The 144,179-nt window shown below is 48.4% G+C and overlaps 1 protein-coding gene across 1 annotated transcript; it reads right to left on the reverse strand.

Annotated features, from left to right (window-relative positions):
- Positions 1–14,602: 14,602 nt before the first annotated feature.
- On the reverse strand, positions 14,603–115,343 carry CDK9 (cyclin dependent kinase 9). The gene is made up of 8 exons (XM_069609048.1): positions 115,192–115,343; positions 114,889–115,053; positions 106,558–106,639; positions 87,026–87,128; positions 67,447–67,613; positions 66,599–66,770; positions 15,852–16,000; positions 14,603–15,648 (listed from the first exon to the last, which is right to left on the reverse strand). Exons 1-8 carry the CDS (start codon positions 115,341–115,343, stop codon positions 15,277–15,279), a joined length of 1,362 nt encoding a protein of 453 aa, XP_069465149.1. The 3' UTR covers positions 14,603–15,276.
- Positions 115,344–144,179: the final 28,836 nt, after the last annotated feature.

Consider the following 144,179-nt stretch of genomic DNA (forward strand, 5'->3'; position numbering starts at 1 on the left):
ATCTGGTGTAGCAATAGGTGACTCAAGTTCTTTCAAAATGGAGAAGAGTTCCTTCACATTCGACTTAGAGTTGGCAATGCGATCATTGTATGAGTTTCGCTTTGCCAAGCAGACTTTCTGTTTATAGTGGCGGGAGATAGCCGTTAAATTAGCCTTATTCTCATCAGTTGGGCATAATTTCCATGTTGCTTCACTTTTTCTCTTTGTAAGGCATAGGACCTTAAGTTCAGGCGTGAACCATTTATTTAAATGGGCCTTTGGTTTGCTAGTTCGCAATTTAAGTGGGGCAATTTTGTGCATGGTGTCGAGCACGATTGTTGTATTCGTGCACTAAGGTCTAGGTTGTCCTGCAGTGCATTTAAAGTTGGGAGGATAGCGGGAATGATATTATCCACTGTCATATTCTTTTTGTTTCTGGTAGGGCAGGGTGGTGCCGTGGGTGAGGCTATGGTAGATGGTCGGGTGGTTAGGAGGTTGAAGGACACCAATGAAGGTTCGGTCCAGGGTACTGGAGAGATGGACGAGATAGCATCTGTGCAGTTAGAGTCAGCGACCCAATCTAATATTCTGCCCTTCAGATGAGTAGAGGCGTTAACTTTTTGGGACAGTCCTAATGAGTTAAGCGTGTTGGCAATGGTCGAGACGTGCACGTCTGCTTGGTTGTTGAATACTAGGTTAAAGTCCCCTAGTACCAGCAGTTGTGAGGTCGTTTTGACATTATTGGAAAGTAAGCGGTGTAGATCCTCCTCAAACGTCCCAAGTGGGCAAGGTGGTCTGTAAATTAGGTGGATGGTTAGTGATTGGGAGTCATTTATAGGGAGTTTAACAGTGAGGGCTTCACAAGATGAACAAGTCACTTCTTACCTTGTAACGTTCTTTCGACGGGATGTTCCTCCGACGTATTCCTCATCTTAGATATCTCCTTCCAGCTCTGCTGGCCTCAGAAAATTTGTTCTCTCTAGAGGGCGCTGCGCGTCGACATCCTCCGAGTCGATGTCCCTCGACAGCCGCCGTATCGACGTCATCCTGCCTATAAAGACCGCACGCAGCGTCCGTTGCTCAGTTCCGTTTTGTAGCGCACAATAATTCTTTCTGGACTAGACTAATCACCCTGAAGGAGCATAAGCTGCAACAACAAGGGAAGTAGAACTGCGGGGATGGATGGGAGGGTCGATGAGGAATACGTCGGAGGAACATCCCGTCGAAAGAACGTTACAAGGTAAGAATTAACTTGTTCTTCGAAGGGATTGTGTCCTCCGACGTATTCCTCATCTTAGATAGGCTCCCATAGCAGTATTCTATTATTGGAGGAGGGAGTACTGACTTCACGCTGTCTTCTATTGATGAATAAAATGCAGTACAGCCCTTCCAAACCTAGTCTCTTGACTGGAGGAGGAATCCAAGTTGTAAAATTGTGTAAAGGTATGGACAGACGACCATGTAGCGGCCGCACAGATGTCTTTAACCGGCACACCTCTTTTGAGGGCCGATGAAGCTGCAATACCTCTGGTCGAATGAGCCCTAAGGTTTTGAGGGGGCTCTTTCCCTGCCAGTTTATAACATTCCAGAATGGCTAGAATGATCCATCTGGAAATGGTCTGCTTAGTTATTGGTAACCCCAGCTTGTGACCTGTGTAACCTACAAACAGCTGGTCTGCCTGTCTTATCCTGGCTAGTCTACTGATGTAAAAATTTAAAGCCCTTCTAGGGTCTAGCCTGTGTAACCCCTCTTCCTCTTTCCCCGGATGAGGAGGAGGATAGAAAGATGGAAGGTGATCTTCTGAGTGATATGAAATTCAGAAACCACCTTTGGGAGGAAATTAGGCTTCACTTGCAGGACAACTTTGTCTTTGTGAAAGATTGTGTGAGGGGGTTTACAAGAAAGAGCTTGTAATTCGCTCACCCTTCTAGCAGATGTAAGTGCTATTAATAAAACAGTTTTAAGGGCAAGGAATCTTAACGAACAAGAATGGAGTGGTTCGAAAGGTGTGCCCATCAGGAAAGTTAGGACTAAGTTTAAATCCCATAGGGGAACTTGGAATGGTCTTGGGGGATAAACATTGGTTAACCCCCTTAGAAACTGTATTACCAAGGGTAACTTGAAATAGGATGGCTCTTCCGCAGTGCGCTTAAAGATGGATAGCGCTGCGAGATAGCCCTTAATGGTGCCAACTTGAAGGCCTGAATTCGCCAAATATAGTAGGAAGGACAAAACCATTGGTGTACCACATGAAAAAAGGGTCGATATTCTGTTCTCTACACAAGCCGCAAAATCTGTTCCAACGGCAGCGGTATAAAGACTTTCTTGCTGGCCTCCTTGCCGAAAGCAACACCTCCATAACATCAGGGAGTTCCCAATCCTTGTACCTCAGCCTTTCAGAAGCCAAGCGTGAAGGTTGAGGGTTTTGATGTCTGGATGGAGAACCTGACCTCCCTTCTGTGAGTAGGTTCTCTCTGAGTGGAAGTCGAATTGGAGGGCAGAGGGACAAGTCTAGAAGGTCCGGGTACCACGTTCTCCTGGCCCAATCCGGGGCAATCTTGTCAACCTCCTGATCATTTGAGGAATGACAGGGACCGGTGGGAACGCGTACAGAAGCGGAAACTCCCAGTCCACTATGAACGCGTCTCCCAGAGCTCCTCTCGGGGGGAAATTCCCTTGAGCAGAACAGATCGCATTTTTTGTTGAGGCTGGTGGCGAACAGATCCACCTGAGAGGTTTCCCAAAGGGCGAAGATCTCTTGAAGGACTTCCTGAGCTAGCTCCCACTCGTGGGAGACTGTGCTCTGCCTGCTCAGAGCGTCCGCTGTCAAGTTCTTCTCTCCGGCTAGGTGAACTGCCGATAGAGAGATTCCTTCTTGGATTGCCCAAAACCAGAGCTGCATCGCCTCTCTGCACAGGGGTAGTGATCCTACGCCTCCTCTTTTGTTGAGGTAATGCATTGCCACCGTGTTGTCCGTCATTATCAGGACGTTTTTCCCCTTGTACAGCTGGCAGGAACGCCTTCAGCGCAGGTCTGATGGCTCTCAGCTCTAACATGTTGATATGTAGTCTGGACTCCGATGGAGACCAACGACCGCTGATGGTCAAGTCGTTGGCGTGGGCTCCCCACCCCGTGAGAGGCATCCGTGACTACTGTTATCTCCGGCCAGGGTTGCCAAAAATGTTCTCCTTTCAGAATGTTCTCCTGACAGGCCCACCACTGAAGGTCTCGAGCCACCCTGTCGGGAAGCTGAAGAAGATCTGTCATTCTCCCTGAGAATTGTGACCACTGAGTCCTCAGTGCCCACTGGAGGGATCTCATTCTCAGGCGAGCCTCTGGCACTAGGAAAATGCAGGATGCCATGAGGCCTAGCAACCTCAAAAAGTCTAAGGCTGGGAGACGTTGGGCATCTTGGAACTTGGTAACCATCTGTAGAATATCTTGAGCCCTCACCTCTGGTGGCGAGGCTTTTCCCAGGGAAGTGTCCAGGATCGCGCTCCTATGAACTGGAGTCTCTGCGATGGTATCATTTGTGGCTTCTTTAAATTGAGGGAGAAGCCCAGTTTGTGAAGGGAGTGGCACACGTGATTTAGCTGGATTTGAGCTTGTTCCGAAGAAACAGCCCCGATCAACCAATCGTCCAGGTAGGGGTAGACGTGAATCCCTTCCCTCAGACTTGCAGCCACTACCGACATTAACTTGGTGAAGACCCTCGGGCGGAGGTCAGCCCAAATGGCAGCACTCGAAATTGATAATGAGAGTTGCCAATTGCGAACCTCAGGTATTTCCTGAGATGGATAGGCACATGGAAATAAGCGTCCTGAAGGTCCAGAGATACCAACCAGTCCTGGAACTGAAGGGCCTGGAGGATCTGAGAAAGAGTGACCATCTTGAATTTGTCTTTCCTGAGGAATTTGTTCAATTCTCGCAAGTCCAAGATGGGTCTCAGTCCTCCGTCTTTCTTTGGAATGAGAAAGTAAGGGGAGTACCAGCTCTTGTTCCTCTCCGCTACAGGTACCGGTTCTATGGCACCTTTCTCTAGCAGGTAAAAAGTTTCCTGCAAGAGGAGCGGATCTGGAGATTTCTGAGAGCTGATCCCCGGTGGATGACTCTGAGGTATGCGTAGAAAAGGCAAAAAGGCAGGCAGTAACCTTGGGCAACTGTTTCCAATGCCCAAGCATCTGACGTGATAGCCTGCCATACCGCCAGATGTTGAGTCAACTTGCCTCCTACAGGTGTCCTGTGAGGGAAGTCCTCAGAGTGGTTTTGGGGCGGCTGATGCAGATGGTAAAGAGGCACCTGCTGTTGCTGCAGCTTTTGAATATCTACCCAGTCTACCTCGGGTAGTTCTTCTTTGTCCCCTTTGAGCCAGTCGTCCTCTACCTCTTCCGAATGCGGAGTAGAAGCGAAAGGACTTGCCCCTCCCAGAGGTTCCTGTGGGACGAAAAGGTGTCTGACGGATTGCAGCGCCTAGGGATTTTGCTGCAGCTTTTGAAGTTTGCAGTTTCTCTAAACTGTCATCCGCCTTTTTCCCGAACAAAGAAGAGCCATCGAATGGCATGTTCAAGAGCCTGGCTTGCACATCTGGGGCAAAACCAGACTTTCTCAACCAAGCAAAACTCCTGGTTGTTGTACTTGCTGCCATTGCTCTGCTGATACTGTCAGCCGAATCAATGCCCGTCTGGAGGGATTCGCACATAGCGTCTTTACCGTCCTGTATGATATTCAGGAACGCATCCCTTTCTTCTCCCTCCGGGATGCAGTCAGCCGCTGTAGAAGCACACTCCAAAAGTGTATGGCTGAATCTAGCAAGGGTGCAAGTAGCATTAACAGATTTTAACGCCATGCTACATGCCGAAAAAACTTTCTTTGCCATAGCATCATATTTTTTATCGTCCCTGTCCTGTGGGACGGTAGGATAAGCCGTCTTGACATCGGTAGAAGATGCTGCCTGTACCACCAGACTTTCTGGGGATGGGCGTTTTGACAAAAACTCCGGGTCTGTAGAGGATACCCTGTATTTTGTAGACAGTTTTTTATTTACTGCCGGGACGACATCTGGGGTTTCCCAGTTCGTCATAATCTTCCTCTGAAGAGCTTTATGAAAAGGCACCACAGGATCCTCCTGTGGGCCTTTGTCAAGAATATCCGTGAGGTCATCTTGTTGGAAAGATTGTGAAGGTGCAGACCACCCCATAAACTCTGTGATCCTGGCCATTAAGGCTCTATAGGGGGTTTCAGCATGCTCCCCCGGGTCTGGCCTAGTAAACTCCACCTCAGGGGAGGTGTCTAACCCAGTTGCCTCATGTAAGGAATCATGAAGATCCTTTAACCTGCATTCTTCAGAGGAAAATTCATCTCTAATTGGGGTTACAGGTCCCTGCAACTCAAATGTGTCTTCCTGTTGAGACAATTCACCCTCTTCCATAATTGAGGACATAGTTCTCAATTGTTCTGAACTCAAAGGGTGTAAACCCCATTTCCAAGGCAGAGGGTGCCGAACTTGTCATAATCGGCCTCGAAAACGCCGATGTCGTTGACGCAGACGTCGAAGGCTTCGAGCGTGGCGTCGAAAACAAAGGCGGAGGCCTCGATGACCTCGACAGAATTGGGATTCTGCTCGACAATCTCGACGCCATCGTCATCGAGGACCTGGGGATAGTCACTGGGTGCGTCGTAACCGTGACTTTTCTTGGCGTCGACGCCGGTGTCGAGTCGACAGACCCGTGTGTCGAAGGTCCCTTTGACAACGGCGTCGAAGACACCGACCTCAGCGTCGACGGAACCTTCGTCGACGGTGTCGACGGAACCTTCGAGGAAGGTTTGGAGGTCATAGTCCTACTCGAGGGTTCGAGACGCGCTCGAGAGGTTTCCTTCGCCGGTTACTGTGACTCGCGGTGTTTTTGACCTTCGGGTCTTTCGACCAGAGCATCGCTCTCGGCAGTCTTCGAGGGGGTCGAGGCCACTTTCTCGAAGACGCTCATCATATTTTTGCGGAATTCCTCCCATTCAGCCCGGGAACTATGTTTCGTGGGGCAAGGGATTCTCTTTGGCGAAACAGAGGAAGACGGAGAAGGGGATCTTCGACGTCTCCTCTTCGAGTGCTTCGATCTCGAGGAGTGATGGGACCCACTCCCGAGACCTAGAGCACGAATGGTGACAAGGAGACGAATGTCTCGACTTCGTCGACGAAGAAGCTTTAAAAGTCTTACCTTTCTCCAGCTTCCCCCTACGCTCCTTCAGGGCCTTAGCTGTCATGGACATACAGTCCTCGCACTCCGAACAATGGTGTTCAGCTCCCAAACACCACAGACAAACTTTGTGAGGGTCAGTCAGCGACATCTTTTTCCCACAATCTCGCCATTTTTTGAAGCTGGACCGAGGAGTGGTCGGTTCCGACGAAGAAGCCATCGAGTACGGATCGAATATCTCGAGGTAAATAGGATTAACCTGACAAAACTGAGCAACGGTATTCCAAGGCACTGAGTAAGCACGGAAAAACGGAACTGAGCAACGGACGCTGCGCGCGGCCTTTATAGGCAGGATGACGTCGACGTCGATACGGCGGCTGTCGAGGGACATCGACTCGGAGGACGTCGACGCGCAGCGTCCTCTAGAGAGAAAACATTTTCCGAGGCCAGCAGAGCTGGAAGGAGATATCTAAGATGAAGAATACGTCGGAGGACACAATCCCTTCGAATGCAAAGTTTGGGTGGGAGCTGGTTTTAGCAATAAATTTGTTTTGGATATGATGGCAATGCCACCTCCACGGGAACCCTCTCGGTCTTGCCTAATTATAGTATAACTGTCCGGGATGGCCAGCATAAGTGACAGCCCTGCTGCGTTGTGTAGCCAGGTCTCAGTTCTAGCAATGAAGTCCAAATTGGCTTCAGTGATTAGGTCAGCTATATCAAGGGCATGGGCAACTAGTGATCTTACGTTAAGAAGCGCTCCTTTGGAAGCTCATTTTTACTTTAGTTTGTGCGAGGTTAGATGGGCTTTTAGTACTAGGCTGAGGCTTCGGTTTAAGGATATGGGAGTTCGTTATGCCCGATGGGGCAGGAGGAGGGAGATTGGGGGCATTATAGTCCCCATTATGTTGGGATTTCGGTTCACATTTAGTCAAAGGGAGAAGTCTTCGGGGCAGCTCATGTATTTTGCCAAGTCTGGCACGTAATTTGTTGTTTCTATCGTTAGTTGAGCTAGGCAGGGAGGCATAGGCTCCTGGTCCTGGCACGGCACGGTACTTTGAGCCGTCGTGGTCAGAATTACTGCTTCAGTTTGGCATGTTTGGTGGGATAAATGATGACTCGCATAAGGGGAGTCCACTATGATAGTCCTGGATGCTAGTGCAAGGAATGTGGACATAGCTAATATACAGTAGATGCTGCGTAATATTGACATACAGGAATTATTATGGAAGTATAGTGGGTTCTTAGTCAATCTAAGTATGATATTACTATGGTTGCCAATGAGCAGGTAGGTAAGCAGGTAACGGAGTCTAGGTACAATTTGCTAGAACAAACAATCTAGATGTAATTTACTAACTTGCTCCTAAATATAACATGTCATAGGTACTCTAAATGCGGTTTTGCTGAAGTAGCCGGTAAGCAAGCAATTTTCCATCCAGTCCAAGTACAATTAACGAGATGGTACCAGGCTATCTAAATACTAGTCTAACCACGAGATACTTGGATAATCAGACAGTCTAGATACAATTCAATACAGTACTCCCAAATGTAGCAAGTTTTTTTTAGGCACTCCGAGTACGGTTTTGCTGATGCAGTCAGTGAACAACAATTTCATACAATCCAGATACAATTGCAAGATAGTTCCAAGCTGTCTAGATACAATTTGCTAGGATGATCAGATAATCTGGATGCATACAGCTGTGCTATTTTCGACAGGCATGGGAAGGAGGTAACAGGTAACATAGGAGCAGATGGGCAGAATTGGGGGTGCGTGACTAGAGATGCAAAGCTCAAGGAGAGAGGCCTTCTTTCCATTGGGTATTCTAATGGGTAAAGTAACGCATAGACATGTTACAGTGGGTCAAGTCTGGTGGCAAGTGCAACGGTCGCTTCGATAAATGGCTGCAGAGTAGTTAGGCTGTGCATGCACATTTAGTGGTCGGCAAGTGAGTTGTATTAAGCAGACAGCAAGCCAGTAATGCACTAAGCAGTAGTAGGAGCAATCGGCTATCTGTATGTAAACAGAAGATGTCCATTGATTGTGTATAAACGTGCCCAATGAGAGACGCAATAATAGCATCCAAGTACAAGATTGGAAGCAAGTTGTGCAGGTTTGCAAGAGTTACCTTGTAAGGGGTAAGCTTATTGCAGACAGGGGGTCTGGCAGATGGCAGACAGGCATGAAACAGGCACTAGCCTTGTTTCTGTGGGCCTTGGGTGAGGTGGGCCGGCTTCTCCTGACGGCGGCCAATCGGATTATAAATAGGCAAGGCAGCCTATCAGGGCACGGCGCCTGGTCAGGTTAGGCACTGGTAACAGAGATCATGAAGCTGTCGGTCATATTCGAGCGGTTGGGTACCTCGTGTACCTTGATGGCGTTCTTAATGTGGCAGCAACGTTTTACTGCAATAAATCCCGTCAAGGCGGGCTGACTGCATTTGATGTTCGATTTCTTCGATCAGTGTAGATGCAGTTATAGAAGTAATATTTTCAAAGAAGCGCTCTGCTTTCGGCGCTTACCTAATATTCAGCAACGGTGACATGGATTCCTTGCAAAAGGGCCGCTGCTCCAGGTCTTTGTTGGGCTTTAAAAATGGTTTCCATTATAAAAAGATACATAGGCATGGTTTTAATAAAAAGCTGTTAAAGCCTTCATTTTGAAGCACTTGGGAGTAGCCATTTTGTAAGCTGACTGTTTTGTGGGTGAAAGCTAATGCTGTGCTCATGCGGCAGCAATCTAGCAAAAGCCCTGTACTGGGAGCTTTGGCTTATTGCTGCTGAAGAGCCAGTTTATAAAACTAAATCACAATAAATATACAGCTCCCCTAGCTTCTTCCTTAGTAGTAAAGCAAACACTCACCTACCCAATCTCCCTGCGACACCTCCAACTTTGAAAGGCACCTGCAGCCACGAGACTGCCAACTCAGCGATTGCGCCTTAGTCAATGCCAGAAACATCCAAGACCTCATCACCTATAACAATCTGAACCTCTTGACCATCCCCGACACCTGGCTACACCCAGCCGCTGGTCCAGCATTCTTCCTACCAATCCCACTAGGGTTCACCATCTTCCAAAGTGATCGACTTGACTCCATAGAGGGAGGCGTAGACCTGATTGTGAGACACACCCTCCCAGTCAGACAGCTCCGCTCCACCCAGATACCCAATGTGACTTAATCTACATCAAACTATCACTTTCCCACACCCCTACCATCACTTCACACATCTATGCCCCCCAACCCGGCCCACTGCTATCTTTTGAAGAGGACCTCCTACATGTGCTCAGCACCAACATCAAACCTGCCTCCAAGTTCATGCTCCTTGGTGACCTCCACCTAGGTTACTAAGGAAGACTCATGCCTCATCTGTAGCCAACTGCCTCAACGCTCTAGGACTTAAACATATAGTGTCTCCAGCTCACGTCAAAGGCACCGTACCCTAGACTTGGTTGGCTGTCCTGCCAAGCCGCGGTTCTCTCAAACCGTCCCTGTCTTTGGACTGACATACATGTTACTTCCTTCGCCATCCCCATCAACAACCAGCCCACTCCCTTCTCACCCTGGCTGCCAACTCTAGTCTGTATTTCATGGGCCAAAGCAAAGATTCTGCTAATGCTTGGTGAGCTACTGGTGTCGCAACCTCCACACACCAATCCAGTCGTCCCTGCCGACCTATACCAGAAAACCGTTATGCAGGCAGTCGACACCATTGCCGCACCCAGCAACGCAAACCTAAGCCCACCACTCACCTTAACTTGTGGTTTACCCCAGACATCCAAGCGCTACACTCAAACGCAAATCAGATGCCAAATGCAGGAAAACGCCCTTGGACGCTAAAAAGTCCCTCTCCTCTATGTCAGCCAACAGTTACAAACAGGATATACTAGATGCAAAAGCCTCTACCTACAACACTGAATTTCCAACACGAAAGCCAACACCGGTGAGCTGTTTACCATCCTCAGCTGGAATTCCCCACCCCACCCCCCCAACCGCGCCCATCTAGCCTCACCAAAGGTAAGGCCTGGTGCACCAATATCCAAATATCTCCATTATAAGCAACGCGCTACATTTCCCTCATCAACCAGCCTCCTATCACTCCGTGTGACCAACCACCATTTTGCTTCCACCCAGTTACTGAGGCAGAGGTCACCCTCATCCTAAAAGGTCTCAAACCCTCACGATGCAAAGGTGAAGCATGCCCTGCAGCAATCCTCAAACTGTTTTGACTGTTCATCACTACGTTTATCAATGCCCCCTTTACCACAGGCTTCGGCCCCACAAGCCTTAGGGAGGCGTGGGTTCTTCCACGGTTTAAGAAACCCACCTTGGACACTTCTATCCCCACAAACTACCACCCCATCACCAGAGTCCCCTCCCATGCCTCTTCTCCCCCGGTGAGGTTCATGGCTCACCGGGTGTCCTTCCTGCCACCAGGGCCCAGGTAGTGGGTGGGGCACTGGCTGAAGACATTGACCAAACCTGTTCAATTTAGCTAAGCCCTGGAAACCATTTTGTGTAATAAAGATGGCTTGAGCCCTGCGCACCGCCGCACGGCCCCCACCCGTGGAGAGTATCACTTATCCCTGTGGCCACAGCTCCCTGGCAGATCCGCTAAGAGCCCGTTCCCACGAGCAGATGGACATGAGCTAGTGTTAGATACCAACACTAACATTTCACCTTCCGCAGTGTATCGCTGTTTCCAGCATGACCCGGCCAGCAGGGCCTGGGTGGAAAAGAACTGTACAATGGTCCCCTGACAAAAGCAAAGTCCCCAAATACTAATGAGCAAACCACCTTTGATGAAAGTGTTCTCTCCACAACCTCTCTGACTAGAAAAACCTGTAAAATATATGAAAAGGGCAGGAAGGGTGCTCATATAACATTAGGGATGAAGCACCCACATCCCTGTAGCTATGCGCAAATGGTAAAAGCGTCCCGGTGGTTTTTCATGTTATGTGCGTTATCGAAAAGACTGCACCCCACAGTCCCACGCCAAAACTGAACTAATGCTGCTAGAGTGCAAGGGAAGACAAATGCAACCATACTGAGGGCTCATGTAAGGGGTGCACGAAAATGCACCATGTGTGTCCGAGCCCACTATGTGCCACTGCCGCCAGTCGCAGTGGCAGGTTGTTCCTGCGTGCTCCACCAACCTTACTACTACCTCACTTAACGTATGTATAAGCTATAACAAAATGTTGTAGTTAAAGACGTAGTGTACAAGTAATGTGCTCAAACTGGCCATATGGATGGCACTAGCAATGTCAAAAACATGAGCTTTGGAAAGAGTTAATGAGTATTGTATATTATATGAATGTTTATGTCCCTTCCACCTAAAGTCTGCAACACACGAGGAAAATACCTTTGTGAGCACATGCAAGGCCATTCCCCCTCCCTCCCAGTGAAGCCTACCAGACGAAAAAGCAGAGGCCTGTGCTGCACTGCTCCACCTCCCCCAATTCGGCTGGAGCCGCTTCAAGCATTCGCATTCCCCCGCAGCACCCAAGGCCACAGCCTGCCACCTGTATTATTTACAACCCAGCAGTAAACCTCAGCCTGAAAACATAAATCCAGAGGCGCCCTTTCTTAAGCCCCACGACCCACCGGCTCACCTTAGGTTAATGGCCCCTGTAAAATTAGGACATCCAATATTATGGCAACATCACAGCAACACATCCATAATGACTTCAAACAAGACATGATGACATGTACCGCCTGTCCCATGCCCCGAGACCCAACCCCACGACCTCCGATACCCGGTCAACAGGATGGTGGTAACCATGTATTGATGAATCGCCAACAGACCCCACTCTAGGTGCATTCCTCCTGTGTTGCATTAACCTGTAGAATAACCTATTAGAAGATTTACCAGGGAAGATAATATTGTGAGGTCGAATGATTGTGGTGTGCGTGGCCCTAGGGGCAGAAAGTCAGGAAAGACATTCATCTCTGACACTGGTCACGGTTGGCACAACACCGCCCGGATGAGCCCAGCTGACCTGCCAGGCCCAGCCCAACCCACGAGGGTAACCAGTGACGTCCTCCAGCCGCGGCAATCCACATCGCAGAAGCACCTATAGCTAGTCGTCACTCAATCCCCACAAACTTGTGCCCCCTATAGCATGTAGGTTCTTATGACGTTTTTTGTAAATATATACGCCTGTCTTTGCTATTGTCAGACAGAGCGCTCTCAGAGTTTGCAGAGTTCTTTGCATGCCCTATTCTGATTGATAAACTCCCATTCAAGCTCACCCGCACTTTGTCCTGGCCTTATTCCCATCCTGGGAGAGTCCATTATTGTCTCTCATTGCGGGGAGGATCGTGCAATTTGGGGACGCTTGCCTTCAATCCCTACGTTTATCAATGCCCCCTTTAACACAGGCTTCGGCCCCACAAGCCTTAGAGAGGCGTGGGTTCCTCCATGGTTTAAGAAACCCACCTTGGACACTTCTATCCCCACAAACTACAACCCCATCACCAGAGTCCCCTTTCTCCTCAAGATCTTGGATTGAGCAGCCTAGCTACAAATTCAGCAGTACCTGGAGCCCTCCACCACTCTTGGAATACGGCAGTCAGGCTTATTACCAGAATCGGCCCCGCTTGACTTAAAGAACCAGCTTGATGAGCTCAAAGACATAGGCAAGCCTGCACTCCTACTCTTGGACCTGTCTGACCCGTCTACAGATTTCGACCGGTAGACCATAAAATCTTTTGCCAGCACCTCACTTCTGTGGCAAACTTCTCCCAGGAAGCCACTAGCTGTATGACTTCCTTCCTGGCAGACAGAACCATGAAAGTATTTGCAGAAAAGGTAGCACGCCTCCTCCAACCACCTTGCCAATTCTGCAGCGTACCCAAACGCTCCTGCGTCTCCCCCCACGCTCTACGATATCTTCACCAAACCTTTATTCGACCACCTAGCTACACCGGATATCTCGTACACCAACTATGCGGATGATTGCCCGATCCTCCTTTACCTCTCAGGGGACTACTCAGCCACATTACACAGTGTACCAAATCATCCAGGCCTGGATGTCCTCTCATCTACTCTGTCTCAATGAAGAAAAAACGGAAATTCTCCTTGTGGGTTCTACAACCATGCTAAAGAACTTAAACCAGTTATATTGTTCCTAAACTGTTCCTTCACCATCGACAGCCATTTGATCGTCATTTCCCCAGCAGTGAAGACACTGTGTACACCTTGATGCCACCATCTCACTAACCTGGCAAGTCAACGCCATTGCATCCTCAGCTGCCCATACCACTAAACTTATTCATGCGTGCAGACCTTTCCCGTCTACCAGCAGCTGTCTCACCATCGCCTGTGCCGTGATCTATTCAAGACTAGACTACTGCAGCACGTTATTTGCAGGCATTTCAAAAATATCCAGAAGCTGTAAGTCATCCAGAATAACTGAGTGGTCCCTAAATGTTCGCAAACCAGAGACCATATTAACCGCTAGAAGGGAGATGCACTGGCTCCCCCATATGTGAACACATCACATTTAAAATGCTCTTGATCACCCATGGATGCCTGTCCAGCTCTGCCCCCCCCACCTTGCACAAATATTTTTAAAAGCCTAGTCCAACACACTCCGCCTACGACCACCACCTCAACAAACCAAGATTAAGACTGGTCAGAGCCGGAGGGACCAGTTTCCCGGTCATTGCGACAAAAAACTCTGGCATGCACTGCCACTGAACTTGAGATCTGAGCAATCTTACTGGTCATTCCACAAACATCTAAAAACCTGACTCTTTACCTGGAGGGACCCCCCCCCCCCCCCCCCCCCCCCCCCCACCCCACCCCCGGCAAAGGCTCCTCAACTTGACTGTTTCAATACATGATTGCATTCCTTTGTAACCTGTCCTGTATCCAGTTCCTTGATGCCTGCAGGTTTAGTGCCCTTTACAAATGCAAAAATGTACATCTAGGCCCATCTTCTCCGAAAGCTCGCCTTCTGGGATTCTCACAGAACACGAGAAGCAGGTGCAGCAGAACCACTTTAGAAGGCACAGCCTTCACTAGAGCAAGATGCAGCCGATGAAGGTCTTGCATCCATGCTCCCAGGGGGGGGGGGGGGGGTGCAATCAAAACAAGCACCACCACCATGCACCCATCAGAACTAGGCACTGGGGAAACAAAATATAGCAGGTATGGAGAGGTCAAGCTCCCAGAAACAAGCCAAGACCACAGGTCTTAGAAAGGTGATCGGAAAAAAGAATATCAAAAAATGAACATATTTAGTGGAAAGAAAACAGAAGTAGAATTGATTTGGTAATGATGGAAGTATTCAGAGCTAGCAAGTTACGTTTTACCAGAGGTTTCCTTACCTTGAATAAGTACAGAATAAAACAAAGCACTTCAAACATCTGTACACCACACAGGAACTATCTACAGTCCAAACACTAGCAGTGAATCGACAGTAATGTTGAAACTACAAAAATGAAATTTAATTTCCAGGTCAGATATTTCAGTGACAAAATTATGAACAGAAGTAGAAACAATTGTTCAAGAAGAGTAGAAAACCTTTGATTCTCAGTAATCCATTCCTGCTTCGCCTCACACTGAAGAATGAAAAATTCAGTCACATGATCGGGCCACATCCACATGAAGCATCCGACCCACACTGACCCAGAGCACCCTGAAAAGCCACGGCAGGAGAGCAGCAGCGTATATTCAGAGGACCCATGAGCAAGCTTTGTAACCGAGACCCCGCCACCACCCACCTCAGCAGCCAAGGCTTGCTACATTGTCAAAAGAGGCGCATAGCTCATTTGGAAGATCAAGCACAGTGTCCGATGCAAGAAAACCAACACAATTGTGGACTGAGGAATAAACCGCCTGCCTAATAGGCAAAGTATCACACACAGACCAGGGAACCTTTGTGTCTACCATGCACAGGCATGACGCCGCATTTGTGGTCAGAAAAGACTCAGGCCTCAGGATCCCACGCTCTATGGAACAGATGCTCAGCTGCTGCAGCAGAGTGCTACCCTGCATCTCTTAGCATGCTCGAAATGGCATTTCATCTTTGAAGCAAGTTTGTAGTTAAAATGAAAAAATAAATCTCTTCGAAATCATTGAACCAATAAAAATAAATATTCAAAAAACTCGGTCAAACTCTGTCTGATTGGCAGCTGCTGCTGCTGGGTTCCTGTTCGGATTGGCTGGCTGCTGAGGCATATGCCCACCCCTCCTCCTAGGTGGAGCAAGGTACTCAAACATGGATTGGTTGTGGGCAGAGAGCATGTTTTTAAGGTCAGAGGGCATTGGGTCGGACCAGAAGAAGTCATGGTTAAGGGCATCATCACTGTCGGTACGCTGAGCCGGATCCAGGACAAGCAACTTGTCAATCAGATCCAGGGCATATGGGTCCTTCACATAGGCCTTAAGTCTATCCTTAACCTTCCTCTTCTGGCCTTTAGGCAGCTCCAGCTTCTGGTACAGCTCGTACCGGTCCACGTTTGGCCACACCTGAAGCAGAAGAGAGAAAGTAAGAATTTATCAGAATTGCCAAATGGCATTCAGGAATGTGTGAGGCAGCAAGGGCAGCTGTGAAGAAGTGTGGGTCTATGGCACCTCCTGCAAAGACAGCAGTGCTCTTTGAGACACAATCTACAGCTTAAAGATCAACCACTGGAGAAGCAATGTAGAGGACTGTGGTGCCAAGCGCTTACCTCTGGTGTGATGGAGCCGCACAGCTGGCTTATCAAGGTGAGCTGGTGCTGTTCAGTGTTTCCTTGCATGATAGGACTTCGAGTCCACATCTCGGCCATGATGCATCCTGCACCCCACAAATCAATGGGGGGACCATAGTCCCGCTCCCCTAAAGAGTAAGAGGGACACAGTCAAATTAACAGGAAAGCAGATGTGTGCATGACAAATTTCTGCAAGAAGGATGGCACATCAACCAGAACACAGCAAACTCCCAACAGAAGGGTACACAATCTTTCCTGTTGTGCAAATGTGCAGCAAGCAAAGCAGCAGACAAGAGCCAGGCACGTTAGCAGGAGACACTGAAGGAACAGACCAGGAGAATAAGACAGGATGGGAAGAGCCAGGCAAGGCATCAGGAGATACTGATGGGACAGCCAAGGACAGCAGGAGACATGAAGAGAAGAGCGAGGCAAGACAGCAGGACACAGAAGAGCAGTGTTATGAAAGATTTTGTTTTAGCTGCTTTCCTCCCATAGACGACTATGGACCACCCTTTCTTTATTATTTTGATTTGAACCATGTTCTGACTTTTTGGAGGCAAGTAAAGCCTTCTGCGTTACTTCCCTTGCCCGTTTGCTCATTCATATGGGGAAACAGACTAGTCCCGATGACTATCAGTACTCTTCGACTATGCACGTCTTAATTCTTGTATGGTTACAATTGCACACGTTGCTGCACAGTGAGGTTCAGTTTGCATACAGATTGTAGGAGCCAAGACCCTCACAAAGAGTAGCCCCCCCCAATCACTACCTCAGCAGCTGACTAGCATCAACTACAGTGCTGTCCTTGAAGGCCTGCTCCTCTGCCCACCCTCGTTGGTGCTTCGAGCCCTGGACCAGTGGGAAGAACCAGTCTCAACCCCTGATCAAGGATCCACACATTCTACGCCTTCAGAAGTCATAACCACTGACACGGCCAATCTCTTTATAAAACTAACCGAACAGTATCTACTTATGACTTTTGGGCCCCAAACCATCTTAGGGTGTACCTTATAAGAGCTAGTGAAGCTGTTCTGATTATCCTAAAGCAAGGTTGTCAAACATACGGCCCACAATGCGGCCCTCCAAGCCATTTGATGTGGCCCGTGAGGCTCAGAGACAAACCAAGAAATCATGAATCATCAAGCAGGCATGTTTTGTGATTTCCATTGGCTGAGAAACAGCCAATGGAAATCACAACACGTAATGTGTGTGGGTGGAGTAAAGGGCATACAGCACCACCTTCACACTTCTGTAGCAGCCAGCATGTGATCCAGCAGCCCAGCATCACAGTGATAGAGGCCTGCATCTGGTAAATTGTTATTCTTTGTCTTGTACGTGGACCCGGTTAATTTATTTCTGCAATGTCGGTCGGGTACGGTACCCAATCAACATTGCAGAAAAAAATAAATTAACCGGGTCGTGGCAGAGGAGCGGGACTTGGGGAGAACTGTTGCTGCCTCTGGTGCTCCCTGCAAGTAGCACCAGAGGCAGTTACAGGCCTCCGCCACGGCCCGATTTATTGTGGCAATGTTGGTCGGATACAGATACCCGACCAACATTGCAGAAATAAATAAATTAACCGGGTCATGGCAGAGGAGCGGGACAAGGGGAGGACTGTTACTGCCTCTGGTGACCCATGCAAGTGGGCACCAGAGGCAGTTACAGGCCTCGGCCATATCCAGATTTATTTAGGCAATGTTTGTCGGGTCCGTGGACCAGATTTATTTATTTTGGCAATGTTTTGCGGGTCAGTGGACTCGATTCATGTATTTATTTTTGCATGAAGAAACGGTTCAGCCACAAAATATTTGCAGGCTTGGTCACAGTTAGTGTCACCTGCCCATTTGCTTCACTCAGCAGAGAGTCAGCGAAGGGCAGTGTAGCCCCAAAAGAAGCGCAGACCTGTGATCTTACCCCTTCTCTCTGTCCTGCAAACCAAGTGGTAATGGAGGCAGGTGGAGAAAAGGTGAGAAACTACTCCCGCCCCCAGAGGCGAGCAAAGAAGATGTGCAACCACCAGTTGGGGGCATATTGAAGCTGTGCTTAAGACTACTGGCGAGAGACTTTTCACGGATACACAAGGGTAGACTGATGCTGTGGGTCGTGGCAGAGGATCGGGACGTGGGGACGACTGTTACTGCCTCTGGTGACCCATTGCAGAAATAAACCAGCTCGTGGCAGCAGTGGCGTCACCAGAAATCATGTTTAGGAGGTGCACAGAGGCACAAGAGGTGAAGTGCCAGGGCAGACACCTCACGTCCCGCCTATAAACCGCCATAAGAGGGGAAATGACAGGGTTCCTGACACCACTGCTCCCAGTATGCTACTTGGATTGGCACCCATGTCCAATCAGCATTGCAGAGAATGAGGGCTGCTGAAACTACAATATTCCAGGAATCAAATTTAGGAGTGGCACCAGGGGGCCAAAGGCAAAGTAGGGGGGCCGCCTATGAAAGGTAATGTGTGGCATCACAAGCACCCCCGCCATTCGCTATATTGCCGGCCCATTAACTGGTGAATATATTCCAGCAGGACCTGAATACGCCTTAACTAACAATATATCTTGTTCTGAAAAGTGAACAGCGAAGGGGTCCGCTGTGGCAGCGTGGGAACGGCAGGTCCTTCCACGGCATGGATGTTGACTGGGAGCATTTGGCGTGCCATCCACATGGCACATGTCCACGCAGCGCCCTAATTAGAGTGAACTACAGTTTACTTACAAAGGCTATGCCATGGTCAACATAGATACAGAGTATGTAAAGAATATTTACTTGGCAACACTAGTCAAAAATATGATCTGCATAGTGAAGTACCTACCTAATCACCAGTGCCATGGAAGTGGTTTAAAGTGAAATTGATATATAGTTTGGGAAAGAATCATGAAAGAAATTGTGCCTCCCCGCTTACACGAGTCATGACATGTGTACTGGTTAATAGTCTTGCCTTTATTTGCAGCACTACCAACCTGGAAGACTCTGGCCACAAGCACGACATACATGTTGGTTCTCAACAGGCATAATTTATTGATTAAGCATGGCCACCTCCAACTCTATCAGCTCGCTGCAGCAACAACTTTTCTGGTTTACCGGATACCATTGCTGACCTCCCTCTCTGCCCTACACCAGGTAAGAGCACTATCCTCTGAGTTTATCTGTGTTAGCACAAAGCTGACAGAGCAATTACTAATTTTTCAGTGGCAGTTTAGTGTTTCAGTTCCCCTCTGGCTGCCTGCCACGTGAGAATAATAGCATTCCTTTGTATTCATTCCTATTTAAGTAGTATCCCAAGGGTGCCACAGCCTGTGTCCGCACCCACCCCCACTGATTTATACATCACATGCCAAACACTGCTTCTCTTCAGGCATCGTTATACATTTGTGAGACAATACTATGAGTGGGGCATTTATTTTTATCATGTCATACAGTGTGGCCCAATGTCCCGCATATATTAAAACCACAACATTATTTATTAGTAATACAAGTTTGAATTATTTTGAATGTAATGGGACTGTGCCAAAGTAGTTTTCATATGACTTAAACCTACCCAACTCTCAATAGATGGCGAATCAGAAGAAAAGAAAAATTGACGCTGAATGTCGTGTTTTCAAGGATAGTTGGGCCAAGGATTTCTTTGTGTTGGAACAAAAGGGGAACATCCTGCGTCTGATTTGCCAGGAAAAAGTAGCTGTCGGCAAGGAATACAACGCTAAGCAGCATTATACTACAAAACATGCCACTGAATTTGACAACCTGATTGGCCAGATTTGGATTGATAGGGAGAGCTCACTAAAGCAGACCCTGATCGGGAAACAATCTTTCTTCAAAGCTGGCAGGCAAGAACTCTGAGGCAGTAACTAAGATAAGTTACTTGATATCCAAGGCCATAGCGAGGAGGGAAAGCATTGTCCGATGGAGAATTTGTCAAAGATTGCTTGGGAATATTTACATCTGTGGCATTCCCTGACAAACGAGCAATGGTGGAGAAAATCAGTTTCTCCCATCAGACAATTGCTAGACGAGTAGATACCCCTCATCAAACAATGCAGACACACTGACGAAAAGATTGAGTGCCTGACAGTTTTACAGCTTGGGTGTGGATGAAAGCACAAATGTGAGTGATACCGCCCAACTGGCGATCTTTTGTACGCATGTGATGGAAAAGGTTGTTTCTAAGTGAATTTCATAAGGTCAAAAGGGTTTAGACAGTTCCAAGCATTTCTTGCAGAGATGGGAGCAGACCATGATGTTATTTACTTCTGCCAGGTTTGTTGGCTTAGCAGGGCAGCCACACTATCCAGATTCCGGTCACTGATTAATGAAATTAAAAACATTCATGACCAACAAAGGGAAAGCTGTCGGCTTCTGGGATGAGGATAGCTGGTTGAAGGACTTGGCATTCCTTGTTGACATAAAATATCTTTCAGACCTGAATATAAAACTGCATAGGGAAGGATCAGTTTGTGAACAGGCTGTATGAACACCTCCAATCCTTCGTTCATAAGCTGGAATGGTCTCAGAAACCGCTGAATGAAAAAAACTCATTTCTCAGTACTGGTAACAAGATCTGCTCACAGCATCAATCATGACAAGTGTTCTGCACTGATTGGGAATCTTTTGGATGAATAAAAAAAAAATAAAGATTTCAGGGAGCACAGTGATGAGCTGAAGATGTTTGCAGATCCATTTGGTACTAAATGTCCCCAATGCTCCCGACATGTTTCAAATGGAATGAATTGACATGCAAAGTAATGGTGACCTGAAGATAGCCTTTTCCAAACACACCCTGCATACATTTTATAGTAAATACATTACAATATTGGAATGACCACTCCTGGATGGGGTCCTGGATATTGGCCGGCGCCACGTCTAGATGTGAGTGTGGGGGCCAGCGGTTGCAGTACTCGGACAGAATTGTGATTGTTGGCAAGGTAAAGATCAGGTAACCCACTAACCAATATAAGCTCAAACTCTGCATACTTATCTCACTCAAAAAGCTCACACAACCATCTCTCGCACAACAAGCCGCACGCACTTCACAACACTGCAACACCACATAAACCGGAACAGCAGCACACACGGACTGACTCCGATCCGATACCCACACCAAAGCTCAGCACCCAGTGTATACCGAGTTGAAGCTGCCAACAGAACACCACTCTCCTCTCACTATCCTACTCCCTTCTTCACCTTACTAACCCATCCCACCTTTATCGTTTACAGATCCGCCCGAGCGCCTGGGGACCAATTCCGTTGGTGACGGTGCAAGGTACAAATACCTTTAACATTTAACATGGTACGCCTTCCCAAATCCGTCTAATCATACACTTTGGTTCATTGCACATTTTGGCAGAACGTACTGCTGTGAAAAGCTTTTCTCAAAATTGAAGAGCATAAAAACAATCAAGATCACTTTTGACAGATGGACACCTATCTGGTATACTGCACATTGCCAGATCAAGTGTGCCAGCAGACAGAGAACTTGTGCAAACAAAAACAATGCAAAGTGTCACACTGAAAACATGTGCAGTGTTAGTAGGTAGGAGAATTGGCAATCTTGGCCCCATTGTATTTGGAGATTATCCCAGATATAGTATAAAACCCACTGTGGCCACTATTTTGGCTTTTGTTTACTTCCGTTTCTCGTTTGATTGCGTGGTTTAACCTGTGTAGGAAAGGTTAACAAGTTACTAATCACGCAATTAAAAAAGTCCTTCTTTCTTTTAGTTTGTGCTCACATTGCGTTTCTTCAATTGGTCTCACCTTTGGGTGATCACTTTTCCATATTTTATCTTTTGAATTTTTTTATGCTTCTTTCATTACCACAAAAGTAATGAATGTGTATTACAGAGATAAGCTGCCATATGTATTGGGCACACTGCACATGCTCAGGCAGCATCAATCATGCTTTGTACAGGACAATGCTGACCTAAATTGGCAACAGCCAGCATAGACATGTTGCTACAGAGGTATATTTTGGGCACAACCAGCATGCCAATGTGTTACATCAGTGACAGTGCTGTCTTACACTGCGGACACAGTGATCATTTAAATGTGTTGTGTTCTAAAATGTTCTCGTCTGCTGTTGGTGACATGGAATGTACATGTTCCCCTTTAGAAACAATTGTAAACTTTGGTCACTTTTCCTGCTGCCATTTCAGCCCCACATTTGGGAAAAAAATCTTGGGGACCCCATACTCCAAAACACCCCCCCCCCCGCCCCGCCCAAACCCAGCCTAGGTCCTTATAACTCCCTCGCTACGCTTGGTCACCCCCACTATTTCAGAGAAATATCAACACACACTGGAAGAACTCACAAGCAACTAACCTTTGATCACTGCCCCTGAAACCAAGGGACTCCATGGCTTTCACTGCCTGTGATGCTATTGTGTCAAAGGTCACACCATCGCTTTTTAATATACTGCTTTGGGTGAGGTTGTTGACTTTTGGCTCGTGGGCCCACCAGGTGACAGTTAATGCTTCGTCCCCACATTCAAAAAGGTTGGACAAGCCTGTCCTAAAGGGTTTTTCTATTTCCAAGTGTGAAGGCATCAGGAGTCAGACACCGACAACAGGTTCAAGTTCTTTCAATCAAGGTGTATTAACTCGAAAAAACCTCAGGGACGAGTAAGGCCCTATTGCTTGTGGAGATTTCCCTACCTAAAGAAAACTTAAGAAAAGGTTAGTCTGCATCAGGAAGTCCAAAGTAAAACATCGGTCCGTGGCCAGAGCCTTTACTTGCCCTCACAACTAACTGCCTACAATGTGGAGGGATATAAAAAATAAAGTCCAGAGCTCCCAGCTCTGGGCTTGCAATCAGCTCCCCTTCCAAAGTACGAAGTAGTTAATAAAGTACAGGTGTTCCCTTCGATAAGCGTTCAAATCTTCCAGTTCAAAAAAATGACAGACATCACCAAAAAGGTAATTGCACAACATAAGCTTCTTTATATGTATTTTCAGTGGCTTTTCCATTGAGGGGGTGCCCGGTCTAGGTGCAGTTGTCGGACCACGCGGTACACCCATTGCAGGCCACGCAACCGGCACCCCTCCTTGACTGCTTTTCCATAAACATGTCCATTGCGACTCCTTAGCAGTGAGGCTTGCCTCAGTCACATGTTGCACTCTCCTGACACTGTATGCTGGCTTGGTTGGGCACCATGCGCTTGTTACATTTTCCCGTGTTCCCTTGCCTCTGACCAATGCTAGTTTCCTTGTAACCTACAGTTCCTTGACCTTTCTTGGCTTTGGCCAATGCTGGGGTTTTCATTTGCCGTATACAACGTTCTGCTTTCTTGGCTTTTGCTTGCACTTTTTTCTCAGATAATAGAACTGTATATTTTGTCTATTGCCAATGCCTGGGTTCTCATAATACACACACTTCTTTATGCTCTCTTGCCTTTAATAGCATTTGTTTCTCAGGTAATAGTTTCATTTTTTAAAATGTATTGGTGCCTGTGGTTATACAACCTTTGCACATACAAAAACAATCACATCTCACACAATATCACAGATTAAAACAGACAACATTCTTAGTGAATAAAAACAGTCATTAAATAAGTAGAAGTTAAAGAAAGCCAAAGCATCACCATCATAGAACAGTTGTCGACGGCACAGTCAATCGTCAAAATTAGATCAGTCTGTACTTAACCTGGTTACATACGTGGAAAGCAGCCGCCGTAATCACGAGTGATTTGGCACCATACATGGCGCTCCAAGACTAGTCTGAAGCATAATTCCGAAATTCCCTGTAACCTTTTTTGTAGAGATTAACCAGTATGCAACAGTTGGTGAGAACAAGTCTCACCATTTCAATTTCCCTTTTGCATATTCTGCAGACCCGATCCTCTCTTCAGATCCCGGCCCAGGCCACCATACTGCTAAATACAGGTTGAATCTCAAATATACAATAAAACATAAGGGGGGGTGGGGGGAGTGATACTTGGTTAGATAGTTACATGGGCCATCTGTTAATCCACCCTGGTGTGCATATATCTCATTTAGATTTCCCAGAGAACTGAAAAACTGGATACGGTCGTATTCCAGGTTTTTTTTTTTAAACCAGGCCAGAGAGGTGAAAACTCAATGAGGCTAGTTGGGAGTTACAAAACCGCAACGGCGAAAAAGTGATTACCAACCATACGGTCAAGGTCTGTGAACCAAATACTTTGTGAGCGCCTTGTCTGATGTGACATGGCATCCCTCAACGGATAGTCTTTTTTAAAAAAAACAATTTTTATTGATTTTCCACATATAACCATACAAGTTAAACCATTGTTCAATATAACTTACACGTACAGTTGTATGCTTCCCTTTTTTCCCCTTCCCACGTCATCCTGCCCCGTTCTCAGTTACGTCCCACCTCCGGGACGACTATTCACTGGGCTGTCTTGGTCAGATATAGATCGTGCAGCCATCAATTGCCTCCAAGCATCCAGTGAACCATCCTTTAGATCCTCATTCCTTCCCCTAGCTTCTTGCCACACCACTGTATCCGCATTCGCCCATTTCTTCAAGTCTTGCCACCATACCTGTGCAGATGGTCTCATACGCGCTTTCGCCCTCATGGTTATTCTACATTTAGCCAATATATACGCTAGGTCTTTTTAGTTTTGCTCACATGTTTAGTTCTACGAGGCCTTGAGAACTGCCCCTTACCCACTCACCCAAAAGTCATGCCCAGGGGGTACTTACGTCCAGGTTAATTTCCACACTAGCCATGATTTGAGCTACTTGTCGCCAGAATCTACCCATCTCTGCACAGGACCAAAACATATGCACCATCCCTGCATCCACCACTCCATTTCTGCGTGCTTGAACTTAGTAATTGTTTTAGGGGTCAAGTATGCTCTGTGGGTTACATATAACTGAATCTGTTGCAACCGCACATTTCTCGATACCTTCTTATGGCACCCTTGCGCTCTGCTCCATAGCCTGTCGTCCATTGGTTCCCCACATCCTCCTCCCAGTTTAATCCCGTCTGGACCATCTCCTTGCCTATCTTAGTCATCAACAAATCATATACGGGAGACCTCGTGTCCCCCTTCTGACACATCGTAAAATGTTTCCATTACTGCATCTGGTTGTAGGGCCAGTACGGCTTCAGGCCATATGCTTGTTATAATCTTCAGAAGCCAAGAGTATGTGATAAACTGTCCCTGATGTAATCCCGCGTCACCTACCAACCGTTCAAAATCCCTGGGTTTCCCAGTCTATCCATACATCGCCCACCGTCGCTATCCCAACTGATTTCCCACTTCAGTCGGATGTTCAGGCTAACTTGTTCATCCACTCCTTCCAGCGTCGCCAGTGGTATCTGCGGGAAACACGGGGTGGGATTGTTTATCACTTGACATGCTCTACGCCAGATCTTTCCTCCTCGATTTATCCACCCGCCCTCCCCGACTTTTATTAGGTAGCCATATCCTTTGGTTTATGAAAGGAGAGGTGCTTTCAGCGCTCTGGCGTCTATTCCACCGATAGCCATTTTGCTACATATTGGAGCCGACTAGACAGGTAGTATATTTTGAAATTGGGCAGTTTGATTCCTCCCCGTTTGTATGGATTCTGTAGTTTCCACAATGCTACCCTGTTCCTTGAATTATGCCAGATAAAGCCCTTGCATATACTCTGTAGTTTCAAGAAAAATCTTTTGGGTATTGTGTATGGGTTATTTGCAAAATAATATAATAGTCTGGACAGCACCACCATCTTCAGTAACGCTGCTCTCCCCATCATAGACAGTGGCAGTTTGGTCCAAAATGCCATACTTTCTCAATTTTAGACAACGCCTTCTCTATGTTTCGTCTGTGTTCTGCTTTGGGATCATGATGTATCTATACCTAGTTATCTAAACATCTCGGTTTCCCAGCCTATTAACTGATTGCTTGTTTCCTCTGAGAACGTGATACTGGCCAAAGTCTACATGCCGCCATTTTCCAATAGGCAGTTAGAGATGTTTACCCCAGTTCCAATTTGATCGCATCAACTGACGTGGCACATGGTAGACCTAGTAGCGAGCGTAGTATTTTGCCTTCAAGAGGCGTCAGCCATTTGATGACATCTTCAGGATACACCTCTAAAAGCATGCAGAATGGCTGGGACAGTTGCAAACCTGTAGGCTCGGACCATTGCTTCAATTGAACCTCCACCAATCCTGTTCATCTTTCTCAAGACCATCCACAGATTTGATACTGCTAGATAGGGGTTTGCAAGACCAGTCATTGGAAAGCTGAATTACTAAATATTTGTACACGCCAGCCGACTCAATTTGCGAGTCATCCCGCCACCCCCACCAGGCAAAGGTTTTATTCTTTTGGGCCTGCTTTCCAAATATAAGGATCTTGGTTTTGGGTGGGCCGATTACCAGCCCATTTTCATATTGGTGTAGTCTGGTTAATGAGGGTTGCGGACCAATCAGGGTTCTGGAGAATATTGCTACATCACCGGCATAGGTGAGAGAATGAAGGGGAGTTAGTTTCTTTATTTGTATGGCGCACCCAACCCAGAGGTATCTGGGCGCCTTTCACAAAGAGGTTACAAGTATACTTTCTGCTTAGTTACAGAAGATGCAAAAAATACAATAGATAGTGAGTTATACAAGATAGGTATGGAAATATATAGATACAAGTGCAGAAGAGAATAAATAGGCAGTCAGATAGGGGTTACATAGTCAAGAAATCAGATAGCCTCATAAGTACAGGGCAAGAGCTATCCAGTTGTGTCATTACTAACAAGCCACTTTATAGTATTGCACCTGAACATGAAGAAGGGTTGGTTGGCTCTCAGTGAAGGAGGTAGAGTGTTCCATGCTTGTGCTGCCATGACAGGGAAACTACTTTCCCCCATGTTTTTTTGTTCGACTTTGGGCACAACCAGGCAGGATAAATTGGCTGTCCTTGTGGGTCGCGAAGTGGATTTAATGATTTTCTCAGAATGGTAGATAGGGGCTGCTTAAGGCATTAATGCGTAAGTGATAAGGTTTAAAGCATAATTTTGTCCTTAGTAGAGTCATTTGTGCTTTCTTCTCATGTGCGAGATGTGTTATCTCCTTGGTATGCCATGATCTGTTCCGAGAGCATTGTTTTGTAGGATTTGGATTTTATTCGTGATGTATTTACTCGCGCCCAAGTACAAAGTATTGCAATAATCCAGCTTAGAGAGGATAAGCGCTCTAGCTAGGATTGGACAACTTTCTCTGGACAGAAATGGTTTGCAGGCCCTAAGCAGTTTACAAGTCCAAGCTATAGAGGATGCCATTACGTTGACTTGCTTGTTGAATGTGAAGGCAGAGTCGAGGTGAAAACCTAAAGTTTTTACTTCTTTTACCAATTCAATGGCATTACCATCGATATTGAAGGAGGTACAGTTCAAGCTCAATTTGCTGAGGTTGGTTGTGGTTCCAAGTATTAGGATCTTGGTCTTATCATTCAGGCATAGGCCGTGTGCAGCCATCCAGGCCTGGATCGTGTGCAGCCATCCAGGCCTGGATGATGAGTTATATTTTATTCACCAAGGGCAGGTCCTTGTCATACTCTCCTATAAGAGGTATGAGGATATGGGTGTCATCTGCATAGTGTAGGGGACAGCCGGATGATCTAGGTCATCAAAGAGTGGCTTTGTGAATATATTATACACTGTAGGAGAAACACAAGAACCTTATTGCACACCACAGGTTATCGGGATCGGATCAGCAGCTGCTAGTGGAGAGAAGACTCAGTCCTGTTCAGAAAGGATTTAATCCAGGTGATGGCGTCTTGTGGAGGAAAAGTACACTGCAGAGGACAGGTGTTTATAAAGTATTTGGTGATCCACCAGATTGAAGGAGGCCGAAAGATCAAAGGAGTAACAGCAAGGCTGTTTTTCCTTTATCCTTCAGTTCATCGATCTGTTTTTAGATCTTTTAGAGCTGTCGCGGTGCCATGGCGAGGTCTGAAGCCAGATTGGCAGGCTCCAAGGACGTGGTTTGTTTCTAAGAACTCCTGAATTTGGATGTAGGCCACTTTGCCAAGGATCTGGAGTAAAAATTGTACAGTAGTGATCGGCCTGTAGTTGGTAGGGATTGAGAGGACCAGTGATTGTTTTTTCAGGAGGGGTAAGACCCAGGACTCCTTTAGGTTACTGGGGACTGTGCCAGATATGAAGAGTTAATTAATAGAGTTAATTAAATTAGTTCTAAATGGATCCAGGTATCTGGCGGTGTCTTTATCTGTGCCGGACAGCTGTCTCCTTGACACTTTGAAGGTTTGAGGAAGGAAATGATTTTGTCTACCTCATAAGTGGAGACTTGAGAAAAGCTGAAATGATGGGGTGGTTTGCGAGAAGCAGCTATGGATGTGCTATGTTTATCCATGTTCGGTAGGTTCGCTTTTTTATTTGCAATCTTACTTTGGAGAGACATTTTATTCACATGGACATTCTGGATATTTGTGCACCAAAGTTTGTACTTCAGACACTCATCTGTCTGCAGAGTGGGAGTTTCCATTTCCCTTAGAATGGTAAACAATTCCTTGGTACTTGAACTAGCTTTATTCATTCTCTCAAAGGATTCCTGTTTGGTGCGTATTATTTCCTTTTTGTAGAAGGCCGCTAGGTTCATCAGGATAGTTTTGTATTCCTCAGTAGGAAGGAGTTCTACAGGGTTTCAAGTTTTCTTTTTTCAGTTCTCAATGATTTTAAATGGGGGTGAACCATGAGTTCAAATGAGCTTTAGGTTTGCTTTTCCGCATCTTAAGTGGAGCAATAGCGTCTAGTGCTTTAGTCACGGTAGCGTTATGGGCATCTACTAGGTTATGTGGACTAGTTGAGTTCGGCAGTGAGTTGAGAGTAGGCATGGTGAGTGGCATAAGCTTATCTGCAGTAATGTTCCTTTTATTCCTCATAGGGAGGGTAGGTGCTATTGGAGTGACCTTAGAGTTAGGACTAGTTGCCCTGGTAAAGGAGAGCAAGAAGCGATATGTTCAGTGTTGGGGCATGTTGGATGTGATGGACCACCCAGTGAAGGGTTCTCCCTTTGTCATCGGTGGCTTGGGCCACTTTTTGGGTGAACCCCAATTCTGTCAGTACATTGTAGATTGCTGGAGACTGATGGTCTTTAGGATTATAACCTAGGTTGAAATCTCCTAGCAGGAGAATTTGCAAGGTCAATTTAGTATTATCAGAAAGAATTGCAGAGGTCTTCTTCGAATGAGCCAATCGGTCCTGGTGGTCTGTATATTAAATATATGGTTAGGGTGCCACAATTGGAGATTGGTAATTTAACTGAGTAGTTCAAAGGAGCTAACGGGAGAAGGGGCTATTCTCATAGCCATGTCAGATTTGGCAATGAGATTTAACATTGCATAAAACATTAAGGTCCAGGGGTGACTGGTAGGACAGAGCACAAAAGGAGCCAAAGGCCAATATCGAATGAAGATCACAGTAAGATGGGCGTAACAATCCTGCAAGGATCAGCATAAAACACATTGCATTCCGAGAATAGAGCCGGCAGATTAGCACCATTTGTGTCAAGGAAAAAAATTAATAAAAATCAATGCATTCAAGATCAAGTAATCTAAAGCTAAGGTAGCAGCACAAAAATGTCAGTATGGTCGTGTAAAAAAGACATTAAGCCATTATATAAGACTGCAGCAGTACATACATTCAGTGCAGTGAATACAGTGAACTATCCATGAGATCAGTATCAAGCTCATAAATTAGGAATGTTGATCCTGTGAAGGAGGTTTATAGAGGCTGCCAGGCAGACGGCCGGAGATTAGGTATTTGCTGTGAAGGGACAGTTTGTGTGGTTGGGTAAAAGGCACTGGGCGATGTCGCCAGGTGCAGTGGAAGTTCAAGGAATCCTCGAATGAGAAGTAGAGGCGAATGTGCGGCAGGCGCGGTGTAGCAGAGGAGTGGTGTGCACATAAGTAAACTATGTCCGATGGCCTCTGGACAGATACTCCGAGAAGGAGATCAAGGTAGTTAGGTAGGTGTAACAGGTATTTGAAGGTGAACAGGGAGTATGAAGACATTGCTGGATAACTCTCACCTGGGCTGGACTTGGCTCCCTGTGGCGAACAGGGAGCAAACGGGGCCTTTTTCTGGCCTTCTTCGTTGGACCATAGACAGGCGGATGATTGCCATTTGTTTCCAAATACTCTGGAAAAATCAGAAACAGATTGTATAACAAAAGGCGCTGTTTCAGGCCTTTGTTAGCATAGAACGTTTCTGATCATTCCCCCCCTTCTGTGATAGTTGGATTCTTAGCTCTGTATCAGAGTATAACATCTTGTAGTATAACAGTGACGAGTCTATGCCCCAGCCGCTTACCTTCCTCCAGAGTCTACTACAGATAACAAAAGCACACGAATAGTCCACGAAACAGACATACAGGGGAGACTCCTCATAGTGGCAAGAGTCAGATGTCTGGATGACCCATATAGTGTGAGGGTCTATAGTTCTTCCTGAAGCCAGGAATAGTGGAGCAACACCCCACTTGACCCAAGTGGTCAACATTCCCAGCAGTATACTTGCACATTTTTGGGATGAGCTATCCAACATAGCTAACCTACGAAAATTGGAGGGAATGTCCTGAGGGCCAGATTTATGGACCAGTACCAATACAGATTGCATCCAAGACCCCGTTATTCTGCCGGTCTTGGAAATGTGGGAATAAGAGAGGTATAGTAAGTCTGCCCAGAGGGCCAGATTGCTCATCCCATCAGGCCCTATAGCCTCAGAAGATTAAGGTGTTCATAATTACCTCTAGGTCCATTTCATTGAGATAATGCCAAACCCACGTGGATTGCATTTGGATGGTGTCCGGGGCCTCCCCCATCATCCCAGTATGTATTCTTTATGTGGGAAGCCCATGCCCCCTCTGAGACAACGATCTCATTTGTGGCTGAGCCAGCCACTGCAAAACAGACTATGTAACAAAACGTATTTGTATCATTTGTTAGGATCAATCTGTTTATATAATTCCAACTTGCACTGGCAGAGCTACGTCAGTGCCTGGCCAACCATATGTTAATGTTTATGTTAAAGGACATTTGTACCGCGCACTATCACCACCGGAGTGGTCCCCTGGCGGCTCTGAAAATGGGAGGGAAGGGGTTAGTGGGTGTAGGCTGGAAAAGTGCAAGAATGCAGTGATGTGCTGTTGGCAGCCTCTGCCCGGTGGGTCCATCGGCTGGGCCTGGGGTGTATGCAGCCAGTAGTCGTCGTGTACTGATGTGCAAGTCTATGTGTGTTCATTGTTTTGTTGTTGCAGTGAAGTTTGTGCGGTTTGTTGTGCTGGAGGTTTGTGGTTGCGTTTGGTTTGGAGTTTGAGAGGTGTATGCAGGAGGAGGAAATTGTTAGTGGTATTGGTTAATTGCCATCTCTATCATAAATTGACCAGTTGGGCTCGCGCAATTTCACCTGATGGGGTGCTTGGGCACCCTGTGCCTCTGAAGGTCCCTACCCGTTTTGCATTCGAGACCCTTGAACATCTCGCTGTATCCTCCGCCCGCTCCGTCAACAACCTTGCATGTTCCTCACCCCCACCCACATGTCTAGTGCGCCTGCCAGTGTCCATACTTCAGTGTGGTGATTGGTGGTATCTCACCAGTTCAACAACCCAGTGGTACCTAGTTGTAGCTAAACGGGCGGTTGGGGATGGTAAAGATTGGCTGGGGTTGTTGCCTCCGTCTCCATGGGTCTCGCATGTGAACCACTCCGTCCAGCGTCATCGCTGCCGGTGCCCCGAGTGCTTCAATACGATATATGGCATTTATAACACACCTATACACAAGTGTTTCAAGGCGCGACAAGGCAAGGGAGGAGAACAGAGGGAAGACAGACAACGATCCTACTAGGCCAGGTGTCATTTAGATCGTGCAAGTGCATGGGAGGGAGGAAAAGGGAAAAGTGTGTGGGGGAAGGGAGAGAGGAAAGTACAAGGATAGAATAAATAAGGTAAATAAATAAAACCGCCAGAAGGTGGCAAGTGCAAGGTAAGAGCAACATAAGTGCTGTAGGGGGACTGTAAGGATACAGAGTAACAGTCCCCAGGTAAAGGGGTTGCCAGGGAGGCAGGGCAGGTGTGCCTGGGTCCGAAAACAGAACAGGTGGCCAGGAAACCAGGGCAGATTCAGCCGGGGAGCGAAGGCAGAAGTAAAGAGGAAGGTTTTGAGGTGCTTCCGGAACCAGAGATGGTTCTCAAGTTTCAGGGAGGGAGGAAGGCTGTTCCAGAGGGAGGTCCCTGCTGAAGAGAGATCTACCACAAACTCGTTGCTTGGAGAAGCAACTGACCCCGAGGGTATTGGAGGCGGATGAGCGAAGAGCTCGAGAAGGAAGATATTTGGGAAGAGAGTTGAAGGTATTGCGGCCCCAGAAGGCCTTGTGGACAATGCAGAGGGTTTTGAACTTAATCCTCGCAGCCACTGGGAGCCACTGCAGCGATGTCAGTCCTGGAGATATACAATCCCTGGGCTTGAGGCCAAGGACAAGTCTCGCAGTGCTGTTCTGGATGTGTTGCAGAGAGTAGAGGCAGGCAGATTTAGATAGTGGCGGTTACAACAGTCCAGCTCAGAGCGAACCAGGGCTCTGGAGACTGTGAGCTTCTGGGGGAAGGAGAGGAAAGGAAGAATACCTCTGAGGAGGTGCAGCTGGTAGTTTGACTTCTTAGAGAAGTCAAAAAACCTCAACAATCTTGATTTCCTAGTCATCAATGACGAGGCGACCACCCCACAGGGGAACCAGCTGGATTGGCTGTGTGCTTTTAATACCCAGACCACGGATTGTAAAACCACGCCGTGTGTCTAGAGCGACCACCATTTGGTGTCATCAACAGTGACACTTCACACGCAAGCTCCACAACAGAATCCTCATGTTCAACTCAGCAGCAGGAACTTTAAGAATTTGGGTAAAGAACAAATTCAGGCATGCCTTGAGAAAATCAGGCTATCGTTTCAGCAACAAGATAACTGCACTACACTCCTAGAAAAATACACTACGTGTATTGCAGATATGGTAGAGCGCGAGGCTCCGCTGAAGACTCGGCTTGTGAGGAAAAATAATAACCAAAAATGGTTCTCGGCTGAGTTGGCAACTCTGAAAAGAGAGAAAAGGACCATGGAAAGGAAGTGGCAAGGGGAAAAAAGTGAGGAAAACAAAAACTGGAAACAAAAGGATAAAATATATAGAGATAGGATAAGGATGGCCAAAAAAAATTTCTTCAATTAAGAAATTGAAAAAGCAGCTAACAAAACAAACTTTTTAACATTCTGAAGAATATTGAAAAACCAGAAAACCTTACACCGCCTTTTCAACCTACTGAGGACTGTTACCTGGTACTAAAGGCTTTCGCAGCCAAAATTTACAAAGCTAGGTGCAACATAATGAAAGCCAGAGAAGCGGCACCGCGGTCAACTACGCCAATGGAGGACATCTCCAGGCCGAGTGGGGCGCTCTTCACTTTTGAGAAAGTGCAAATTGCTAGAAGCTCTCTCTCAAATGAACCCCACTCCGTGCGCAGAAAATATTCTGCCCTCTAGTATTATCCTGCAAGACAAAGAACTCTTTGCCCCAATCCTACTAGAACTGGTTAATGCCTCTTTTAGTGAAGGCATTGTTCCGAAGGATTTAAAAAAGGTCACCATCACCCCATTAATAAAGAAGGCGCGCTTAGACCCTAAAGATCCGGCCAATCTTCGCCCTATAACTAACTCAAACTTTGTACTCAAAGTTCGAGATAAATTAGCCACACAACATGTGGAAGAACAAAATGCTCTTCACCAACAGCAATCGGGTTTCAGAGCATCACACAGCAGAGCATCAAACGGCAAAGTTAGATCTCCAAAACCACATGCTGGGTCTGGTCGACGGCAACAAAATAGGGATGCTAATGCTGCTCGACTTGAGTGCAGCTTTTGATCTAGTGGATCACCAGCTTCTCATCAAAGCCCTTAAAGAAAACGTTGGTTGCTCAGAAGAAGCAATAAGGTGGCTGATTTCTTTTCTCTCAGACCGCCAGGCGCGGATTCACTGGGGTAATACGTTCTCAGACTCCTGCCCCATACTCTTTGGGGTTCCACAGGGGGCAAGCTTGTCCCCCATGCTCTTCAATATATACATGCGGGCACTGTGTAGCATCCTGATCGAGGCCGGGGTGTTTTTTACAAACTACGCAGACGACACACAGCTCATTGTTGAGATGAGATGAGTGGAAACCATGAGGAAGATAGTGCATCAATAGGCAAAATATATGGCATGATTGATGAATGGATGCAATCCAATTGGATGTGCCTGAATAACGCAAAAACTGAATTGATGAATTTCGGCTCAAATCGCCAGCTATCCAATCTAGGAGGCGAATATAAGTTTTTTAAGATAAAGGACGCCATTATAAAAGTTTCGGCACAGGTCAAAACTTTGGGAATGATGGTCAATGCAGAGGTTAATTCTGAAGCACAGACCAATTACCTCTTAAAAAACACAGCCTACTACCTCAAGTTAATAAGAGCAGTTAAACCATTCCTGAATGAAACAAACCTGGCCACCATAGCCAGAGCCATCATTCTGTCCAGGCTGGACTCAGGAATGCTCTGATGATTGGTACTACCGCGAAAGATCTGGCGAGATGCCAAGTGATTCAGAATGACGCGGTCAGACTGATCAAAAATTTGAAAAGAAGGGACCATGTTACAGACCAGAGAAGGTCACTGCATTGGCTAAAAATGGATGAGAGGATAAGCTTTAAATCTCTTACGCTCGTTCATAAGTGCATATACGGCAAGGCCCCAGGTTATCTAAAGAACTGTATAGTTCCATACGCGCCACAAAGAAGTCTGAGATCAATGGGTACAGGACTGCTGGTCATTCCCAAACACAGACAAAAATCAGGGCTGGGCAGAGCCTTCGTGGTTCTGGCTCCTCAAATGTGGAACAGACTTCCTGAGACCTTGAGAATGGAGGAAAATCACTTGGCTTTTAGGAAACGTCTTAAGACACTTATCTTCCAGTAGGAATTCTCGGACTTCCTCTTTTACAGCATGTACGGATACTAAGGGCGCATCTTTCACATGGGATAGGCTAGGCTGCGTTTGTGTTATGTTCATTGTGTGTTTTTGTCTCAAAGCGCCCTGATGCCCACGGGCTAATGGCGCCATACAAAACCAAAAAAAAAAAAATGTGAGGAGCGAAGGAGTGTGGAGTCGAAGATGACCCTGAGGTTTTTAGCCTTGCAGGTGGAAGCAGGAAGAGGGCCAAGAGAGGCCGGCCAGAGAGCTGCAGGTGTGCAAATGAGTAAAATCTCGGGCTTAATGGCATTGAGGCAGAGGACATTGGCTGTGCACCATTCCTGGATAGCAGACAATCAGTCAGAGATGAGGGAAGGAGAGGAGGCGGAAGAGGGCAGCCTGAAAATGAGCTGGGCATCATCCGCGTAGCAATGAAAATTGGGGCAGAGAGCGGACACCACAGGTAGAGAAAAAGATATCAGAGAGGAAGGACCCAAGTTGAACCTCGGAGGGTCTGTCGGAGAGGAAAGAGGTCAGCCACGCCAGAGACTGACCAGTGATACCCAGGTTATCACGGAGACGGTTGAGCAGGATGGCATGGTTGACAGTATCAAAGGCAGAAGAGAGATCAAGCAAGATGAGAACACATGGAGAGTTAGAGTCAAGGTTCGGGAGCAGGTCATCACGGATGTTCAGGAGAGCAGTTTCTGTGCTTCTGCCAGCTCTGAAGCCAGACTGATGGTCATGGAGACAACCAACAGATTCAGTGTGGAGATTAAGCTGGGAGATGGTCAGTTTCTCCAGGAGCTTGCCCAGGAAAGGAGCGATGGAGATAGGGCAGAGTTTGTTAGTTAGCCAGGCAGGAGGGAGGGGTCGGCAGAGGGTTTCTTAAGAAGAGGGTGCACAAGGGAGTGCTTCAGGGGGGGAAGGGAAGACTCCAGTGGTGAAGGAGCGATTGCAGAAGTCAGCCAGGGCAGGGGCCAGGGAGTCTGTGATCCTTGATAGTTAGAGGAACAGGGGTGAACCTGTTTCGACAAGACTTTCATAGATGGGACTTGTCTAGAAACCTTGTCTGCAAAGAAAAGGGGAAAGGCAGAGAAGGGGGGGGGGTGGCTGCAGAAAGGCCAGAGGAAGAGCAGGGAATGGAGGGTGGCGATAGAAGGAGAGTGAGGACAGGATGTCCTGTGTTTTTTAAATGAAGTGAGAAGCCAGTGCCGTGCAGAGGGCCTGGGAAGGTACATGAGAGGTAGAGACTGCGGCAGGATTGGCTAGTTCCTTGCAGATTTTAAAGAGTTCAGCCGAGTTGTTAGATGCCGCAGAGACGCATACTTGGATATGAGCTCTCTTCTTGGTGAGGACGGAGAGCCGGTATTGCCTTTGCAGCAGGCCAGTTTGTCAGAGGATGAACATGAAGCACGCAATTTCCTCATGGCCACCCTGCACTTGCGTTTTAGGGTGACGAGATCTGAGTCATACCAGGAGTTACACTTGGCTTTGGGCTTCAGGAGGATTCTCATGACAGGGGCAAGGATATCAAGCGTATCAGATATAAGAGTGGAGTATGGAGAGGGCTGTGTCAGGGTGAGAGTCAGCCAAAGGGGGAAGAGGGGGTGAGAAGGTGGTGGCGAAAGCCTCAACTGATATGCGCTTCATGGGTCGGATGACGGAGGTGGTGGGTGGCAGTGATGGAGGTGGCTTGGCCTGGGGGTTTGGGAGGGTGAGGTGGGAGGATAGGAGAAAGTGATCACTCCAGGAGAGAGGAGTGGAGAGAGGGACAGAGGGGGAGATCAGAACTTCGAGAGTGCGCCCTGCGGAATGAGTCGGGCCAGAGGGGAGACTTGTGAGTGAGAGAGACTCACAGAGGTCACGAAAGAGTCCAGAGGAGGGTCAGGATGCATCCAGGTGGATGTTGAAGTCTCCAACAAGGAGGAGTTGAGTGGTAGAGGCCAGGAGTGAAGAGGAGAGGTCTGCCCACTCAGAGAGTAAGGAAGAAATCTGACCAGGTGGTTGATAGATAGTAGCCACAGTAAGGGAATGGGTAGGGGAGAGAGGGAGCAGGCAGGCGAGGCATTCAAAAGAGGAATAGGTCTGCGTAGGAGTGACAGAGGCAGGAATCCACTCAGGGAAGATAAGGGCTACACCCCCACCGGATCGGTTGGGCCTGGGCGCAGAGAGGATCTTGTAGCCGTCAGGTAGGAGCGTGTCAAAGCTGGTGTCAGAGCTGGCCGTGAACCATGTCTCAGTGAGACTGAGGACATCAAGGTCAAGTTCTTCAAGAAGGCGGCAGATATCAGGAATGTTTGACAGCAGAGCAAGTTTAGAGTGTCAATGTGGAGAAGGTTGCCATCCTTGCAAGACTTCTGGGGAAGGGTACAGATCAGTGGTACTCCCTGCGGAGATGTATAAGGAGCACGAGCAGGGGCAGAGAGGGAGGGGGAAGGCAAGGTAGCCAAGAGGGGAGGGGGTGGGGGCAGCAGGAGAAGAAAGGAAGTTGAAGAGGCGCGGGAAGCGTCTATCAAAGAGGTGGAGGTTGGCCTGAGGGCCTTGGACCAAGACAGTCCCATTAGAGTAGACATTAATGATGGCCTTCGAGGAGTGGAAGGAAGCCAGGAGGACGTCCCAATGGGTGCCACCATTAATGGGAGAAGAGGAGAAAGGAGAGAGCACATTTAGACCTAATGACGCGAAAAGGGAGCGAAACAGGGAACATGTCTAGGGGTATCAATGCCAAACAATCTCACCAGGACATCAACTACCAGTTCTCAGCTCAGCATTTGTCTAAATTTGCAACCTTGCGGTTGAATTTTCTAATATTGGAGGCCGTCCAGCGTAGACTATTTCCCTGCACATTAACCGCCAGGTTTTCCATTAGTATATCCTTTCTCCTATAGCCTGCTGAGGGAGTCGGCGATGGTGTTCTTGACTCCCACCCGGTGGTAGGGGAGGAGGAACGTTTCTTGGGCGACGGCCCAGTGCCACAAGTCCTGCGCCTCTCTGGTGCTCCCCTGCTTCCCAATGTAGAATATTGTGCGGGGTGTGGTCAGTGAAGATACTCACCACTTTGCCCTTGAGGGCTGGAAGGAACTTCTTGAGGGCCCAGAACACTGCCTGCAGCTCCAAGATATTGATGTGGAGATCCCTCTCCTCTGGCAGCCACAGGCCTCTGCCGTGCAGACGCCCGGTGCGGGCTCCCAAGCCCTCCAGAAAAGCGTCCATGGTGACAGTCTCCTGCTAAGGGGCCTCTGAAATCCTGTGCCCTTTGCTGATGTTGGAGCCTATGCACCACCACTTTATCGCTCGACGGAACTCCTTGTCGAGAGCAATCTTATCAGCGAAGCTTCTGGACACTTGGATCCAGCGAGCGTCCAGGAACTCCTGAAGGGGTTGCGTCCAAAACATAACCTGCTGAGCCATATCAGGTATATGCACGATATGCCAAGCAGCAACTTGATGGTCCGCACTGCAGCGGTCTTCAGTGCCAACAGCTGCTGCACCTTGCCCAGCAGGGCAGCTACCCTCTCTTCTGAGAAGAGTCTTCCTTTCAGCCTCTCGGCGCTGGTACAGGAACCCTTCCTTTTTGGTCTCTTCTGGCGTCAGCTGGAAGAGCTGACGCACGGGCGCCCATGTAGAAGAATGATCCCACTTCGTCCGGTGGAAACTGTCAGCGGCGGGACATACCGCTGTCTATTAGTCGTCCCCGTACCCCTGGTGGCAAGGGGGCAGGGGGGAAGGTATGTCTGTCAGCGTGGGGTGCCGCTTTCTCTTCGCCAGCGGTGGGCCTGGTGCCAACAGGGCAGGGGGTCCCATCGGCATCCTCTTCTGTATCTCCAGTGTCGGTCCTTACGACAATTTCACAGTTGTCCTCAGCTCTTCCACCATCGTCGCTCCCCACGTCCTCCATGTCCTAGTCTGAAGAAATATCTGTGCCTTGGAGCACCATAGAGGCCTCCACTGCCCCCCCCCCTTCTTTGCATCCTGAGGGGTCGGAGCCTGGGCTGGCATCTTCTTGTTTTCTCCACCAGCATGGCCGAAGCCCCCTGGACCAGGTCAGCCCCTTTCACCTTCGAGAGGTCGGCCGCCACCGCCTCGATGGATAAGGACGACTTCTCCTGGACCACCTGGGCCTTTTGGGGCAGGTCAGTCACCTTACTCAACACCTTGGCCTTCTCCCGCAGCTTCCCGGGTTTAGCCGGCTTACTCTTCTGATCGAGGGCCCTCAAAGGACTTAGAAGCCTGCTAATGCTCTTCGGACTGGCCGGTCCAAGGTGAGGCATGCCCCGGCTTGCCGCAAAGGGTAGAGGCCTTGGCGTTAAGCCACGCCGCCAATCTGCTGTGCCGATCCTTCATGGTGCGTTTGGTGAATCCCAGGCAAATTTTGCAATCCGCCTCCCTGTGATCCGTATGGAGACAGAGGCACTGGTAATTTTTGTCCTCTACAAACATTCCTCAATCTGCAGTTGGAGCAGAGCTTGAAGAGGGAACCTCTCCTCCTGCGTGCAGTGTAGGCCCGATAGCCTTCCGGAAAAAACTCAGGGGCGAAGAAACTCAAACTGATCCCCGCTTGCCGGTCCAAAGCACGAATGAGCACACACGCTCTATTAGACAAAAATAGGAAATTTTAACTAATAAAATTGAAACCCCAGAAAAATTCTACGGAGCAAAACACGAGGACTCCCAACACTTGAACGCGCAGTAAAAATCTGAAGATGGCTGCCAGAGGAGGGGCTTAGGGAGAGGGCAGTCATTGGCTGTTTGAGAAGCAGTCTGGCATTTTGTATGTGTTGTAGTTTTTTTAGAAGTCGTTCAGGCATACCCAAGTATAGGCTATTGGCATAGTCTACTATGGACATGACAAGAGCGATGATGGTGTTTGTTTTGTTGGTAAATGATCCGAACGGTAGGCTCCTTTTTGCCGCTCGCAGGAGAAAGCAGCATTTTTTGAGTAAAGCATTTACTTGTGGCACTAGGGTAAGATTCATCAGGATCCCCAGGTTTTTTACAGTCGGCGATGGTGCTGGGGTTGAACAGAGTTCCCTTGGCCAAGGGATGAAGTGGTGGTCTCCGTTTGTTGTGACAATTATTTCTGTTTTGCCTGGGTTGATTTGAGGTAGAGTTCATTCAGTTGAATATATCACGGAGGCAGTTCTCGAGCGTGGAGTCATTTTCTTGAGTGTCTTGTATTTTGAAGATTGTATGTTGTCAGCGTAGTTGTAGCAGCTGAGGCCATGACTTGATTAATAGGAATAGGTAGATGTTTAATAGCGGGGAGAAAGATGATCCTTATGGTACTCCAAATTTGGAGTCTCTCGGGTTGGATTTGAAAGGTTTCATCCATACGGTTTCTGATCGAGTTAGGAAGGATTTGATCCACAGTAGGGCAGGGCGGTGTCCACCCCCTTCTAATCTTGGGGTGGATCTGAAATGGATTGTGTTTGGACAAAAAAAAAAAATAGGTAATTGAAAGGGTGAAGAGCGCGGTCCTTATTGGAAAACTCACTTTATGGTGGAGCTTAATAGCAGAATGTGTTGCTTGTCTTTTCTATGAAGTTACAGATGCAGGATAGCTCAGGGGCAACACGTTTTTCTTGGAAGCAAGACAACGAGGTGCAACAGGTTCAAATGCTGATCCTGCGCTTAGAAAGCACTCATTGGTATTAAGCGGGTTACAAAAAGAACAGTTATAATGATGCCCTCAAGATGTGCTCTAGAGTACCAATGAATTCCATGAGGGGGCCTTCATATTGCATTCACTTTTGGGGAGAACTCTATGGATCTGATCACACCAAGTCCACAAAACGTGTGAGCACCAGGAGTTGGTGGTGTGCTGAATGACAGTTGGGGGCCACAAAACTAGAATATGACAAAGTAGCATGAGGAGACACAGAAGAGATTTAACCCATAAAGGGCCACATTGAAAAGTTATACATGCAACCCACTAGATATCGGCTCCTCGTTGCCCAGAGGTAGCACCTTCTCAAAGAATGATCCCAGTTACAGAAGAGATGCATTTGATTACGTGACTGCTGGCGAGTACAGCCCCACAGGTACTGCCATTGTATGGCAGTCACCATTTGTAAGGTGTAGCCTCAGAGCTGCTCCCATCACATCAATCGCTCACTCAAGCCCATCAATGATGCTGTATGTGTGGTCTCTGCAAGGAGTAAAGTCATTACTGTACTCCAGTAACCCCCCCTTTCCTTACTACCTACTAGAACAGACCATTTGTGTTAACCATATCTCGCATTTAGCTTAATTGGGCGTGGTACCCAGATGAAACCCAGGCTGTAGGCATTGTTTGTACAACCAACCCATTTTCTCCCCTCACACACTGCACCTTTGTAACTTAGTGGAAGGAACAGGCTCACCCCCCCCCACACCCTGCACTCACATATAACTCAAACAGTACTGCATAACACTTCTGCCATAAGAATGAAGCTACCTTTAACGACTTGTAGCTTATCACATAATTCTCGGTCTCAAACACAATCCACCTCCAATTAGTGCATGGTATACCCATGTTGTGCCCATCCACATACCATTCAGAGATGGGTGACTAGCAGGGTCCTGGCCTCGCAACTTTAATGGCTCAAATGCACACAAAGATAATAGCACACCCCAATCTTGAACTTGGGCTCCTCAGAGGGCGTTCAACCAACAACGCATTGGGACCATAATTATGATGATAGGTGCTATACATATTACAGATGAATGAATGAATTCACCACCAGAGCAGCTAGGTACGCATAACGCACCACTTCAATGGCTACCCACAAGCATCAGAATACATGAAGGACAACAAAACAGGTCATGCTGGCCACATCATTTCTGCCCATTTACACCAGACTACGGCTCAACACCTCAGACATCAGCATGTCTATGATAAATTCAGGCATGCTGAACACATAGCGAGTCTAACACTAAGGCCATCAACTGGCTCCTCCCAGCACCTATCCACATGGGTTGCTCTACACCGGGGTCTGCCCAGCATCGCTGAGCCTTATTTGGCCAAATGCACACACTCATTCTAATCTTACTTCGTGACCTCCAAAATTCTGGCCTTCGGTCCCCAAAGGTGTTCCCACCACAAGCGCATTGAGACTATAATGGTAAAACGCTCTATAAAAAATGAAAAATACAGTGTGGTGCAAGCCATGATATGCAAGATCCTCCTGGGTGCTGCCATCATAGTGCATCCACTAGCCTCAGCACTACAGCCTGCAAGAAAGTAGTGAAGGCTCCTGCAGGGACGCCAGAGTCGCATGTAACAAACTCTTCCACGTCAAACCCACATTTATGCCTCTCTAGGTGACATCAGCACCACATGCAATTCAAAATTTTAAAAACTAGTCGACCACGAGAGGGTGTCTCTCCAGTTGGCTCACTCAGTCTGGACCTATGGAATTTCACATTGGTCATCTCATGCCTGGCCTACACTAAAAGCACTCATTTGGGTGCCCGAAAAGATCTTTCAACGCTACAGAGACTAGAGAACATGTTTGCCTGCCTTCTTTCAAAACAATCCAAAGAACGACTGATCACCTAGAATAAGCAGCCTTACATAGTCTAGCAGAACATACATGGCAGGTCTTATCCCTGCAGGCTCCTCTTAGGAAAGGCGCTTCTTGCCGCCCCTAACCCAACGCAACGCAACCTCTATAGTCCAAGATAATATCACATAATGCAGGTAATGTACATCCTGTAGGAATGGTCTGACCAGCAATAGAGAGTTGGCAAGAATGCCCAAACGGCTTAGGGTGGCCATAAGCGTGCAGTAGGTGGGTTAGCCAAACAACATCTTGCTAAGTCCTCATTTGCTACCTCCCCTCTAGCCACACCATGCCAAAGGGTTTGCCTCACTAGCTAGCACTAAAGCGCCACCTATGAGCCAAACCTAAACCGGCATGGAAAGAACCCGAACAAAAGGGAACAGCAGCACTAAATAAGCCAAAAGCTGGAGACTGAACATGAAGCTGGCTAGAAAATGGGTAGAAAGAGGGGTGGGGTGGGTGCCTAATAAAACCATTGGCCTGATTTAGCAATGTTGTGTTATGTTGCTATGTTTAGCACTGCACCAGGTCATCACCATAGTAGTTTATAAGTGTTAATCCATTCTGTGGCTTATTGTTGCCCCCTGACCCCCCCCCATGCCCTATTCCCTTGGGGAAGCCAGGACGTACACTGCTGAGGAGTGCAAGAACCTTTATAATTGCGTCGTCTGAGCCATGAAAACAGTGTGCTCATAATGTTGAAGATGACATTAAAGGTTGGTGACAAAAACATGCAATTTCCCTCATGCCCACTGACTAGGAGGCAGAGCACTCCACGCAGGAAGGCTACTGGATGTAAAAGACTGCCCCTTATTCTTGGCAAAGAATGAACATTTCAATGTGGTCTTGAGGAGACCAACTCCAAACTTTAGGCAACACTACTGGAATCAACTTAAAAGGACGAAAGAGCAAGGGGCTGGGGATTGAAGCTCTGCCCTTTAAGCAACACCATCCTAAGCAGCAGACATACTGATGAGCAGGGATGGGCAACACAAACCGCCTCACTCTACGGGCAAAACAACTGAGCAGTCTTAGGCTGAACCCATTGAAGAGTGAATTGCTCCTACAGCTGGGTGCAATATACAAATCACTTCCTAAGCGCCGGTGGAACAGATTTAGAAACAGCCAGCAATTCCCATGAATTGCAGCTGTGGGAACCATGCCCCATGGTTTGTTGTGGAGGGAAACGTGCATTTTCTGCTGCTCAAATTACCTTGGGTTTAATTTTAAGCTGGTTGCTTTTAACGTTTTGCGCCATACTTCCCTACCCAAAGACGTTATGTTATGTTATCTTGCATTTGTATAGCACCTCCTGCCATAGTTTGTGGCGTTGAAGCGCGTTTTCCTGTCAAAGCCAAAGCAGGAATATGATTGAGCATTCAGTAGTGGTGGGGAGGAGCCAAGTCAAGTAGGTAAGCTGGGATGTTGGCGAGGGCGCGGGATAGATGAGGTGGTCATGATTTCATGAGAAGGAAAAGGTGGAAGAGCCATGTGTACAATTGGACCGAATGTGTTCTCGCTGTGCCAGGGGGTATGTCTGGAATGTACTCACTGCATGGTGAGCTGGGGCATGGTGAAGCCATGTGCAAGAAAATGCAGGCGGCATAGACTTCTACTTACTTCCCATCAACCCCCCCGCCAACTCCCTCCCAACAACATTGGGAGGGATTGCATGTCAGAAATCTGTATTTGGCAATTTTGCAACAGCACCCCGAAAAGAGCAAAACAAAACCTCACTTTTTGGTTTCCTCATTTATGCCATGGTTACCAAAACCCGAGCCTCGTGCACAAAGTGCTTAAGAACAGCAAGACAGTCTATGGCTTAGCCATTGTCAGACCTCTGGGCCTTCCAGTGTTATGGAGAACCAAGGCATGTCGAAACCATGCCCAAGATCATGGTGTGCAGAGCCCCCGTCTACCCACTCCCCAGAGCTATGCATGGCAGGTTCTGCAGATGGGAAAAACTGGAAGGAAGCATGGGCACATTTAACTGAGGGTGGGATTTCACCCACGGCTTCCTTGGCAGCAGAAGCCCCAATATGTCCTTCCTGGAGATTCCAGAGTCCTACTAGAGCCTTTAAGGTAATGATTATATTGAAGTGACAAAATAAAGTTGGTTAGCAATGTATTACCAGCCTCATCAAGTAAACCACACCAGCACAACAAAAAGAAAGCAATCAAGCCATATTCCCTGAACACATGAAGTAGCAGGTAAATAAATTACTTCTCAAAGGTTTGTCATAAATAAAGTTCTCTCGTAGGATAACATGGGACAAAAACGGCAGATAAGATATGGTTATGGTAGCAAGTAGGTATGTACTTACACTTTCCTGAAAAAGGAAGGGCAGCAGTTCAGAGTGACCCCCACATTCAGGTTTCACCTGCAAAGACGAGGCGCAGGGAGGCTGTAGGTAAAGATGTTATGCTCTTTGGAGACTCATGCAGTCACAGGGGCGGGGTTGTAGACTTTGGGATCCGACTGAAGGAAGACCCTCTGCTTGCAGTCCCTCGACGCTGGAAAATGGAAGTAATGACAACTGACACAGGAAGCATCTGCAGGCATCACTGAAGAACAAATGCACGTAGCTCCAGCAGGCCAACTGCACCAGGTAGCCAGGAGCAGCAGCTGTGCTATGAGCCACGATGTTCCACGACTTCTGCACATGGACAGGTAGCAGCAATGAAACTGGCTTGTGACCAGGCACAGTAGGAGCTCCTCACTCAGGATCTGCAGGTCCCACAAGCTTTAAGACATTCAGGTGGTGATCCACTTGTACCCACTGGTTGAGGGAGGCACCGGGACAGGGGTCCCCTGATCAAGAAGCAAAGTTTCACCTTCTGGGAGTTGGTGTTTGCAGTGGTGGATGCAGAGGCGGTAACTGCATCATTACTCATCCTCAGTTCTTCGGATTCACGTTCCAACAGTCGCCTTGTGAACAGTTCCAAAACCTCTCCAGAAACACACAATGCCATCCAGACCACCTAGGAGGAGACATGCAGCATTCAAACTCAGAGGGTAAGCAATCCTTAATAGCCAGCACAGAGGCACACGTGACATCACTCCAGTAATGGTTCCTGCAACCTTCACCCAGCCCAAACCAGCTCTAAGGACACAGGTGCTCTCCCCAGGATCTGGCCGAGCCTGCGAAAGGGAAGAACCATAAATGGCAATTTGTACCTCTGGAAAGGAGGTGCACAGCCAAACAAAGGCAGTGGTTCACAAAGACAGGGCGTAACCCAAAAGGTACCCATTTTGGCCATTACACTGGACAAAAGGAGAGCTCATAGTAAAAACAACAAGGTGCACAGGAGCATACCCAAAATAATTTAGGCCAACACTGCCACCAGCCTGTCGGTAGCATACAGCCTGGATGAAAATCCACCCAGGGTAAAAGGGAAAGGAGGACATGGTCTACCTGTACAAGGGTGATGGGGCCCAGCAGTGCTGCCCAAACAGATATTGGGTTTCCCTGCACCGACAGCCATAAGGATGGGTCAGTGATGCCCAAGGAAATGAAGAGTACTGAGCGGAAAAAAACACCATTTGTCAGAAAGAAGAAATCAGCTAATGTGTGGGTGTCTCACAATGAGGCTGTAAAAGCAGCAAAAAGGAAAAATATTCCTAGAAGATAAACAGGCAGGAGTGAGTTAGTACAGCCATAGGCAGGTGGTTTGATGGTCAATAGCTATTACCTGCAGCCTGGTCCTCCCTCGTCATATGCCATCTCCCCATCTTCTAAGATCTGCATAGATTAAACCCCTTCTTAAAAAACAGCTGACCCAAATAACCCTTCTAGCTACCGCCCCATCTCAAACAATCCTTTCATCATAAAAGTACTTGAAAATATGAATGTGTTAAACTCTGCGATTTCATCTAAACAGCCAACCTCCAGGCTAAGGCACAACACTGCTTCAGATTATCCAAGGGCATGGGAATCAGCTCTGTGCTCGATCTGCAACACCGTAAGGAGGCAGAGATATCCAGAAGCAGTGTGCACCATCAGCCACAACATTCTTCAGAGACGGGAGAAATTGGTAATAAATGTATATTAAATATAAAGCTCCATCTGGGATTCCTCCTCACCTCAATCACACTGGTGTCACTCCCTAATAATCTACTAACACGAGAAAAATGTGTTAACGTGGACACATGTATGACAGCAACAGACTCAAACTCAACTGATGCTTTGCAGCCCAGCCCCTATCACCTCAATCCCATGGCCAGATAAAATGGGCCCAGGCCTAGTACAGTCCTTCACAGTAAGGAACATCAGAACCAAAGTGGACCGTAACCTTAGACAGAAACAGGTGACGGCCATTGTCAGCAATTTCCTTTTGGATCTCTGCTCATTACACTGCCTCGTATCGTATCCCAACCCAACGTTCACCAAGAGAGCAATTACTATGAAATCACAAGTGCCAACGAGACTAAAACTATGCAGAATCCTCCATCTTGGACGCATGCAACAGGTCCTGGAAAATAAAAAAAACGAATCCAAAATCTAAAATGCAGTAGGCTGGCTCCTCAAAATATAAGTTTCAACAGATCACCGCAGCACAGCATACTCTCCACTGGCTCCTTCAAGAAAGAATAAGCTGCGGAACCCTCGGAATTGCCCAGCACACCTACAATGGAAGACACCAGTTACCCTTCACAAGAAGGTAACAGCAGGGGGGGGGGGGGGGCGCATGGCCAGGAGCCGTTCACTGAGGGTGTGAGCTCTGCCTGCCATCCCGTCGAAATCCTTTATAAATCCTGACGGGAAAGATCTGATGGTGGGGGCCTGAAGCAGAGGAGTTGGTGACCCAGAGCACCAAATACCTTGCTCAGAAATAGCCAAGGGTGTAAAATGAAAGGTATTTGTGCTGCGCACCATCACCAACGGAGTTGCCCCCAGGCGCTCTGGCAGATCTGCAAGGAAGAAGGCGGCATGGGTTAGTAGGGTGAATAGGGAGTAGTATAGTGAGAGGAGTGGTGTTCTGTTGGCAGCTTCATCTCCGTGTACACTGAGCTTTGGTGAGAGTATCGGAGCGATTTATGTGTTGTTGCGGTGTGGAAGTGAATGCAGCTTGCGGTGCGAGAGGTTGTTGCGTTAGTTTGTGAGTGAGTTAAGTATGCCGAAAATGTGAGTTTGTTAGGAGGTTATATGTTGATGCAGCTAATCATCACGGTGTGGGTGAATGCCTCGATTTCAGGAGTCCTGCATGGTGAGAAACAGCTAGATTTGCGAGTCCCGCAGGGTGCTCCAATTAATTTCTTCAGCGACTGGTCTCCATCTTGGGGAGACCTTGCTGGTGGCATGGAGTGGCCTCTGGACAAGCAGATGCTGCAAGGTAACTGCTGATGCAGTCTCCTTACTTGCTGCAATCTCCTGTGGGTGCCTCGAGTTAAGCTTGCAGGGTACGCAAGTCCCTGCCCTCACAGATATTCAGACGTACTGCCTGAACGACTGATGGTGTCGATCCTCTAGTGCTCAATGCCGTGGTTCTGTTGCTTTGGGGCTCTAGGGGTCGCACTGGGTGAGTATCGGCAGAGCAGTTGTCTCAATTATTTGAATCTTCAGGGCGAGACCCGGATGTGGATATTTGGCTGACTTGGAACATGATACGATATGGCATTTATAACGTGCCTATACACAAGTTTTTCAAGGCGCAACTTAAGTATTGGGAACCTCATGCATCTCTAAATAAAATATAAATACACAGTGCGTGTTCATGACAAAAAAGATCAGGCAGGTGGACGTCTTGCAAAAGGTAGATCTAGGGGAAATTTAGAACCACCATAACCCAGATCTGTGGCAGGGCAGGAGCCCTAATCTAGTCACAGAAAGGGATTAATGCAATGCTTAAGGACAACAAAACTCTAGATTCAAGTAACATGCACCTATGATCAGAGGGAGACCTCAGATCTATTGGAACAGGTGCGCTTATCTCATTTGTCGGATAATGTCAGGGACGAATTGGACACATCGATAGGGGAGGGGTAAGATCCAATGTGCTATACAATCCCTATGAAGGGGCAAGACACCCGGGTCTGATGGCCACCTGGCGGAATTTTACAAAAAACTTCATAGATCTGATGGCTTCTCAGATGCAGAAAGTTTATAGTTATGCTCTACATGTCGGAATTCTTCCAGAATCAAAGAACGAGGCCATGATCAACGTATTACTCAAACCCCAGAAGGATCTGAGATACTGTGACTTCTCGTCCGATCTCACCGATAACGTAGATGCTAAAATATTAGGCAAAATGATAGCCTTGAGACTACTCAATGTAGTTCCTAAATGGGTGCACCCAGACCAATGTGGCTTTGCTGTTGGGATGAGGTGGTACTTTTATGAATTTACAGCACCCGCATCACATTATGGAGAAAGCTAAAGATGGGGTGGGGGGGGGGGGGGAGGTGGAATTGGCAATCATTTCCCTTGATGCAATTGAGGCCTTTGACTCGCTTCAATGGTCCAGGCAGTTTAAGGGGTTGTGAAATTACGGACTGGGGCCGACTATATTGCGGTGGATTCACTTACTGTACCATGAACCAATGAGGAGGGTTAAGACGGGCTGCTCGTTTGCTCGATCTCTACTAGCTGGACCCTGAAAAAAGGAACCAGACAGGGCTGCCTGGTACGTCCGGTACTATTTGCTCTGGCAACATCAGCTGGCTATTTAGGAAAAGTATATCTGAGGCAGGTATATGGGTGGATGGATGCAAACATACGATCTCCTTATATGCTGATGATGCATTGTATGTATGTAACCTCTTGTATAATAATCTAATTTTGGAGGTGCTAGTCAACTTCAGAGCATTATCTGGGTTCCGTATTCAAAAGGACAAATCCATACTTTGTCCCCTGGCAGGTAGGAGGCAAAAGTCCTGGTATCCATTTCTGGATAGGGGGGGCGGGGGGGGGGTGGAAAGGACACACATCATTGATATATTGTGTAGTACAGAGTTTTCATGATATAGAGGATGCATTTGTGTAGAACACAGGGAGGGCGTTAATGGAGATCAGAGATGCAAAAACCTGGCAAAAATTGCTTCTGTCCAATGGGCAGAACAGCATTATGCAACATGGTTGTCCGCCCTTGCCGCCAAATTGCAATATCCATTACAATGGAATGATCCGAGTGTGAGGTTTGTATGCTATTTGAGGGCGGGGGGCTTCCTTCCGAAATATCACCAAGTACGAGACAATGGGTTACTGAGGAGACACCTGCACAGTACGAATAGTACAGACGGCATGCAAGAGGCATTTTATCATCCCAATTTACCTACTGGATTTGACAAAGGCCTGTTGGGGATAGTTGGGGATATGGGCCTGTCCGACCGTGCAGATCATTGGGAGATTTGTTTTAGGGGAGGCTTTTTGTTCTCCTTTAATCAATGGGAGGAGGAATATGGTGTGCCGCTAAAACGCGCGAGTTATGCCAGGGTGGTTAGGAGAAAGGCTGAATTGTGGACAGTTATACCGGATGAACCAGAACCCCACCCCATTGCTGCAGGACTTCCTTTCGATAGGAGACCGGAAAAGAGTACTCTCTCAGATCTATAAAGGATTACAGATTGGGCACGACATAATCCTGTTCTTACTATCAAGGGTAAATGGGAACATTATTTGGGGTAAGTAATATCTGACCGGGTACGGCGTGTGATGTGCAAACTTACCAAAAAGAAGTCCAGGAATGGCAGGTTTAAGTTGATTCAATTTAATTCGCTTCACATGGTCTACATGACTGCAGCCAGGTTGCATGTTATTGCCCCGGAACTACCTCATGCATGCCCTAGATGTGATTACGATTCTGCTGGATTTTAGCATATGGCCCTGTGGGCCAAAGTTACATCATAAATCCTATAAATCCGACCCATCTTTGTGACTGCTGAATGAATTACTGGGCAATAAGAAACAAACGTAGGATACAAATTGACTAATTCCTACTGTTATAAGAGAAAAGAAGAACAACCTTGTGGAAATGTCCCATGGGCCCACTTATCCCACAATGGGCGGTGGGCATAAAAAGGCAGAGTTTAGCCGAATCTGAAGTGTTACATCAGGACAAGGCTATGGAGGAGGGCATATTGATTAGGGGCAATTGCTGAAAGCTCTCAATACCTCTCGCGATTTAAAACCACATTCAGGGAACACATTTCAATTCTGACGGGATTGTAATGTGGGGCTCATGCCCCGAAGCTAGTGTTGAGGGAGAGCTATGGGTGCTTGTTGCTTGAGTTTTGCAGCTGAAATGTATGAGAGGTCATGTCGGTAGTATGGATCTGAAAGACCTAGGGAGAAGGCTTTAATCATTAATATGACCATACTAACTTTGTTTGAAGCTGCCACACAAACACTAATGGACATGACAGTATTAGAAGTACCATAATTGTTGCCATTACTGTACTTAACTCCTTGTTCAATTGTCTTTTATTATTTGAAAATCGATTAAAAAAAAAAAAAGAACACACATTTCCAGCACTACATGCCCTCCAAGACACTTCCATCCAGTAACACCACACTTGTCATAGTTCCAGCAGTACACAACCTCCGGGACACCAAGACCCAGTAACACCGCAGTAGTCTAATTCCCAGCCTCAAAATTCCTCGCTCCAGTCTCTGTGCGGAGAATTGAGCGAGGAATTTTGAGGTAGGATTCTAACCCGGGACCTGTAGGGATAAGACTTCACCTAACAGCGAATGAATTACTAATGGACACTTGTTAATGAGATATGCCCGATTTTAGAAAGGCTCTTGAGGAGCCGAAACACGTGTCATCATAAAAGGGCTATCCTTCTGGAATTTTAAATCAAACCAAAAACTTGTGGCGCAGTTCTTGTGTGAAAAACAATTCATGCACAACCACGGATGTGGGGCAATGGTTCCCCCGAACCTTTTTCACACATGCGACACAGACATACCGAATGTTAAATAGGTTGTGAGACACTATGTAAGAGTTTATTTTGATACTGGTCACTGTGAATCTCTGTAACTCCCCTAAAGCTCACATTAACCCCCTCTTGAGATGAGCCTGGCTGCTCAGCCTCACTACCAACTTGTGTAGTACAGACTTATACCAAAGGTTGGGTTCCTATTGCCAGGAGGTCAAGGTGGTTTTAGTGCACCCAAAGGGTACTGCTCCAAATAAACAAAACTTAAAAACACCCTTCACAAGCACCTACAGCCGGACGAGAACTAAGGAACAAGTTACTTACCTGTAATTATTGTTCTCCAGTATGGGTGTGGCATGGATTCACATGCTCAAGAATATTCCCCGACGTCAGGTAGGGAATCTGCTGTAAAAGAAAAACAGTTCACTTTCAAACTGTATTTCTCCTCTATCCAATCGCTGTTATGGGTCATAATGCACCCAACCTATGACTGTCCTCTCCCTAAGCCCCACCTCTGGCAGCCAGCTTCAGATGTGGTAAGCACGTAAAGTGGCAGTATGACCAAAAAGAGCCGCAGGGGGGTAGGAGGGCGGGTGTGCATGTGAATACATGACAGACCCATGCTGGAGAACACAACGGAACCTTCGGCATGAAGGAGGGCTGCGTCTGCAGCACCACCCTCGATTTGTGGAAATCGAGATGTTTGTTTGCAGGATAGGGCCTTAATCTCACCCACTGTTAGGCAGAATCCTGTGCAGTGCCCTTAGGGACCACTACACCAGATTAAGACCACAAGAAGCAATACAAGTTTACCTTTGGTACAAGCCTGTACTACGTCAGAGTGGTAGCAGTAGGGGAGCAGCCAGGCTCATCTCAAGAGTATATGAGCAGTAGCAGAGATTACACAAAGGGGCCGCAATTACTTTGACTCAAGCAAACACTGACTCAAGGTTTCAGGTAAATAATATAAGTACATTTATTTTTAAACCATCAGTTATAAACACAACACCTCTATTAAACTTTAAACAAAACCACACGTTAAATATACCACACTAACCAATTCACTTTGTACAGTAAGTCTCAAGGTAAGTACCCTGTGTTTGAATGAACCAGTGTTACGAACAAACAAAACCGCGGTTACGATCACTTTTTGACAGTTTGGTCTACTAAATAAACGTGTATCCGTTACATGAAATGCTACCGGGGCAAGAACACACTTAGCACCTGAGATACCCAGAGGGAGTGGAGGCAAAAATCACAGGCAATATTTAGGTTAGGCAAACAGTATCGAGAAACACTCAGAAACAGGAGTTCAAAAGTTAAAGGGTCGGAGCCAGGTTTAGGTGACACCGAACGCATGTGCCCAACATCACACCGTTACAGTTCACGATTCCGTATAGCCAAAGAGTACTTGAATATTGTCAATGTTCGGAAGCAAAAGTTATAAGAAGGAGGGAAGACGAGGACGAGCCTTGAGGATGAAGAAAAGGGATTCACCCAGTTTCCTCGAGTAGAACACAGTACCTTATTTCCACGATGCAGCTGGTGCCTTGGCAGTTCTTGTTGGTTTCCCGCCGACCCACGATTCCTGGAGCTTCGTTGTGAAGGAGGACGTCTGAAGAGGGGCTGCACTACACAGGGATGAAGCCGGCAGCAGTGCCAACAAAAGGGTGTGCTTCTTAATAACAGGAGAAGCTCAGCAGGTGGCTATCCGGACCACTACAGCAGTGTGCAGCGATTTCGACCATGGCAAAGATCTCTGGCTGAAGATGATGAGCTGGTTATCCCCACCAGGCTCAGGGGAAGACTACTCCGGTCTGGATCTCCTCTTAGTTGTTGAAGGGCAGATAGCTCAGGACTGCAGCAGGGCTTCACCGAGACGGGTAGTTGCAGCAGCCGTCGTCGTTCTCTCTGCTTCTCTTTGGTTCCTTGTAGTTCCAGTGGCGACTCTGACTTCTAGCCCAAGAGACCTGCCTTTTATGCGCAAAACCCCCATTCACACAGCCTGGCTGTCAATCACGCAGCAGGGGGGCGGGGGGTTGTCCAGCCGGGACAACCACCCCAGCCAATCATGGCAAAGTGCGACTTGGGTTTCCTAGGATACCCTGTGCAGGGGGTGACTACAACCCTTCCCCACAATCAGTCTACCTAGACACCCAGGTGCCAAGAGGAGGGCTTCTCTGTAGAAGCACGCCAAAAGACGGTGAACAAAGAAGGCGAACCTAGTTTGCCACGCAAACTAAAACACAAGAAGGACTTTAACAAAAAGAAATGGCGAATAAACCCAACCAGAGCCAAAAGAAAGACGATTTGGTCAAGCGGGTTTATGCTTAAAGCTGCAAAAATAGCCAAAAGTATTGCCACGTTTATCTAATATAATCGCGGTAGAAAAGTAGGGTACATACCACTGCCACCAGCCAAGTCTAAATGTTAAAAGAGCAAAACAAAGCTCAGGGAGGCACAGACAGAAAAGGGGTACAGATTAGCCCTTTCCAGTACTCCATGTAAAATGGCGTGTACTGGGTCTGTGGTTAAAGTGACTATGTAAAGTAAATGGCAACTTTACTTTTGTCTGGGGGACAGTAGTCAGCCCCAGTGAAATGGAGTCAGAGGGAAGTCTGAAAGACAACCCTGGGTTACTACACTAAAGGTACTGTGTAACCCATACAAGAACAGGGGCAGCTGGAGTGGTGTGCTCCAGTGCCCAAGATCACACAATGAGTAAAAACACATAGCCAAAAACACATGTAAGAGTGGGAAAAGGATGTACACTCTTAACAGGTGGAAAAATAAACTCCAGAAATCCAGCAAAGCTGCTGGGGGGACTCGCTAGGTGAGGGAAATTAGCCCTAGAAGGATAATTCCCCCTAACACTCACCCACCTAGCAGAGGCGATGGCCACAAGGAAAGCAGTTTTCCACAAGGGGAACTTGAGAGGGGCCTGACGCATAGGTTTGAACGCCCCCCCCCCCCACTTGAGCCTCCTCAGCACCATGTTGAGTTCCCACGCCGGGGCAGGAGCCTTCACCGGTGGGAAAGATCAAAACAGTTCTTTGAGGAACTCCTTGACGAGACGGTGGAACCAAAGAAGAGTAGATCTTCTTGGAGACCTGGTGTAGCGGGAGTGAGCCAACAGATGCACCTTGATAGAGGCGTGCGCCAGTCCCGCCAAGGCCAAGTATGGAAGAAACAGTGGGACAGTGACCCTCAGAGGGGTGATCTTCTGCAACCGGCACCACATATCGAAACGCTCCCACTTGCGACTGTAGAACTTTAGAGTTAACGCTCTGGCCTTGGTAAGGACCTCCCTGCGGTCCGCTGGCAACTCGTATCCTCCAAATTCAAGGGCTGCAGGAGCCAAGCCCTCAGGTTCAGCGATCCTGGGTCATGATGCAGGATTGCGCCACCATCTCTGGTGAGCAGATCCGTGACCACCGGCAGCTTGACCCGGAGGCGACGTAGACAGGCTGAGATGGCCAGGTACCAAATCTGCCTCGGCCACACCGGGGCGACAAGTATCATCCTGCATCGGCACAGAGTTGATTGATGACTCGCAGCAGGAGAGGCAACTGAGGGAACACATACAGAAACGGGCCTTCCCACGGGAAGAACGCGTCCCCCATGCTTCCTAGTTGGTGGAATCTGTTGGCAAACACTGGCATTTGTAGTTCCACGCCGTCGCCAACAGATCGATCTGGGGCCTGCCCCACTTGATGAAGATGCAGTCCACCTGGTCCTGCCAAGTTCCCACTCGTGGCAGGAGCACAACTCCCTGCTGAGCGAGTCTGCAAAAGTTTTATCGACTTCTGCCAGGTTAAAAGGGATGAGGAACATCTCCTGTCCGACAGCCCAGTGCCACAAATCCTGCGCCTCTTTGGCGAGTGCTGGGTATAGAGTGCTCCCTTGCTTCCTGATGTAGAACATAGTGGCAGTCTGATCCATGAGTATCCTGACCACTTGCCCTTCAGGAGGCGGAAGGAATGACTTGAGGGCCCAGAACACTGGCCGCAACTCCAGGATATTGATGTGAAGATCCTTCTCCTCCACCAGTCACTGGCGGACAGACATCCAGTGTGGGCTCCCCAGCCTTCCAGGTTAGCATCCGTGGTGACAGTCTCCTGGTACGGGGGGCTTTGGGACCCTGTGCCCCAGGCGATAGAGTGAATGTCCCACCACCGAATCGCCCAACAATGCCTCATTGAGCAGAGAATTTCACTCAAAACACTTGCCCTTACGCATAAATGCCTGTCCAATAAAGCCCTGATCTACCTCGGTAGTCGACTGTCGCGCCACTCAACCTCCTGACCTCCAAGAACTGCCCAGTCCCACTGTCTAGCGATCCCTAGATTTAAACTGCAAAAAGCAGGGGGTTCAAGTTTCCCTGTCCTAGCTTCCAAGTTATGGAACTCCCTCCCTGCTACAATCAGAGCTGAAGACTAATTTAACACTTTCAAAGCCAAGACTAGATCTTGGCTCTTCGACCAGCTTTAAGGCCGGGTCAGCGCCTCTGTCTGACATACTCTGACCTGCTGACCTCTGCTATTACTTAGCGGCACCGAAACCACTGTAATATATGTAGATAGATCCTCTGTGTAAATTTATGTAATGTTCTCTGTATATTTGCATATCTGTAACCTTGTACAAATTGCGGCCCGATGCCTCCGGGCCTGATGGTTTGCGCGTTATAAATAAAATAAATACAAAAAAATACAAAATTTGTCCGCAAAGCTTCCGGACACCTGAATCCAACGAGCGGCCAAGAGTTCCTGAAGGGGGGGGGTCGCATCAGAGATAAGGTAGATGCAAGACAAAGTCATGCCGAAAAGCGACTTGATGGTCCGCACTGTGGCAGTCTTCAGCAACAACAGTCGTTGCACCTTCCCCAGAATGGCCTCTACCCTCTCCTCCGAGGGTGACGGTAGGCAGGAAACTATTGCGTCTGGCTCCTGGGAACAGTACGCTCTGCAATGGCGTCAAGCAGAACTTCAAATAATTGAGAATTCCAAATCCGTCAGCAGCTGACAGTAGTCTCCCTGTGTCCGATGGCCAACTCTTGCGGACTGGCCCAAATGAGCCAGTCGCCCAGGTACGGGTACACTTGTATACCCCATAGGCCGAAGGGGAGGACCTTGAACTAGTAGTGCCATCCCTGCACTACGAAGCGTAGGAACTTTTGGTGCTTCTTGTTTATGGGGACGTGGAAGTCGGCGTCCTCCAGGTCCAGCGACGTCAAAAAGTCTCCAGTTGGCAGAGCATGTGCTGCAACATGACCATCCGGAATCATTGGGACTTGAGGTACTTGAGACTCAGACTCTGCAGGTCTAGAATGGGCCGCCAGCCCCATGTTTTCTTTTTGACTAAAAAGTATCTGGAGTAGACTCCAGAGCCCCGAAGTCGTTGTGGAACCAGCTCTATCGCCCCCTTCCGCAGCATCATAGGATACGATTTGGCATTTATAACGCGCAAGTGCAGGGGAGAGGGGGGTACGTACTGAGGGGTGGGGGAAGGGGCAATGCAATACATAGGATCAACAGTAAAGAATAAATAAAATACATTTTTTAAAAAAAAGGTAAAAGTGTGGCCAGCTAGCGGCAAGTGCAGGAGTTAAGTGCAGACATCAGGTGTCAAGAGCTGGTGGGGACTGTAGGGATACAGAAACAGCACCCACGTGCAGGGGTTGCCCAGGAGGCAGTGCAGGTGTGCAGCTGGCTGGGAGGGGACCTGGGCCCGAGATCAGAGGGTAGCCAGGTGACCAGTGCAGTTTCAGTCAGGAGTTCAGTAGGGGAGAGGAGGACAGAAAGCAGAAGCAAAGAGGAAGGTCTTGAGGTGCTACCAGAAACAGATGGTTCTCCTCAAGTTTCAGGGAGGCTGTTCCTGAGGGAGGTCCCATCCGAAGAAAGATCTACCACCAACTCGTTGCTTGGAGAAGCGACTGACTCTGAGGGAGTTCGAGGCAGATGAGCTAAGTGCTTGAGAAGGAAGATATTTAGGAAGAGAGTTGAATGTGTTGAGGCCTCAGAAGGCCTTGTAGACATCGCAGAGGGTTTTGAACTTAATCCTCGTAGCCACTGGGAGCCACCAGTGCAGAGATTTCAGTCCTGAGAGATACGATCCCTGGGCTTGAGGGCAAGGACAAGTCTCGCAGTCCTGTTCTGGATGAGTTGCAGAGAGTAGAAGCAGGCAGATTTAGAAAGAGGCAGTTGCAGTAGTCCAGCCTAGAGAGAACCAGGGCTCTGGAGACAGTGAGCCGAGTGAAGGAGAGGAAAGGAAGAATACCTCAGAGGAGGTGCAGCTGGTAGTGCGACTTCTTAGAGACGTCAGATGTGAGGAGAAGGAGAGAGTGGAGTCGAAAAAGACCCTGAGGTTTTTAGCATCACAGGTAGGAGAAGGTAGAGGGCCAAGAGAGGCTGGCCAAATAGCGACAGGAAAGGAGGGAGCAGGTGTGCCAATGAGGAGAATCTCAGTCTTACTGGCATTAAGGCAGAGATCGGTAGCGGCACACCACTCCTGGATAGCAGACAGATGAGAAAGAAGAGGTGGCGGAAGGGAGCCTGAAGATGAGCCATCCACATAGCACTGAAAGTTGGGGCAGAGAGCGGCAATGCAGTGGGCAAGAAGTACCAGGTATTGGTTGGTCAGTGAGAGGTTAGACCCCTAGGAAACACCACAGATAGAGAGATAGCATGGCCCGTACCTCCTCCAAGAGTTGAGGGATGTGCTGCTCCAGTGGGCAATCTGAGGGATCCACAGACAACTGTGCTGAAACTCCAGGCTATGTCCGTGGGCGAGAGCGTCCAGCACCCATCTGTCGGATATCTTCTTCCACTCACAGACGAATGCAGTCAGCGCCAGCCTCCCAAGGGGTACATGGGTGCCCCCCCCCCCCATGCCAGACATCCTGGCCGGTTCAGTCCTGCTTCAGTGCCCTGCCTCGAGGGCAACGGTGGCGCCGACCACCTCCACCGTAGGCCTTGGGACAGCCTTTGTAGGCCTCCTGGACCTAGCGGTACGAGGAGAAACCTTTTGCCGATCTGCTTAACTTTTGTCCAGAAGAGCAAAATGAAGAGCAGTGTTGCTGGTGCACGCCCAGGGCATGGCCCGTCTCTGTATCTGCCTTGATGGCCTGCAGGAATTCGTCAATAACCTTTGCAAAATGGTTATCCCCGTCGAACGTCATGTCCAGTACCCTCACCTGGACCTCCTGGCGGAAATTAGTGGATTTCTGCCAGCCTTGACAGAGACAGACACCATTCTCCATCTTCAGGAAACCTGTATCAGATGTCCAGGGCCACCGTGAGGGCATGGTCTGAAGCAACTCTAGGGCTATCGCACCTCCACCCTCTTATCGTCGGGGAAGAACTTCAAAATCAGGCCCAGCTTGTACCACAGTTCCCTGTTGGCCACGATCGCCAGTGTGTTGGCTGCCTTGATGGTTGATGCAGCGGTGTAGATACCCTTCCTTCCCATGGCATCCAACGTCTTCCCCTCGCTGTCCGGAGGGACCGATGACGAAGGGTTCAACTGCCTTTTCCTCGCAGTCGCTGACACCAGAGTCCGGCAATGGTTGGGACTGTAGGCACTTGGGTGCGGACTCCGGCACCCAGTACTTTTTCCTCCAGCCTATCCCGCTTGGCCAGGGCTGTGCAGGGGTTCTTCAAGAGCGCCAGGCCCCCCTACCACACACGATCCAATAGGGGTACCACCATGATGGTCTTCCTTTTGGCCTTAAGCCTCTGGTACAGGAAACGCTCCTTCTTGGTCTCCTCGGGCATAAGCTGTAAAGGGTCAAACTTTGGCGACCATGGAATGGAACGACCCCACCTCAACCGGTGGGGGCACTCGGCTGCAGAGATCCGCCTGCTGCGACGATATCGCCATGGCCGTCCCCATATCCTGGTCCACCTGGGGTGGGGAGGTGCCAGATGTGGAGGCTGAAATGAGGGGTGTCGGATGACACTTCCTCCTCTTAGCCAGAGGCTGGTCAGGGCTCAGACAGCATCCTCTTATCCCTGGTGTGCCAGCCGGCTTTGCCACAGTCACTGTGGAGGCTTCCCGCCTCTAAGGCAGGGACAACTTGGGCACAATAGGGGTTACCTTCATGGGGTTAGCCCATTTCACCTTCGTGAGAGCAGCCGCCATCAGCTCAATCGTCGACGAGGACTTCTCCTGTGCCGCCTGAGTCTTCTAAGGCAGGTCTGCCACCTTTTCCTCAGCCCATGGCTTTTGACGCAGCTGTTTGAGGAGGAGCTAAATCACTGGCTGCCAATGGCGATATTGTTTGCGCCCTGCCTATCGTGGGAACAGCTTGAGCGGCGACCCCGGTGGAGCTGGACTTGCGGTGCTTGGCCTCGTCATGGGCCCCCACGGATGGAGTGCACTCAAAGGATTTAGCAGCCTGCTCCTCTGTCCGGCAGGTCCTGGGTGGGGCATGACCCTGCTCAGGGCACAGTGCAGAGGTCTTGGCGTTCAGCCACACGCCAGTCTGCTGTGTTGATCCTTATAGTTTTATTGGAGAAGCCGAGGCAGATCTCAGCCTCCCTCCTTCTAGTCCAGGTGAAGACCGAGGCATTGGAGGAGTTTGTCCTCTACAAAGACTGGTGCAGGGCCCGAAAAAGGGACATCCTTCCTTTTCCGCCATCAAGGCCGGAGGTGCAGAGTAGGCCTGATGGCCTTCTGGAAACTTTGACGATCCTCGTCGTTGAGGGGTGCTTGAAATTCACAGAGGAGAACAAAAAAGGCTCCAACCACAGATGAATTTAAAGACACTCTCCTAATGTCGGAGTGTCCATATAATTCTATATGAAAACTTGAGGGTAGTGCTTCAAATAGTAAGCCAAATATCCTTTACATGCATTATTAGGTCAACAAGCGTGATAGAAGAAGGTACACATCCCTCATTCAATTTATTGATTTTAGATATTAACCAAAAAATATATAGAAATAAGTAAACAAATAAACATAAGTCCACTAGTTGTAAAAGCAATTTCACAATAGATACTTTCGCTGTTCAATATTCACACAGTTAGTGGGTTAGTATCATCTAGTGGTGTAAGAAAACATTTATGCACAATAAGCGGAAGAAAAACCAGGATATTTTCAGTTTTAACAGCAAGTTGTGTAGTTCTGTGACACAATTCGAATAAATATGCTGGCCAATTATTTGGTCCCCATATGCTAACAAAGGCTAGCTTGTAACTCTGTTTAGAGTTGGATGTCCAACGAGTACAGTTCAATAAATCAGGGAAACTTCAAAGTAGAACCAAATTGGTGTATCCAAAACAATGCTTGTGAAGAATGCACAAAGACCAGGGGAAAATATGGGGAAAATCAAAGGGGAGTAAGCCCGATTTGTTAGTCCACTGATACAGCCAGGTGTTCAAATAGCCCAGCTATATAAGAGGGGACGAAACAATCAAATCAGGGTGTCAAATTGCAAAAGCAGAGGACCAAAACCATCGGCCAAACTGATCCCTGCTGTTGGCAAATTGAGAGAAGAGAACACAGGTTCTTTGACAAATATAGAAACTTTCTGTCGAAAACCGAAAAAACATAGAAGTAGCTCATGGAGCAAAACTCGAGGACTCCCAACACTGAAACGTGCGGCAAAAATCTGAAGATGGCTACCAGAGGAGGGGCTTAGGGAGAGGACTGTCATTGGCTGGGGGCAGTATCACCCAGAGAACAGTGATTGGTTGGAGAAATACAGTTTTCCCTTACCTCACCGCTTCTCGGCCTAGGCGCACCAGCGTTTCAACTAAAGAAACTGCAAAGAATCCCAAAAGCTGTAGCACGCCTGTTCATTAATTTACCTCCCAGAGAACACATCAGCCCTACACTAAAAGTCCTCCATTGGCTCCCGATTGGTCGGCGCACTACCTTTAAAGCCAAGTGCATCACCCACCGGGCCACCAACACCACATGTATGGAATTCCTTCAAGACAAAATCCTGCACTAGCAGCCCCCAAGGAGTCTTAGATCTCGCACAGCATATCGCCTAGTTTTCCCACTTCACAACTCCTCCAGGCTGGGCGGATCCTTGTTCTCCATCCCAGCGCCCATCTGGAACTCCCTACCCCCCACAAATTTGTAATACTGAAAATCACCTGAAATTCTGAAAGGTCCTAAAAACCTGCCCCCCCCCACCCCCCCACCAAATCCTCTTCAACGCCTTCCCACTACCACATTAACATTCCTACCCACCAATTACAGCAAGGATGCACTGCAATAAACCTTACTCCTCCAAAGAAAACGGTAGCTTTGACAAAGGCACGCCACTTGTCCTCACAGTTGTCCTCCCTCTCCCCCAATCGTTCTCATCCCCCACGCGACCACCCCCCCGCCCCTTCCGGGACTCGCCCTCGCTGCTCAGACTTTCACTCCAGAGCAACCACGAATAACCAGACCAAGCCGTCCACATTGGACAAACAAAGAATTCTACGCTGCAGCCGAACTACATTTAAGCATACGGTACGTATACCTTACACCATGTCTGGACACAGGCTGCAGGCATGGCCATCCATCCATCCATCCATCCAATGCAGCTATGGCTAAGCCATTCCGGTCTAGTAGCGCACATAGCCTTCCACACTGAAGCCCCTGACGTACGACGTACGTAAACACCCCTGCTGCCACTAGCATACAGAGACTACCAATGAAAATAAAATTTGGTATAGCTGGGCACACATCAAATCTTCAGCAATAGCACTCCATCCTAAACCACCAACAGCGCCCACTCAGATGCCTGACCTTTGGGATGTTTACTGGAGCCTAGCCAGCCACCTAAGCCGGCGAAAATGCACACAAGCATCTCTTGATCTAAACTCTTAGAACCTCCATCACATTGACTGCGGTCACCAAGGGCGTTCCAATCACAAAGCGCATTAAGGCCACACAAATGGGGAAAGAGCACTATATAAATAACAAATACAATACAGGTGAAAGTGAAACTTTTACCAAGGATTCCCAGCCTGACATGTAATGTTCATGAGCATGTGAATCCGTTGGGCCAGACAGACCACTGAAGGGTAGGGGAAGGGTGCCCGAAGGCAAGTGTTGGAGAGGGGGTGCTGGGGCAGACTGGTCGAAGAAAGGCCTGCCCCTGTATGATTCAGAAGGGACCAGGCAGCCAGTCGCGGCAGCAGGGGGGCGTTAGCATGGAAGTGCGAGAGGGGAAGTGGAGAAAGGTAAGGTCTCGAGTAGCTTCCGGAACTGAAGGGTAGGGAGGCCATTCCAGAGGGAGGCTCCTGCAGAAAGAAAGATCTAACCCCCCCCCCCCCCCCCCTCTGCTTGGAGAAACGTCTGACCTGAAGAGTCAGAGTGGGCGCTAGAGGATCGAATGGACTTAAGCAGGGCCGTATTTAGGGAGAAAGTTGGATGTAGAACGGTGAATCATGCAAAAGGTCTTGAATTTGATCTTTGAAGCCATGGGGAGACAGTGAAGAGATTTCAGAGCTGGAAAGATACAATCCCTGGGCTTGAGGCCAAGGACAAGTTTTGCAGTCCTGTTCTGAATAAGTTGTAAAGGTTAAAGAGTAGAGGCAGGAAGATTTAGAAAGAGGCAGACCCCATTCTGGAGAAGGAAGAATACCTCTGAGGAGGTGCAGCTGATAGTTTGACTTCTTAGAGACGTCAGATGTGAGGAGAGAGGAGGGTGGAGTTGAAGATGACACCAAGGTTCTTAACTTCACAGGAAGGAAGAGGGCACAGAGGGGGCACAGAGGGGAAAGGAGGGAGTGGGTGTTCCAATGAGGAGGATCTCAGTCTTACTGGCAGTAAGGCAGAGGTCACTGGCGGCACACCATCCCTGAACTGCAGCCAGGCAGTCTGGTGTGAGAGAAGAAGCAGAGGTAGCTGAGAGAAGCCAAGTGTCACCCGCATAACATTGAAAATTGGAGCAGAAAGTAGCAATTCGGTCAGCAAGAGCTTGTGTACCGGCTTCTACGGAGCACCTTCTTTGGACCAGTAGGAGGCATCCTACCCTTCTCCGGGGCCTTCTGAAGCAGAGTGGCGAGAGGAGATGTCCACATCCCTGGGGTGAGGGTGGCCTTAGTCAGCGCCACCACAGCCGCTTCACACATGGTGGCAGGGACACTCATGGATTTGCTGTCGTGGTAGTGGACACCACCTTCATGGCTAGGCCCCTTTTCAACAAAAACGTGATGTAGTTACTCAGGTGGACGCAGCAGCCTTCGTCGACAGGGTTGTGATCGCTGACAAAGTGGCCATGGCTGTCCATGGAGGCTGCACAGCCGATTGAGTCGCAGAATTAGAATTAGACGATGGCTTTGCCAATGGGGGCAGAAAAGGCCCCCTGTAGATTTCTACTTTGCTGGTTTGTCAGATGGCAAGCAAAGCTTTGAAGGAGTCAGGGAGCATGCCTTACTCGCCATGGGAGTAGTCGGTGATGGCAACAGTGTCCTCCCCGAGCTGGGATCCGCAGCAGCAGTGAACCCGCAGCAGCAGGGGGTGTGGCGGTTCGGGGGAGGAAAAAAGAATAAATCGGTGGCCTTCTTTTGAACCCCTGAGAGCGGGTCAACCTCAAAGGAGGTGAACCTCTTTTCTGAGGGAGTGCCCTTGTGGGACCAGCCAGTCCTGAGTAAGGCATGACCACACTGCCAGCCTGCTGTAGGGATCCTTTATTTTCTTCTAAAAACGCATTGCATCCCTCATCATCATGGTCCGGATGCAGGCAACAAACATTTATGGTGTTGTTGCTCAACATACAGGTTTCTCAGAGTTTGAGGAGACACCTCTTCTCCTTGGACATGGTGGAAGGCGCGAAGTAGGCCCAAGCCCGGGCCTTCTCATAACTTTGATGGAAGATCCGCGATGTAGGATGATATTTGCTGACAGTGGGTCCCTGATGCCAGTAATAGAACTTTGGTCGAATTATGAAGCAAAATTCAGTCAACAAATTGTCAAAGTTTGCCGAAAAAACTCACTAAGAGAGCAACAAGAGGACTTGAAACACTGAAGTGTGCAGTAAACATCTGAAGATGGACAACAGGGGTGGAGTTTAGGGAGAGGACCGTCATTGCAAGGGGGCGTTATGACCCAGAGTACAGCAATTGGTTAGAGGAGAAATGCAGTTTTCAAGCTAAAGCAAAACGGTTTTCTTTTCACCAAGGATTTCCAGCCAGACGGGTAATATTCACGAGCATGTGAATCCATGCCAGACCCCATGCTGAATAATCATCCTTCCGAAGGGTCTAGGGAAATTCCACCTGCCTCAAGGGCGCCTTTGCTGGAACCCTTGTTGTCGCCGAAAATGCGCAGCAAACACCGGGGGAAATTACCAACAGCATTCCAGCAGAACTGCTTATCTGGTCCCATGGCATAGCCATCTTGACCCTATGGTGCTGCTGGTAGGCACTTTCTTGGTTTCCTTCATCCTTGGGCCTCCTCTTCACCTCCAACTCTTGAGGGTTGCCCATCAAATGAACGTCAGGATCTTCTCATTAAGAGCACTTCGGCACACAGGTAAACACTCTCCCGCCAAAGACAGACACCATTTGCACTTCTGGTCCCCCTTGGTCTCTTGAGGACTTGCCCACCTGAATCTAAACACATGCACTTACTGTTGCTTCTCTTTCGGAAAGGGCTTTTCCATTGACTGGAAGAAACTACTTGCTAGATTGTGTTCTCTTTTACAAAGTCTTCCTGTCCAGCTACAAGACTTGTAAGGAGACAGTGGGCCTGTCCGAGGGGGGTTTGGCAACCAGAGCTGTGTGGAGGACCACCAGTCCTGCAAAGGAGCTGCAAACTTGGAGTGGAAGTACATCCATTCGACGTCAGCTCAGAGTCCTACAAAGAAGAGCCATCGGAATTGCCCCAGGATCGCCTTGTGGCTGACCAGCTCTTTGTTTGGGCTACCGTGCTGCAGACCTCATAGTTCTGAGTGGAGTCGGATCTTCAGCTTGTGCAATAAGACTTCTCTTTAAACGTCATGATCGTACCATCAAGGGGACCACAGATAGGTCAAGTCGGACCACGGCAAGTGAATCCTTTGCATCGCCGTGCCATCGGCGGCCGTCCTAAATTGCTTACCTGCGCCCATTCCTGTTCTGAGAGGTGCCCTCCATCGAGTTAATTTGCATTTCTTCATTGAAAATCCTTGGCACCAGCAATAATCCATGACTTGAGAACTGCTCGAACCTGCAACCCCTGGAAATCAAGGGCCGAGGCCAACGGCAGGAAAAGCAAACTTGAACCTTCTTCATGAGACTTGGCAGGTTGAAGTATCAGAGTATGGGGGGGGGGTGAGTTATAGCGATACTTACCTGCACCCCTAAGTCCCCTTTAAAAGTTTGATGACTTTGATAACCATTTTGAACACTTTGGATTTGCCATAGCTTGTTCACACAAGCACTCCAAAAGTTGGGTTATAGGTTTGTTAAACGTGTCCCCTAACACTTGGAACTGTTCACTGGACCCTATAGACCCTGCCTTCATTTTTTCAAGTTTCATAAACTGTATGGAACTTTGCTGAACTTCTGGGTACAAGGCCCCATACATCTTAGGGATAGACTTCTGAAGCGAAGGTTGATTCTCTGTGGATTTGTAGTGCTAGTACTGATCTATACCTTTCCTTTCAGGGGTTTGATATGCATTTTGCCCTGCACCAGCAATTGTCTATATGCATCTAATTCTAGTGTTGCGTGATAGGATGACCTGGCGGTAGTCATTTTTCACTGTGTTTTTTGACCATAGTATTTTTAAATGTGTTTGTCTTAAGTGTGTTCCTGGACTGCTTTGCTGTGTGCTCATTGGGGACCCCTTACAAGCTTACCACCTCTCTTGAGACTTAGCCTAGACTACTCGTCACTGCTACCTTGAACTGGTTTGGCAACAGCTCCCAGAGTTGTCCCCGTCACAATATAGGTTGGCCTTCTATTCATCTGTCCATCAGGCCAGAGTATAGAAAATTAGTCCACTGCAAAAAATAAAATAAATGGCCATATGATTAACCCCTTGATGTGTCACCTTTGCACAGCGCCCATCTACGTTCATTCGGTATAAACGTTATGTTAATTTGTTTTTTGTACTGCACCCGTCACCACTGTAGAGGTCTTAAAGCGCCGAGTCCGTGGATGAGCGAATTGTGATCCCGCCCAGGGTGTTGATAACCCCACTGTGGTTTGCTGGAGGTGTAGAGGGGAGAAGATAGGGGGAGGGGGAAAGGGGTAATTAGGCAGAGAATAATGGAATCCCAGACAAAACACACATACAGAGCAACAAACGACATACAAAAGAAAAGCAGGCTGTGCAAGAGACGGGCTAAAGAACAATCTCGAGCATTAGGGGCCTGGTACAGGTACATACCCAGTAGGAGCTCTGGAGGCCGGTACCAGAGTGTCACCACACGATTGGTGTAGCGATTTGGCTGACTGTTCTTAGCAAGGCTGAAGGCACGAGCCAAGCCAAAGTCTGCCAGCTTCAGGACTCCATCTCGGGTTATGAGCACATTGGCAGCTTTCATATCCCTGTGCAAGATCTGTAGAGCGTGGAAAAGGTTAACCTCATTTCTCAAAACAAGTCCTTGCAGATTAGGTCATGTACAGAAGCCCATAACATGTTTAAACAGTCACTACTTATTAGGCCCTACTGGCAGTAACATTAGCAGCTGCTGGGAAGCACGGCAGCAGAGCCCAAGAATGACACTACCAAATGCTCACAGTGGAAAGAGACTGGCACTGCACATCAGCAGCTACTGCCCTCTTACCACCCCCAACAGCATTCAACATGTTTAATACCTACAGGGCACAACCGCCCCCAGTGTCTGTGGCACAATGGAAGTGTGTCCACCCACTAACAAGACATACAGATCTCTCATCACTCCCGCCTGCTTCCCTTCTCCCACTCCCATTTCAGACCAGCAGTCCCCACCCTGCCCCAGACTTCCCCGGGACTGCTCTCACCTGGCTCCCAATCACCCTTCGCACCTCAGTTACCCCACAAGCCCCCGAAGTTAACTACTTTGCTTCAGAGGACGGGTGGAGAGCTCTCCATGGCTTTTAAGCCCCCGGCTCTCCACACCGTGCCCAGAGCTCCCCCACCTTGCCTGCTCTCACCTTGCTCCCAATCACCCTCTGCACCACCCCCCACCGCCACCCCTCAGCTTCCCGGCCAGCGGTTCCCGCCATACCCCATAGAATCACCCCAGTGCTCACCTTGTTCCTGTGAATATAGTACAGCCCGTTAAGCAGCATCTGCATCACTTTCTTGATCTCCGAGAGGGTGAATTTGACGTGGGCGTTGCTGAGCAGGCCGGCCAGATCGTGCTCACAGAAATCAAACACCAGGTAAATGCTGCCCTTGTAGCGGTTGTACTGATTAGCTGCAGTGAAGACAAACAAGCATCCAATGTTCTACATGTACAAGTCCATGCCTGGGGAAAAGAATGATAGGGCAGGGTCTAGGCTATGTGGAAGTACATGCTCAGGGAGAAAAACGAGAGGGCAGGGTCTACAACATGTACAAGTCCATGCTTGGGGAGATCAATGAGGGGGTGGGTGTCTGGAACATGTAAGCCTGTGCATGAGAAGACTAAGAAGGAGGGGTCCTGCAGCACGTACACGTCCATAGGCCAGGAGAAGAAAGAAAGGGCAGGCCTTGAAATCTCCAAGGAGCTGGCCAATAATGCTCCTGTCCCCAATCCCCCCCCCACCTCCCCAGGCCCTCTGCACGGCCATGCTTGCTCATTTCAGGACTAAAACCCAGGACATCCTGTTCACCTTCACGTCCTCTTTCTCCTCCCTCTATTCTCTCCTCTACCTCCAGCCCACCTGTGGCCACCTCTTCTCCCTCTCTTCATTTCCTATGTTATCCCCCCCCCGTGCCCCCTGACAAGGTTTCTAGACAAGTCTGAGCTATGAAAGGGTCAAAACAGGTTCTTCCCTATGCTTCCAAAATCATCAAGGACCACATCAACACACTCAATCCTGCCCTGGCTGACTTCTGCAACCACTCCTTCGCCACTGGAGCCTTCCCTCCCCCCCTGAAGCACTCTTGTGCACCCTCTTCTAAAGAAACCCTTAGCCAACCCCTCCAGCGCAGCTAACCATCGCCCGAACTCCATTATTCCTTTCTTGGGCAAACTCCTGGAAAAGCTGGCAATCTCCCGGCTTAATCTTCACACTGAATCTGTTGCTTGTTTCCATGACCATCAGTCTGGCTTCAGAGATGCCAGAAGCACAGAAACTGCTCTCCTAAACATCCGTAAAGACCTGCTCTCCAATTTTGATTTTTTGTCATTTTGTTTAAATATTTGTTCCTTTGTGGCACTTTGAAACATGGCTAGTAGTTGAATAAGCACCTTATGCACAGGAGCTCGGTGAGTAGGCAGGCCCCCTCAGGAGCGCTAGTGTTTGTGTGTGTTTTTTTGTACTAATTTCAGGCCCCAAGGCCTTTCAGGACACCCTGCAGCCCGTGTCCACTTGCTCCCTCTTCCTGCTTTCCCCTTCCCTCCCGCCTCCCGACCCGGCCAGGCCCACTCTGGTTGGTCCACCCACACTTCATCACTGGTCCTCCCAGGGCAGCCCCCTGCGACTAAGGGCCCCAAAGCCAAGGGTGGCTCCAACAGAGGGGGCTCCAGGTGTCATCAGGGGAAGCCAGTGGCCAGCCGTCAACCAGCAACTACAAGGACCTGTAAGGTAGGAGTGGCCTGGGTCAGAATTAGAGCAACTACTCTACCCCAGACTCCGAGCCACTTACCAAACCCAAAAAAAAACTATTGCATTGTATGAGATTTATATTGCACTGATGGGCCTCTCTCCCACTGTGCGGGTCTCTCAAAGCTCAACGGGGGCTCCGTCTCCAAACTGCACTGTGTGGTGCTTGGATTGCGCTGGTGGACGTCTCTCCCCACTGTGCAGCTCTCTCAAACGTAGCAGGGGCCTTGTCCCCGAACGGCACTGTGTGATGTTTAGGTTGCACTGACAGGACTCTCACCCACTATACAGATCTCTCAAATAAACTGACTGCGCTTAGTTCAGAACTCTACCAATCCCGGAAACCCACCACTACCTAACCCAACTAAATCCCATACCAGCAGACCGTTAACACCCTAATCCCGCCCCCCACCGAGAGTGCACCCTTAGGAAACATACCCTACCCACCGACGGAAACAATGAGCCAGAGAACACACCAGCGTATCCAGAGAAGGAAACCGAGGTCACTGCAACCGCACAGCACAGCACAGAGGACCAACTACAATACCACACCCAGACTGGAAAATGGCCCGTACCAGAAAGGGACGCGGAGGAAGAGAACAAGATCGTGCAACAAGAGACGCGAACACACAACACCGACAGAACCCACAAGAAACAGCCACATTGGAAGAAAACACGCCTAAAACAGCCACAACCGGAACAAAAACCACAAGAGAAAAATCCTTATACCCCACACCTTACCTCGCAACAACCATGGTACACCGACACCCCAACACGGAAACCTCAAAACATGCAAAGAATTTCCTGATACACGCGGAAAAAAGGCGGGGGCACTCAACAAGAGAGTGGGAGGGCTCCGACCCCTTACATTACAAGAACAGAGGGGCAACATCGGTTTCCACTACATCCCGCACAATACGGCGAAGTACCAACAACCAGCAACGCCACCTCCCACCCAACAATCAGACCCATTGAAGAAACCACCGCTGATCATCCGAGGAGCATCACAGCAGAAACACCAAGACTAATCAGCCATGTTATCAACCTACTAGACCGCTTCAATGAAGAAGCGGCCGACGCCGTTCTTCATCCTGCCGTCATCAATGCGGAAACTCCATGAACAGACAATTACAAACTCGAACAACAAATAAACTCAAAACAAAATCTCACCCAGAGAATCCACTGTAACTTAAAAAACGCAAGGCCAATGTCCAAACACTCAACGGAAATATAAGAGCTCCTGCCAGAAGGAGGCATAGACATCCTATTTGTAACCGAAACATGGCTAGACAACTACAAGATCACCCTCAACAACTGCCTGAAGACTTCAAATGCATCCAAACAAACAGAAAATCCAAAAGATGGGGGGGGGGGGGGGGGGGGGGACTAGCGATCATCCACAAGGAACAACTGGCCATCGAAATGGAAGATCCACTAAAGATCGATAAATGTGAATCCTTAAAACTACGACTTTCAGCAAACCCCAAAACCCACCTGAAATTCATACGGATATACAGACCACCAACCTACGATGCGACTTTCGTAGACGCTTTCACGGAAGCAATCACCACCCTAGCCATCAAGTACAATCATCTGATCATCCTCGGAGATTTAAACATCTGGTTCGACGAAGAAACCACAACCACACAAAAATCCTTAACCGCCCAACTAGCAGGCATGAACCTACAACAAGTGAAAGGAGCAACCCACTCAGCAGGGCACACACTTGACGCAATCTTCGCCAACAAGGATCTCATCACCACGGCACCCCCCAATTCAAATACTTTGGAGCGACCACCTCATTATTCCGTTCATAATCACAACGGCCGCTCCGACAAAAAAGCAACCCATCATGATGAAAAGAAATTGGAGAACCATAAAAAACTCCAACCTAACCAAGCTCCCAGAACTCAGCAAACCACAAGCATCAACCGTGGAAGAAGCAGACCTAGACAAAAAAGTTGCCCTACTTCATACCTGGATCGCAACAACCCTGGACGACACTGCCAAAGAAAAGCCCTTCACCCCATCACACAAGAAAACTACAGCAAAATGGTTCACCCCACTACTCAAAGCCATGAAAAGGAAAAACCGAAAACTAGAATCAGAATAGAGGAACACCACTGCAAACAAATTGAAATTCCTACAACAGATCCGCGCATATAAAAAGGAAATGCAAAAAGCGAAGAGGAAACATGACAACCGAATCTTCAGAGCACCAAACGCTCAAAAATAACTATTCAAAATTGTAAACGAAATAAAAAACCCACCGGCCTGCAACGGCACGCCAATACCATCGACAAAACTTTGCGAGGACCTCAGAGACCACTTCAAAAACAAAATAACCTCCATCCAACACACCATACAAAACAGACCAAGCATTCAAAGCTTAAACCCCACCGACACAGGAGTGGAACACGCAAACAAGCTACGAAACTTCCCAGAAATATCAGTTGAGGCTTTCATCAAACTGGTATACCAAAGCAACAATTTTGTTGCTGAAGACCCCTGCCCCCCGGACATATACAAAACAATTCTCAAACCAGGAACCCCCATGGAATACTACAGTATCTCAACAGGTAAAGTACCGCAGGCCTTCAAATCGGCTTACATCAAGCCGCTAGTCAAAGACACAACAGGAGACAGAGGACTTATCTAACTACAGACCCATCTCCAACATACCCTACATAGCCAAACTAGTAGAAACATATGTCTACCAAATAACCCAAGAATTCATAGAAGAGCATTGCCTACTAGACCAGGCACAAGTTGGCTTCAGACCTATGAGAGGAACAGGATCATCTCTCCTCTAAATATGGGACGACCTAAAAACAAACGCAGACTAGACAACAGCACCGCCCTGATTCTCCTTGATCTGTCTGCAGCCTTCGACACTGTCAACCACGCCATCCTCATAAAGAGATTAGAAGGACTAGGGATAACAGACACTGCCCTACTATGGATCAAATCCTTCCTAACAAACAGAACAGAAACAATATGGATGAAACCTTGTAAATCCAAACCCAGAGTCTCCACGTGCGGAGTACCACAAGGATCATCATTCTCCCCGCTTCTATTCAACATCTACATGTACCTATTAATCAAACAATCAAAAAACACGGCCTTACATGCTACAACTACGCCTACAATACTCAAATAATCTTCAACATACAAGACACCCGAGAAGAAACCACACTAGAGAACTGCCTTTGTGACATTCAACTGGATGAACCTCAACCATCTCAAAATCAACCCAGGCAAAACTGAGATAATGATTGTTTCAAAAAAGGGAGGAGACATCAACTACATCCCCTGGCCAAGAGAGCTCGGCAGCACACCAGAACCATCATCAACTGTAAAAAACCTAGGGGTCCTCATCGATAACCTCACTCTGGAGCCACAAGTAAACTCGGTAATCAAGAAATGTTTCTTCCTCCTGCGAGCAGCAAAAAGGATCCTACCGTTCCTGTCATTCACCAACAAAACACTTACCATCATCGCTCTGATCATGTCCAGAGTAGACTATGCCAATACCCTATACCTGGGCATGCCGGAAAGACTTCTAAAAAAACTGCAACGCATACAAAATGCAGCAGCCAGACTCCTCCTCAAGCTACCCAGAAGAGAACACATCACACCTGCGCTAAAAATACTACACTGGCTACCACTGAAACAACGAATAAAGTTCAAGGCCATGTGCATCACACACACAGCAATACACAAACAAGGCGCAGAATTCCTAAGCGACAAACTACGCCTACACCAACCGACAAGAACACCAAGATCAAGCACCGACATACGCCTGGAACCAAAACCCTACAACAGAAAAAAACTCGGAGGATCGTCCTTCTCTCACCAGGCACCCAAAACCTGGAATGACCCACCTAAGAATATACGGAATACAACAAACCACCTAGCATTCAGGAAACTCCTCAAATCATGGCTCTTCAAAGCATAACCACAGCAGAGACGAACCAGAATGCCCAGACATTAAAACAAAGGCGAAAATAACTCCAACCTCGACCACTCTCAAATTGGACAAACACTCAAACCAAATAACCAACCACTCGACATAGCATAAGACATGGAAAATAGCCACAAAGGAAGCCTGCAGAGACTGACCACACACCTAGACCCAGACGAAAGTCCCAAGTAACTCTCCCACTTGTACGTACCGGACGAACATATCCAGACCGGCAGACGGATCTGGATAGATGTTGGCCTGCGTCGCATCTGGATAGGATCGATTAAAGGACAACATGCCCACGCCCAGAAAACGTGAATGCTAACATGTGCCACACCTAGAATTGTGAACACCAGCCTGCATGGCGCTCAGATGGAGTTGTGAGTGTTAGCATGCCCACACCTGGACGGGTCTCTAGACACTAGCCTGCGCTGCATCTGGATGGGGGTGTGAGGGTTGGCATGACCACTCCTGGATGGAGTCCTAATCATTGGCCGGCGCCGCGTCTAGATGGGAATATGAAGGGCCAACAGGCGTCACACTCAGACTGAACTACGAATGTTAGCATGGTAAAGGTCAGGTAACCCACTAACCCAGGGGTCTGCAACCTGCGGCTCTCCAGCTGTTTTGGACTACAGATTCCATGATCCCTCACCATTGACTATGCTTGCTACGGATAGTGGGAGTTGTAGTCCAAAACATCTGGAGAGCCAAAGGTTGCAGACCCCTGCACTAACCAATATAAGCTCAAACTCTGCATACTTATCTAACTCAAAAACTCTCACAACCATCTCTCGCACGACAAGCCGCACGCACTTCACAACACTGCAACACATAAGCCGGAACAACAGCACACGCGGACTGACTCCGATCCGATACCCGCACCAAAGCTCAGCACCCGGTGTATACTGAGTTGAAGCTGCCAACAGAACACCACTCCTCTCACTATCTTACTCCCTTCTTCACCTTACTAACCCATCCCACCTTTATCGTTTACAGATCTGCCCGAGCGCCTGGGGACCCATTCCGTTGGTGACGGTGCGCGGTACAAATACATTTAACATAAATGGCCAATACCAGTAGGGGTGGAGGGCCATCCCTGCATGCTGTCCAGAGTAATGCAGCCATTACCTGAGAAGAAGGGGTTCCACCAAGTTTCCAGTAGTGCTCTTTTTAGAATCCTTATGCAAACGGTCTGATAAAAATCAGGGGTGCTACGGTTAGGAACTTTGACCTCGTGTAACTATTGTTAAGCACAAGTAATATTTACGATCATAGAAATGGCACGAAAGTACATTTAGGGCAAGGTGAAAGGAATTCTCAAAAGGCAGCTGTGTGCTATTCCAATCATTGCAAGGGTATTTTTAGGGGCATGTTATTACAGGATGAATGACCCAGCACCTTATTTGACAGACCTACAGAGATATAAATAACACGGTTGGTCTGAACTTAGTCTTTCTAGGCTTCTTCCCATGGCTCGCAAGAAGCACCAAGTGCTGTGCTCTATCCACAAAGCCATGTGCTACGGCTTCCATCCGGCCAGTGGGGAGGAGCCATATTAAGCTGGGTGGAGAGGGGAATAGAATACTACCGTCACGCAAGAGATTATAAAACGAAGCGCATAAAACACCCAAACAGAAGGCTCATCTCTGGTATCGTCGGCACAAGAGCTACAGTGACAAACATGAGAAGGAAAAGAACCCACAAAGCTCAGAATCCACAGAGGACCTGGAGTCAGGACAGAACATGCCCAAAGCGCCTCTTAAGCCCACTGACAGGGAAGCCCTGAAAAATAAAATCTTGGCATGGTTTAATTCCAAACTAGGGACTAACTGTGTGAGAACGCAAGACCTAAAAGTGCTGCGTAGAACTCAAATCACTAACTGGTGTTCGAGCGACATCAACTGCATCATTTTGGGATGTGGGTCTAACAGTCTGCTGATGTGCTCACATAGAATTTCTCTCTCACAGCAAGAGGTTCATCTACTGCCCTGAGAATTGTATTGAACTAAGTTAGTGTTTGTTTTGCTCCCTTAGTCGGACTATATTTCTCCCAGTCGCACTGTTCTTGGATCCACCCTCCCCAGTTAGGCATGTGCTACTATGTCTTTGTAATGTTGCGTTTTTTGTTTTTGTTTCAGTTGTCTGTTGCTATTATGTTCTGGTCTTTGTCAGATGTATGATTTATGTTCCGCGGACCGATGCCCGCAGGCTTTCGGCGCTATATAAATATACGAATAAATTGACAGACGGCCGGCCCCCACGTGAAGAGATATTTTATTTGTATTGCGCCCATACAGAAGTGTTTCAGAGCGCGACGAGGCAAGGGAGGGGGGGAAAAAAAAGGGACGATAAAAACAATCTTACTAGGCCCAGTGACATTGAGAACGTGCAAGTGCAGGGGAGAAGGAGGAGGAGGGGGGGGGGGGTGCGAGGGGTGAGTGGAAAGTGCTGAACACGTGATAGCACAACAAGTAGTGCAGCCAGCAGGTGGTATGTGTGAGAATAGGGTGTAGACAACAGGTGTCAGTGCTGGAAGGGGACTGTAACGTTACAGATACAGATCCAAGTGCAGGAGTTGCCAGGAAGCAGTGCGGGTGTGTGGCTGGGAGGGCAGGGATCTGGGCCCAAAATCAGAGGATAACCAGGTGCCAGGTGCCCGGTGCCAAAGTAGACAGCTTAGAAGGCGAGAGGAAGAGCAAAGGCAGAAGCAAGAGGAAGGTCTTGAGGTGCTTCCGGAACCAAAGAGGGTTCTGCTCAAGTTTCAGAGAGGCAGGGAGGCTGTTCCAGAGGGAGGGCCCAGTTGAGGAAAGGGATCTAAGCCCAACTCGTTGCTCGGAGAAGCGACTGACCCAGAGGGAGTTGGAGATGAGGGAGCTCGAGTAGGAATGTATTTACGGAGGGAGAGTTGAAAGCATTGTGGACAATGCAAAGGGTCTTGAATTTAAACCTTGCAGCCACTGGGAGCCAATGAAGATATTTCAGTGCTGGAGAGATACAATCCAGGGGCTTGAGGCCAAGGACAAGTCTTGCAGTCTTGGTCTGGATGAGCTGCAGAGGATGGAGAGTGGTTGCAGGCAGATTTAGAAAGAGGCTGTTGCAATAGTCCAGCCTAGAGAGAACCAGAGCTCTGGAGACAGTGAGCTTCTGGGGGACGGAGGGGAAATAAAGAATACATCTGGAGGAGGTGCAGTTGGTAGTTTGACTTCTTAGAGACGTCAGAGATGTGAGGAGAAAAGGAAAGCGGGGAGTCAAAAATGAGCCCAGGTTCTTAGCCCCGCAAGTGGGAGCAGGGAGAGCGCCAAGGCAGGGCAGCCCGAGGGAGACAGGAAAGGAATGTGAAGGTATGGAGGAGGATCTCTGTCTTACTGGCATTAAGGCAGAGGTTGGTGGCAGCGCACCACTCCTGTATAGCAGACAGACAAGTCGGAGATGAGAGAGGGAGAAGAGGTGGCAGAGGGGAGCCTGTAAACAAGACGGGTGTCCATCTGCACAGCATTGAAAGTTTGAGCAGAGTTGCAATGCAGTGGGCGAGCAGTGCCAGGTATTGGTTGAAGAGCCAGGGAGAGAGGTTAGACCCCTGAGGGACACCACAGGTAGGAAGGAAGGACCCACGTTGGACCTGGGAGGGTCGATTGGAGAGGAAGGAGGTCAGCCAGGCCAGGACCAGATCAGTGATAATGTTAAAGGATATTTGTACCGTGCACTATCCCCACCGGAGTGGTCCCCTTGCGGCTCTGAAAAAGGGCAAAGGGGGAAGGTGAGTTAGTGGTAGGAAGCTGGAAAAATGCAAGAGCAGTGATGTGCTGTTGGCGGCCTCAGCCCGGTGTGTCTGTTGGCTGGGCCTGGGGTGTTTGCGGCTGGTAGTCGTCGTTTACCGTTGTGCGAGTCTGTGTTTTGTTGTTGCAGTGTAGTGAAGTGTGTGCGGTTTGTTGTGCTGTAGGTTTGTGGGTGTGTTTGAGAGGTGTATGCAGAGGGGATAGTTGTTAGTGGATTGGTTAGTTGGCATTTCTGTCTCGAAGTGAGGCTCTGGGTTTGCGTAATCTCCCCAGATGGGGCGTGGGAGCATTTCTGCGCCTCTGTCCTGAACTGGGCTTGTCCGGTAATCAGTCCCTTTCACACCTGGCCTACACTGCCATTAACTTCCTTCATAACCTTACCTGCCTTCCTTCGCCACCGATACGGCCAGTGTACATGCTAATGTCCACAACTTAGTTCTAGTGTGGTGTTGCTAACATTCAGACAACTCTAGAACAGTGTGGTATCTGGTAGCAATTATGGGGTGAGTGAGGATGTTGGCTGGGATGCCGATTCTGTCCTTATGCATTTTGCTTGTGTTCTATTTGCCTTGGCGTTACCCATCTAGTTGTGGTCAGAGTTTCTCTGGTTGGTTCTGGGTGTCGTCAGTGTCCTCTTAAGTTTAGTCGTCCTTTTTCCTTTCCGTTTCGGTTTTCAGTTTGAATCTGTGGTGTTGAAGAGCCAGGTTTTTATTAATTTTCTGAATTGTAGGTGGTCTTTCGTGTTTATTTCTTTTAGGATGTTGTTCCAGGTTTTTGTGGCTAGGTGGGAGAAGCGCCGCCTCCAAATCTTTTGTTACGGTATGGCTTTTGTTCCAGGCGGATTTCGTCGCTTGACGAGGAGTCTCGTTGGCTTGTAGATGGTTATTTTCTTTTGTAGGAATTCTACTCCTTGTCCGCCGATTGACCTGTGTGTTATGCACATTGTTTTGAAGGTGATGCAATGTTTTACTGGGAGAGAGTGTAATGTTTTTAGGGCAGGAGTGATGTGGTCTCTTCTGGATAGTTTGAGGAGTAGTCTGGCTGCTGTATTTCGGATCCGTTGTTTCTTCAGGAGGTATTCTGGTATTCCAAGGTAGAGGCTGTTTGCATAGTCGATTCTTGATGCGATACCCAGATTATCACAGATGCGATTGAGCAGGATGACCATGGTTGACCGGGTCAAAGGCAGAATCAAGTAGGACGACGACAGAAGGGATATTAGAATGAAGGTTGGAGAGAAGGTCTTCACGGTTGTTCAGGAGAGCAGTTTGTGCTTCTGGCCGCTCTGAAGGCAGAATGATGGTCATGGAGACAACAGAATCGGTGTGAAGATTAAGCTGGGAGATGGCCCGCTTTTCCAGGAGTTTGCCCAGGAAAGGAGCAATAAGGATCGGGTGACAGTTGGCCAGGCAAGAGGGGTCGGTGATGGGTTTTTTGAGAGAGGGTGCACATGAGTGCTTCAGAGGCAAGGGAAAGGCTCCAGAGGCAAAGGGGTGGTTGCATAAGTCAGCCAGAGAAGGAGCAAGGGTGTCAATGTGGTACTTGATGGTTTTGCAAAAACAGGGAAGAAGCTGTTTTGACGAGACTTCCCATAGATCAGACTTGTCTGGAAATCTCGGAGAACAGGGGAAAAGATTAGGAAGAGGGAGGCAGTGGTATTAGAATGAAGGGGGAGGGGAGGACGAGAGGGTGGACAGGATGTCATGGGTTTTTTAGATAAAAGGAGAGGCAAGGGCCGTGCAAAGGGCCTGGGAGGCGACTGGAGAGGTAGAGACTGCAGCAGGGTTGGCCAGCTCTTTGAAGATTTTAAAGAGTTCAGCCGAGTTGTTAGATGCCGCAGAAATGCAGGCTTGGATATGGGCTCTCTTAGTGCGTGGGGAGTTCTCCTGAGCAGGACAGGAGAGTTCTGAGCAGGACAGGACATTGTGCAATCTCTTCCGCCTAACTATGATTTGATACATGTTGACCGGAAGGCTACCCACCCTGGAGATTGAATGGCGATCATCTAGAACACTAAATGCAAAGTTAATTACTCCATTCCCAACCACACACTTGAAATGGAATGTCTTCTTACCCGTATTCAGGTCTCTCCTACATCTACACTTTCAGTGCTGCTGATTTTTATTTATTTTTTACATTTGTATAGCGGGCTGCAGCCCAAAGGCATTGAGGCGCTTGTTACAAGGTGTACGTAAGCAAGATTATAGAAGATGCAGTGGTTACTTAGTTACAGCATATTAGCAGGTTACACAGTACAGTTAGGTTGACCACGTTAGGTTACAGTATTGTACAGTGTAGCGCTAACTTGGGAGTTGACGAAGGCAGTTTAGACAAATAGCGTTGTTTTGATGGCTTTGCGGAACGCTAGGTGGGAGTCAATTCCCCTGATGTGCGGAGGTAGCGCATTCCAGTGAGCAGCTGCGATGACTGGGAAGCTGGAGCCGCCTGCACGTACTCTGCGTGTTATGGGTTTTGTGATCATGTTGGTATAGGCTAGTCTGGATGGTCTGGCGGAGGTGGGAATGTCTACGCGCTGAGCCAAGTATGAGGGGGGTCAAATCATGAAGGCATGTGTGTGTGAGGGAAAGGATTGTGAAGAGGATTCTTTGTTTTAAGGGAAGCCAGTGGACTTGTCTCCTAAGGTCTGAAATGTGGTCCTTTCTGGGGAATCCTGTAGCGGCCCCAAGGGCATTATTCTGGACAAGTTGGAGTTTAGCAATGTTTTTACCTGAGGTCCCTCCGAGGAGAGCATTGCAATAGTCAAGTCTCGAGCCGATAATAGCCCTAGCAATGGTGAGGCAGTTCCAAGTAGTTCGGTAAGGGTCTTGCTGCATTGAGCAGTTTAGTGTAGTAGGCTGATGAGACGAAAGCGTTGACCTGCCTGTCCATGGTGAAATTGGAGTCTAAGTAGACTCCCAGGGTTTTAACTGTATGGGACACCGCTATGGGTATATTGTCGATGGTGAATGAGCAGTATTTCTTGTCAGGGTTACCCAAGATGGTAGGTGAGCCGATTAGCAGAAGCTCAGTTTTGTCACGGTTGAGACAGAGCCAGTTTTCTGCCATCCATGCTTGGATGGTGCTATAGATGGAGTCAAGGGTGGTATTGTCTGCTTCGTAGTGAACCGTGAGGGGAATGAGCACCTGGGTGTCATCAGCATAGTTGGTGTATGAGATGCCCCGGGAGTCAAGAAGGTTGAAGAGGGGTCTCGTGAAGGGGTTATAGAGGGTGGGCGCGATGCCGGATCCCTGCGGCAGTCCACAAGTGATGACTTGGTGAGGCACATGCTGAGTCGGAGAAAACTTTCATGGCCCTTTCCTGTAGAAAGGAGGTGATCCGTTCACACGCTTTGGAGAGAAGTTGGCTGCAATGGAGAAATTATTGCAGAGGGTATTATGGTCCACAAGGTCAAATGCGGCCGATGGGTCGAGGAGCAGCAGGAGCGCCGGTTTCATCCATCTAATTTTTCATCCATCTGATTTTTTTAAGTCGAGGAGGGCAGTTTCAGTCCCATGTCGTGGTCTGAAGCCAGATTGCCGAAAGCCAAGAAGGTGGTGGTCCTCTAGAATTTTTGGACTTGCAGGTAGGCTGCTTTGTCCAGAATTTTGAGCAGGAAGGGGACAGTATTGATGGGTCTGTAGTTCCCTGGTGCTGATGGGTCAAGGGATGGTTTTTTGAGGAGTGGTCGTACCCACGCCTCCGAAATCAGTACGGACCAGGCCAGACTGAAAAGCGACATTAATGAAAGCCGTCAGAAATGGGGCGAGGGTCGAGCCACAGTCTTTGATGAGCTGAGCAGGGCATATGTCGCCCTTGCAGTTGGAGGGTTTGATAGTTTTTAGAAGAGTGATGACTTCGGACTCGGTCAGGTCCTTAAAGTTGAATAATGGGGAGGAGTTGGCTTTGGAGTGCTTCTCCTGGTTGTAATTCTGAGAGGCAATTAGGCGAGAGAGGGCCTTTTGGTGGGCCAAGATTTTAGTTTGCAGGGTATTAAGTTTGTTGAGCATGGCTAATTGGATCTTATTACACCAGTTTTCATCCTTCAGGATGGTTGGTGGTGGGGTTGACAGGGTTTCTAACTCCCTAAAGATAGCGAAAATGTCTTTGGTGCCCGATTTCACATTGGCTACCCTTGAGTTGAAGGAATTGGCTTTGGCGATGATTATTCCTGATCTGTACTCTTTTGAGATAGCTTTGAAGGCTAGTTCGGTTGAGTCATTAGGTTTTACTTTCCACGCTGCAAAGGCGTTTTTTTGCGCGCAGCTGGAAAAGTTCCTGTGAGAACCAGGCATTAGTGTGCTCGTTTTTTTTGGCTTTCCTGAGGGTGAGGAGGGGCGATAGAGTCAATGGCTTTGGTGATCATGGACTTGAATGCTTCAGCTAGAATTCCAGGGTTAGCGGAGAAGGGGGCCTGGAGGGCGGAAACTTTAAGGAAGGGAGTGATCCTTTCCACAGTGAGTTGGCGTGAACTTCTGGTGAAACCTTGGGGGAGGGGGATGGAGGGGTTTGGAGGTGTTGAGGTCAAATTGGATGTAATGGTGGTCAGACCATGGGATGGGAGAGTTCTCAGTGATGGCTACTGGGCAGTTGTGGTGGGTAACCCAGTCCAGTGATCATCCTTTCGAATGAGTAGGATTGGAGATGGCCTGGGTGAATCCTAGGGTAGATGGGGCTTTATCCAGGGTAGCTGCGTGGGTGTCAGCGAGATCATGGAGTCCTAGGTTAAGGTCTCCTGTGAGTAGGACTTTGGAAGTGTTTTTAAGGTTGTCTGATAGTGAGTGGAGGTTACCGGGCCCCTGGGGTGGACAGCATGTTCTGTGCTGATTTTCCGGCTCTAGCACTGGAATTGCAGATCCAATACCCTAATCTTATAGTTATGGGCGATTTTAATCTCCCCAATAACCCTGCTACTAGTGGGCAGGTGGACAAATTCCTGGATATGAGGGATTTAGGCCTTAGTCAATGGGTCACTAAACCCACCCATGACCAGGGCAATATTCTTGATCTAGTCTTTGCTTCCGAGAAGTCCATCACTCTGTCTCCCCACATTCCTATTATCTGGTCCGATCACGGTCTGGTAACTTTTACTATTCTCCAGCCTGCTGCCATTCGTTTGCAGCAATTTTGAAACATAGCTGTCATAGGGTACTTCATTCTTCGATAACTACCACCCTTGCTAACACATTGCGGCCAGTCTGCTCAGTGCTCTCTCCCCGTACTTGCATCTGCCTTTTCTGACACTCCAGACGGCTGGCTCCTCTTAGGATGTGTAAGCAGAGAGCGTGTCCTTCTGACCCGTGGTATAACGATCAGCTTAAGGCTGAGAAGTTACAATGTAGACAAGCTGAGAGAAAATGGAGGGCTGACTATTCTGCAGAGACTATGTCTGCTTTTCACTGCGCGCGTAGTGCTCATCATAAGCTAGTTATCGAGGCAAAGAAAGCTTTCTTCACCTCCAAGGTCGAGGGTGCCCTTAATCAGACTAGGGCCCCATTGCAGCTTGTGCAATCGCTCTCTACCCCCGCAATGTCCAGGTCTCGGCCTACCCCCATCTCAAGCTCTCTGCAGCCAAGATCTACTTAATCTGCGCCAATATCGATATTGGAGCGACACCTTAGTCGGCTGCCTATGGCTCTGAGCCCCCTCCGACTCAGGGGGGGTCTTGGTCATTGTTTCCCCATTTTCTCACAATCTGACATCTTGGCAGCTAGTCAACATCTGAAATCTGCCTCCCGACTGATGCCATTCCCCTGGCTCGGTTGAAGGAAAATTCATCATCTCGCATATTACTGTTGCAGTAAATGCCTTTTTACGGATGGAGCGATTCCCTCCACACTTAAACATGCTTGTGATCCCGTTATAAAAAAGAAAAAAAAAAAAAACCTTTGTTAGATCCTGAGGTACTGGCCAATTATCGCCCCATATCATTGCTGCCCTTTCTTATGAAACTGTTGGAAGCCTTGGTCTCTCCTCTGCGTCTACATTTCTTGAATCCATTTCTTATTTTGATTCTTTTCAAGAATGAGATACAGATTAACTCCATATATCAAAGAATCCAGGATTGGATGGCGACGAATGGCCCAGCCATTAATAGTGCTAAAACCAAGCTTCTTCTAGTGGGAACAGAAACCAAACTCGAGAAGTTGGGCCACTGCTATAAGAACTTCCTCATCGACAATTGTACAATAGAAGTCATGAGCAAAGTAAAAACTTTGAGGATCTATCTGGATAAAAATCTTAACATGAAGGCTCAGGTCAATAGACTAGTCTCCTCAGCTTCCCATTATATTAAACTCTTCCGTTGCCTCAGGCCATTTGTGTCAGAAAAGAATTCTGAAACCCTGGCAAGGGCTATCATCGGTGCTAAAATCGATTACTGTTGTAGTCTCCTGGTTGATTTACCCCCCCCCCCCCCCCATCAGATTTTCATCTACTCCAGGTTATACAAAATGCTCGAGTTGTTAAACGCCTTGCAAAAAGAGACCATGTTTCAGAAGCGCGTAGAAGCCTGCATTGGCTCCCTGTTCAAGCCAGAGTATCATTCAGATTGCTTTTCATCACAAATAAATGTGTGCATGGTCCTATGCCGGCCTACTTGAAAGAACTCATTACCCCCAAGAAAAACATCAGAAATCTCAGATCGGATGAGTCGTACATCCTTTTGGTTCCACGTCTTAAGACTAAGAAATCAAGAGATGCTGCATTTGTATCTGCAGCACCTCAGTCCTGGAACTCTTACTTCCCTACTATGAGCCACATCATCGACAGAAGTTTTTAAGACCAAAAATGGCCCCGTTTTCCTAATCACTGCTATGTTCCTCCTATCTGGTCGCCTCCGATACCTCCTGATCTGTAGCACTTCTCTTGTGTTGTTGGAATGTGTCTGTCTTTTTGTTTCAGCACCATTAAGCCCTAGGGTACCTGGCGCACTTTACAAATTAAACAACATAACAGGTTTTCGGCCTGGTAGGGGAACTGAATCTGTTCTCAATTCAATGCTGGATGAGACGGCCTGGCTCGCCTGGTGGATCAGGGGGGTGTCGGCGTGGCTGTTCCATTAGATCTGTCAGCAGGTTTTGACACAGTTGACCATCCCTGATCTCCAGGCTGTCCTCTGCCGGGCTGTCTGGTAGAGTCCTTGACTGGTTCATCTCCTTCCTTGCTGACCGCTCTCAATAGGTTTCCCTCCCACCTTTTCGTTCTAGTTCGGTCCCGCTCTCCTGTGGTGTCTCGCAGGGACATGCTCTCACCTATTTTGTTTAATCTCTACATAGGGCACCTTCTGCCCTTATTTTGTTCCATGGCATTCGTTATCCCTATGCGGACGGCACAAATCTTGGTCCGCCTGGACTTAAATCAAGCTGAGACGGCCACTCGGTTTAGGTGTTGTCTTCAGGAGGTAGGGGAATGGATGACATTCAAATGGTTGAAACATTATGGCAGAAAGACCGAGGTGCTGGTGGTGGGTACTACCTCACCCCTTTACTGGACTAATGACTGATGTTCTACCGCCCATGGTCCCCTTCCGGAACCTGTTCCATCTGAGGAATCTGGGGGTCATTATTTCTTCCTCTATTACCATGGATGGTCAGGTTGCGGCAGTATGTAAGAGCGGCCATTTTAAACTTCACATACTCAGGAAAGTCCTTCCATTTGTGCATGGCACCGGTGTTAGCCGCTCTTGTTATGGGTGGTTCAGACTACTGCAACTCGTATTTAGCTCAGCCACTTTGGTTAAGCGCCTTCAGGTGCTGCTAGAGCTGTCGTACAGCCCCTTTTGGCACCCACATGACTCCATTACTGAGGCAGCTGCAATGGCTCTCGGTAAAAAAAGCAGATTCTGTTTAAGTCCTTGTGTATGGTGCACCATGCCTTTAATGGCGTGGGACCTGAATACATTCAGGATAAATTCCTACACTACACTCCAACTCGGTGCCTCTGCTCTCAATCCGCATTTCTTGTTGTGGTGCCCCGCTTCAGATTGATGCACACTCGCGGGCGTGCCTTCTCAGTTGCCGCTAAGGTTTGGAACACACTCCACCCCCAACGCTTCGCAAAACCTGTAATCACCTCGCCGTTCTTCGTTTGTTAAAGACATCTGTGTTCTAATTCTGGCTGTCTAGGTTTTTCATTCAGATTCTCAGTGCCAGGGTGCCTTTGGGTGCTATACAAATTCACTGAACATAACACCTCTGGAGCCCATTGACAGATGGCCTGCCCAGAGTGGAGAGTTTTCCTGAGCAGGAAGTTGAAGTACTAGGCGTGAGGTCTTCTGTGTGTTTACACCTGCATTTCCATTTATCATCTTGCCATCCTGTCTTCAGGTGTTGAGGCTCTGGGATGACGACTTAATGCTTGTACCTTGTAATAGGTGGCCATAGAGCATCCCAACTACCCCAGCCACAGCAATGCGACTGTCACAAGTGCAGGGGACCTATATGCGGGGCAGCCAATCAGGGAAAACAAAGTGTCACTAATTCACTGGAAAGCCCACTCCTCAGAACACTAGCAGCCCAGAATGTATGTCAATTAGACCAAGGGCAGGTGGCCATTTATTGTTGAACCGATGGAACGTGGTTCTTCCCAGGGATTCTGCTCAAGGCCCATACATGCCAACCTCGCAAATGCAGAGTCCATGCTACTACTGCTTTTTTAACTGCAGCCTGGTTTAGCAATTTACACAAAGGTAATTAAGTATCACCCTCTGTGTCAACCAGAGTATACACAACTATTTTTTCGTGGTCAGCATTCAGTAAATAACCCACAATCACATTGCATATCTACATTACAACCTTTACTCATTATAGTGCACCAAGTCAAACTAAGAAATGAGTAGCAGCTCATGAGGAACAAGATAGGACCAGTGCCCAGCCCTCAACACTGCCACACATGCACCGAATACGCCACCCCCCTCCCAAGCAGACAAGGGATCAGTCAAGTCTGTGCCTTATCTATGGACGAGAGTTTGTTTCACCCCTATCGGAGCAGTGGATCAAAAAAAGGTTTCCAGCCCTGTTACTCCCAAAGAAAACATATACCCTACCATGCAGGAACCCAAACAGTACCCCTGAAAGAGAAAGTGAATCAGATAATGTGTACAGCTAAAATTACAGAGCAAAAAGGCATCTCATACTTTAGATGCTTCTTCTGAGACAGCATTACCAACATACCTAAAAGGAGTGAGCTTGGAATTACTAGCGTGTACACACCCCTCCAACCACTGACCCTCCCAGCTAGTCTGCCTCAAGACTATGCTGGTCATGAGATGGTGCCTGTGGTACTGCCCTACTTACACGCCCCAGACATGTGACAATGCAGCATTTACATTATTCACATGGCACCTTTAATGATCCACTACACACTCCACAGACTGCACCCAGTGAAGATTGTGTGTAAAATATTGCTTTAAGATTTGCACTTGGTACATAAGATGTATGCTACGTGCAATACTGCAGCGTGTAAAGCCCCAATACTGGTGCGTTAGGTGGTACACTGTGTACAGCCTTAGGGATAGTACGTGCAATGCTGCCGTGTGTACAGCCCCAAAAGCTGGTGCGAGGGACACTGCCATGTGTACAGCCCCCCAGTCGCTACGGTTGTTGAATGTGATGCAGTCATGTGTACAGGACATAGCTGGTAGATGTGATGCGGCATGTAGCAGAGGCGGTGTGTAAAATATTTAAGTCTTTCTGCTTGGTACATAGTTTCTAATAGCTGTAGTGTGGCAGTGTGCACAATATTGATACAAATATTTCCAGTAGGTACATACGATTACTGGTACCTATCGTGCTGCTTTGTGTACCACCAAAGGGGGTCGAAAATTGAACTCTGAGCAGGAGCTGGAAGCAGTCTTTACCCATCTTTGCCACGACACTACATTGGTTACTACATTAATCTCTGTAACTGCCACATCACTTCTCTCTGCTGCCTCTACTTATCGGTTATGCAACTTTGCTCGCTTTCTCACTGATATTGCAGAATGAGCGCAAATACACAACATGCATACCTAGCTTCCAAATGAGATGCAACAATAGCTTGGTTGCCCCAGTACATATGAGCACGCCTTTTAGAGCTTTAATAAGGAAAATTACCAGACACACACACACACACACGTACGTCAAATGGGTGTATATTGGTGTGGCACCCGTTTGCTTGGGGAGCCAAAAGTAGGTCCAGTTACCTCTAGGTGTAAAGCTAACCAGGGTCTTCTAGGCCATATCCAGCTGGTGCATGCAATGCTGCAGCGCATACAGCCCCACATCTGGTGCAGGTTATGATGCATGCAGTGGAGGTCGTGTGTAAAGTAGGATTTAAAGCTTTCCGCTTGGTACATACGATTTCTGGTACCTTTCGTCCTGCAAATCTCGATTAGATTCACCACATTCTCGTGCTTCAGCAGCTGCAGGATTTTGATCTCCCTCAAAGCGGTGATGGGGAACTGCAGAGGGAAACGAGAGGTCAGAGAAGAAAAAACGGGACTACACCCCACGAGATAAGCCTTCCCCGGCAGGTAGGAAACCACGCAATACTGCTCTTCAAACGGTACCATTGCTCCAACCCACTCCGCAGAAATACCCATGCACAACTCTGCTACAGTCAGTCGAGAGTCCTTTACTCTACAATATAAAAAGCCTAGCCAATTGGGGAGTAAGTGGTAGAGCTAAAGGCGGGCATTATGGAAGCCCCATCAAATTTGCAGCAAGGTTAGAAAGGAATGGGAGTGCTACAGGTGGAAGGCACAGAAGCCCATCACAATTGCAGCAGGGAGAGCAAGGAATGGGAACATTACAGGAGGGAGGTATGGAAGCCTGCCATACTTGCAGCAGGGCGACAAGGAATGGGAAAGCTAAAAGGCAGGAGGTATGGAAGCCCGCCATACTTGCAACAGGGCGACAAGGAATGGGAAAGCTAAAAGGCAGGAGGTATGGAAGCCTGCCATACTTGCAGCAGGGACAGCAAGGAATGGGAGCACTACAAGCTGAATTATGGAACCCCAATTAAATGTACAGATGCAGTATCCCTCTTTTCAGGGCCGGGGTGGGCTGGCTTGGATACCCAGCTGCAAACTCCTATATGTTCCAGACTGACTGACTGATGCAGCCCTGCACTCCTCAGAAGATCTCCAATCTTCATGGAACCCAGCTCACTTGCGATTTCCCCAACAGCAGGGTGCTCCCAGAAACGTAAGAAATGATGGGTTGGCAAAGACCGCTTTTCATGACAGTACTCCGGTCAGTCCTAGGATTGACATCAATGAACTTACAGTGCATCACACCCAGTGATTCTACCATAACTGACCGATATGAACAAGTACAGCCATCAATCTCAAAGTAAATGTATACAAACTTTTCCCTCTGGGAAGCATGGGGAAAATAGAGCAACTTAGTTAAACACAAAATTAAAAAAGGAGAGTGGAGGCTGGGGCTGAATTCAGATGACAATGCTGCAACGGGTAACATTGGGGCTGAAATCACTTATCTGCCACCGAGCATCCATTACGTTCTTAAAAAGTATACTGTCTTTTTTCTCATCCCCCCGCCCCATCATCAAGCGGCACTTCAGTGGTATGTGCTTGCAAAGTTTTCTTTTACCCATATAATGCATAGTAATATGTAAACAGGAGCTCTCTACTTTCCGGAAATGCTACGAAATGTTTTCCCCACTAACTTATCTCCTACATAAATCTAGAAGATACACCACCAAAAGCAGCACTGCATGTATTTTACCAATCTAAAGCAAGTTTCCAAAAGGTCACCGTCTGCACAGCTGTGCTTATGGCTAGGCTGCACTATTGAAACAGACTCTTTCTAAATCTGCCCGCTTCTACTCTCTGCAATGTTGGGATGGTATCTCCTCTGCACTGAAATGTCTGCAATAGCTCCCAGTGGCTGCGAGGAAGGTGAAACCCCTCTGCATTATGCACAAGGCCTTCTGGGCCCTGGGACCTCCATACCTTCAACTCTCACTTACTATATATCTCTGTGCTCAAGCTCTTCCCTCATTCGCCACCAACTCCCTCAGGGTCAATCGCTTCTGCAAGCAACCAGTTGGTGGTAGATATTTTTTTTCCCGGCTGTGGTGGTCCTGGTCCTCCTCCTCCTGGTCCTCCTCCTCCTGGTCCTCCTCCTCCTGGTCCTCCTCCTCCTGGTCCTCCTCCTCCTGCGGTTACCTGGCAACCCTGATGTCGTGCCTATGCCACCCCCCCTCTCCCCAAAGGCGAATCCTTGCACTGCCTTTCTAGCAAACCCCACACTTGGGGGACTGTTCTCTGTATCCCTAACAGTTCCTCCACCACCTGATGTGTGCACTTATCCTTGCACTTGGCACAATCTTCTACCCATGTACTGCACCTTCCCCTCACCCCACCCATGCACTTGGGCGATGTAAGTCACACCTGGCCTAGTGGGTTCGTTGTCTCGTCTCCCCCTCTGTTCCCCATCCCTTGTCTCATTGCGTTTTGCTAAACGTGTGTATATAGGATCATTACGCATGCCATAGCATACAATCGCACATTATAATATACACAGAATGCATTCATACAGTAGGATGCCAGCCACTTACCTTGTACACTGCACAGGTCCCTTCCCCCCCGCCGCAGTGCCCCACTTACTGCACACTTAAGAAATGATAGCTCCAACAGCACTGCATTCATGTTACGAACTTCAAACAAGTACATACAGTTCATGCATACACCCAGAATGCCTGGCAATTACCTTGCCCACTTCCTCCATAGCCTTCTGCACTTCTTTGTACAAAGAGACCTTCGACTACACTTTTTGCATACACACCACAACCACAAACCTCATTGAGGAGCGTCTTTCGCTCCACAGTCTAATTTCCATGGCTCCCATCCTGAAAATGGCAGGATGTGGCACTGAGTTTTCATGCTAGGAAGGGGTGTGGGGAGATTGGGAAACAGGGTAGGCAATTGGGTCTTTAGTGGTCCCTCTGAAAAGGTTTTAGTTTGTCTTTGTGGTTTTGTGTGTTTGCAAACCACCTGTTTTTTCTCTTTGTACGACTGTTTGCTTCTCCTCCTCCATTCTTTTTACCGTATTATGGGCAACGCTTCGTGCACAGTGTACAAGAAAATGGTAGTGCCAATGGCGGGCATAGAAATGCCATTTGCATGAAATAGTGTAGGTTTTGGAAATGCATTCCCTCATAGTGGGTCGACATGCCATCAGTGCACATAAATGCAGACATGCTTCTGTTCATAAGACCTTCCGAGCTGTGGCTGGGGACAAATTACACCGGCATGGTCCCATACTCCTTTTGGCGACTTTGGCAGTGGGAAAAATCTGCATCACTGCATTCATCAACTTCTTCAGGTGACGGAGCAAACGCCCACACGACTTATAACCCAAATGTAGACCTCCATAATGCACCACGACAACTTCACCAGTACTGATGGAGGCCACATATCTGCAAAGGTCAACAATCCCACCAAAACTGCACGCATTGAGACTGGCCCACAAAGCATCCACTCCTTCCAACCCGAAATTAGCAGCAACGCCTCTTTGCACGGCATACCTGTACAAATCTTGTACACATTTATCACCCACGATCAGCATTGTGCGTCTCTCCATGTCCACCAACCTCATTACACAGAGTATTGGGAGAAAGTAGTACTGCCCCTTCCTGTGAATCACACCTTTGACACATGATTCCATAATTCCCACAGTTCCATTGGCATTCCCACCATGCTGAGAATGGCAGGATGTGGCGCATGCGCTTTCCCAGCTACAGCGAGGGCTGCACCCCAGTAAAGCAGGGACAATCTTCCGACCCCTCTCCACTGTTCTTCCAGCACTCCCTCATTGAAGATTGTAAAATATTCACGCATGTATGCACCAATCACAGCCAAGAAGTATGAATTCAACACTAACATTTCTGTACAGCACTCAGAGTACACGTCGCATGTGCTTCCAAAGCACCTTCCGCACAAAGGTGTGGGGAAAAAAACCACAATGTCGGTGTCCAAAATCGTCCAGAGCGGCACCCATCACGCCTTTGACCATGCACCGAAGTCTCTACTGCTTGCTGACACCCATCACAACATAATGGAGCCATGCATGAGAACATGTGGCCATAAACCACAAATGTAACAGCCAGCGTCACTTCTACCCAACCCCAGCACCAGAACAGCGATGCATGGAAACATGTCACAGTTAGCAGATTCCACAAACTACTGCCTCACCACCCCTACCCACCTACAGGCACAAAGTATTATGTTACTGGCAACCGAACAGCACAATCCTCACAACATTGGGCCTACTCCGAGGAAGCTGCACAAACCAGAATGTCCAAGCACATCGAACATTCACTTCAAACCTACCCTCTCATATATGGACAGTGTTCCAACACTGCATCCAGTGGGCACACTGCAAGACTTTTCACTGCACAATCTCCAGCCATACACCGGAAACCGCAGGATGTTCCAATAATGACCGCACCCATGGAACCAACAATGTATGCACGTCAGCACACTTCTGGTGCTCTATGAAGAGTAAAATGTGTTCCACAATCATTCTGTGAAGGTGACCACCCCCAGAGATGCAGTCAAAACTGCATTGCTGCAGTGGGTGTCGTGAAGGCCTTGGCTTTCAGGTGCATGGCCTACGGCCATTGACCATGCACCCAACAGTCTAGACCTTGGCCACACCCACCACAACGTAATGCAGCCATGCATGGCAACATGTCAACAAGTACCACAGCCACCAGCACTCTTACCCAAGCTAGGCACCGTTATACGGCTATGCATAGAAAGATTCACCTTCTACAAGAATCTACACAGTCTACGGCGCGCCCCTTCCCACTTTCATTCACATACGATGGTGTTAATGCCAACCCAAACAGTATTTGTATGTCAGCTGCCTTCTGGTGCTCTATCAAGTGTACAATGTGTGCCACAACCATTCTGTAAAGGTGAGGAGTGACAGATGTAGTGTAAACTGCATTGCTGCAGTGGGTGTGGGCAAGGCCTAGACTATTGGGTGCATGGCCTATGGCCTTTGGCCATGCACCCAATAGTCTAGGCTTTGCCCACACCCACAGCAACATAATGCAGACATGCATACCATCATGTGCTCATGTACCACACTGCACACGTACCACAGCCACTACTACCAAACCTCCACACCAGAATACCACTACTCATGGAAACATAGCCTCCGGCACCCATACCCACTTTCATTCACATAGTATGTCTCCAAGCTCTCTATTCAGTACAGAAAAGCAATACATTATACTGCAGTACAGAAGTCGCCACTCCGCGTAATGGACACTAAGCAATCCAATGCGATATGCAGTTTAGTCCGTCTCCACTTCTGTTAGGGAGCATTCTCAAAATGTGCTAATTTCCCGTACCTTTTGAGACCACCAGCAACTTTGCTGGATTTCTGGGATTTGATTTTTTACCTGGAAAGTGTGCGAGCCTTTTTTCTCCCACTCATGTATTTTGATGTGTGTTTTACTTTTCTGTTCTTTGGTTATGGTCGTGCCTCCAGATAACGTGCATACTAGGCCTTTTTACGCATGCAAATCTTGTAAATACGACAGCTTTATTATTTTGCTGTGTAAATTTACACACAAGTTTAGGGCAGTGCAAAGGTCAGGTTACTTGACAGAAACCTTCTTTTGGTTTTTATCTGCATGGATGTAATTGCAAGCCATGGATAAACGCCTCTGAAACAGAATGCATGTCTCTGAAGCCTTTCAAAAAAAGAAACTGCACACTGTGATAAAAGGAATGATTTATTTCCATTCAGCTTCTGCATTTTAGGATTGTAATGTTAATAAGATGGAAAACTAAGTTGCAATTGAGAATTAATATTTAGTAACAATTTTTTTTTTTTCTCTCCAATGAAAGCAAACCAGTATTGCACAATTGTATTTTTCAGAGTTCCCGTGCTGTGTGCATAATCATGCAGGGACAGATCATTTTTTACACTTATAATTTACACTCTAATTATAAAAACAGTGTGTAAAATTAGGACTATGCAGTGTCTAGTTTACATCCATTTAACCTTGCAGTCAATGGGTTACATTACTATAAATAGTCAGTGGCAGCCGAGTCTTTGTTCAAGGGCGAGTGATCATCATTACACCAATCACAGGTGTCCAAGCCACTCAAATCTTCAAGACTACAATTAAAAGGTCCAAAACCTGACTCTCCAGAAGTCCAAGCGCTGTTCAGAAACGAACAAATGAAAGTTAAATTTGTAATTGAAATAGAAACTCAGCAAAACCTGTCATGTGATAATACAGATAGGTATTTAACTTTATGCAGTGCTTCATACATGCTTCCTCCAACATCTAGGCACTGTGATTATTATACCTAGGTCCATACTCAGTTAGCCAACCTCTCTGAAGGATGTTAGCCAATAAGATAACTCAGCCGGTTGAGCACTCGTTGCTGCAACCTGTGTGTGATATGTAGGTTGCAGGTTCAAATCCCGGCCAGGCCAACTCTGCCTTTCATCCTTTCAAGGTCAATAAAGGAGTACCGATTTCGGTTTGGTGATAATTGTGATAAATATGTTCTATGTATAAATAACCATTTGACCATGAGATTACATCTAGAATTCAACATGGAGTCTGTCTCTCACTGCACTGTTGTATCATGACATTGGCATACCATTAGGTAGTAATAGCTCCAAGAAAAGAGGACTTTCATTAAACATCAAAAGACAATTCTACTATCGAACCTCAAAACACACAACACAATTCATGCTTGCTTTACTATGTAATTGGCTAGGTTTTTGTGTTTTCAACATTTAAATATATACAGGAGAGATCAAATGGCCAGACCTTAGAGAAATCATGAAAGGTGTATTCTGCCACAATGCAGAAAGCTGCTGCATAGTAATGATTTCCATACAGTTTGTGCACACGTCGGCTGGATGTCCCATACCTTTTACTCTCTTGCAAAGGAGAAAAGTCATTTTTACTCTCAATGTTTAAAAATAGGGAGTAAAATACTCCCACCTCAAAATCTTATCTGGATCACTGGTCATGGTGTTTTAAACAAACTCCGAGGCATCATCTTTTTCTGTGTGTCACACAGCCCCTTCAGTACAAGGGTGTCTTTCAGACTCCCCAAGGTTTAAATACCTTGTCTGGGGCTGACTACCGTCTCCCAGAGCATGTAAAGTTAAATTGACTTTACTGGTCTCTTTAAATTTACTGACCCATCACACACACTATCTTCCTATAGAGTGCTGGAGGGGTTGCCTAGCTTCCCCAGAGTCAAAACACTCATGTAACAGTAAAAGGTTACCCTTTCCTGCTTTAAATAGCGGGTGGCAGTGGTTTAGATCAAACTACCATGGTTTTTCCCGACCGCTAACAGCGGTAGCTTGGGTCAGCCATGTTTTTCAATATGACGCCCAAGACCTATCTGTAAAAACAGACTCCGGTCATCTTTTTTTGCCATTTCTTTTAGGAAAGGTCCTTCTTGTGTTTGTCTTTGCGCGCCAAACCAGGTTTGGTCCCTTTGTTCGTTGGCCTTTGGCAGGCTTCACTGCTGAAGCCCACCTCTGGCGCCCGAGGGTCTGGGGTGGACAGGATGTGAGGAAGGTGCCCGAAACTCCCTGTGCTTAGTCTCCTAGGAGACCTGAATGCACTCTGGCGTGATTGGCCGGCTGTGTGAGTGACAGCCAGGCTCGAATGAATGGGGGAAAACTGTTTAAAAGCATGTCTCTGGGACTTGGAAAGCAGAGTCGACCACTGGAACGAAAGAACCGAAGAGGAGAGGAAGGAAGAGGATTGTTGCAACTCCTGGACGACCGGTGAAGCCCTGCTGCAGGTCCAAATTGCCTGAAACGCGGATGACAAAAGCCCTTCAAGTTTAACTTCGTCCCTTGAGTTTGGTGGGAACAACCAACTCGCAGACCACCTGGATACCGTCCCCATCTGGTCAAATTTTCATCAGAGTGCTGTTGAAAACCGGATAGCCAGAGGGAATGAAACCAGCTTGTGGACTTTAAGGCACTCACACCTTAAACCGACGTCTTGCTACAGCCGGTGGCCTCTTCCCATAGCAGTGCAGGAACCTCCCGACGTCGTCCTTGCCCCCACGACTGAAGCTCAGTAACAGCAAGATCTGCTTGAACTGCCAGGAACAACTGTCTCAGCTACAGCTTTCTTCATTGACAAGGTACTGAGCAAATGCGGTCAGGAAATCTTTTCGGAAATTGAGAAAGTGCGTGAAACTTTCCTCACCTACGAAGGCTTGTCCTTCCCTAAACATTCGTCAAACTTTTGGCCTAGCCAAATCCTTTCAAAATCTGTGGCAAAGACTTAACCGTTATTTACCAGAACTGTGCTATCCTATACAAAAGACTGAACCATTGACTTTGGCCCAGGCCCATTGAGAAGAATTGCTGGTTGTATTTAACTGAAACCGTTTGCCATGCATATGAATGTATTTGGGCTGTCTATTCTTATAACCTTGTCTTTTCCCTCCTTTTTAAAGTATCTGAAGTGCCATTTTGCTGCCACTTCGTTTTGGAGCTAAACTTGTTCATTTACTTACAGGTTGGATTTTTATGGTTTATTGGTGTGTGATATTGAGTTGCTGAAAGTGTAATGTTTTCTAACTGACTTGGGAAATAAATATATATTCCTTTACCAAGAAACCTTGAGTAAGTGTTTATTTGAATCACTGTATTAGTTGGTCCTATGTGTAACTTGTTCTACTGCTCACTCAACTCTTGAGATAAGTCTGGCTGCTCATCCACTGCTACCACTATAACTGTGTAGTGCAGGCTTGTACCAAAGGTGAAATTGTACTGACACTTGCAGTATTAATTGCCTGTAGTGTTGCCAAAGGGTACTGCAGGTGATTCTGCCTAGCACCTTCAATGCACAAACTAATGAAGAATTGCACCCACTTCACACACTGCAGTATCCATGCACAGAGAAGGTGCACTTCATCCCTACCCTCTACATTAAGTCAGTATTGCAACACTGCATTCAGTGGACTCACTGCACAACTGTTCACTCCAGTAGCTGCTATCCACTGTACATTGTGCTAAGAGCACTGCACCCATGCAATCATCCATCTATGCAATGCTGACCACACGGCAACCCCAGGTGAGCTGCAGGGCCCATCTGCCCCACTCTTGCCACCTTGCGGCCATGGTCATGCCACCTTGTGGCCATGGTCGAGCCCCAGACCCCCCCTTGCTTCCTCGTTCCCCCGGCTTCCACTCCCTCCGCCCGCCTCCCGGACCTCCCTCCTCCTGGGATTGGCCTCTCGGGCCGTGTACTCTGTGAGGGCCTGCAGCTTCACTGTGGGAGAACGCCATTACCAGCATTGCGACCCCAGGTCAGCTGCAGGGCCCCTCTGCCCCACTCTTGCCACCTTGTGGCCATGGTCATGGCCATGCCCCCCCTTGCAGCCCTGACCCCCTCGTGTTCCTCGCTCCCAGTGCTCCCCTCTTCCCCTCCCTCTGCCCACCTCCCCGACTCGTGATTGGCTGACTGACTGGTCTTAACTGAACCAACCAAGGCAGCCCTGCAGCTAAGGGCCCCAAGGAAAAGGGCAGCTCCTGCACTGGCGGCACCAAGATGTGACTCCAGGTGTCCGCAAAGGAAGCCAACAGACACCAACAAAACTGTACGTGTGGCATGGGTGGGTGTAGAGCCATTACTCTACTTCAGAAAGCCCTAACCGCTCTACCTTACCTTCCATAATGTACACTGCCATAGACTTACACCGTGCATACTTGGAGATTTGTGAACACCAATCCAAATCCACTCTTGGGTGAACTGTAAATGTTGCATTCCATCACACACTAACATACTAGCCACACCTATAGAGAATGATCAAGATTAGCCTGCATCACTTTTAGACAGGTGTAACAATGTTAGCATGTGCCACACTTAAACGTCATCCTTAATTCAAGCTTCCGTCACTTCCAGACAGTGTTATGAATGTTAGCATGTGCTACACTTGAATGAAACTGTGATGGATGACAAGTGCCACACTTGGATGGAATAGTGAATGATAGCGGGCATCACACCTTGACACAATTGCAAGGACAGCAACGCCAACTAAATAATGCACTAACAACTTCAGCCTTCCGCATACACCTCTCAAACTCTAACAAACAACCACACGCCCAAATACAGCAATCCGCACAAACTTCACTACATTGCAACAAAACAAACCACACAGACTTGCACAACAGCACACGACGACTACCGACCGTAAAACACCCCAAGCCCAGCCAACAGACCCACTGGGCTGAGGCTGCCAACAGCACATCACTGCTCTCTTGCACTTGTCCAGCTTATTCCCACCAACTAACCCCCTCCCCTTCTCCCTTTTTCAGAGCCGCCAGGGGACCACTCCGGTGGTGATAGTGTCAGGTACAAATATCCTTTAACATAACACACACAGAAGGGAGCAATGTGAAACTTAATTCAAACCACGGCACATAGTTGTCGCTGCAAGGCCTCCATCCATGCAACACACCGAAGTACACGCTATCTTATAATGTGCAATGCACCCCCTTCTGCAAATGAGCTCCCACAATTCACCACAGAAATAGGTCTCCGCACCAGCTATCTTGCCGTAACGAAGCCTGCCAGCATGCACAGACATGGGAGGCGGCTGTGCAGAGACCTGCAAATTGGCGCTGTATGCAAGGACACTGCAGGCACATCAACGTCTTAGTCTATTCTATGCTCCCCCTCCGGCCCTTCTGCAGCCACCCCTCCTCCCTCCTGCTCTGCCTTTCCCCTTTTTTCTGCTGACGAGGTTTCGAGAAAAGTCCGATCTATGAAAGTCTCATCAAAACAGGTCCACCCCTGTTCCTCCAAAACTATCAAGGACCACATCGACTCCCTGGCCCCTGCCCTGGCTGACTTCTGCAATCACTCCTTCACCTCTGGAGTCTTCCCATCCCCCCTTAAGCGCTCCCTTGTGCACCCCCTTCTTAAGAAACCCTCTTCCGACCCCTCCTGCCCAGTTAACTATCGCCCAATCTCAATCACTCCCTTCCTGGGCAAGCTCCTGGAGAAACTGGCCAACTCCCAGCTTAATCTCCATGCTGAATCTGTTGGTAGTCTTCATGACCATCAGTCAGGCTTCAGAGCTGCCAGAAGCACAGAAAATGCTCTCCTGAACATCCGTGAGGACCTGCTCTTTAACCTTGACTAACACCCCTTGTGTTCTCATTTTGCTCGACCTCTCTTCTGCCTTTGACACTGTCAACCACACCATCCTGCTCAACCGTCTCCGTGATAACCCGAGTATCATTGGTCAAGTTCTGGCGTGGCTGTCCTCCTTCCTCTCCAATCGACCCTCCCAGGTCCAACTGGGTTCCTTCCTCTCTGACATCTTTTTCTCTACCTAGGGTGTCCCCCAGGGATCTAGCCTCTCCCCCTGGCTGTTCAACCAGTATCTGGCTCTTCTTGCTCACTGCATCGCCGCTCTCTGTCACAACTTTCAGTGCTACGCGGATGATACCCAGCTCATTTTCAGGCTACCCTCGGCCTCCTCTTCCCCTTCCCTCATCTCTGACTGTCTCTCTGCTATCCAGGAATGGTGTGCCGCCAATGACCTCTGCCTTAATGCCAGTAAGACAGATTCTACTCATCGGCACACCCACTCTCTCCTTCCTTGCAGCTCCTGGCCGGCCTCCCTTGGCCCTCTTCCTGCTCCTACCTGCAAGGCAAAAAACCTTGGGGTCATTTTCGACTCCACACTCTCTCTCCTCACATATCTGACGTCTCTAAGAAGTCACACTACCAGCTACACCTCCTCAGAGGTATCCTTCCTTTCCTCTCCTTTCCCCAGAAGCTCACCGTCTCCAGAGCCCTGGTTCTCTCGAAGCTGGACTACTGTAACAGCCTCCATTTAAATCTTCCTGCCTCTACTCTCCGTCCTTTGCAACTCATCCAGAACAGGACTGCGAGACTTGTCCTTGGCCTCAAGCTTAGGGGCCATATCTCTCCAGGACTGAAATCACTACACTGGCTCCCAGTGGCTGAGAGGATCAAGTTCAAACCCCCCTGCATTGTCCACAAGGCCTTCTGGGGCCTTGGGCCAAAATACCTTCAACTCCCACTTTCGAAATATCTTCCTTCTCGAGCTCTTCGCTCATCCCCCTCAGGGTCAGCCGCTTCTCCAAGCAACGAGCTGGGGGTAGATCTCTCTCTGCAGCAGGGGCCTCCCTCTGGAACAGCCTTCCTGCCTCCCTGAAACTTGAGAACCATCTACGGTTCCGGAAGCACCTCAAAACCTTCCTATTTGCCTCTGCTTTCTCTCCCTCTCTCCCCCGCTAAAATCACTGAACCTGCACTGAATCTGCTACTGCGCCGCGCACCGATCTCGGTCCTTGGCCCAACCACTCTTCCCTGCACTGCCTACCTGCACTACGGGACTGTCTCTGTATCCTCCAGCTCCTTCTCCCGGCACTTACCTTGCACTTGCCACCAGCTGGCCCTATTATTTATCTTGTATTCTACTACCCATGTACTGCACTTTCCTTGCACTTGCCACCAGCTGGCCCTATTATTTATCTTGCATTCTACTAACCATGTACAGCACTTTTCCCCCCTCTCCCCTTCCCCTTGCACTTTTCCCAGTCCCCTCTACCCTTCCACTATCTGAATGACACCTGGCATAGTAGGATCGTTGTCTGTCTCCCCTTGTTCCCCCCCTGCCTCGTCACGCCTTGAAACATTTACGTATAGGCGCGTTACAAATGCCATATCATACCATATCACCTATTGACACATCTCAGATGATTCAGTTCTCACTCCCCCACCCTTTCCAGCCCCTCTTCCCACCACCACATGCCGTAAATTATGTTAGTCAGTCCCATTTCGGCAGCGTTTCCCAAAAACTTTGATGCAAGCTACGCTTCTCTCCAGCCAACCACCGTCTGCGTCCAAAGTTCGCCGCCAGCATGGCGTACTGTAAGCCAATGAGCCTTCTATCCGCGGAGCGAAAAGGGAAATGGTTTAGCGGAGCAGAGCCAGATTTCACTGATTTTTTTGAGGCGTACATTTAAGTTCTTTGCAACAAAAGTACTGGTCGAATTTCCACCAAACACATAAAAGCACGCTTTCTAACCCAAGTCCCCGCTCCTGCCGCAAATTTGGTACAGATCCGTCCACCCGTTCGACCTGTAGCCATGCGCAAAGTTTTTCCCCATTCAGTCTATGGAAGAAAAAAAAAATGTTGAGACCACCCTTTAACTTTCAACCCCCACACCCAGCCCCCCTGCACGAAACCTTGCCGAATAAATTCAGAGCGGGCCAGGTAGGTTTTTTTGCAAAGTTTGGTGAGGATTCCTCCAGGGGGAGTGAAGTTATAAACCGCTGAAAAAGTGGTCTTCCTATGACTTCTATGACTTTAGCAACTTAACCATAACTACACGCCCGCTACCGCAGGCCGTGTCATAAAGAACAAGTGGTGTCATGACGCTACTCAATGAAGGAACAGAAGCTTGCATCAAAACAGATGAAAGCTTGCTGCCAGCCAGGAAAGACTGGGCAACCCCCTGTGCCCCGGGAAAATCATCAACGGGGAGCTGGTCATTGATACGAGCGAAGTCTTGGTGGTCAGAAGCTAAATTAAATGGAGTTTGGTGCCCTCAAGACATGCGTGTGGCCAGAATGTACATTCAACTAATATTAACCAGCGGAGGACAAATAAGACACCAGTGGCAGAGTCTGACTCTGGGAGACTCTGCTGGAGCATGTGTGAATCCATCCAGAATTATTTAAGTTTGGGGGCACCCAGAAGAGGAGGATGGGTACTCTTGCCACTGCGTGGCAGTAAATCCCTTACGTTCACACTGTAATCCAGCAGGAAAGTGACAAACTGCCGAGAGAGGTCAGTGCAAACTTCCAAAACCTGTAGAGGTGGATTTGTTGGTGATCCCTCTCGGACTGAAGGTTAAGTGTCCTTCAGACCCAGTGGGTGAGAAGGAAAACCCCGTTCTGAACAGAACATGTGCTGCAATGACCGCTGCACCATTTTAAGTACAAATGTGGCAGACAGAGTTCAATCGACGCTTCACAGTAGTGGATACTGGTGTAAATTGACCAGAGGAAACATTTAACATCCTGTGAAAGTTAGCATTCCTGCCAAGCTCCTTTGTTCCAGCAGCACCATTCGTTAAGGACCTGCAAAATAGTTCATCAGAAGCATGATGTTCTCGCCCTGGGAAAGGGAGAATTTTAGAATATGGCCACTGCCAGGTAACTAGGTACAAGCCCATGAATGCAATGAAATTAGCATGATTCACTGCAGGCAGCCGACGCGAGGTAAGGAAGCCCATCTGGGCACCCGCATACTATTTTTGGGAGCCAACTAGGCCCCCAGGCCCACCGAGCGTCCCTCTCCCACCCTGCACCCTCTTCCTGGTCTCCGCTCCCCTGCCGCCTCCCAACCCGCCCATCCCCGTTCTGATTGGGCGGTGAGCCCTTAATCACTGGTCCTCCCAGGGCAGCCCTCAGCCTGGCAGCCCCCTGCGGCTAAGGCCCCCAAGGCCAAGGGCGGCTCCAACAAGGCGGCTCCAGGTGGTGTCAGCAGGGGTAGCCAGTGGCCAGCCGTCAACCAGCAACTACAAGGACCCGTAAGGTAGGGTGGCTTGGGTTGGGGAGAGGTACAACTCTACCCTAGATACCTGACCACTAGGCAAAACCAATGTCGATCAATGTAATTACCGGCCATTGCCCCAAACTGCATGGATAGCAGGGCCTCTGTGCCCAAATTGCATTGTGTAATCCCAAACTGCATTGTTAGGCCTCTCTCCCACTGTACAGGTGTCTCAAACTTAGCAGGGCCTCCGTGCCCAAATTGCATTGTGTAATCCCACACTGCATTGATAGCAAGGCCTCTGTGCCCAAAGTGCATTAGGTTTGATCCCAAACTGCACCGTTAGGCCTCTGTCCCACTATACAGGTGTCTCAAACTTGGCAGGGCCTCTGTGCCCAAGGGGCATTGTGTGATCCCAAACTGCATTGATAGGCCGCTTAGTAAAAGAGAGCCACAGAGAACACCCAGCTTAATAACCCTTACCATCCCGCTTCCCCTCCTAGGACAGCGACTGAACGAGCGGTCAACCCCAGCTGGAATACCACCCATAAACAAACGGACCCAAACTAGTAGCGGACACCCCCTCACCAGCCACTACACCACATGACAACTGGTCCAAAACAGGACCAACTAGACGTAACCAAACAAAGACTAAACAATTCTCAATCCCACAATGCCGCGCAAACGACCAATTCCGAGGAAAAGACGAAGAGACGAAAGAACAAACACGCCGGAACAGCAACCTAGAACAACCATAGACCGGACCGCCACAGGCAGGAACCCAAACCGAAGGAACTCTGAGAGAAGAGAAAAATCCCTCTACCTAACTCCATACCTCGCAGACAACTGGCCACCACGGCAATCCAACCCAACATCAGAAGCAGCAACATCAATCAACCTAACACAAGCAAGTAGAAGGATGACCAAAACAACATACAGACGAGCGACCCAATAACACCCTACATCACCAAAGCAAGAGGAACTTCCAATCAACAACCACAACCCCCGGAAGTCGAACCCGATGAAAACACAAAAAACTCAAAGACAAAACCTAGAAGAACTCTTCGAAGACGCAGACATCCCAAACCCTGCAGCCCAAGTGGCCGACCAAGAAGGAAACCTCAACACCGGGCGGAAGACGACCCCGACAAAACCCAAACCAAACACCTCCAAACTTCACTGCAATCTAATAAACGCAAGATCCATATCAAAACACTCAGAGATCTTCGACCTACTCGACGACAACGGCATTGACATCCTGTTCATCACAGAAACATGGAAGGACAACAACTACAAAATCACACTCCAAAGCTGCCTTCCGACAGACTTCAAATGCCTACAAATAAACAGAAAAAACAAAAAAGGAGGAGGCATCGCTATAGCATTCAAAGAACATCTGAAAATAAAAACTGTCGAACCACTCAACATCCTCAACTGCAAAACCATGGTAATACACCTAACAGCAAGCCCAAAAACCATCACCACATTCATCCTGTTATACAGACCACCAACATATGATGCAACATTCGTCGATCACTTCATAGAAGCCATCTCCAACTTAGCCATCGACCACGAACACCTAATCATCCTGGGGGACTTCAACATCTGGTTTGAAGACAGCCACGCCAACTCCCAAAACTCACTAATTGAACAACTCACCACCATGAAACTACGACAACTAGTCAAAGGAGCAACGCACTCAGCAGGTCACACCCTAGACGCAATTTTCGCCAAAGAAAAACTATCACCACGGCACCTCCGATACAAATACTATGGAGCGACCACCTCATCATCCCATTCGTGATCACTCTGCCTACCCAAACCTACATCCAACACCCGAAACTCACAACCACCACCAAAAGAAACTGGAAACACTTCAAAAAAAGCAACCTATTCGAACAACTGGAATTAACGAAACCCTCAACTACAGAACTGGAGCTAGCTGACCTAGACGGCACAAATGGACTCCAGATACGATAGACAAGATTGCCCCAGAAAAAACGTTCACCCCATCAAAAAAAAAAAAAAAAAAAAGAGCAATGGCAAAATGGTTCACCCCACTACTAAACGACATGAAAAAGGAAAAAAGAAAGGTGGAATTGGAATGGAGGAAAGAATACAACCCCGGGAAAAAAAACACTGTACCAGAAACAAATCTGTGCATACAAGAATGAAATTCAAAAAGGCAAAGAAAATACATTACGATGGCAGAATCAACAATGCCACCAACACACAAAAAGAAATGTTTAGCATCATTGGAGAAACGAGAAACCCACCAGGCTGTGATAACACCCCAAACCCCCTCTGAAAAACTATGCAACGACCTGGCAGATCACTTCAAAAAAATAAATAAATAAAACGACATCCGGCAAACCATACAAAAGCGACCGACCAACCACTACATATAACCCAACGAACCCAACTCGCAACCACAACACAAACTCCGAAGCTTTCCTGAAATATCAGCAGAGGCATTCGCCATGCTGGTTAAATGAAGCAAGAAAGTGGGATCACCTATGGACCCATGTCCCCCAGACATCTACAAATCGATCCTCGCGCAAGGATCGCCAGCAGAACACTACAGAAACCTCTATCACTATCAACAGGGACTGTACCGAAGATCTTCAAATCAGCATACATCAAGCCACTCTTAAACACAAATGGTGACGTAGATGACCTTTCCAACTACAGGCCGATCTCTAACATCCCCTACCCAGCGAAACTCCTAGAAACCTACGTATATAAACTAACCCAAGAACAACACCTGCTGGACCAAGCTAAAATCGGTTTCAGACCCGCAAGAGGAACGGAAACGGCACTACTATCCATCTGGGAAACCTCAAAACTAACGCGACTCAAACACTACCTCAGCCCTTATTCTGCTCGACCTCTCTGCAGCCTTTGACACAGTTAACCACGACACCCTGACCAAAAGACTAGAAAACATAGGCATGACAGACAGCACTACGCTGGACCAAATCATTCCTAACAGGCAGAACAGAAACCATATGGATAAAACCTTTCTAATCCACTCCACGAGTTAGCGATTGACGAGTACCACAAGGATCCTCACTATCTCCACTATACTTCAACACCTACCAGACTCCGGGCATCAGAATCTTCAAAAAATACAACATTACATGTTACAACTACGCAGATGACACTCAGATCATCTACAAAATCAAAGACACCGATGCCGACCATTCAACCCTTACCGACTGTCTAAAAGAAGTCTTCGACTGGATGGATGCCAACAACCTGAAAATCAACCCAGGAAAGACAGAAATCATGATCGTATCCAAAGACCATGAGAACGAAACCACCATCCCGTGGCCTACGGAAATGGGAAACTCACCAACACCATCGAAGGTAGTAAAAAATCTGGGAGTCCTAATGGACAACAACCTAACCCTGGAGCCACAAATAAATGCAACAGTGAAGAAATGCTTTTTCCTCCTCCGAACGGCAAGAAGAATTCTACCTTTCCTCTCCTTCGCGAACAAAACACTCACTATCGCCACCCTAATCATGTCTACAGTAGACTATGCAAACAGCCTCTACCTCGGAACACCTGAATACCTCTTGAAGAAACTGCAACGGATCCAAAATGCAGCAGCAAGACTACTCCTCAAACTATCCAGAAGAGATCGCATCACTCCAGCCCTAAAAACCCTACACTGGCTCCCAGTTAAACATCGCATCACCTTCAAAACAATGCGCATAACACACAGGGCAATCAGCGGACAAGGAGCAGAATTCCTACAAAAGAAAATAACAGTCTAAAAACCAACGAGACCGCTCCGATCGAGCAACAAATTCCGCCTGGAACTCAAACCATACCTCAAGAAAAAACTTGGAGGTACCTCCATCTACCACTTAGCCGCAAAAACCTGGAACAACATCCCAAAGGAAATAAGAAACACTGAATACCACCTAAAATTCAGGAAATCACTAAAAACCTGGCTCTACAACACCACAGACTAAACCTGGAAAACGAAACTGGTAAAAAGGATAACTAAATTGGAAAGACACGGACATCCCTGACCGGGGAGAGTAAAGCCCACGGCAGCTGGAAGGGCGACATCGGATAGACAGGAACACAGGCCCCGACAATCCCACCAACACTTTCGCCCGCCCCTTAATTTAAATTACCGCCAGGTACCACATTGGTGTGGAATTATCGAGACACTGGCAACTTCGCCCACTACCCGAGAGGTTGTCATTGGCAGGCCCACTAGAGTCTAAATGGAGGATAAGGGGAGCCATCAGAGAGCATATTAGAGGCGGGGACTAGAGGAGTATGGAACTGCATGCCAGTCAGACCCAGATCAGGACAGAGCCGCAACAGGGGAGACTACACAAGCCGAGCGCTTCAATTCAGGATATAGACGCAAACTAACCAACCCTACTAACAATTTCCCTTTCTGCATACACCTCTCAAACTCCAAACCAAACACAACCAAACCTACAACACAACAAACCGCACAAACTTCACTACATGGCAACAACAAAACAAAACCACACAGCCTTGCACAACAGTACACGACGACTACCGGCCGCAAACACCCCAGGCCCAGCCAACAGACCCACCGGGCTGAGGCCGCCAACAGCACATCACTGCTCTCTTGCACTTTTCCTGCTTCCTCTCACTAACTCATCCTCTCCTCCTCTTTCAGAGCTGCCAGAATGCCAAGGGACCACTACGGTGGTGATAGTGCGCGGTACAAATGTCCTTTAACATTAACACGAAGGAATTGCAGAGAACCCTATGATAAGAAGTTAAGCTATCGTGGGTTTAGAAGTAATGGGATATTCATGGGGCTGATGCAGTGCATACATTCAGGGTTTGGTCTAACTAGCAAGGATCCGAGTGCAGATTTTGCAGACGTTGTGATGAAGGTGGGAGTAAGAACGCTGGAATAAGTGGATGGGCCAAAGCAAATTAGGTCTTTCTGGGCTAGCAGAGAGTTAATTACACGGCCCAAGCATTTTCTTTCTAACATCACAAAACCAGTCATCTTTCCAACAGCTATTCAAGCTGCCTGCCAACGCCCACCTGGTGCTACTTCAGGACCGAGCAGTAGTTTAGTTTATTTACTTATAAGGCGCACCTAACCCTGGAGTAAATGGGCGCATGAACTTGATACATAGGTGCAAACAAACAGAAATGACATGGAGGTAGAATACAAGGCAGGCCAGAGTAGAAACAAAACCAATATTCCAGCCCAGTTCCTCAACACCCACCCATTCCTCCATGTGAAACAACCGACAACCCAAGTTTGTACAGTTCATGCCTGTCGCTTACCCCTTCCTTCTCATTCTCCATCAGAACTTTCTTCAAAGCCACTTTCTTCCCTGTGTGTCGATGTTTAGCCTTGAACACCTCCCTGTACAGGAAAAGAAAAGTAGGTAATAATCAGTTACAGTGAGGAATGTGCAGCTATTCCAGGAAGAAAAGTGATCAGGGATGTCCCTTGAAAACAGCTTTTGAGTAGGAGGGAGAGGGCAGGGAGGTTTGTCCCAGTGGCATGGGTTCTCTATATCTTTTTTTTTTTTAAGGGAGGCCTACTTTGAATTGGTCAAACGGCCTCTGGTGATCTCAGTGTGACAAAAGGCTACTGAGCAGCATTACTTTTTTGCAACTATGGGCAGATGTTTGCATTGGGAATAGAGGCGGGTCACGCTCAACATATATCGGCCAGCTTAACATACATTAGATAGTATTGTAATATGGCACCTGTATAGTGCCTACCACCATCGGCATGGTCTCAGACCACTGTCGGGTTGAACTCCCATCAGAAGACCGCAGTCAGATGCGATAGGTGAAGAAATTATTTCTAAAGAGGTATGTTCATTTTTGCAAGCACGAAGGTGGGTAGTGAGTGGCTAGGTCCCTAGCACCAACCCACAGTTAATCAGTTGAGGGAATGGGTGCTGGGACAAATTGTCTGGTGAGTGGGAATCAGATGGGTGCGATTTAGGTGAACAGCTGGTCAAAATTTTGTGTGGGTCTCTGCTGTATTCTATGGCATGCAGTGATGCGTGTGTGTAATAAGGGTTTACTGAGAGGTACGTAGGCGAGTAGGCCATGCAGGATACAGTTTATGTTTCGTTGTGATGGCATCCTTGACGTTCCATTAAAGAGAGACTGACACCTGGTTGTAAAGATTGCAGAGCTTATCGTAAGGCTTGACTGGGATGGACTCAATGGGGTTGGTGCTATGTCCCATCTTGTCGGGAGATGGGCCGTGTCCATCACGCTGTCAAAGGAAACAGCCAGGTTTTGTTAGAGTGTTTCCTGAAGGTGAGGATCTATGCGACAGATGGTTGAAGGGATCGAGTTCCAGATGGTGGGCACTTGAACTGAGAAAGAGGAGCCCCCTATTCTTGCTTTTGTCCAGTGGTACATGGGCTATAAATAAGCCCATGTATGAGGAGCTATGGCCGTACAGCCTGGTTAGCACCAGGGCTATACAGAAACCCATTTGAGAGGAGCTGCTATAGGCCAGCTGTTAGGTAGAATCACCCGCAGTATCCTTGGGAACACTACAATTTCACCTTTGGTACAAGCCTGTACTACACAGTAAAGTGGTAGCGATGGCTGAGCAGCTAGACCTCTCAAGAGGTCAAGTGAGCAGTAGAACAAGTTACACAAAGGACCAACAAATACAGGGATTCAAAAAAACACTGACTCAAGGTTTCTTGGTAAAAGAATATACATTTATTTACTCAGTCAGTTAGAAAACATTAGAATCGCATAAGCAGCTCAATATCACACACTAATACACCACAAAAATCCAACCGTTAAGTAAATGAACAAGTTTAGCTCCCAAATGAAGTGGGAGCAAAATGGCACTTCAGATACTTAATAAAAGGAGGGAAAGACAAGGTTAAAAGAATAGACAGCGCAAATACATTCATAGGCAGGGCAAAGGGTTTCAGTTAAACACAACCAGCAATTCCGCTCAGTAGGCCTGGACCAAAGTCAACGGTTCAGTCTTTTGTATAGGCTAACACAGTTCTGGTATGTAACGGTTAAGTCTTTGACACAGACTTTTAAAGGATTTGGCTAGGCGAAAGTTTGACGAATGTTATGGGAAGGACAAGCCTTCGTAGTTGAGGAAAGTTTCACGCACTTTCTCGATGGCCGAAAAGATTTCCAGACCACGTTTGCACAGTACCTGGTCGATGAAGAAAGCTGTAGTCGAGGCAGTTCGAGCAGATCTCGCTGTTACTGAGCTTCAGTCCCGGGGACAAGGAGGACGACGTCGGGAGGTTCCGGCACTGCCCAGGGAAGAGGCCAAAAGCTCTAGCAAGACGTCGGTTTAAGGAGCGAATGCCTTAAAGTCCACAAGCTGGTTTCCTTCCCTCTGGCTATCCGGTTTTCAACAGCACTGATGAGAATTCGACCATATGGGGGGGGGACGGTGTCCAGGTGGCTTGCGAGTTGATTGTTCAAAGAAGTTAACCTTGAAGGGCTTCTGTAGTCCGAGTTTCAAGCAATTCGGACCTGCAGGAGGGCTTCACCGGTCATCCAGGAGTTGCAGCTGTCCTCTTCCTTCGTTCCAGTGTTCGACTCTGCTTTCCAAGTCCCAGAGACCTGCTTTTAAACAATTTTCCCCCATTCATTCGAGACTGGCTGTCACTCACACAGCAGGGTGGCTGCCCTTGCCGGAGAGCAAGCCGGCCAATCAAGCCAGAGTGCATTCAGGTCTCCTAGGAGACTAAGCACAGGTCGGGCACCTCCCTCACATCCTGTCCACCCCAGACACCCTGGCGCCAGATGAGGGCTTCAGCACCGAAGGCCAACGAACAAAGGGACCAAACCTGGTTTGGCGCCCAGAGAAAGACAAGAAGGACCTTCCCGAAAAGGAATCGTGAAAAAAGATGACAGGAGTCTGTACATGGCCGACCCAATTTTTAGCTACTATTGTTAGCGGTCAGGAAAAATCATGGTAGTTTGAGCTAAACCACTGCCACCAGCCATTTAAAGTAGGAAAAGGTAACATTTTACTGTTACATGAGTGTTTTGACTCAGGGGAAGCTAAGCAACCCCTCCAGCACTCTATAGTAAGATAGGGTGTGCTGGGTCAGTACATTTAAAGAGACTATAGCAAAGTCAATTTAACTGTACATGCTCTGGGAGACGGTAGTCAGTCCCAGAAAAGGTATTTAGACCTTGGGAAGTGTGAAAGACAACTCTGTACCACTGCACTGAAGGTGCTCTGGGACACAGGAAAAGATGATGCCAATGGAGTCGTTTTAAAATCCATAACCAAAGAACACAAAAGTAAACCACACATCAAAATGCATGGAAGAGTGGGGTGGGGGAAAGATGCATGCTCTTCCCAGGTAAAAAAATCAAATACTAGAAATCCAGCAAAGTTGCTGGGGGTCTCAAAAGGTAAGGGAAATTAGCACATTTGTAGAATTCTCCCTAACACCATCCCAGTTAGCACTAGCACGATACAGAAACCCATGTATGTGGAGCTGCAGTAGGCCAGCCCAATTAGCACAACGGCTATACAGAAACCAATGTAGGAGGAGCTAAAAGGCCAAAGAGAAACCCAGGTATGAGGTGCTGTAGTTGGACAGCCCAGTTAGCACCAGGGCTAAACAGAAACCTGTGTATGAGAAGCTACAAATATAGAACGGTATACAGTGCGTATAACGACATTAAAATAGTGACAAACTCCTTCAGTGAAACATAAGGACACAAATGTCAAATTTGAAATAATAGTATATGTGGGGGTGGCGTAATGGATTAAAAAGGGCTCAAGGGGGTACCCCAAAATAAAATATTTTACACTTGAGTCACTGAAAAATCTGTACGGAAATCTAAATTAGTCTTTGAAGAAGTTCATGCAGTCTAATAATGTCCATCCTCACATCAGAATGAACACATGCCATCGGCAAACAGTACACGCCCAGAGCCACCCAAAAGTCACAGAAGAATCTTCTGCAAGACGCACGTGCTCCCACTGCAGGGGCACCCCGTATGATCTTCCAGATGTCCAGGATCTGCTGAAAGACGCACCCCGCATGATCTTCCGGCTGTCCAGGATCTGCCACAAGACGCACGTGCTCCCACTGCAGGGGCACCCCGCATGATCTTCCGGCTGTCCAGGATCTGCCGCAAGACGCACGTGCTCCCACTGCAGGGGCACCCCCATGATTTTCCGGCTGTCCAGGATCTGCATCAAGACGCACGTGCTCCCACTGCAGGGGCACCCCGCATGATCTTCCCGGCGTCCAGGCCAAGGATATGCATGCCGGAAGCGCAACAAACGATACCGCTTTTCCAAAGTGTGCAGTTTGCGGCCAAATGATCTGAGAGGGTCTGCAGTAAAGAGGCTGGAGTCACGTGCATGGGAGATATCCGAGCTGAAACATGACTCACGCAAAGGTGCAGTATTCTCCATATACAAGATCTAGAAAGAGTCGAGATAAGTCAGGTATGGCGACCACACCGAAGGCCGCCGAAAGGTCTAGCAAAATCAGAATACCCGAGCCTCCTTGATCAAGTCAGTCATTGCAACGACCACCCCCATTTCTGTCCAGCAGCAGAGCCTACAACCGGCGCAGTAATGTCCGGTAAATTCTGCGCTTCCACATAGGACTGCAATTGACTTCCATCAATGTGCTTACATAGGGGAGCAACGAAATAGGCTGGTAGTTGGACCAGCCGAGAAGGTCTAAAGAGGGGGTTTCAGCAGTGGGGACACTGCAAACCTCTGCTTGCAGCAAAGGAGCCACGTGAAACTCGTTGCTATCTCCTGTACAGCATGCCTGCTCATTTTCACGGTTTCTATGAACTTCAGGAACTGATGAAAGAGTTATCAAAACGTGCATTTCGGATTTCTCCATTAACAATACAACCCCCCCCCCCCAAAATTCAAACATGGGGAGGAAGGATAGCTCAGGGGCAACATGTCTGTCTTGGAAACAAGACAATGCAGCTCCACACAGGTTCGAATCCCGATCCTGCGCTTAGAAACCACTCGCTGGCATTAAGCGCATTATAAATGAATACAACATCATAAAACCCAGTTTTAAATCTTCCAACTTCAAACAGATTTTTGAAACCAGGAAGTCTGATACATTTCAGGGCGGGTAAAACATAAGTCTATTCGACTGCGTTGTGCAAGATATGGGTTCTCATGTCTAAAGCTCTTTAAAAATTCAGCCAAGCCATACAAAAAAAATAAAAACAGGTCCTCCAAGTTTAGGACCATAGGGTCTCAGGAGGATAGCTCAAGGGCAATGTGCTTGTCTTGAACAAGACGAGGCGGAGCAACACAGGTCTGTCCTTAGAAACCTCTGGGTATTAAGCGCATTATATAACCCATTACAATTACAATACACCTTGCCTCCTTAAAGACTCCAATCGGCTTAGCCCTAAAATGTAGTTTTACCCGTTGCTTGGTAGTGTGGGCAGATGAGGAAATGAACCAGATCCTCATCTAACCCTGTCTTGGAGCCACGTGCTAAAGACAGCAGCCTTCTGCATGCTGGGGAGTTTATGTTAGTAATTGGGCCTGGACCAAGCTTAAACATTTTAATATAAGAATACCAGGCCAGCGATGGAAGGGATTTGCAATTTATCGCCTCAGAATCAAGGGAATTTACAGGTGACCAGAAAGAATACTAGCATTAGCAAGCTTTAATGTGCCTGGCTCACAATGTTCCCCCCAATCATGACCGGAACACCTGCCACAGACTGCACCCGAAAGCGGTATGGTAGGGGACTAATGTAGAAGCAGGGCATCATTGCTGTGCGCAGATCTGGAAACACAGGGCTGTCTGCAGGGTGTGCGTTCTAGTTATTTTGTGAGCTGTCTGCAGCAATGGTTAATGGGAGCTCCTGATTGTAAGCCTGAGCAATGCTTATGAGTTATGCTGGTATATCTGTGGTCGGTTAGTGTGAAGTCCAGGGAAATGTAGTGCACCTTCCAATGGTGTAATCAAAGTTTCATGGAGGAGTTGTGTGTCGAGATATGTTGTCAGGTAGGGTGTAGAACGATATAGACATGTTGGCTACAATGTATTTCTCCAATCGGTGACGAACAGGATTGCATGGACACTGTAAGCGATCATTTACCTTCCTGCCCCCCGACCCCCATCGCACAATGGCATATATGAACACATCCATACATTATTAAAGTATTGAAGTCTAAAGAATGTTGGGAACCACAGTTTACATGCCAAAGCTTACTACACAATTTAAGAGAAGGGGAAGAGGTCTAATGAGCGACAGTAGGAAGTAGAGCGAGGGGTGGTCAGTGCAAAGAGGGTGTGGGTCACAGCTCACCACATAGCTGGTGTGAGCTACAGGTAGCTCTTAAGTGATTTCCTCACCTCGATATCTGGCAGTTCATCAGAGCACACAGCATGCAATTGGTGTTGCTCTGAAGATTGCTGATAGCATGTAGTGCATTTTGCAGAGCTGTCCAGACAGTAACGTAATTGAGAGAAATCACACAGAAGATGGCCATACGAAGATCTCATATTTGCAACCATTCCCCATTAGTCAGTTCTGGGTTTCTTTATTATCAACCACGGACTACAGATCCTAGACGACAAAGTCAACATCAAGATTGGATTAGAAAAAACACAGAGTGCCTCTGGATGGTTGCACTAGCCTCATTAGTATCATTCCATTAATAAGGTTGGATCTACATCCTTCCATTATTAATCAATACAGATATCTTGGTTGGTTGTAATTTAATTCCACGTGCAACAACAGTTCAGCCTACACGTGTTTATACAAAAACGGCTTTGTCGAGGAATGGTTAAATATTGAAAGAGGCCTGATGAGCGTGGCCAAGAAATCTTAGTTGGCGTTCTCGCCGTTAGAACAGTTCAGTTTATGCAGCCCTTTGGCATGTTTGGGCAGTTAAGGTGGATTGTTCAATGGCATGAAAATCTATATGGCTGCTCTGGCACGTGCGATTGCCACTTTCACCTCCAACTTTCAGTGCTACGCGGATAATATGCAACTATCTTTCAGGCTATCCTCAGCCGCCTCCTTGCTCATATCTGACTGCATGTCCACTATTTAGTCATGTGTGCTGCAAACGACCTCTGCCTCAACTCCAGTAAGACTGAGATTGTAAGCATTGGGAGACCTGCTTCCACTTTCACTCTTGCCGGCCTCCCTTGGCCCTGCGCCCGCTCCCACAAGGCAAGAAACCTTGGGATTATCTTTGACTCCACTCCCTCCTTCTCTCAAATTTCAGACATCTCTAAAAAGTCGAACAGCTATTATCACCTTTTCTCGCTTGCCCCCACCCCTCACAGCTCACTGTTTCCAGAGCCCTGGTTCTCTCTGGTCTGGACAATTGCAACAGCCTCTTCCTCAACCTCCCTTCTTCTGCCCTGTGCCCTCAGCAACTCAGTCAAAACAGAATACAGAATGGCAAGACTCATCCTTGGCCTCAAGCCCAGGGACTGCACTTCTGCTGCGCTGAAATCCGTCCACTGGCTCCCAGTGTCTGTAAGGATCAAGTTCAAGGCCCTCTGCATCGTACATAAGGCTTTCTGGGGTCTAGGACCTATCTTCCTGCAACGCTGCCTACCTAAATACTCACCTTCCTGAGCCCTTCGCTCATCTACCCCCAACCTTCTGTGAGTGAGTCGGTTCTCCAAGCAGAGATTTGGAGTGAGATCTTTATCCTCAGCAGGTGTCTCTGTCTTGAGCTGGATCTCCTTAAATTCTGGAAACTCCTCAAACCTTCCTCTTCTCTTGCCCTCTAACCTAGTTCTCTGTTCTTTCCCTCCTCTTCCCTACAGCGTCCTGACTGGCCGCCTGGTGTACCTCAGAGTCAGGGCCCTACACCCCACCTGAGAAATAACAAATAGAGTGCCCCTCTCTCTCTGCACTTACCCCAGTCTCAACCGACCCGGTGCACTTATCCTCCCCCTCCCTGTGCACTTGCACGATCTGCACCAGAAGATCGTCTGTCCTCCCTTGTTTTCACCCCTAATTGCACTGGTAAAACGGCAGAATCGCTGCCAGGGCCATCTGTTGTATGTTAACAGTGCTTTTTTTACACACACGTACTGTGCAGAACATTATTGTCTCAGAATTTAAAGAGCTCTAATCAAGTGTTGTTTTCGATTTGAATCTGGGACTTGTAATTTAGCTAAATTTCAAATGGGGGTCGGGGGTCCCAGAATGCAACGGGGGAGCATCTGCGCGGGGGGGGGGCTGAGCTGAGAAGAGGGGGTGGTGGGGGAGGAGCTGAGAAGAGGGGGTGGTGGGGGGGAGGAGCTGAGAAGAGGAGGGGGGCATCTGCGCGGGGGAGGGGGGGCTGAGCTGAGAAGAGGAGGTGGTGGGGGAGGAGCTGAGAAGAGGCGGTGGTGGGGGAGGAGCTGAGAAGAGGGGGTGGTGGGGGGGAGGAGCTGAGAAGAGGAGGGGGGCATCTGCGCGGGGGAGGGGGGGCTGAGCTGAGAAGAGGGGGTGGTGGGGGAGGAGCTGAGAAGAGGCGGTGGTGGGGGAGGAGCTGAGAAGAGGCGGTGGTGGGGGAGGAGCTGAGAAGAGGGGGTGGTGGGGGAGGAGCTGAGAAGAGGCGGTGGTGGGGGGGGCAGGAGATGAGAAGAGGGGTGCATTTTAGGGGGGGGGGCACCGACTCACCCGAAGGTGCCCTGGCCGATCTTGGCCAGCTTCTCGTACTTGGACACCTCGTCGCAGAAGGGGAACTCGACGGCCTCGTAGTGGCGCAGCAGCGCGGGCCCCCGGGGAGAGCCCAGCTCCGGGGGCAGCTCGGGGGGCCGCGGTGCGGCGGGTGGGGCCGCCAGCCTGGCTGGGGGTGGTGGGGGGGCGCGTCTGCTCGCCCCCGCCGCGTGCTGTGTGCTGCCGGCCGCTCGCCCCTCTCTCCGCGAGTCTCGGGGGCCTGGTGGGTGTTTGCGGGGGTTGGGGGGCGCCTCGCTCGCTCACTGGGAAGAAGATGCCATGGTCCGCCTGGCTGCCTGGCTCTCCTGCACGCGGCTTCCTTCCGGCCGCGGCGCCAGCGCTTCCGGGTCACGCGGCGGGTCACGCTGCTCACGTGCCTCCCGCCGCTTCCGGCGGCCGCCGCCGCCGCCAGGCATGCCGGGAAGTGCAGTCTCTTTCCTTGCTCCCGCCTGCCTGCTCAGTGACTGCAGCAACAGCTGAGTGTGATTCAGCTTCTCTGCTTCAGGGGCGCACAGGGTTCCCCTAGAAAGTGCTCGAGGGGGCCCTAGTGCTGCCCCTAAAACACTGCGCACTGCATAGGCCTCACCAGTAAGACAAGTACCAAGGACGCAGACATAGTACTCCAGAACACAAGGCGCTTATTAAAAGGACATGTGATGCTTCTAACAACTGTCCATTGTCATTGCTTGTGTATGAATGACTCATAAAACCACATCATTTTTTTTCCCCTCCTCTTGTCCCGGGGAACCTCCATGTAAGGATTTTGTAAAAATTGTCTTAGAACAATTAAATCAGGTAATAGTTTTGCACACAGAATTTTCACGCCATCCCACTCCAAAGGCAGAACCCTGGATTGGATCGCTGACCTTGACTGTGCTATCACCATCACCCAAAATGATCTTGTTGCATGTTCGGACCACCACCTCATCCAGTTCTCCATCCCGGGACCACCCCCTACAAAAGCCAACATCGAACCTCCATCGCTAGCCAGAAACAGTCGAAACATCTCCATAGAAAGCCTCCAACCTCTCATTGAAAATATTCTTGGCAAGCCAAAAGCTAACAACCTCGACCCAACATACCTAGTGGATCTCTACAACAACACCCTCAAGTCAGCCTTAGACATTGTCGCACCTCTCAAACTCAGGAAAGCTAAGCCCCAAGCTCACCTCAACAAATGGTTTACTCCCGAGTTGAAAAACCTTAGAACTTTAAAAAGAGTCGCCGAAACCTTGTGGCGAAAAACACCCTCTACCTCTAACAGAACAGCATTTACGCTAGCATCCGGGTCTTACAAAACAGCCATTCTGTCAGCCAAAAAACACACCTACGACACTAGAATCCAAAACGCCAATTCCAGAACCAAAGAATTATTTAGCATCTTAAAAGAGCTAGAGTCCCCAGCACCACCCACCCAAGACTGCACCAAAAATGCAGAATGGTGTACCAAAATACAGCAAGCCCTAGCAGACAAAATAACCCTCCTCCAAAACAAAATCAAAGCTAAAAAGGCTACCCTTCAAAAGGACCGCCAAGCCGCCAACCTCCACCACGACAGGACAACCCCCCTGTACACCTTTCACCTTCTCCCAAGTAACACCTAAGGAAGTCGAAAACATTATTAAAAGCCTAAAACCCTCTCACTGTCAAGGCAATGTTTGCCCAGCCACCATCATTAAGGATGGAGCTAAAATCCTAGCCCCCTTCATATCCACCGTGATCAATTGCTCATTCGCCTCCAATCAGGTACCCCAAAATCTCAAGGAAGCCTGTGTCATGCCACTACTAAAGAAAGCCAACTTGGACCCAAACATCCCCACTAACTATAGGCCTATTACCCCAGTCCCCTTTTTCCTAAAGATCCTGGACCGTGTGGCATACTTGCAAATCCAAAAACACTTAGATGAGAACATCCTCCTCGGCCTTAGACAATCCGGATTTAGACCTAGACATGGGACTGAGACTGCTCTCCTAGACCTAAAGATTCAAATGGACAAGGCAAAGGATAAAGGCAAACTTGCAGTCCTCCTATTACTAGATCTATCTGCAGCCTTTGACCTTGTCGACCACCAAATCCTGGCCAAACACCTCTCCACTGCCGCAGCTTTCTCCTCTAATGCATTTGACTGGATCAAATCCTTCCTAGCGGACCGCACTACCAGAGTCTTTTCACCCTCAGCCTCCGCAGACCCAACTCCAATTCTGTGTGGCGTCCCGCAAGGCTCGTGCTTGTCACCCACTTTATACAACATCTTTACGAAGCTCCTCTTCGACCGCCTTGACATCCTGGGTGTTGTCTATACCAACTATGCTGACAACACCCAAGTCCTCATCCACCTCACTGGCCGTTACGACCATGACTCCAAATTACTCAACAGCATCTATCTCAAAATCCAAGCCTGGATGGCTGACAACGGTCTTTGTCTCAATGACAAGACAGAGCTGATGATCGTAGGCTCTCAGGCACGCCTGAACAAACTCAACCGCAGTTACTCGTCATTCGTCATCGACAAAAACACAATTATCGTATCCAAAGAGATAAAAACCGTGGGGGTTTACCTCGACTCAACCCTCTCCCTCAGAAAACAGGTCAACAGCATTGCATCCTCCACAGCCTACACAAACAAACTCATATATAGTTGCAAATCCTTCCTATCCATAAGTAGCTGCCTAACACTAGCCAGAGCACTCGCTCTCTCCAAAATGGATTACTGCAACACACTATTCCTCGGAACATAACCTCAACAAACCTCAGGTGCTCCAGAATAACTCATTAAGAGCAGCACTTAGCCTCCCGAGATCCTGCCACATCACCACTCACAGACAAAACGCCAACTGGCTGCCCATCCGTGACAGAATTACCCTTCGCACCCTGGCCATCACGCACAAATGCCTCACCAATTCCGCCCCAAAATATCTCGTAGATAAACTCTGCCTCCACCAACCCACCGGCATCACTAGATCTTCAAACTCCTCAAACTTAATGATCCCAAGATACAACCTCAAATCAGCAGGCAGCGCCAGCTTCCCAGTTCAAGCAGCCAAACGCTGGAACGCCATCCCCATCACCCTCAAACAGGAACCCTCCTTCCTTACCTTCAAAGCTGGCATAAAAACATGGCTAAACAACAACCCTTCTCAGTAAGAGACCAACCACCTCACTTACAGATCCCAATGTAACCAGCGTCCACTGCTGCTTTATCATCTGTGTATCTTGTAAATCGACCCAACTGTAACCAGGGTCACTGTAACTCGCAATCGACCCAACTGTAACCAGGGTCACTCCCTCAGTTATTTACTGTTAAAATCTGCATACCTGCTGTAACCTGCAACCTACATTCTCGAGTGCCCAGTTACCCCTGGGTTCGGTGCGCAATACAAGTAATAAACAAATACAAATACAAATAAAAAAATAAAAAAACCACATCATTAGCGTTTGGATCCTTGGCTTCTCTGCTCCTTGATTTATCGGTTCATATGGCCCATCACCCCTTGGATCATTGCTTTCCTTATGAGTTGCTGCTCTAGTCCATCACTCCATCACAGAATGTTTACAAAGCATCCACTTGTACTCCCCAAGTGAACTAGCCAAGTGCTATGGCAATACTGGCGAAAGGACTCAGTCATCTGGTTCTCCTTAGAATTGACCTGTCAATGTACTGACCAAGAAAATTAAACCTACAGGAAAAATAACATATGAGCAAAAGACAGAATCATACATAACCAGTAGAATAAGAATTGTCAAATTCAATGGTCCTGTTTTTAGGATATGCTGTATTTACACTTGTATGGATAGACAGCCTTCTATGACAGATATTTGGCCTCATTACGAATGTGGCAGAAAGGCAACAACGGCGCTGCTGTTGTTACCTCTCTGCCACATTACGAGTTCTGCTTCCCGGGAGCAGAACTCGTGATTGCACCGGCACTGTTAATAACAGTGGTAGTGCAACCGTGCTCCCGACCCCTATCGGGCAGAATGGGGATCGGGAGACCGCCATACTGGCACCTGAGAAGGGGCAATTACCGGCCCATTCATCTCGTAATGGGCCAGTAATGGCCCATTCGCAGGTGCCGGGGACGGTAGCGAGTTTGGCGGTAGCCATGCCCTTAATAAGGGCACGACTACTGCCAAACTCGTAATGGGCCCATTGCCTTTTTGGACCATGTACTGGCATCTTACAGTGAAAAATCTTTATCCCAACTCGACTTCAGGCATCGAATTTGTGAGCCCACCCATGCCAAGGGTCGTACCCTAGACTGCCTTTCCGACCTAAATTGCTCCATAAACATTCTTCAGAACAAACCCATTGCCTGGACAGACCACCATTTCATATCCTTTACTAGTCAGGGAGCCACACCTCCTACCCCCGCTATCCCCCTCCTTCACTCCAGGAACACTCGCGATATTACACAACCCAATTTAACCCCACTAATCAACAACATTCTGGATGATATCAATTACAAAAATCTACATCCCACTGAATCGGTTGATCTCTATAATACTACACTGAATTCCGCCTTGGACACTATCGCCCCATTTAAACTAAAAAAAGCCAAAGCTGCCATCCATCTCAACAACTGGTTTACCCCAGAACTTAAATCTTTGAGAAACCTAAAAAGAACTGCAGAAACGATCTGGCGCAAAGATCCCTCCACTCATAGCAAGGCTCTATTCTCCTATGCAGCCACCATCTACAAATCAGCCATTATCTCTACCAAAAAGGAAATCTATAACACCAGAATACTTAACGCTAAATCCAAGACTAAGGAGCTTTTCAATATTCTAAGGGAACTAGAACCTCTAGCACCACCCTCTTAAGACTGCATTAAAGATGCCGTCTGGTGCTCCAAAATTCAACAAGCCCTAGCAGACAAAATAGCCTCCATCCAAACTAAAATAGAAGAGAAAAAGAACAGCCTTGCAAACAGCTCATCAGACAATGCCCACCCTAAACCTCAACACCCTCAGTGCCCACCTTTCTGATTCACTATGGTCACACCTAGCGAAGTTGAACACATCATCAAAGGCCTTAAGCCGTCAAGATGCCAAGGTGACACCTGTCCACCCTCTGTTATCAAGGACTGCGCCAAAGAATTATCTCCTTTCATCACCTGTCACAAGTTTCTCCCCTTCTCAACTGTTTCTCCTTTCTTGTGACTTTCGTGGACATAGCTTCCTTCTTTCTTACTGTCCGGGACTTGTATAAGCCTGGACGCGTGTCCTCGGAGTCTAGCGTGAGGTTTGTAGCCTTCCACAAGGAAGCGTTCATTATCCGGACGAGGAACCAGGAAGAAGACAAGTCGACTCGAAAGGAGTCAGGCTCCAACTCCGAGCACGAGGTAATTCCAGGAATGTAACTACGAAAAGAAGGTAAGGGGAAAGGAATGAATGAGTGCCAGGAAGGAAGGAAATAAGGTATCAAGGAGAGCGCGAAGCGAACTTCGGAAATGCACGTCTAACTACACCAAGCAGTAGCGTTGAGATGCGCAGCGCCGCAGAGGTGTGGCCTTTTTCTAGGAAGCCAAACATTGCATGGAAAGGCTGGTGTGCAGCGCTTCAGTAGCGCCGGCCATGTTGCTAGAACCGCAGAGTTTACACCGCGGTCCATCATGGACCATGAAGTCCAGAATGGGCGAATTCGGCGGGTCATGACATCGCCACTATGATAAACGCCTCATTTAAGACTAACTATAGACCAATCACCACTGTCCCCTTCCTCCCAAAAATTCTGGATCGAACGAGCTGAGAGACAAATGCAAGCTGGCCATGCTCCTCTTGCTAGACCTCTCCGCCGCATTTGATTTGGTTGACCACCAAATCCTCACTGACCACTTAACCACTGCTGCAGTCTTCTCCACCAACGCCTCCTCTTGGATCAAATCTTTCCTTTCCAACCGTAGCACTAGGGTTTTATCTCCTTCTGCCTCCACAGATCCCATCCCCATCCTCTGTGGGATTCCCCAGGGATCTTGTACATCCCCTACTCTATACAACATTTTTACGAAGCTCCTTTTCGACCGCCTTGACGACATGGGTGTCATCTACACAAACTACGCAGATGATACCCAGGTCCTCATCATTCTGTCAGGTCATTACACCAACGACACCAAACTAATTAATAATATCTAATTGGAAATCCAGGCGCAACACATAGCCTTTGCCCTAACGATGGAAAAACTTAGCTCTTGATCGTAGGCATCCAAGCTCGTTTGAACAAACTTGACCCTCAGTACTTGTCCGTCATCATTGATGGTAATATAATCAAAGTTGCAAAAGAAATAAAGACGCTCGGCATCTACCTAGACTCCACCTTATCTCTAAAAAAACAAGTGAGCGCCATCGCCTCCTCAACTGCTTACACTAACAAGATAATCAATACCTGTATGTCCTACCTATTCTTTACCAGCTGCTTAACATTAGCCTGAGTCCTATCTCGCTGTAGTAAAACACGAGGAGAGTGTCGCAAAGGTATTGGACTCCCGGGCACTCCCAAATTTGGCGAGTAAGGACACATACAATGTCGAGGAGGACGTACCTGGGAAGGAGATCCTAGTAGAGCCTCTTATCGACACGTTGTCTTTCTTAGAGACCCCTAAAGAGATTAACCAAATACTTGGATGGGTAGCAATCCAGACATCAATGGATTAGCGCGGATTAATAGGTCATTCTTGATTAACATCTTTTTTCAGATCCCTCCATTACGGAATTTGGCAACTAAGGACCTAGAATGGGTAAAACTAGCACCTCACAACAAACAAAGAATGCTGTGTAAAGTCCAATCTGAAATAATTACAAAATTAATTTTGGACTTTAAAGATGATTTCGAGTCTTGGATCTTTTCCCGTACTTGTTAGGGAATATGGAGAGTGCATGGTCATTTCTAGACTTTGTTACGCCAGTACCCAAGGACTGGCCTATGGGAGCTCTAGCATCGGCACCATATGAGTCCCATAGTAAGGAACTATCACAGCAACTGGCCTCGCTGACTCAGGCGTTAAGTGGCCTATCATGGTTGGAGCCCCTGATAAAAGTGGCGGCATCTATGAAAGTGGAATCTCCAATCTCATAACCCTCGAGTATTGCCGTTGCATCCTGGAACTGCTGTGGCGTGAGAAATCCCACGGCATGGCATGAATGGGTTGGGACACGCCACGCTCCTGAAATTTTATTGCTGCAGGAAACGATGGCCTTGCATGAAATCGTGCTAGATGGTTACTCACCTTTCAGTGTTCATGTCATGAACTACAGAACACGTCCCGTTTGGACTTCCTGGTCCTTGTCACAACGGGGTGTGCACTCCATAATACTCCAAACATGGTCGTCCAGCGTGAAACCCCTTTCTCGCTCCACGCACTGGACGTAACGTATTCTATTAATAGACCACGCCTTCCACGGCTCCGCGCGTCTCAATGCTATTGCAAAGTAGCGATCCGGGCGTATTTCTAGATCACGATTGGGTCACTGCTCACAACATCCCACATGAAAGCAGAGTAGCAATGCAACCGGTAGAGGCCATTGATGGGAGACCTCTTTCCTCAGGACCCATAACCCTTCAGACTAAAGGGATTCTACTCTCTATAAACCACTATCGAGAAAGGATCACATTCGACATTATAAAATCAGCCCATTAGCCAATGGTTCTTGGAATGCCCTGGTTACAAAGGCATAAACCCTACATCAATTGGGCAGCAGGCTCCCTGTTCCTTGGATCTGAACACTGTATGTCTCACTGCTTGTCCCTAGATACCTTACCGAAGCCTTCTGAAGGCTCGCAAGAGAGCCAACAAAATCCAGTCACCGTTTCTAACATCATCCAGATTCCCAGGGCCTACCAAGCCTTTTCTGATGTGTTTTCGGCCGCTATAGTTCAAGCTCTCCCTCCTCACAGGCCAGAGGATTGTGCCATCGATACTGAACCTTCAGCAGTTATTCCTTTCGGCAGGATGTTTATATTATCAGAATCTGAAAAAAGGGCCCTCCGGGAATACCTGGATACTAACCTGGAAAATGGCACCATACGACCATCTAAATCCCCAGCGGGGGCTTCATTGTTCTTTGTTCCCAAGAAAGATGCCAAAGAGATCAGGCCATGTTTAGACTACCGTGGCCTTAATCAGTGCACTCTCAAGGACCGCTTCATCTCGGATATCTTGGAAGCAGTCAGGGGTGCAGTAATCTTCACAAAATTAGACCTAAGGGGTGCCTACCATCTCATTCGTATAAAGGAAGGTGACGAATGGAAAACAGCCTTTAGAACCCCCTTTGGCCATTTTGAATACCTAGTTATGCCCGTTCGGACTTGCTAATTCCCCAGCGGTTTTCCAACGTTTCATGGACCGAGTGTTCTCTGATATGTTGTTCCTCTTCGTCATCGTATATCTAGACGATATACTGATATACTCAAAGGACCATCTAAAACATGAAGAGCATGTGTAGGCAGTCTTACAACGTCTACGTGAACATAAACTCCTGGCCAAGCCCGAGAAGTGCCTTTTCCATGTATCAACTGTTCACTACCTCGGATTCGTTCTCAGTGCAAAAGGAATTGGAATGGACTCCTCGAAAGTAGACTCCATTTTGTCCTGGCCCACTCCAACTACTGTGAAACAGATTCAATCCTTCCTAGGGCTTGCTAACTTCTATCAGAAATTCATACCAACCTTTTCAGAGATTGTGCACCCTATCGTCTCACTGTTAAAGAAAGATACCCCCTTCCTGTGGACCTCAACCCAAGATACGGCCTTTCAACGCTTGAAGTCGGAGTTCACACAAGCCCCCATCCTAGCCCAACCTGACATTGATCGACCCTTTCTTGTTGAGACTGATGCTTCCAACTACGCCATTGGGGCAGTTCTAAAATAAGAGTTGGACGACAAGTTAGAACACCCCATAGCCTATCTTTCTCGTACTCTAACTGCCAGTGAAACCCATTACTCCGTTTTGGAAAAGGAACTACTAGACATCCGTCAAGCCTTCACTGACTGGCGTCATCCCCTCCTGGGAGCTAAACACCCAGTACAAGTTCGCACGGACCATCGGAATCTTCAGGTTCTAAAATCCCTAGAATGAAGAAACAGTCGTCAAGCCCGTTGGGCTTTCTTTTTTGCTCAATACCAGTTCCAAATCCATCACGTCCCCGGAACACATAACATTATTGCTGATGCCTTATCCAGACGTCCAGATTATGAAACCCTTGAGGATCGGACCTTCCCAAAGATGTTTCCCCACACAATCTTTGTTGCCCAAGCACTCACTCTCCTGGAGAGCATTCAGAGCCAAACTCGATCCTCTGAAACCTGGAAGGAGTCTAAGAGAAATAATAGATGGAATCTCACAACAAAGGACAGATATCTATTCAAGGACAATCGCTTGGTCATTCCCACTCCTGGACTGAGACAAAGGATCACAAGCCTATGCCATGATACCTTTCCTTCGGGACATCGTGGGATTACCAACACCCTCCATCTAATACAAAGACAGTTTTGGTGGCCGAAGATGAAGGATGATATCAGGATCCATATCCAGACATGTGCAATTTGCAATCAGAACAAACATGATAATAAGAAGCCGGCAGGACTCCTACTCCAACCAGCAATACCAACAAGACCCTGAGAAATCATCCCCAAAGATTTTATTGTGGTACTACCATCCTCCAGGGGCTACACGACTATCATGGTCACTAGTGATTTGTTTACTCATATGGCTCATTTTACACCTTTATCCAAACTGTCATCCTCATCTGACCTTGCTGGAATCCTCCTGGAACACATATTCCGGCTTCATGGGCTACCTTCCAAGATCATTTCTGACCGAGGACCCCAGTACATATCTCAGTTCTGGAAGCAATTATGTCGTATACTAAGAATCCAACGTGCCTTGTCTTCAGGATACCACCCACAAACCAATGGGGCTACTGAACGTGTAAATCAAACTCTTGAACAATATCTTCATTGCTTCGCTACCAAGGTCCAGGATGATTGGTCACTCTTAATACCTGTGGCCAAATTCACTTATAACAATTCAGATCATACAACTATCAAGACCAGTTCCTTCTTCTGTAGTCAAGGATTCCATCCATCAGTTCTACCCTCTGTACTCCCACACCCTACCCCAGTGCCTGCGGTAGATTCCTGGATTGAAACCCTTATTACAGCACACAAAGAAGTTAAGGAACATCTAGAAAGGGCCCGAAGAGAAGTCAAACGTTATGCTGACTCCAAAAGAAGACCTGGACCTTCCTACTCTGTAGGCGATAAAGTCTGGTTATCCTTGAAGCTCCTTCCTCGACATCTACGCCCAAATAAATTGGCTCCCAGGTATAACGGTCCCTTTTCTATACAAGAAATTGTCAACCCAGTGGCCTTTCGACTTCGGTTACCAGAATCCTGGAAAAGGATCCACCCAGTATTCCATACTTCTCTCCTAAAACCATATATTCAGTCATCTCGAACAGCTCCTAGATCTACCCCTGTGATTGTAAATGACCAACTAGTATACAAGGTTTTCAGAATCTGTGACTCTAGATACCGACGTGGTCAACTACAGTATTTGGTTGAATGGAAAGGATACCCTCCCAGTGAGTGCACCTGGGAACCCATGTCAAATATGAATGCCCACAGGCTGGTTCGAAGATTCCATCTTATCCATCTGGGCAAGCCCGGAGGAGCTGGGTTTCAGAGGAGGCATACTGTCATGAACCATCGTCTGCGTCCCTTCTGGACCTCCTGGTCCCTGACCCATAGGGGATTGAATTCAGTGATCCTTCCAACATGAGCGCTCGGAACGGAACGCTCCTGGTCAGTCTCTACGTTCCACGTTGCACATTTACAAAAGAGACACGCTCCTGCGTCTCAACGCTACCGCTTGTTGTAGTCGGACATGTGTTGCTGGAGTTTGTTCGGGGCTCCCTTTTGTATCCTTGTTCCCAGTTCCTTGAAACCCCGTCCTTCCTCCCATTCCTCTACCTATCTTCCTGGAATTCTTCCACGCTCGGGTCACGGCGTTCTGTGCATGCAAGTGTAACTTCATTGCATCCTGGTATCCATCCTGGACTTCTGAACGCTCCCGGAAACTGAATAGCGAACCTCACGCTGGAAGCCGAGGACCAGCGTTCGGGTTTGTACAAATCCCAGACCGTGAGAAAGAAGACATCCCAGAAGGTCGCAAGCAAACAACAAAAGCAGGTGAGAAGGGGAGAGACTTGTGACAACTGGAGCTTGAGGGGCGCTCAGGACTGGAGCTAGAGGGGCGCTCAGGACTGGAGCTTGAGGGGTGCTCAGGACTGGAGCTGGAGGGGCACTCAGGACCAGAGCTGGAGGGGTGCTCAGGACCAGAGCTGGAGGGGCGCTCAGGACCAGAGCTGGAGGGGCGCTCACTTTTGGAGCTGGAGGGGCACACAGGACTGGAGCTGAAGGGGCACACAGGACTGGAGCTGGAGGGGTGCTCAGGACTGGAGCTGGAGGGGCAAACAAGACTGGAGCTGAAGGGGCGCTCAAGACTGGAGCTGGAGGGGCATTCAAGACTGAAGCTGGAGGGGCGCTCAGGACTGGAGCTGGCCCAATAAGTAGCAGAGCCAGATGCATAGCAGAAGAACACTCTGTGCCCCACTCCAAGCCACGGACTGCAATGCAGGCCCAATAAGAAGCAGAGTCAGATGCATAGCAGGAGAACGCTCTGTGCCCCACTGCAGGCCGCTGACTGCAGTGCACACCCAATAAGAAGCAGAGCCAGATGCATAGTAGGAGAAAACTCTGTGCCCCACTCCAGGCAGCTGACTGCACTGCAGGCCCAATAAGAGGCAGAGCCAGATGCATAGCAGGAGAACGGTCTGTACCTCACTCCAGGCCGCGGACTGCACTGCAGGCCCAATAAGAAGCAGAGCCGGATGCATAGCAGGAGAACACTTTGTGCCCCACTCCAGGCTGCTGACTGCACTGCAGGCCCAATAAGGGTCAGAGCAAGAGCACACAGCTCGGTGTCCCACTCCAGGCCGCAGACTGCACTGCAGGCCCAATAAGAAGCAGAGCCAGATGCATAGCAGGAGAACGCTCTGTGCCCCACTCCCGGCTGCTGACTGCACTGCAGGCCCAATAAGGGTCAGAGCAAGAGCACACGACTATCATGGTCACTATTGATTTGTTTACTCATATGGCTCATTTTACACCTTTATCCAAACTGTCATTCTCAACTGACCTTGCCGGAATCCTCCTGTAACACATATTCCGGCTTCATGGGCTACCTTCCAAGATTATTTCTGACCGAGGACCCCAGTATATATCTCAGTTCTGGAAGCAATTATGTCGTATATTAGGAATCCAACGTGCCTTGTCTTCAGGATACCACCCACAAACCAATGGGGCTACTGAACGTGTAAACTAAACTCTTGAACAATACCTTCATTGCTTCGCTACCAAGGTCCAGGATGATTGGTCACACTTAATACCTGTGGCCAAATTCGCTTATAACAATTCAGATCATTCAGCTATCAAGACCAGTTCCTTCTTCTGTAGTCAAGGATTCCATCCATCAGTTCTACCCTCTGTACTCCCACACCCTACCCCAGTGCCTGCGGTAGATTCCTGGATTGAAACCCTTAATACAGTACACAAAGAAGTTAAGGAACATCTAGAAAGGGCCCGAAGAGACGTCAAACGTTATGCTGACTCCAAAAGAAGACTTGGACCTTCCTACTCTGTAGGCGATAAAGTCTGCTTATCCTTGAAGCTCCTTCCTTGACACCTACGCCCAAATAAATTGGCTCCCAGGTATAATGGTCCCTTTTCTATACAAGAAATCGTCAACCCAGTGGCCTTTCAACTTCGGTTACCAGAATCCTGGAAAAGAATCCACCCAGTATTCCATACTTCTCTGCTAAAACCATATATTCAGTCATCTCGAACAGCTCCAAGATCTACCCCTGTGATTGTAAATGACCAACTAGAATACAAGGTTTCCAGAATCTGTGACTCTAGATACCGACGTGGTCAACTACAGTATTTGGTTAAATGGAAAGGATACCCTCCCAGTGAGTGCACCTGGGAACCCATGTCAAACATGAATGCCCCCAGGCTGGTTCGAAGATTCCATCTTATCCTCGTTCCACGCTGCACGCTTTACAAAAGAGACACGCTCCTGCGTCTCAACGCTACCGCTTGTTGTAGTCAGACGTGTGTTGCTGGAGTTTGTTCGGGGCTCCCTTTTGTATCCTTGTTCGCAGTTCCTTGAAACCCCCTCCTACCCCCATTCCTCTACCTATCTTCCAAGAATTCTTCCACGCTCGGGTCATGGCGTTCTGTGCCTCAGAGTGTAACTTCATTGCATCCTGGTATCCATCCTGGACTTCTGAACGCTCCCGGAAACTGAATAGCGAACCTCACGCTGGAATCCGAGGACCAGCGTTCGGGTTTGTACAAATCTCAGACCGTGAGAAAGAAGACATCCCAGAAGGTCGCAAGCAAACAACAAAAGCAGGTGAGAAGGGGAGAGACTTGTGATAACTGGAGCTTGAGGGGCGCTCAGGACTGGAGCTAGAGGGGCGCTCAGGACTGGAGATTGAGGGGTGCTCAGGACTGGAGCTGGAGGGGTGCTCAGGACCGGAGCTGGAGGGGTGCTCAGGACCAGAGCTGGAGGGGCGCTCAGGACCGGAGCTGGAGGGGCGCTCAGTTTTGGAGCTGGAAGGGCACACAGGACTGGAGCTGAAGGGGCACACAGGACTGGAGCTGGAGGGGTGCTCAGGACTGGAGCTGGAGGGGCAAACAAGACTGGAGCTTAAGGGGCACTCAGGACTGGAGCTGGAGGGGCACTCAGGACTGAAGCTGGAGGGGCGCTCAGGACTGGAGCTGGCCCAATAAGTAGCAGAGCCAGATGCATAGCAGGAGAACACTCTGTGCCCCACTCCAAGCCACGGACTGCAATGCAGGCCCAATAAGAAGCAGAGTCAGATGCATAGCAGGAGAACGCTCTGTGCCCCACTGCAGGCTGCTGACTGCAGTGCACACCCAATAAGAAGCAGAGCCAGATGCATAGTAGGAGAAAACTCTGTGCCCTACTCCAGGCAGCTGACTGCACTGCAGGCCCAATAAGAGGCAGAGCCAGATGCATAGCAGGAGAACGGTCTGCGCCTCACTCCAGGCCGTGGACTGCACTGCAGGCCCAATAAGAAGCAGAGCCGGATGCATAGCAGGAGAACACTTTGTGCCCCACTCCAGGCTGCTGACTGCACTGCAGGCCCAATAAGAGGCAGAGCCAGATGCATAGCAGGAGAACGCTCTGTGCCCCACACCAGGCCGCTGACTGCACTGCAGGCCCAATAAGGGTCAGAGCAAGAGCACACAGCTCGGTGTCCCACTCCAGGCCGCAGACTGCACTGCAGGCCCAATAAGGGGCAGAGCCAGATGCATAGCAGGAGAACGCTCTGTGCCCCACTCCAGGCCCCTGACTGCACTGCAGGCCCAATAAGGGGCAGAGCCAGATGCATAGCAGGAGAAAGCTATGTGCCCCACTCCAGGCCGCTGACTGCACTGCAGGCCCAATAAGAAGCTTAGCCAGATGCATAGCAGGAGAACACTTTGTGCCCCACTCCAGGCTGCTGACTGCACTGCAGGCCCAATAAGGGTCAGAGCAAGAGCACACAGCTCGGTGTCCCACTCCAGGCCGCAGACTGCACTGCAGGCCCAATAAGGGGCAGAACCAGATGCAAAGCAGGAGAACGCTCTGTGCCCCACTCCAGGCCCCTGACTGCACTGCAGGCCCAATAAGGGGCAGAGCCAGATGCATAGCAGGAGAAAGCTCTGTGCCCCACTCCAGGCCACTGACTGCACTGCAGGCCCAATAAGAAGCAGAGCCAGATGCATAGCAGGAGAACACTTTGTACCCCACTCTAGGCTGCTGACTGCACTGCAGGCCCAATAAGGGTCAGAGCAAGAGCACACAGCTCGGTGTCCCACTCCAGGCCGCAGACTGCACTGCAGGCCCAATAAGGGACAGAGCCAGATGCATAGCAGGAGAAAGCTCTGTGCCCCACTCCAGGCCGCTGACTGCACTGCAGGCCCAATAAGGGTCAGAGCAAGAGCACACAGCTCGGTGTCCTACTCCAGGCCGCAGACTGCACTGCAGGCCCAATAAGGGACAGAGCCAGATGCATAGCAGGAGAACGCTATGTGCCCCACTCCAGGTCCCTGACTGCACTGCAGGCCCAATAAGGGGCAGAGCCAGATGCATAGCAGGAGAAAGCTCTGTGCCCCACTCGAGGCCGCTGACTGCACTGCAGGCCCAATAAGAAGCAGAGCCAGATGCATAGCAGGAGAACACTTTGTGCCCCACTCCAGGCTGCTGACTGCACTGCAGGCGCCGCAATAAGGGTCAGAGCAAGAGCACACAGCTCGGTGTCCCACTCCAGGCCGCAGACTGCACTGCAGGCCCAATAAGGGGCAGAGCCAGATGCATAGCAGGAGAAAGCTCTGTGCCCCACTCCAGGCTGTTGACTGCACTGCAGGCCCAATAAGGGTCAGAGCAGGAGCACACAGCTCCATGTCCCACTCGAGTCCGCTGACTGCACTGCAGGTCCAATAAGGGGCAGAGCCAGATGCCTAGCAGGAGAACGCTCTGTGCCCCACTCCAGGTCGCTGACTGCACTGCAGGCCCAATAAGGGTCAGAGCAGGAGCACACAGCTCTGTGCCCCACTCCAGGCCGCTGACTGCACTGCAGGCCCAATAAGAAGCAGAGCCAGATGCATAGCAAGAGAACGCTCTGTGCCCCATTCCAGGCTGCTGACTGCACTGCAGGCCCAATAAGGGTCAGAGCAAGAGCACACAGCTCGGTGTCCCACTCCAGGCCGCAGACTGCACTGCAGGCCCAATAAGGGGCAGAGCCAGATGCATAGCAGGAGAAAGCTCTGTGCCCCACTCCAGGCCGCTGACTGCACTGCAGGCCCAATAAGGGTCAGAGCAAGAGCACACAGCTCGGTGTCCTACTCCAGGCCGCAGACTGCACTGCAGGCCCAATAAGGGACAGAGCCAGATGCATAGCAGGAGAACGCTATGTGCCCCACTCCAGGTCCCTGACTGCACTGCAGGCCCAATAAGGGGCAGAGCCAGATGCATAGCAGGAGAAAGCTCTGTGCCCCACTCGAGGCCGCTGACTGCACTGCAGGCCCAATAAGAAGCAGAGCCAGATGCATAGCAGGAGAACACTTTGTGCCCCACTCCAGGCTGCTGACTGCACTGCAGGCGCCGCAATAAGGGTCAGAGCAAGAGCACACAGCTCGGTGTCCCACTCCAGGCCGCAGACTGCACTGCAGGCCCAATAAGGGGCAGAGCCAGATGCATAGCAGGAGAAAGCTCTGTGCCCCACTCCAGGCTGTTGACTGCACTGCAGGCCCAATAAGGGTCAGAGCAGGAGCACACAGCTCCATGTCCCACTCGAGTCCGCTGACTGCACTGCAGGTCCAATAAGGGGCAGAGCCAGATGCCTAGCAGGAGAACGCTCTGTGCCCCACTCCAGGCCGCTGACTGCACTGCAGGCCCAATAAGGGTCAGAGCAGGAGCACACAGCTCTGTGCCCCACTCCAGGCCGCTGACTGCACTGCAGGCCCAATAAGAAGCAGAGCCAGATGCATAGCAAGAGAACGCTCTGTGCCCCATTCCAGGCTGCTGACTGCACTGCAGGCGCAATAAGGGTCAGAGCAAGAGCACACAGCTCGGTGTCCCACTCCAGGCCGCAGACTGCACTGCAGGCCCAATAAGGGGCAGAGCCAGATGCATAGCAGGAGAAAGCTCTGTGCCCCACTCCAGGCCGCCGACTGCACTGCAGGCCCAATAAGAAGCAGAGCCAGATGCATAGCAGGAGGACGCTCTGTGCCCCACTCCAGGCCGCCGACTACACTGCAGGCCCAATAAGAAGCAGAGCCAGATGCATAGCTGCAGAACGCTCTGTGCCCCACTCCAGGCCTCCGACTGCACTGCAGGCCCAATAAGAAGCAGAGCCAAATGCATAGCAGGAGAACGCTCTGTGCCCCACTGCAGGCTGCTGACTGCACTGCAGGCCCAATAAGAAGCAGAGCCAGATGCATAGCAGGAGAATGCCCTGTGTCCCACTCTAGGGCGCTGACAGCACTGCCAGCCCAATAAGGGGCAGAGCCAGATGCATAGCAGGAGAACGCTCTGTTAGGAAGAATCATATGCAGTTCCCTTAGGGAGCACTACAGAAGATTAGGACTACATGTATATACAATAAATCCCCTTTGGTATCAGGCTGTACCACACAGATTTAGTTGGTAGCTGTGGCTGAACAGTCAGACTTATATCAAGAGGGAGATGAGCAGTATTCAGGGTTTACACAATAGGACTACAGTACTCTGGGACAAGGAAACACTGACCAAAGCTTTGTATCAAAAAGAATACATATATTTATTTTACACAATACAACTCCCTATTTAAATTGTAGACAAGTTTGAGCAAGAGTGAAAACTGAGCAAAATGGCACAGTGTAAACCAAGCAGAAATGGCACTCTAATAATTTCTACAGAGGGAGGGAAAGGTCAAGTTATACAGGGTTAGACTCTTAAACATACCAGCAACACTTCCCAATTGGATTGTGAACAAGTTAGGCAAGGTAGTACTTTAGCATCAGCAATACTTAGATGAAAACCGAGCGCAATGGCACTTGAACAATATATAAAGGGGAAGGAAAGGTGGTTATAAGAGTTTAGGTGCACCAACACATTTCTTGATGAAAAGCAATCTAGAGAAGGCAGTTGTAACAGAATTAGCCAGAGTCAATAGGCCTGTGCCAGTGTCAGTGGTACGAGGCAAAGTGCCCAGGCTGAAACGGTTCTAGTAGCTGCAGTCAAGTCTTTGTTTAACGATTTGAAAAGGCGGTTGCAGAAGGTAAAAGATAATGTTAGATAATATTGGTGGCCAACCCAGAAGGTAAGCAAAGGATTTAAAACACCTTTAGCAGTAGCCAACGAAACGGGAGGCCTGGCGGAACAATGTACCTTAAAAGCGGAAGAGGCTCCTGCGGTGGCAGTAGTTCCTGGCAGTTCCTGCAGTGCGGGAGATCCAGCAGAGGAAGAGAGGCTCTCGTCATGGAGGAAGGTTCGAGTCACTGCACTGCCCACGGAAGAAGCCAGCCTCGGTGATGCTAAAACGGAATAAAAGGTACGATCCTTTAAATCGCGGTTATGGTGGACGGGTGCCTGGCTATCCGGTTTCCTAGTGCTTGGAACTGGCGATTCGACCAAGGCAGGTCCGGGAAGGCGATTGGCGAACTGGTTGGCCCCACCAGTTCAAGGGAAGAAGGCTCTTCGAGGTGAAGATCTTCTCTTGTCGTTGGAGAAAAGTGGTGAGGATCTGCAGCAGGGCTTCGCCGGTGGTTCAGTCGCTGCAGATGTCTTTGGCTTCTCTCCTCTTCAGATTTCTCAGGTTCAGTGGCGACGCCTTGTCCTCCAGTCCTCAGACCCCTGCTTTTATGCAGAAAATCCCCCATTCATACAGCCTAGCTGTCACTCACACAGCGGGGTGGTTATCCTGGCGGGGTAACCCCCCAGCCTATCAGGGCAGAGTGGAACTTGGGTTGCCTACTCCCCCTGCCACATATCCTGTCTACCCCAGACTCACTGGCGCCTGAAGGAGGGCTTCTGTCCAGAAGCCTGCCAAAAGGACGAACAAAGGCCCCATACCTCGGTTTGGATTACAGAGAGCGACACGAGAAAGACATATTATCAAAGATCTGGCAAAAACAAAACACTGAAGTAAAGTTAATAAAAAGATAAACCGGCGGTATGTTAAAGGCTATCATAAAAAGTGGTAGCCTCGAACAATGGGAAACTCCCACAGGAAAATATTTGCGGTCGAATATTAATGGTAGTAACCACTGCCACCAGCCAGAAACTTTGGAGAGAGGGACTGGACAGTACCCTCTCGAAAATGAACACGAGGGAAAAACTATTAACCCTTCCCAGTACCTCCATAGTAAGATGGTGTGTACTGGTTTTGTTCATAACCATGGATTAGCAAAGTCAATGGTAACTTTGCATGCCCTGGGAGACAGTAGACAGTACCAGGGTATGGAGTTTATGTTTGGGGGACTCTATATGTGAGGGAAATTAGCCTTTAAAGAAAATTCTCCCTAACACTCATCCACCCCCCCCAGACTAAGGGACAGGAGGATCTAATCCACTCCTGGATGAGTCTCTTACCTTAAGTCGGTTAAAAACATCCTAGAGAGACCATAAGCATTTTGGTGGTGACATCCTGACCTGTGCTCAATGGTAAAATCAAACCCTTGGAGGCAGATTGACCATTTTAGCAGTTTTGGGTTTTCCCCTTTCATTTGCATCAACCATCTCAAGGGCTGGTGGTCTATTTGAATAATAAACATAGATCCATACAAGTATGGTCTAAACTTCTTCATAGACCACACAATGGCAAAACACTCTCTCTCAATGGTTGCCCACCTTGTTTCCGGTTCGTTCAGTTTCCTAATGATGAAGCAATTGGGATGCTCCCTACCTTTCTCATCTAGTTGACTAAGGACTGCACCTATACCTGTATTGGAAGCATTTGTTTGCACAATGAAGGGTTGGTGGTAGTCAGGAACACTTAGAACTGGAGCTTGACAAAGGGCTCTTTTCAGGTTTGAAAAGGCCTGATTGCACTCCTCATTCCACTTGACCTTTTTTGGGAATTCTGGAGAGGAGATCACATTCAGGGGAGAAGCTATGGTCCCATAGTTCTCTATGAAATTCCTGTAGTACCCAGTGAGGCCTAAAAAGGCTGTCACCTGGGTTTGAGTAGAAGGGGTTGTCCAATTTTGCACAGCTTCTATCTTGCTGGGCAATGGCCTTATTTCACCACCTCCTAACTCATGACCAAGGTAGACCACTTTACTCTGACCAATTTGACATTTGCTTTTGCCTTTATGGTCAGCTGGGCCTGCTCAAGAGCCTGCAAAACATATCCTAGGTGGTCAACATGTTCTTTCCAAGTAGGGCTGAACGGTTGTAGGTCATATAGTCGAAAACAAAAGGATTGAATGCCTTTTGATCGACACTAAAATGATCGAAAAAAAGGTCGATTCTTTTTTTTTTATGGGGGGGTTGCCCCCCAATCCCCTGTTTTCTTTATTTAAAACATTTTTCTACCAACCCAAACTAAAAAATATATATAAATAAATAAATAAAAAAATTCGACCTTTTGTTTCGACCATTTGACTGTCGATCAAATGGTCATTCGATCCTTTATTTTCAACCATTTGACTGGACACCGGGCTGAACACTGCAATGTCATCCAAGTATGCCATGCAGAAGTCCTCCATCCCATTCAGAACCTCATTAACCATCCTTTGGAATGTAGCAGTTGCATTCTATAATCCAAAAGGCATAACCATAAATTGGTATAAGCCAGCTGGGGTGGAGAATGCAGTTTTCTCATTGGCATGGTCTGTCAAGGCTATTTGCCAATAGCCTGACGTGAGATCAAATGTGCTGAGGTACTTGGCTGAACCAAGTCTATCCACCAGCTCATCTGTCCTTGGCAAAGGATGGGCATCAGTCTTAGTGACTGCATTTAGAGCTCTATAGTCCATACATAATCTCAACTCCTTGGCTCATGCATTTGGTACTAACACAACTGGGCTAGACCATGGACTAGTAGAGGGTTCTATTACCCCGAGATAAAGCATCTTGTTTACCTCTCCTTTGATGTGGGTTCTTACATTCTCTGACATTCTGTAACCCCTGCTTTCGACAGGTAAACAGTCACCATTGTTGATATCATGCTGGCCCCAAGGGGTCAAGCCTAGTGAAAGTGAGAACAGGGGGGCAAATTGATTCAACAAAACTTTGCACTCCTCCTGTTGTTCAGAAGTCAGATTAGAAGAGAGATTAACTCCTTCTATTTTCTCATCTAAAGGTTTGCCCCTGAGAAGGTCAGGCAGAGGTTCACTCTCCTTCTCCTCTTGAGCTGAAGCTAGAAGCAAAGCTCCCACTTCTGGTCTTGAGACATAAGCCTTCAAACTGTTGGTGTGAAAGACTCTGGGAGCCTCCTTAGGATTGCCTAAATCCACCACATAGTTCACCTGTCCAAGTATTCCCACAATCTTGAAGGGTCCTATCCATTTGTCCTGCAAGGCCCTCTGCCTTGTTGGCACCATAACAAGAACTTGCTGGTCTTGAGAGAACTCAACCATGTTGGTCTTCTGGTCATGCCAATGCTTAAACAGAGCCTGTACTGCTTTCAAGTTGTCACTTGCTTCAGCCATCATGTGTGACATTCTCCTCCGGAGTCCTATCACATAGTCAGTCACTCTGACTGGCTTGGGGGAAGGAGCACTCTCCAACCCCTCCTTAATCAGGGCCAATGGACCTCTGACTGGATGGCCATAGAGAAGTTCATAGGGACTGTAACCCACCCCCTCCTGAGGGACTTCTCTATATGCAAAGAGAAGGCATGGCAGTAAAGATCCCACTTTCTTTTAAGGGGGTCTTCTAAAGCTCCTATCATGCTCTTCATGGTTGTGTTGAACCTTTCTACCAATCCATTTGTCTGAGGGTGGTAGGCGGTAGAGAACTTGTAGGTAACGCCACAGTTTTTCCACATGGCCTTCATGTAGTGGGACATAAAATTTGACCCCCGGTCGGATATTACCTCCTTAGGAAACCCAACCCTGGTAAAAATACCACGGAGGGCCTTAGCCACAGCTTGGGCTGTAACAGTCCTCATAGGAATAGCTTCAGGGTACTTAGTAGCATGATCTACTACAACAAGTATAAACCTGTTGCCTGAAGAGGTTGGAGGGTCAAAAGGACCGACAATGTCTATTCCCACCCTCTCAAATGGTACTCCCACCACAGGGAGAGGCACTAAAGGTGCCACGTTCTTGGAGCCACTTTTACCAGAAGTTTGGCAGGTGTGGCAAGTCTTGCAATACTTATCTACCTCAGCCCCGATTTTAGGCCAATAAAAATAGAGAGATAGCCTTTCCTTGGTCTTCTTGAAACTCAAGTGACCAGCCAAAGGTATCTCATGTGTCAAGTCTAATGAGGGATGAAAGGGTTTCAACCCCCTCTCCTCTCCCGAACCACAGAAGCCGAATAGATCGACCCTCCCACCGTGGTTGGCACGGGCGTCTGAATGTAAATATGCAGATAACCATGTGGCAGCCAATGGGGGGAAGACGGAATTAAGGAAAGGGGGTGGAATGACAAAGGGAAGGTAGGGAAGAGAGAACATGCATATATATATATATATATATATATATATATATGTATATATATATATATATAACACAGACACTTAATACTGAAACTACTGAAACTACTGCATAGCCTGTCCAACTCCTGAGTACACTTAAGTAGGAACTAGGGTTCTTAATTACCCTACACCATACCCCTGACCCTGACAATGTGGGTATCACATATAGCAGACATGAAGCACACAAACTGTATGGCACACACAAGGGAATCTTCCCTACATGAATTCAACATGACACATGGCCCCGTGGGCTGACATTTAACATGAGCAAACAGAAGTAAAAACATAAATCGTGACTTTTCTGTCGTGGTAGGACTGGACAACCTTGCCCCTTCCCATTAGTAAAGTTTCCTCTCTTTACTGCGAGTATTGCCTCATACTCCGGGTATAACCCGTGCTACTCACACCGGTTTACCTAACATCAATAACTCATGAAGTCTCTCAAAACGTAGCACATAAACATAATGCTTGCAAAATTCACATGAATACTTGAATTTACTTATCTTAGGGTCCGGGTGCCTCGAGAGTACACCCGGACATCAGGACATGCTGCCTTGAAGCGCCGTAGCCTCTGGGAGCTACTGCTGCCCATAGTCTGAAGGCAGCGGCATGAATGAATTCACCACCGCGGCCCAGGGTGAAATGGGGGGGCTGCCACGTGATTCGCATGTCCTCCAGAGTCAGCCCGCAAGGAGCCGCATGTGCGGGCCGGCAACTCTCTCTCTCACTGTCGTGTTGCCTGCAGCTCCTGTTCGCCTCCATAAATGTTTCTCACCAGCTCGCCATCAGATCGTCCAACGCTCCTCACACGCCGTCATGACCGCTCGTGCTGCATAACCTCAATTATCAGCACGGGCGGTCAACGGCTAAATACTCTCCTAATGGCTTCAGCTGTCTCACGGCGCGAATTCCATAGACTACAACTCACCCCTAAGCATGCTGGGAACTGTAGTTTTTTCCTTATTTTCTAATATACTGTCTCCTGGGCTTGCCCCAGACCCTATTCCTGACATCATGGGCTAGTTACAAGAATTGGAGTCTGTTCTCCTGGGGCACTACAAGTCTTGTGTAGTCTCCAGGGGTTGACTCAGTCGGTTCACTGTAGAAGAGGCTATCTTCCCAATGCAACCTATACTTCCCAGGCTCTTGCCCTTCAAGCTGAGAAGCTGCCTGGTGGCGAAGACCTTCCAGAGTTGGACATTCTCTTGGCCCCCTACGGAAGTCTGCCCTGTTGGGTCCACCTTCTGCCAGTAAAGACTGCAGCTCAGGATGGTCCACAGGGCCCAGATCTCCAATAGGATCCTGGCCTTCTACTAGATCTGAATCCTCAGATTCTAGTTCAACCACACAGGGTTGTACCTCACTCTCAGCCCTAGCTGGAGGAGGAGTCACAGGTGTGATTTTGGACAACCTAGGGGATGTCCTTGTTGGAAGCACAGGAGTGCTTCCTGCTGGTTTCTTCTTAGAAGTCTTGGGGTTCCCCTTTGCGTCTGGTTGCTCAGAAATAGCAGTTAGCAACTCCAGTGGAGTAGGAGTGATTTCATTTTCTATCATCTCCACAGGAGAGCCCCTCAAGGCCTCTCCCTGGCAGGTCTGGTGAGCTCCTGCAGTCTTTTGCTGGGAGGTCTGGGAGTACTTGACACTACTCCAAGATCTTTTAGGTCATTTCCCAACAGAACCCTTCCAGGTACTTCAGATTGCACACTAACTGGTATCTTGACAGTCATGTCATTGCACTGGATGAGAGCTGGTAACTGGGGAAGCATCTTCACAGGCCCTCCAGCTAACTTGGTGAGACGTTTGGGTGCCTTAGCAACATCCTCCACCTTGAAAAAAGATTCGTCCACCACAGTTATGCTGGCTCCAGTGTCTCTAATGGCAGGGGTCTCCTGACCATTCACTAGGACACTGTCCTTATAATGCTCTTTAGTATTATTTGGGATAGAATTATAGACATCTAAATTCTGTTGTTCCCACAACCCCAAGGACACTAAAGAAACCCTAGCTGAGACTCTTATGGGGTCTTCAGATAGTAGTTGAAAGTTTCCACTGGCCATTTGTACTTCCTCCTCAGGAGCGAAGGCTAAGGAGACAGTGTGGACCCTGAAGGTTTACCCTTACATCTGGGATTCCCTTTCACATGGTCAATTGAACCGCAGACATAACATTTCCCAAATGTCTTTATGAATGGTGGCTTGTTCTGACCTCCTTCTGGTCTGGGGCCAGAAGGTACACTAGCCTGATTCGGTTTCCCTTGTGGCTTACCCTTACAGTTTTGTTTGTGGTCCTTTTTGGAATTGGAATTATTGGAATTCTCTTTGTTGTCTTTCTTAGGCTGCTTTCCCTCATCCTTTTTCTGAGTGACCCCAGAATCCTTGTGAGTAGCCCTGTTGGCAACCCACAAGTCAGCAACCTTAGCTAGTTTCTTGGAATCACTTTCCTTTGAATCAGCCAAGTGATGCCTGAGCTCAGAAGAACAGGCATCATAGATAGACTCCAACATGACAAGAGTTTTCATTCCTTCATAAGTGTTCACTCTGTAACCCTTAATCAATCCCTCTAAGTTTTTCAAACACTCACTCACCCAGGTAGCCCAAGGGGTACTATCATGCTTTTCTAAGGTACTGGGAAGGGGGTCTTCCCAAATCTAGCAATTAAAGCTAGCTTCACACATTCATAATCCATCCTATCCACCTCCCCCAACTCCATTACCACATCAGATGCAGCAGGGGGGAGCCTAGAGAATAACCAGGGAAGCAACTGATTCCCTGTGAATTCCTGGAGCCCATGATTGTACTCAAACATAGCCAACCAATCCAACACATCCAACTTAAGTTCATACAGACGCGCAATCTCTTTAGGCATCCAGGGTCTTTTGGGACTGGAACTCCTAGAGGATCCGGGGAGAGAAGAATTTTCCACAGACAATTTCTTCATCTCTGACTCATTGTTAAGATGGATTTTTGAACTCTGACCTGGAGGGGCAGAGGTTCAGAAGGCCACAGGGTAACCTCTGGACAAGCCAGACCAATCAGGGTAGCTATGGCAGGCAGTCAAGACTAAGTCTCAAGAGGGGTGAGGGTGACTGAAAGACCTCAATGAGCACACAAAGCAAGGACACTTACAAATTACTCCAGACAGGTGTTATATTGAAAATATAGACACATTTATTACAAGGCCTTTGTAATATAGACATAGCAAAGAATCACAATAATACTAAAGTAAACTAACACATCTCAATCAACACGATATATATACAAGACCAGAAGGGTCTAACGGATTACGAAGCACGAAATATGTAAACCACCTAGAGGGGGAGGAAAACAGGCAGTGCAAGTAATCTTTAGACCCAGTTCCACATCAAGAATACACCTAACTAAGAGGCAGTCCAAGCCCTACGACGAGAGCAGCCTTATGCTCAATAGTACACGCACGCGCTTGTGCCAATGGACAAAATAGGGTCTCTTCAAGGGTTACGAGCAGCTCAGTTAGGTGGATAAGGTTGATGAAGAACAAGTCCCCACTGTTCAAGCAGGACCTCCACTTGCAGGCAGAGGCAGGTTGAAAGTGCGGTATGGAGGTGCTATTTCGCAATAGCGGTGGAAAGAAAGGGATCCTCGGGGGCCACTCCGTGTGTAAAAATGGGCTCCTGGGCTAGGGGCCACCGGTTGGGGTATGGTCTACTCACCGGTCCCCGACGCAGGCAGAACCAGACTTCGCCAGTACAGTCCACTTCGCTGACAGGTTCGAATGCCGCAATCAGGACGTCTCGACACTGTGTAGTTTCCGCGGTAGCAGGCTTCAGGGTCAAGGGCGTCACAAGTGCAGCAAACTTGCACAGGTCGTTGCCACAGCAGGGCAACACAATAACCGCGTTTACTCCTTTCCAGTCGCACTTGTCTCACTTCAGACCTGGGAATGCCAAGTGTACGAAATTCGATGTGAGGGGGCCATGGACACAGAGCAAGCAGTATACCAAGTTTCGAGGGCTTCCTCGAAACCGCGGCGGTGACAGAGCAAACGTCCTGCGTAAGCTGGTCTGCCCACTGGTTGGCCCAGGGACACTTCCGAAGAGGCTTACTTGCAGGGTTTGATGAAGGTGCTGAGAATAGTTGACCCACTATTCCAATGGGTCGAAGCGCCTTCGCATACCTTCTAGGACGATCAGATGCAGAGGGGTCTCGCAGGACGACAGCGGGCTCAGGGTGCCAAATCTTCCAGCGGGTCACCAGCGGTTCCTCGACTCGGCTTCTTGTTGCAGGATACTTGGCTCCTTATCCTTTGTTCGTGTGAACTCAGGAGATCGACATGGTAGTGGTGCTCTCGGCTTCCTCTTATCCAAAGTTCCCTTCGCGCCAAAACGGAGAGGACCCAATGGATGATCTGCTCACAAACACTCACTCCATACGTGGACCAATCACGGACCACGGTGGTCCCAGGAATTCAGGACACTCCAGACTCTCTGGCACCCAGGATGTGTATTGGGAACAGACATCCCAACCCACATCCTGGAGGCACACACAAGGCATGCAGAAGCCCGCGAAAGCTTTGGGGTTTTGCGGGAAAGTGCATGACCAAATAAGGACTGACCCGGGTCTGCTCGACCTGGGGAGGGTGAAGGGGCAAGATGGCTAACGGGCAGGACGGAGAACCTCGTGGCACGGCCATTTTGGAGCCAGGCCACCTATTTGTGCCAAACGCGGTAAGCACGGATAACATGGCAAGAAAGGGTTCAAAACATAAGATAAACGATAGCTGCCACCAGTCCTGTCCGTGACACATCTGTACAGTTCATAAAAAGTCCAGCGAGAGTTTCTAGGGCCATTGGAATGACTAGAGACCCAAGAGCGCGGTAATGTAAGTTACGGTGCACTCTTGTTCATGTTGCACAAAAGCTGCAACATGAGGAAAGGACTAAGGGAAACAAAGTCTCCCGGTACTGACTGTCTTAAGGGCATGCCAGTTTCCCCATAAGAAGTGAGCGAAAGCCCAGAGGAGTGCGGCTGAGGGCTGCGCTTCTCTGGCAAAGGTTAGATCAGGGTGTAAAATGGCAGCAAAAAGTTTGGGGGTTGCCACATGGAGGGAAAATTACATTCGAATATGAAATCTTTCCTAACACTCATGATTGAGCTCCATTTCTCCGAGCCTTAGTTCTTGGTGTTTCTGTTCAGTTTGGGCACTAATTCTTTTGAATTCAAGTTCAAGCCTCATTTTTTCAAGTGAGATAAACTCAAGGCTTAATGTGGGACCTGACAAAGGTTCAGTAGCCAAGGGTTGAGGCCTTTGTGCAGGCAGAGGACTAGTGGGGGCTACACTGTCAGCCTCCACTTCCTCATCTGTCTCAACAATAACATCATCAACATTATCATCCTCAATATTTGCTACAGTTGCTGGAGGAGTAGGCACTACAGCCCCACTCTCCAGACTTTGTTTCTCCAACAATCTTTCAATCAACTTTGATTTCTTGCGTTTGACAGGAAAACTTTTCTGTCCACACAGATCCCTTAAATAGTCAGCAGTATTTACAAGGAGGGTCTCCTGGCTATAGCTTTCCATATTTGACTTGATTTTTAAAATAAACTTTTTAGTGATTGTTAAGCCTTGTGGTTAGTTGAACCAAGGTACTAGCAGCACTCTAAAATGTAAACACAATACTTTATCCTCACCGCTGTACACCAATGTTAGGCAGAATCCTATGCAGTTCCCTTAGGGAGTACTACAGAAGATTAGGACTATAGGTATATGCAATAAATTCCCTTTGTTATCAGTCTGTAGCACACAGATTTACAGGCCGATTCATGGAATCAACGTGCGCCGAAAATCACTGCGCAAGCGTGCGAAAGCGTGCGAATCGCAGCGCAAGCGCGAAAATCGCAGCACAAGCGTGCGAAAGCCACGCACATCGATTCATGGAAGTCCGTGCACGTGTAAATCCTGGGATGTGCGCTAAAATCGTGCGTGGCGCACGCGGGCACACACGTCATCAAATGGCGGGCGCTAAGCGCACAGCTAAAGCACACATAGCGCGGCGCACACAACAAAAGTGGGCAGAACACAGGGCGTAACTGTTACTCACCAGCCGGCGAGTGGTTCGGGCAATCGACCAGGAAGATTGTACTGGATGTTGCTTGAAGAGCTCGAGATGGAGCCTCCACCTGAGCCTCCTCTCTGTTGAAGGAAATAAGCTCTTTTTGATGATATGATTCTCAGCTGCACTAAATTACACACTGAGAGACCGATCACCCAAAAGAGCGGGGAGAACACACCGCCACGGACCCAGCTAAAAGAAAAAGACAATTGGTAAATATTTGGGAAGAGCAAAGATCACCACAAGAAAAAAGCCTCTCAAAAGCAGAAAGTACCTGGGCCACCCACTCCCCTTGTAATCGAAAAGGAACAGAAATGGAATTTCCCCTGTAAGTACAGAAAAGAGATTAACTTCTATTTTGATGATTCAGATAGGAATTAATAAAGAAAGTTAAGAAATCTTACCAGAACAGGAATTGAAATAACCTAATCAATCCAGGTTAGAACAACGAAGGTACACAACAATAAACAGGAAGGTTGGTAGGGATGCTATACCCGGGCGGCACGAGGGGCGCACTAGATACGGGTAGGTGCACTTCTCAGCAAGGCGTCCCTGTGTGCACTTTCAGAAATGAGTCTTTGTGTACAATCAGCAAAGCGTCCTTGCGTAAACTTGAGAGAGCAAATCCAAAACAACGGGATGGAGTCGGAATCCACAAAAGAACACTGGAATTGAAGAAGGAAACAGTACCCAGTACTTGGAGTCAGCTGGGAAGGTGAGGAAAACCAGTTGAAGGCGGTGGCAGGTAGATCAGGACAGAAGTTTCTGTACGATAAGAATTTAACAGAAGGCAATCCAGTAAACAGGCAGCGAAATCTGATACATAGGCGGGCTAAGGACAGTACAGAATCAGGAAGTAAGCAATCCGTAGGACAGGCAAAAGTCCGGTACACAGGTAGGCAGAAG

The sequence above is a fragment of the Ambystoma mexicanum genome, chromosome 8, assembly GCF_040938575.1.
Source record: "Ambystoma mexicanum isolate Mex_15411 chromosome 8, UKY_AmexF1_1, whole genome shotgun sequence".
NCBI lineage: Eukaryota > Metazoa > Chordata > Amphibia > Caudata > Ambystomatidae > Ambystoma > Ambystoma mexicanum.

Coding starts and splice junctions, on each gene's coding strand:
- CDK9 (XM_069609048.1), bottom strand. CDS start 115,343: ATGCCTGGCGGCGGCGGCGGCCGCCGGAAGCGGCGGGAGGCACGTGAG. Junction 16,001..66,598: donor GCCTCCAGAGCTCCTACTGG/GTATGTACCTGT, acceptor CTTACTCTTTAG/GGGAGCGGGACTATGGTCCC. Junction 15,649..15,851: donor GCGGCTCCATCACACCAGAG/GTAAGCGCTTGG, acceptor CTTCTGCTTCAG/GTGTGGCCAAACGTGGACCG.